This window comes from Rhodamnia argentea, chromosome 7 (assembly GCF_020921035.1).
Source record: "Rhodamnia argentea isolate NSW1041297 chromosome 7, ASM2092103v1, whole genome shotgun sequence".
Taxonomy (NCBI): Eukaryota; Viridiplantae; Streptophyta; class Magnoliopsida; order Myrtales; family Myrtaceae; genus Rhodamnia; species Rhodamnia argentea.
The window spans coordinates 13,673,828-13,818,006 of NC_063156.1; the positions used below are offsets into that span (position 1 = coordinate 13,673,828).

At 41.6% G+C, this 144,179-nt stretch overlaps 7 protein-coding genes, 1 long non-coding RNA gene and 1 pseudogene across 13 annotated transcripts in view; 5 read left to right on the forward strand and 4 right to left on the reverse strand.

Moving 5' to 3' along the window:
- Positions 1 to 10,702: 10,702 nt before the first annotated feature.
- LOC115731165 lies at positions 10,703 to 11,134 on the reverse strand. Its single transcript, XM_030661802.2, has one exon. The coding sequence runs from the start codon at positions 11,132 to 11,134 to the stop codon at positions 10,703 to 10,705; it is 432 nt and encodes a 143-aa protein (XP_030517662.2).
- Positions 11,135 to 26,203: 15,069 nt separating this feature from the next.
- On the forward strand, positions 26,204 to 28,638 carry LOC115726965 (sugar transport protein 1-like). Its single transcript, XM_030657067.2, has 4 exons — positions 26,204 to 26,442; positions 26,549 to 26,871; positions 27,185 to 27,820; positions 28,017 to 28,638. The coding sequence occupies exons 1-4, from the start codon at positions 26,298 to 26,300 to the stop codon at positions 28,461 to 28,463; spliced, it is 1,551 nt and encodes a 516-aa protein (XP_030512927.1). The 5' UTR covers positions 26,204 to 26,297; the 3' UTR covers positions 28,464 to 28,638.
- A 5,209-nt stretch (positions 28,639 to 33,847) lies between these two features.
- Positions 33,848 to 37,951, forward strand: LOC115726964 (annotated as a pseudogene).
- A 20,802-nt stretch (positions 37,952 to 58,753) lies between these two features.
- On the forward strand, positions 58,754 to 65,058 carry LOC115726966 (transcription initiation factor TFIID subunit 12). 4 transcript variants are annotated; one of them, XR_004013627.2, is made up of 9 exons: positions 58,754 to 59,410; positions 59,536 to 59,685; positions 60,926 to 61,435; positions 61,839 to 61,913; positions 62,405 to 62,483; positions 62,576 to 62,640; positions 62,789 to 62,824; positions 63,829 to 64,036; positions 64,725 to 65,058. XR_004013627.2 is itself a non-coding variant. In XM_030657068.2 (8 exons), the coding sequence occupies exons 1-8, from the start codon at positions 58,832 to 58,834 to the stop codon at positions 63,958 to 63,960; spliced, it is 1,626 nt and encodes a 541-aa protein (XP_030512928.1). In that variant the 5' UTR covers positions 58,754 to 58,831; the 3' UTR covers positions 63,961 to 64,039. The 4 variants fall into 4 exon arrangements, 1 of the variants encoding a protein (XP_030512928.1); XR_007199220.1 differs by lacking the exon at positions 64,725 to 65,058 and adding an exon at positions 64,158 to 64,701; XR_007199221.1 differs by lacking the exon at positions 61,839 to 61,913.
- A 2,613-nt stretch (positions 65,059 to 67,671) lies between these two features.
- Positions 67,672 to 67,998, forward strand: LOC115726963. Its single transcript, XM_030657066.1, has one exon. It carries the CDS (start codon positions 67,672 to 67,674, stop codon positions 67,996 to 67,998), a length of 327 nt encoding a protein of 108 aa, XP_030512926.1.
- Positions 67,999 to 72,673: 4,675 nt separating this feature from the next.
- Positions 72,674 to 76,553, forward strand: LOC115726967 (GDSL esterase/lipase At5g03610-like). The gene is made up of 5 exons (XM_030657069.2): positions 72,674 to 72,740; positions 72,838 to 73,113; positions 74,776 to 75,050; positions 75,860 to 76,154; positions 76,256 to 76,553. The coding sequence occupies exons 1-5, from the start codon at positions 72,689 to 72,691 to the stop codon at positions 76,462 to 76,464; spliced, it is 1,107 nt and encodes a 368-aa protein (XP_030512929.1). The 5' UTR covers positions 72,674 to 72,688; the 3' UTR covers positions 76,465 to 76,553.
- Positions 72,996 to 91,149, reverse strand: LOC115726968. The gene is made up of 3 exons (XR_004013628.2): positions 91,135 to 91,149; positions 73,407 to 73,416; positions 72,996 to 73,130 (listed from the first exon to the last, which is right to left on the reverse strand). It is a non-coding gene; the product is annotated as an uncharacterized LOC115726968 (long non-coding RNA).
- Positions 91,150 to 98,738: 7,589 nt separating this feature from the next.
- On the reverse strand, positions 98,739 to 102,379 carry LOC115726974. Of its 3 annotated transcripts, XM_030657077.2 has the most exons (7): positions 101,993 to 102,379; positions 101,478 to 101,645; positions 101,318 to 101,395; positions 100,329 to 100,394; positions 100,084 to 100,149; positions 99,362 to 100,007; positions 98,739 to 99,294 (listed from the first exon to the last, which is right to left on the reverse strand). In XM_030657077.2, the coding sequence occupies exons 1-7, from the start codon at positions 102,284 to 102,286 to the stop codon at positions 99,248 to 99,250; spliced, it is 1,365 nt and encodes a 454-aa protein (XP_030512937.1). In that variant the 5' UTR covers positions 102,287 to 102,379; the 3' UTR covers positions 98,739 to 99,247. The 3 variants fall into 3 exon arrangements, with proteins under 3 accessions (XP_030512937.1, XP_030512936.1, XP_048138816.1); XM_030657076.2 differs by having other exon boundaries at positions 98,739 to 100,007; XM_048282859.1 differs by having other exon boundaries at positions 98,739 to 100,007; positions 101,478 to 101,587; positions 101,992 to 102,379.
- A 39,483-nt stretch (positions 102,380 to 141,862) lies between these two features.
- LOC115726975 (IQ domain-containing protein IQM3-like) overlaps positions 141,863 to 144,179 on the reverse strand; it is a 3,337-nt gene continuing 1,020 nt past the window's right edge. Inside the window, exons 4-9 of the mRNA XM_030657078.2 lie at positions 143,992 to 144,080; positions 143,468 to 143,555; positions 143,227 to 143,373; positions 143,047 to 143,139; positions 142,520 to 142,621; positions 141,863 to 142,447 (exon numbers count right to left, since the gene is read on the reverse strand). Of these exons, the coding sequence (XP_030512938.1) occupies positions 141,941 to 142,447; positions 142,520 to 142,621; positions 143,047 to 143,139; positions 143,227 to 143,373; positions 143,468 to 143,555; positions 143,992 to 144,080 (1,026 nt within the window). The 3' untranslated portion in view covers positions 141,863 to 141,940. The remainder of the gene's footprint in view (positions 142,448 to 142,519; positions 142,622 to 143,046; positions 143,140 to 143,226; positions 143,374 to 143,467; positions 143,556 to 143,991; positions 144,081 to 144,179) is intronic.

Below are 144,179 nucleotides of genomic sequence, written 5' to 3' on the forward strand. Positions count from 1 at the left end.
TCTCGATATTTCTCGGCGGTTTTAGCCAATATCTTCTTGATGTTCTTGTTTGCCGCTTCCACGGCTCCATTCATTTGTGGGCGGTAAGGTGAAGAATTAAGGTGTCGTACCTTAAATTGTTCCAATAGCCGATCGACAACCTTGTTGTTCAAATTTGAGCCATTGTCTGTAATGATGGCTCTTGGCACTCCATATCTTGAGATGAAATCCCTCTTGATGAATTTAGCCACGTTGTTCGCAGTGACATTGGCATATGAGCTAGCTTCAATCCATTTGGTGAAATAATCAAGAGCCACCAAAATAAAGCGATGTCCGTTGGAGGCCTTTGGGTTGATAGGGCCAATCATATCAATTCCCCACATAGAAAATGGCCAGGGTTTCGACATTTGATGTAACTCAGTTGGCGGCGCATTTATCCTGTCGCCGTATACCCGACATTGATGACAGGATCTAACATGCTGGTTGCAATCTGACTCAATAGTCATCCAGTAGTATCCGAGTCTCATAATCTTCTTGGCGAGGAGGTGACCATTCATATGCGGTCCACATTCTCCTTCATGAATCTCCTTCATAATGAGATTTGCTTCTTTGGAGTTTACGCACCTCAATAGGACCGAGTCAAAGGACCTCTTGTATAAAACCCGTCCGCTAAGGAAAAATTTAGATGTCATCTTGCTGATATACTTCTTATCTTCTGGTTGATCGCCTTGTGGGAATTCGCCCTTCAAGAGGTAATTCTTAATGTCATGATACCATGGTTCTTCATCGGGTTCTTCCTCAATGACCATGCAATATGCAGGTTGCTTAAGGATGTCAATCCTCAATGGCTCTATCTCGAGGCCATCTTGCACTTGTAACATGGCTGATAATGTGGCCAAAGCATCAGCAAAATGATTCTGAGTTCTTGCGAGATATTCGAAAGTGATCTCTTCAAAATGTTGGATCAGCTCTTCAAGGAATTTATGATAAGGGATAAGTTTGGGATCCTTTGTCTTCCACTCTCCTTGAGTTTGTAAAATGATTAGCATGGAATCTCCATATACCAGTAGCTTCTTCACCTTTAATGAGATGGCCAATTGTAATCCTAGTATGCGGGCTTCATATTCAGAAATGTTGTTGGTGCACGAAAACACCAACTTGGCTGAAACTGGATAATGCTGATCTTCGGGGGATATCAGAACCGCCTCAAGATTTGATCCAGTGAGGTTCACTGCCTTGTCAAAGTACATTGTCCATTTGTCTTCAGATATGTTCGGGATCCGACCTCCTTTGTCTTGTTCTAAAACATCCTTAGGAGGATTCTCGGCTAGCATGTCAGCAATTGCTCTTCCCTTGACAGACTTTTGGGGAGAGGTTTTGATATCAAACTCTGAAAGCAGTATTTGCCATTTAGCCATCTTTCCTAGCAATGTTGGCTTCTCCAAAAGGTATTTGATGGGGTCATTTTCGGTGACCGGTTCTATATGATAATGCAGCGTATCTTGCCTCAATCTGTGGAGGACCCAAACCAATGCTACGCAAGTCCTTTCCACCGCTGGGTATTTGGCTTCGGATGTCGTGAACTTTTTGCTCAAATAATATATGGCCCGCTCTTTACGATCCTTGGGGTTAGTTTGAGCTAATAAAGCTCCCAAGGATTCATCGTGAACTGTCAGATATAGAGTTAAAGGAACGTTAGGGATAGGAGGTACCAGATCGGGGGGTTGTACCAAATATTCCTTGATCTTCTCAAATGCTTGTTGACATTCTGCATCCCATTTTACTTTTACGCCTTTCTTCGAGAGCCCGAAAAAGGGTTTCGCCGTTTCTGATAGTTGAGATATAAATCTGGATATATAATTCAATCTTCCAAGTAGGCCCCTTACCTCCTTAACAGTAGAAGGAGTCCCTATCTCCCATATGGCTTTGATCTTGGAAGGGTCAATTTCAATACCACGATTGCTCACCACAAATCCTAGCAGTTTTCCGGATCTTGCGCCAAATACGCATTTTGCGGGATTTAGCTTGAGCTTGTATTTTCTCAATCGATCAAATAATTTCTTTAGCACTTTAACATGGTCCTCTCCATGTCTGGACTTGGCAATCATATCGTCCACGTAGACCTCAATCTCCTTATGTATCATGTCATGAAAAAGGGTCACCATGGCCCTCTGATATGTTGCCCCTGCATTTTTCAATCCAAAGGGCATTACCTTGTAATAGAAGGTTCACCATTGTATAGTGAATGAGGTCTTGATCTTATCTTCTTCCTTCAACATGATCCGATTATATCCCGAGAATCCATCCATAAAGGAGAATAATTCAAAGCCCGTGGTACTGTCAACGAGTACATCAATGTGCGGTAGGGGAAAATCGTCTTTCGGACTGGCTTTGTTTAAGTCCCGATAATCCACGCATATTCTAATTCTCCCATCCTTCTTCTTAAGCGGTACGATGTTGGCGACCCAATCAGCATATAGGACAGCCTCGATAAATCCAACTTTAAGGAGCTTCATCACCTCTTCCTTAATCTTATCTGCCGATTCGGGATTCATTCTTACGGGCGATTGATTTACTAGTGCGCAAGAAGGATTTGTGGGCAGAGCATGCTCCACAATTTCACGATCTAAACCCGGCATGTCGGCATATGACCAGGCGAAGATATCTTGATATTCTTTGAGCAATGCTGTCATTCTTAAAACATTCGTTGCAGATAAATGTCCTCCTATTTTTACTTCTTTGACGCAGGTAGAGTCTCCCAGATTAATAGTGATAGGTTCTTCAGAAATAGGAGGCTTAGATTCTTCAAAACAATCCCATTCTTTCTTGACATCGCTCACATCAACCTCGTCTATATCAACTTCGCATGCATAGTCATTAAGCTGATCCGAGTCACATATTAACCTGTTATGTATGGGTGGGATGACATGCTCGGGGGCGAGGAAATCCTCATCCAGCCACTCAATGATCACATTCACCCGATTATCCAGGAACGGGTTGAATAAATCCGGCTCTGCATCCTCGGAGATATCCTCATCCTCCAACCATTTGCCTCCTTTAGAAAACACTTCAAATAAGGGGTTAGGAACATTTTTCCTCTAGCTTTCCATGCGTTGGTGCCTATAAAACGGCTACCTTGGTGTTCACGGCCTCCTTGGTCTCCATAACGATTATTTCGACCTCGGCCTCGACCTGTATTATTCTTCACTATTCCATTATAACCCAAACCAACTTTGTGGTCATTTGAGCTCAAATTCAGGGGGTTAAGGATTCCTGCACCGTACTTCCCTAATCCGGCACCTGGAATAAATCCATTCGAGAGTAGCACTTTTCCCGCCATGGTCGCAGGCTTTGAAAGCTCCGGTGCGGCTATTTTTACATCTCGCGATACATGCATGAGAGATACAATGTCAAAAGTATGATAACTCAGCTCTTCCTCTTTTGCGGGTTCGATGTATGGGACCATCCCTTTTAAAGAAACCCGATGTCCCGTTTCGCCATGGACGGTGATCAACCGACCCTTGACCACGAATTTTAACTTTTGATGCAAGGAGGAAGGTACCCCTCCCGAAACATGAATCCACGGTCTTCCCAGAAGCGGGGTGAAAGCGCTAGGGATAGCTAACACTTGGAACGGTATAGAGAATGTTACCGGTCCAATGACAATGTCCGATTCGATCTCTCCTACAACATTTTTGGATACTCCATCGAACAATCGGATGGTAGCCTTAGATGTTGTCACGCCCCGACTCTCGAGCCCGCGACATCCCTACCAAATCGCCACGAGGTCACGAAGAATAACGTCCCAGGCGCGTTATCGACCTTTCAATTATATACGCATGCGGAAACGGTTTACTCCCGGACAATATATAAACAAACAGGGATAGCGTAGCGGGAGATACATACCGAGGCGGATAGTCAAAAGGTGACATGTACGGTTACAAGACAGCAGATGAGTCTTAACCCTACCGAGCTACAGAAACATATACAACCCCATACTTCGGGGCGGCTCACTAAGACCTCAAAAGGTTACCAGGTCAATAAGATTAACTTCTCATCTACTCCAAAAGACTACTCTCATAACTTGGCCTTGGTATCCATAAAGCTCCATCACTTGGGACCCGAAAGTGGTTCCCACAACGGGGTGAGATATAAATCTCGGTGAATCAAGCCTAAGCTCGGTTAGGACACCGATTCACCGTAACCTCCTAAACACGAGGATTATAAAAATCACGATATAGACATATATCCAGCCATCATATCACACGGCAATAATCACCCACATGCATACTTACCAGCCTTCAGCCACACATAATGCAATGCTTGACTCAACCCAACAGCCACATCGGACAATCAACCGAATACGCATCACACTCACAAGTATGCCTTGGACACCACACAAGTCCATTTATTAACGATGATCGCGCTCATAGCGCCACAATGATGAGGATCCACGCGTGCGGCGTGATCGACTCTCACAATTAATGCGATCCCGCATTCTTCCGGCGGGACCGGGCTACGTTCCTTTTCCCTCTCGGCAACGGCTACTACAAGCGGTGTATCCAGTGCACCCTGCACGGCACGGTAAGTGGGCATCCCTATACGGGGCTTCGGTCCATCACAAGCTGCGACCGGCATCCGATAATCCCTTAAAACCGTACGTACCACACGGGGCATGAATTATCGTGCTTCCGGCAAGTTGTGCGGTTCCATAAAAATGGTACGGGGTGTACTATGTGTACAGGACGAACTTGCCAGGAAAACCCATCATCGTTCCGTCATATGACCATACAGCACACCCGACACATCAATCAATTTATTCTCTTTGATTTAGGCCGGATGCTCACACGTACGTGCTCAAAGACTCGGCCCCAAGGCCATTTTCATGCTAAAATATGTCTTTGATCTTGCACACGGTCATATGCATATGCAGACTACCAAATAGACACCGCAAAGACACAGTAACAATTAATTCCCAAGCGGACGCCAATTCACTCAACGAGCATCCAGGATACTCAAATCAACATTTCAACATGGCGATCCGCCCAAACAAAGCCATCAATTCAACACGAATAAACCAATTCGATTAGGCCACATAAAGGCTCAATTTCGTGCCAGAGTCATTAATTAGCCAATTTGATTTATAGTCGCTAATCGATCGCTCGTCCTTAACCTATCGCTCGCTCGCGATCAAATCACAACATACCGTCAAATTCGTCTAACATCAATTAGCCACAGACAATTCTAATTTAATCGATTATGGTCATTTACCCTAAACCGAGTTTCTAACTAATCCGACCATAATCAAATCTACCTAAATGCCCTACCGACTAACTAACTAATTCTAGGCGCAATTAGCGCCCTAACCAAGGATTAGGGTCAACTCACCAACAATGGCGGTCGAGGTCGGGTCGGGCACGAATTTCGAGGTCGGGGCCGAAATTCACTATTCACGCGAGAAAACACTGTTCACGCCGGAAACACTTGTTTACGGCGGCACTGTTCCGGCGACATCGTTCACGGCCGAAAACGGTGACGAGTTCGGCGGTGAAATTGCTGCAAACGATGGCGGCTCAGCGATTGGAGGTTCGGCGAGCGACGGAAGCTGAAAAACAGAGTTAGCAGAGGTAAAACAGGGGAAACCGGGCTGAATTTGGGGGGAAAATCGATCTCACGGGCTGAGGCGAGGCTAGGGAAGGCTGGGGGACTCACCTATAGGTCGAGGACGACCTTCGGGACCAGCTGGGGGCGGCGGACAGCGGCCGGAAGCGGCCGAACAGCGGTTGTACATAATCGCGCAGAAAACAGGGGAAACGGGCGCGAAACGGGGGAGGTCCGATGGGGGCTCAAATCGAGCTCTACGGGCGGCGGCCGGCTCCCAACGACTTCATGGAGCTGTGAGAGGTTGAGGGTGACCGTTTAGGGTGGTCGGCGGGCAGTGGGTCACGGCGAAGGAGCCCGAAACGGCGGTGCAAATCGGCGACGCGAAAACAGGGGATGTTGGGCGACGGGTCTGTTCGGGGCTGAATCGGGACGGCGCGGGCGGCACACGGCTGTGGAACGGCTTCTGGGGGTTGAGAGGGAAGTGGAGTGGTGGTGGGTGGCGGCCGGAAGCGGCTCGGGGCTGTCGGAGCAGCCCAAAACGCCCACGGACGTGCAACGGGGCAGTCCAACGTCGGGAGGCTTTCGTGGCGGTCCGGCGAGTCCGGCGGCAGCCGGAGGGAGGCGAGGTGGCGGCAGAGGAGGCTGGAAGTCGGAGGTGAAGGTTCGGGTTGGTGGTCGCACGAAATTGCCGAGGAAGGAGGCTGGGTGTTCGGTTCAAGGGGGAGGAGGTCACGCAAGTGCAGGGGGAGAGAGAGAGAGCAACGGGAGAAAGAGAGAGGAGGGGAGGAGAGAGAGAAGACCCACGTGGGCTTTGATTGGTTGGTCGAGGGGCTGACCAGATTTGATTGGGTGGGGCCCACGGGTCACTCAAATTAAAATTTTCTGTCTCTTATGCATAATATCCAAGGCCGAAACGGTCTTTTGATAAATCGAGACCGATCGGATTTTTGGCTCAACCGGTTGGGAATAAAATTTGGATTTTCACGGGCTAATTTCGGTCCGGAAAAGTTTAGGCGCGACGAATAAAAATCCTAATTCGCGGCGACCACGATCGATTTCGAGACCCAATCGAAATCGAACGACATTTCGGGAATTGTTCAAAATTCGTCACTTATGTCCTTGCGATCCAAAAATTTGCACCGACTAAAATTCAATGTCTTCCTCTTTATTGAATTTGGGCAAATTACATGGTTCGAATTTCCCAGGCGTCACAACTCTCCCCACCTTAGGAAATTTCGTCCCCGAAATTACAGAACGATCACGATTCTTCAAAAAGATACGGGTAGCTACTCTTCATAACTTCCTCATTCTCCCGGGTAGCTCCTTCGGTTCCATGGTGTTGCCAAACCACCTTGACCAACTTAATCGTCTTGCTTCGGAGTACTTGTTCCTTCCTATCCACAATTTTGACGGGTCGTTCCACGTACGCAGCTCGCTCATCTAGCTCGATTTCTTCATAACTCAACACGTGAGCGGGGTCCGGTTCGTACTTTCTTAACATCGACACGTGGAATACGTTATGCACCTGAGCCGGTCTTGGCGGCAATGCAAGACGATAGGCCAGATTTCCAATGCGCTCCAAAATCTCGAAAGGCCCAACATACCTAGGGCTCAACTTTCCTTTCTTGCCAAAACGAGATGTCCCTCTCATAGGCGACACCTTGAGAAAAACATGATCGCCCACTTGAAATTCTAGAGGTCTGCGCCTCCTATCTGCATAGCTCTTCTGACGGCTTTGAGCGGTTCTCGGTCTATCTCTGATAACTTTGACCGCTTCCATAGATTGTTCCACTAACTCGGGACCAGTGATTTTCCTTTCACCTACTTCGTCCCAACAAAGCGGCGTTCGGCACGCTCTACCGTACATTGCTTCAAATGGTGCCATCTTAATACTCTGCTGAAAACTATTGTTGTAGGCGAACTCAATCAAATGCAGTTGCTCTTCCCAACTACCCTTAAAATCCAAAACACACGCTCTCAACATATCCTCCAGAGTCTGTATCGTTCTTTCGGATCGACCATCCGTTTGCGGATGGTAGGCCATCTTGAATTACCGTTTCGTTCCTAAAGCGGTTTGCAGACTCTTCCAAAACGTGGCGATAAACTTAGGGTCACGATTCGAGGTGATCGTCACCGGCACTCCATGCAGTCTCACAATATGCCTCACATAAAGTTCTGCATATCTATCTAAAGCGAAGTCTTTTCTTACTGGGATGAAGTGTACCGACTTCGTCAATCTATCAACTACAACCCGGATTGAATCGTGTCCTCTCTAACTTCTTGGCAATCCCATCACGAAGTCCATCGTGATATGCTCCCATTTCCACTCCGGAATCTCTAAAGGCTGCAACAAACCTCCAGGTTTACAGTGCTACGCCTTAACCTGCCGACATGTCAAACACTTAGCCACATGCTTGGCTATATCCGCTTTCATGCCATTCCACCGGTAGTGTTGCTTCAGATTCTGATACATCTTCGTACTACCCGGATGGATACTATAATTGCTACAATGTGCCTCCGATAAGATATCCTCCCTTAAACTTTCATCGAGCGGCACAACTAAACGTCCTCTAAACTTTAATATCCTATCCTCGGCCACTTGAAAATCGACCCTTCGCTTAGCTGCGTCCTCTTGAAGAATCTTCTGAATAGTGGTGTCCGTCGACTACGGGGTCTTAATTCTAGTCCGCACTTCTGGCTCAATTCTCAAAGTAGCCACTAGGCTCGACAGACGACTAATCTCCAACTTAAAGTCCGAGTCTCTCACTTGTCCAAGCAAACGCCATTCATGTACACACAATTGAGCAATCATCGATTTCCTACTTAGGGCATCTGCAACCTTATTCGCCTTGCCCGGATGATACAAGATCTCGCAATCATAATCCTTAAGAAGCTCCATCCATCGGCGTTGCCTCATGTTCAACTCTTTCTGAGAGAACAGGTACTTCAAGCTCTGATGATCGGTATACACTTGAAAACTTTCTCCGATCAAATAATGCCTCCAGATCTTCAAGGCGAACACGACCGCAGCCAACTCCAGGTCGTGCGTTGGATAGTTCAACTCGTGGGGTCTCAAGCGGCAAGATGCATAAGCTACCACTCTTCCATGTTGCATCAGCACGCAACCCGCACCTACGAGAGACGCGTCACTATAGATCTCGAATCCTCCAGGACCGGACGGAATAGTCAACACGGGAGCCGTAGTCGCCTTATGTTTAAGCTCTTGAAAGCTACGCTCGCACCGGTCTGTCCATTCATACTTCACATCCTTCTTCAACAACTTAGTCACAGGCGAGGCTATAGCGGAAAACTTCTCCACAAATCGTCTATAGTAGCCTGCCAATCCCAAAAAGCTTCTAATCTCGATTCTTGTCGTCGGTCTTGGCCAATCCATAATCGCCTCGATCTTCGATGGATCTACTTCAATTCCTTCTCCGAAAACCACGTGGCCTAGGAATGCCACACGAGTTAACCAAAACTTGCACTTGCTAAACTTCGCATAAAGCCGATGTACCCTTAAAGTTTCCAAAACTACCCTCAGATGTTGCTCGTGCTCCTCTAGGCTCTTCGAGTACACCGGAATGTCGTCTATAAATACAATCACAAAGAGATCCAAGAACTCTTTGAACACCCTGTTCATCGGATCCATAAAAGCAGCAGGAGCATTTGTAAGACCAAACGGCATTACCGTGAACTCATAGTGTCCATAGCGCGTCCCGAATGCCGTCTTCGGTATATCTTCTTTCCTTATCCTCAACTGATGGTAGCCCGTCCGTAGATCAATCTTAGAAAACACCGATGCTCCCCGCAACTGATCGAACGGATCATCAATCCTAGGCAGTGGGTATTTATTCTTGATCGTTACTTGATTCAACCGCCTGTAATCTATACACAACCTCATAGAACCATCCTTTTTCTTAACAAACAATACCGGTGCTCCCCATGGCGATGCACCGGGGCGGATAAATCCTTTATCCAACAGTTCTTGCATCTGCACCTTCAATTCCTTGAGTTCCGACAACGCCATCCTATACGGCGCTTTAGAGATCGGCTCCGTCCCGGGAGCTAACTCTATTACAAATTCTATCGCCCTTTTCGGCGGTAAACCGTGCAATTCCCGAGGAAAGACATCCGGAAACTCGCGAACTACTGTGATGTCCTCAATCTTCGGTTCCTCAACCGATACATCCAATACGGTCGCCAAATACCCTTGGCATCCCCTTTCCAACAGACGCGTCGCTTCCAATGACAAAATCAACAAGGTTGAGGTTCCACCTCTATTCCCAACAAATTCAAAACCTATTCCATCCAACGGGTTAAACTGGATGGCCTTACAATAATGATCCACTACTGCCTTTTGCTTCATCAACCAATCCATCCCAACAATCACATCAAAGTCATACATTTCCAGCACAATCAAGTCTATTCTACCCTCATGTCCATCTATAATCAGCCTACGGTTAGGACATCCATTTGCAGCCACTACGCTATCCTTTAAAGGCGTAGAAACCTTAAAAACAACATCTAATGGTACTACACTCAAATCAGCCAGTTTAACAAATCCATCAACAACAAAGGAATGCGTAGCACCCGGATCAAACAAAGCATAGGCGACTTGATTATGCAAGAGGACCGTACCTGTAACGGTCGGCGAATCCTTCGCCTCTTCACGGGTGACAGCAAACACCCTTCCTTGAGCCTGTGGACGATTCTGGAAGTTTTGTGGCGCGGCTCCCCTTAGCGGTCCTCTCGGTTGTGGCACCTGCCTTCCTCGCCGCCTCTCGCGGCGATCCTTCACCTGATGGCCCACCTGGCCACATCCAAAGCGAGCTCCATTCCTATACGGGCACGGACCCGGTCCATGTCTCTGGTGATACTGATTGCACGCCTCACTCTGGCGGAAAACAGGTTTATTGATCGCTCCTCTACGATTGGGTGGGATGTGATGTCTCGCTCCATACATAGGCTTCTTCCCTTGCCTCTTCTCAAATCTACTTGAGGACGTAAACCGCGACCCGGATGCGGCGGTCCTCTCAACCAAGTCTTGCTCCACTATCAGCACCCTCTCATAAAGGTCATCATAGTCCCGAAGATTGAACGGCGCTAGTACACTCTTAATCTAGGGCTTCAGCCCGTCCCCGAATCTTCTAGCCCTATCCTCGGGGTCCTCAATCAATCTCGGGGCAAACTTAGATAATTCCGAGAACTTAGCTTCATATTGATCGACGGTCATCGATTCACAGCGGAGGCGGACGAACTCGGCCATCTTTCGCTCTCTCGTTGTTCTCGAGAAATACTTGTTATTAAAGGCCTCCACAAAGGTATCCCACACCGGGACCGTACCTTCCGGGAAAATTCTATCCCCGATAGCTCTCCACCAAGTACTGGCGTTACCTTCTAGTTGATAAACGGCCGGGACCACCTTATCCTCATTCGAGCATCTAAGCAAGTTGAACACTTTTTCCAATCCTTCAATCCATTGGGTAGCAGCCTCGGGGTCTCCACTTCCAGTGAACTGCGGTGGCTTTAACTTGAGAAACTGTTCCACCATCTTTTGAGCCTTACGATCCTCAACTACAGCCACGGGTGGCACATCCGCCGGCGGAATTACAGGTGGAACTACGGGTGGGGCTCAGCAGCGGCGACAGCGACATTTTGAGTCCTTATCTGCTATCCTATCAACTCCCCCATAGCTCCTAAAGCTTGCATAACTTCTGCCATAGTCGGTTCTTGCCGAGCGGGACCAGCTACGGGAGGTGCGACGGGAGGTGCCGCTCCAACATCGGCGATCTCATCTACCGGCCTCACAAGCCTCCTTCGGGGTGCTCGAGGTGCTCTTCTACCGCGCCCGCTCATTATGCAGAAATGATGCGGAGTCCTGCTTACCCCAAAGCAAAACGCGGTCAGAAGGCGACCCCAAAACTTAACACGCAATAACAATCACATGCATAGCGATAAAAGTCATACTAACTATCCCATATCCCATCGCTCCTTATTACTCTAGGCCAATGACCGGATAGATCAGGCCGACCTTGCTCTGATACCACCTCGGGCGGGGATGTCACGCCCCGACTCTCGAGCCCGCGACATCCCTACCAAATCGCCACGAGGTCACGAAGGATAATGTCCCGGGCGCGTTATCGACCTTTCAATTATATACGCAAGTGGAAATGGTTTACTCCTAGACAATATATAAACAAACGGGGATAGCGTAGCGGGAGATACATACCGAGGCAAATAGTCAAAAGGTGACATGTACGGTTACAAGACAGCAGATGAGTCTTAACCCTACCGAGCTACAGAAACATATACAACCCCATACTTCGGGGCGGCTCACTAAGATCTCAAAAGGTTACCAGGTCAATAAGGTTAACTTCTCATCTACTCCAAAAGACTACTCTCATAACTTGGCCTTGGTATCCATAAAGCTCCATCACTTGGAACCTCAAAGTGGTTCCCACAACGGGGTGAGATATAAATCTCAGTGAATCAAGCCTAAGCTCGGTTAGGACACCGATTCACCGTAACCTCCTAAACACGAGGATTATAAAAATCACGATATAGACATATATCCAGCCATCATATCACACGGTAATAATCACCCACATGCATACTTACCGGTCTTGAGCCACACATAATGCAATGCTTGACTCAACCCAACAGCCACATCAGACAATCAATCGAATACGCATCACACTCACAAGTATGCACTGGACACCACACAAGTTCATTTATTAACGATGATCGCGCTCATAGCGCCACAATGATGAGGATCCACGCGTCCGGCGTGATCGACTCTCACAATTAATGCGATCCCGCATTCTTCCGGGGCAGGACCGGGCTACGTTCCTTTTCCCTCTCGGCAACGGCTACTACAAGCGGTGTATCCAGTGCACCCGGCACGGCACGGTAAGTGGGCATCCCTATACGGGGCTTCGGTCCATCACAAGCTGCGACCGGCATCCCATAATCCCTTAAAACCGTACGTACCATACGGGGCATGAATTATCGTGCTTCCGGCAAGTCGTGCGGTTCCATAAAAATGGTACGGGGTGTACTATGTGTACAGGACGAACTTGCCAGGAAAACCCATCATCGTTCCGTCATATGACCATACAACACACCCGACACATCAATCAATTTATTCTCTTTGATTTAGGCCGGATGCTCACACGTACGTGCTCAAAGACTCGGCCCCAAGGCCATTTTCATGCTAAAATATGTCTTTGATCTTGCACACGGTCATATGCATATGCAGACTACCAAATAGACACCGCAAAGACACACAGAACAATTAATTCCCAAGCGGACGCCAATTCACTCAACGAGCATCCGGGATACTCAAATCAACATTTCAACATGGCGATCCGCCCAAACAAAGCCATCAATTCAACACGAATAAACCAATTCGATTAGGCCACATAAAGGCTCAATTTCGTGCCAGAGTCATTAATTAGCCAATTTGATTTATAGTCGCTAATCGATCGCTCGTCCTTAACCTATCGCTCGCTCGCGATCAAATCACAACATACCGTCAAATTCGTCTAACATCAATTAGCCACAGACAATTCTAATTTAATCGATTATGGTCATTTACCCTAAACCGGGTTTCTAACTAATCCGACCATAATCAAATCTACCTAAATGCCCTACCGACTAACTAACTAATTCTAGGCGCAATTAGCGCCCTAACCAAGGATTAGGGTCAACTCACCAACAATGGCGGTCGAGGTCGGGTCGGGCACGAATTTCGAGGTCGGGGCCGAAATTCACTATTCACGCGGGAAAACACTGTTCACGCCGGAAACACTGTTCACCGGCGGCACTGTTCCGGCGACACTGTTCACGGCCGAAAGCGATGACGAGTTCGGCGGTGAAATTGCTGCAAACGGTGGCGGCTCGGCGATTGGAGGTCCGGCGAGCGACGGAAGCTGAAAAACAGAATTAACGGAGGTAAAACAGGGGAAACCGGGCTGAATTTGGGAGGAAAATCGATCTCACGGGCTGAGGCGAGGCTGGGGAAGGCTGGGGGACTCACCTACAGGTGGAGGACGACCTTCGGGACCAGCTGGGGGCGGCGGACAACGGTCGGAAGCGGCCGAACAGCGGCTGTACAGAATCGCGCAGAAAACAGGGGAAACGGGCGCGAAACAGGGGAGGTCCGATCGGGGCTCAAATCGAGCTCTACGGGCGGCGGCCGGCTCCCAACGACTTCATGGAGCTGTGAGAGGTTGAGGGTGACCGTTTAGGGTGGTCGGCGGGCGGTGGGTCACGGCGAAGGAGCCCGAAATAGCGGCGCGAATCGTCGACGCGAAAATAGGGGATGTTGGGCGACGGGTCTGTTCGGGGCTGAATCGGGACGGCGCGAGCGACACACGGCTGTGGAACTGCTTCTGGGGGTTGAGAGGGAAGTGGAATGGTGGTGGGTGGCGGCCGGAAGCGGCTCGGGGTGGTCGGAGCAGCCCAAAACGCCCACGGACGTGCAACGGGGCAGTCCAACATCGGGAGGCTTCTGTGGCGGTCCGGCGAGTCCCGCGGCGGCCGGAGGGAAGTGAGGTGGCGGCAGAGGAGGCTGGAAGTCGGAGGTGAAGGTTCGGGTTGGTGGTCGCACGAAATTGCCGAGGAAGGAGGCTGGGTGTTCGGTTCAAGGGGGAGGAGGTCGCGCAAGTGCAGGGGGAGAGAGAGAGCAACGGGAGAGAGAGAGAGGAGGGGAGGAGAGAGAGAAGACCCACGTGGGCTTTGACCGGTTGATCGAGGGGCTGACCAGATTTGACTGGGTGGGGCCCACGGGTCACTCAAATTAAAATTTTCTGTCTCTTATGCATAATATCCAAGGCCGAAACGGTTTTTTGATAAATCGGGACTAATCAGATTTTTGGCTCAACCGGTTGGGAATAAAATTTGGATTTTCACGGGCTAATTTCGGTCCGGAACAGTTTAGGCGCGACGAATAAAAATCCTAATTCGCGGCGACCACGATCGATTTCGAGACCCAATCGAAATCGAACGACATTTCGGGAATTGTTCAAAATTCGTCACTTGTGTCCTTGCGATCCAAAAATTTGCACCGACTAAAATGCAATGTCTTCCTCTTTATTGAATTTGGGAAAATTACATCGTTCGAATTTCCCGGGCGTCACGGATGTCTTGACGAGGTCTCCATTTATCCCCAAGCTTCTCAAAGTGCTTAGAGGACATAGGTTAAAAGCAGAACCGTTATCAATCGGGACGTGAGGAACCTCCTTCCCGTGGCACCTCACAAGAATATAGAGGGCTTTGTTATGGACCCGCCCTTCTTTCGGGAAGTCTTCATCCGAGAAGGATATCTGGTCTTTCAAGAGGATAGCTCCCACGAAATCTCCTAGTTGCACTTCATTAATTGTCTCCGGAACACGCACCTCATCCAGCACTTTCAAGAGGGCATTCTTATGCTTTTCGGAATTCTTGAAGAGATCCAAGAAGGAAATCTGTGCCGGCATTTTCCTCGGTTGATCAACGACCTCATATTTACCGGTCCTCACGACCGATTGCAACTTCTCGACCTCTTCTGCAGTCGGGACTTTCTTTTCGGAATCCGCCTCTCTCGGTGGATAACATCTTCCCGATCTCATTATGGCGTCAATCTCACCTGTTCCATAATCCCGATGAACTGCCCTTGAGTTATATTCCTCCACAAGCGGTAATTTAATCTTTACCGGTCTGATCTCTTCCCGAGGTGATTCGGAGGTTGACGGCTTTTCTCAAGTGGATGCTTCCCAACTGTCTACCTTATTCAGATCAATGATAAAACGAATCGGAGTATCTACCATTCTGATCATCTCATCTTCATGGACATTATTAGGGTTATGTTCTGGACCTGGCCTTACCAGCGTGGCATTTTCTTCATTCAGTTCCCTTTGCCTTTCCCTTCTGACTCTCAAGATAATTCCTTCAATCCTCATGCCGATTTCCACTAAATGTTGGAATGACGAGTACGTGTACGCATACATGCGGTCAAAGTATTCCGCCGGAAGTGATTTCGATACGAACTCCAGCATTTCCCTTTCTGACAGTGGCGGTTGCACCATCGCAGCATGTTTCTTCCATCTCTTAGCGAAGAGTTCAAAACTCTCATCTTCACCTTTCCGGATGTTCAACAAATTAGCTTTAGTGAAATAACCTCTGATTCCAGCTTCAAAGTGCCGTATGAAGTGTTCTGAAAATTCCTCTCGCCTTGGGACCCGGTCCGGATCGATCGATTGGAACCATACCGGTGCGGGGCCCGTCGGACTATGTCCAAAATTCCGGATCGGTGTTCCATCATCTTCATGATGGCCAACCATTTGGCGAAGATAATACGAGATATGCGCCGGAGGACACCCGGCGCCATTATACTTCGTGCGGAAGACCACTCTCGGGTTCGCGCCTTGAGGCGGAACATTTCTTGCCCGAGTAAGTGGCGTAATCAGCTCTTTCAACTCATTCATCTTTCTTGACACGTCATCTCCTTGTTCTTACAGTAGAGCGATCTTTCGATTTTGTGTGTCTATAGCCCGCCGTATCTCCAGAACCTGCATGCTCTCTTCTACCGCCATGGTATTCCTTTGGTCATCAATTGTGACAAATTCGCCACCATGTTTGTCAAATGACGCATGTAAGTTTCTAAATTAGAAACCCGCATATCTACCTCCCGATTATCTTGATCATTCTGAGGGGCCTCTTGATCTTTAACTTCATCAACCGTTCCCACAAATTCCTCACTTTCGGGGTCATCCATTCCACCCCACCCATCGGGAACAACCTTTCCAGAGTCCACAAAGAAACTCGGGGAGCGAGAATACAACACTTTAAAGTTGTAACCGCCACTATCTTCTCCGAGGTTATCCACTATCTCGCCTCTCTCTAGGGCCCTTTGTAAAAATCTTCTATCGCCTCGGCGGGCCTTATCCAGACGGATTTCATATTCGTCTATCTCTTCAATTTCCTGGCCATCTTTGATGTTCATCAAATATCCCGAGGGTATTTTCCAAGCAGCTCCCCTCGTAGGTTTCATCGCAAATTCCTCGGACAACATGTCCACCGCCATGTAGGTCCCCTTGAAAGCGACATCTTCCATTTTTCCTATGACGCCCGGATTGATCAACTTTTCTAAGCAAGCCCCATTTTGCTCCCGGGAAATACTTTCTCCTTCCGGGTATTGTGAGGCCAATGTCAAGACATCCCGCATTTTACCCATATCCACTATGAACTCCAAAACCTCTTCCTCTTCGTCTCGGAAAATCGCGTTCACCTCGCGATGCTCGTGTAACGAGTTCCGTTGCACATTCGGTTCAGCTTTATCAAACTCCAGAACCTTACCGTCAATCAATGCTTGTACTTTAAATTTGAGAGCGAGACAGTTGTCCACATTATATCCCTTTTCTCCCATATGGTATATGCATGTCCGGGTCTCATCAAACCCGGGAAATCTTGGCGGGTGAGCTCTAGGTGGCTCTTTTGCAACCGGGCGATTCTCTAGCAGCATAGGTAATAATTTGGATAAGGGTCGGGGTAGAGGGGTGAAAATAATTTGGTTCTTTTTTCTAAATTCTGGTGGTTTGGAGGCGGCCCGGGAGGATGTTCCTTAGGTAGGGATAGAAGGTGAGAAATTTTTAGGCTTTGGCGGGTTAGGGACAAAAGCTACTTCTCTAGTTTGCTCCCTATTATCCCTTTTCAAAGGGTATTGGCGTCCGAAAGGCGCTTCGGGTATTTTCTTTTCTTTCGGTGCCCACTCATGGCGCTCCGCCACCTTGATCAGGTGCGCAAATGTCCGACACCCGGAGGTGTTCAGCTTGTCGAAAAACTCAAAGGGAAGGGCCTTGAGAAATAGGTCTATTAGTTCTTCTTCTGGGACGGGCGGCTTTACCTGCACAGCCAATGCTCTCCATCTCTGGGCGTAGGCGCGAACGGCCTCATTCTTTCCCTTTACGGTTCTCGGAAGGTCCTCTCTAGTGAGGGCGGTTAGAGTGTTAAACTTGTATTGTCGAAGGAACTTGTCTGCCCGTTTGTCCCAATCGGCGAGCCTCTCTGGCTCCAATTCAATGAACCACGCCAGGGCTACCCCAGATAGGCTTTCCTGGAAGGTGTTAACCAAGAATGGGATGTTGTCCGAGAATTGCGACATTCGGCGCAAATAATACTTCAAGTGCGCCTTGGGACACCTGGTCCCATTGTATTTCCTCACAAAATCCTGTTCCTTATAATCAGCGGGAACCTATATCTTCTCAAACGGTGCAACCTTGTCGAACCTCGAAAGTTCATAACCCCGACTTGCCAGGCACTCTTCGATCTTAGCCAGCCTTTTAATCTCCTCTTCCATTTTGAGGACTTGTTTCTCCTTCTTTTCCAGATCTATCACAACGAGAGGATCCTTAGGTGGTCGCTCCGGATTCAAAGTGGGACTAGCGGCGGGTGCCGGATTAACATTCGCTCCATCGTAAGAGCTCGCGGGGGCTTGAGAATTAGGGTCAACGGGGTATCTTCCTTGACTAGCGATCAACATCGCTTTCATCTCCGCCACCATTGTGGCGATCATATTCATCTGGTTCTCCGGATTACCCACACGAGGTGCGAGCTCTTCTTGTTCCATCCTTAATCTGCGCGTTTTGCTACGAGTCCTCGTATTTATCACTCACATGTTTTCAGAACATCAAATCAGTATGGGAAATATTAAAGGATTTGGAGACATTGATCCGTGGTAATTGACTTCTCTATATGTATGCATGGAGTGCTCATAAAAGAAATAATATGTAGCTATTACAAACCAAATTGTTCAAAAGTATCTAAAAGATAACAAATATGCGAAAATCTAAATGGGGGAATGAATCTATCCAAGTCGAGGACGCTTCCACTCCTCTTGCTCTTCTGATCCATCGGAATCCTACGGGTATGGGTCTTCTCCCTCTTTCGACATCCACCGCTCCGGATCTTCGGGAATGTATGGCTCTACTCCCGGTACGTACGGTACTATATACTCTGGCTCGTAGGACTCCACTTCTTCAATCCGAGGAGATACGCACTCAGGTACATATGGCTCGACCATTGATTGGCGATACTCCTTAAACTTCTGGATATACTCCTTGGAGGCTCTATGAATGTTCATCTCGTCGTCCAAATAATCCGGCCATTCAACTTGTTGTAACGGTGAGTTCTTCAAAGCGTGAAGTATAAGTTTGATTTCGGCCCGATACAACTCCTTTGCTTCCTTAGTGAGCTTTCCTCGTGTCATATCAAACGAGAAGATCCCGGGACAAACATCCGGTAGTATCTCTTGTAGAACTCCAAATTGCCTCACCACTCGGATGGGGTAATATGCCACGGCTCGAGTACATCCCAATAGGGGAATAGGGCTATCTTCCACACCCATAATGCGAGCCTCCACAATCTTAGGCCAAGTTAGACGCCATCTAATATGCTCGGGTTTCAAATTGTCCAATAGCTCAACCCATTTTTTAAACGAGTGTTTGGGTACAAGGGATTGACATTTGAGAAAGGATCTAAGAGGGTGAACGTGTTCATTGATCTCGTAACACTCCACTCGGAGTTGAAAAGTCTTCATATGAGAAGTGAACCACATGTGGAGTAGCCCACTAGATGCTTGGAAAACAGCCTTTTTTGATGTTTTGGAACGGTTTAGGGAGAGAAAGGTCTCAACTAAGATCATGTACGAATAATCCCAGCAACAACATGCTTGTCTGGCTATGTGGACTATGGCGGGATCAAAGGTAGTTCTAGAGGTTGGGAATAAGACAAATGCAAAGAAAGCCAAGATGAACACCTTTCCCGATTTATGACCGGTTTCGGTGGGTAAAGAGGAATAATTATCGAAAAGGAACGAGAAGGTGAACTTGTTAGAATTGGACTTGTAAACTTTTTCAATCTCAGAAGTTTTAAGGCGAAGGAAACTCGATAAAGAACGAGTAGAGTCCATGTCTAGAGGGGGTTGAGCTATACGTTCTTCAAACTTGGCCCCGATAATAACGGTGTATTCCTCGAGCGTAGGGGTCAATTCTAATTCTCGGAAGTTAAATGTCATCGTGCGTGCGTCCCATGTCTTGGCTAGTGCTTGGATGAGAGCCAGTTGATACTCCACTTTGATCAGATCAACTAGTCGTCCCAGACGTCCTTCCACGTAGGCCTTGTTGATGATGTCGAGGCGATCCCACCATATAGAAAGCTCCTTGCGCGGTACCGGGATGACTTTGATGTCTCCATTCCCCATGATCTAAAAATGCAAAAAATGATGATCCTAAAGTCAATTACCACGAATTTAATATGCATATGCATGAAATGTGATGCGAATGTGCTAACCAAATTCCATGTCATCTTTTGGTAACATGAGGGTGAACTACTCCCACTTGACCCAAATAAGCCAAATAGGGTAGTTATGGACCTAATCCCACCCAAAGATGGCATGTAATTTGATTAGGATCGTTTAAGCGTAATCGGGGTAGAAAGTCGCCCACAATTTGACAACTCATGGAATTTACAAGTCTAATACAATAAAGTCGAAAGGGATAGGACATGATAGCATCTAAAGATGTTCGGACAATAAATGTCGATGAAAGTACATAATCGACTCAAAATATAATGAAACCTAGAAAATGCCCCAAAGTCGTACTAAACTAGACAATCGGAATGGTATCCTCATTGGATGAAATCTCTACTATATCGGGAAGTTTGACATCTTCTTCGTCATCGGAGGATATGGTGATGACTTCCCTCTCCTTAATCGGGGAGTACTTTGGGGCCGTCTTGGTCGCACGAGGCTTCTTCGCCAATTTCATGTACAACTCCCAAATTCTTTCTTTTTCGCGCTTGAGTTCCAAATGTCGTCCACAACGGGTATAATCGCAACTCTCGCTACGGATGCGGTTCCGTCCATTGAGCTCCCGTCCATGGACAAATCCGAAAACCCGAAATGTAGCGAGTACTCGGTCCTCGCGTCGAACGGTCCTCCGCTCCCATGTGAATACGTCGGATACATCAACATGACTTTGGGGCGCCATCTATCCTAAAAAAAAAAAATTTGACCTTCAACCCCGATCACTTAAACGATCTTACAAATTGTGATGACATGTCGTGAAAATGCATGATATGCAAAATTTAAATTTACAAGTTCAAAATAAAGAGGGTAGAAAGCCTTACCAACCGATGTTACTCTTTTTTTGGGTTTTTTGGTTTTAGGTATACCAACCGTCCATTTCACATGCACATGAGACAAGTGAGGTTTAACTCTAAAGAAATCAAAAAGGCTCGGGTATGGACCTAAAAAGGCTCCCGCTATACAAATCGATGGGCCGCCCACAAACGCAATCAAACAACAAGTGGGTAGGACCATCAATCTTGCATAGCGAGCGGGATCAAATATGGTCAACCCAAGTGCAATCAAACACAAGAGCTTCGCATACCGATCCCTATTTATGGCGACCTATAAAGGTGATTCGCGGCTCGGGTTTAGGCTCTTGTGTGTGCGGTGTCGTGATCCTCAAAATATGCAAGACATGCACAACAATTTATATTCAAAACACCGCTTCAATATTTGCATAAATAAACACACAACCCGAAACTCCATATCTGCATAAAAAATGGTTAGCATAGACATCACCCCTTATAACTCCCATCTGCATCAACATTTAACACTTTTTGTTAGTGGACGTACCTCATCTTCAAGAGCATCTGCAGAAAAACGAGGATAGAAAACAATCAACATTTTTATCGGCTTAAGTCCTCTTACGAAATTCATTCCCCAGCGGAGTCGCCGGTCTGTCGCGACCCTCCTCCGTCGTCCGGGCGAGAGTTAACGAGCCGATCCTTTTTAGATTTTTATATGAAGAAAACCCCGGTCGTCGGCGGGATCTTTTAGGATCGCGGGTCTCTCCCAAGACCCATTACTCGAATCGCGATGTCGGGTAAAATTTATCAAATATCGATATCGACCTTAGTGTGGTCGGGTGGCATGTGCGATGTGTACATGCAATTTTAGAGTCGCCACCGATCAATTTATTGAAGGGTATGATTGGAAAACCCTACCGAACGGTCGGGAGAAACCGTTAGGTTCCGCGAAAAAACTAGAGATTTTTTGGGTCCGGGGACTTGGTTACGCCAAATTTCATATTGACGCCCTTTCGGTTACCGATGTCGAGTGTTTTTCTAACCTAGGAATTCATGCAAATGGACTTTCGGGTGAGGTAGGCCCTAACAATCCTAAGTATTCATGTAGATGAGAATTTTCTATCCTAACAATCGCAATCATGAAACTAAAAGTGTAATCAATATAATCGCGAGCAATCCAACCAATCAAATCATACAGACATGTCTAAAATGACCCTATCGACCCACGGAAATATCGTGTTTGCATTCCGGGGTGGTTTGGTAAAAATTTGGGGCGGAAGGCCCAGAAGGGTAGAATGGTCATTTTTGGGGTTCGGGACCCGAAAATCACAAAATTTCGATTTGGCCAGTTGAATGTGGCCATTTCCTATTTTTTGTGATTTTTCAGAATTTTTCTAATTTTTTCTATTTTTTTGGAATTTTTATTTATTTTCTAAAAATGTTAGGAATTTTCCGGATCGACACAGATCGACCCTCGAATTCTCAAAATTCTCGATCTAGACTTTATGAGTCCCGAATCGATCTAGAAATTTTTTAGAATTTTTTTATAAAAATCTGGGAATTTTTATGAATTTTCTAAGTATTTTTACAATTTTTTTTGGATTTTTTCGGAAATTTCTTTTTATTTTTTTTTATTTTTTATTAATAAACCGGACCGGGTCAAACCGGTCAACGGCCGGTCAACCCGGTCCGACCCGCTCAGACCCTCTCTACACAAAAACGGCACCATATATGTATATACACTATATTTTTTGATTTTTTTAATACTAATTCCTAATATCCGAAATATACTAAAATGAATGGACGGCTGAGATCAATCGGCGAATCAATCTCAGCCGTCGGCTCTTCTCTAAACAAAACGACGCCGCTTCTGGAGCTCTACACTAAACGACGCCGTACCTATAAAATCATGGACGGCTACGATTAGATCCCGAGACTTCATCGCGGCCGTCGATCCTCACTAAACTAAACGACGACGCATTGAGCAAACATATGGACGGCTGCGATTAAACCCGAAGCACGATCCGGACCGTTCATTCGCTTATATGCATAAACGACGACGCATTCATGCCTTATGATGCAAACGACGCCGAATTAACTATCACTATGAACGGCTAGGATTGATCCTAGGTGTAATCCCGACCGTTCGTTTAGTTCCTACTCTAAACGACGTCGCAGCACCTATATAGAACGACGTCGTTTTCACATTTTTTTATTTTCTGCCTAATATATCTAATATCCGAAAATACAAAAAGACTAATCCGATGGCCCTAAATCAAACCCAACTATTTACGATGACCGTTGGATTGGATCTGACTAGGCTTATTCGTGCCAACGACTAACCTAGTTAGCTATGACATGGACGAATCACGGGGCGACACGTCGGACAGTTTGACCCCGTTGACCGCCACGTCGGTCGTCTTCTTCACCGCGACGACAACGGAATGGACGGTCAGAATGCTTCCGGCGAGATCCAACGGTGAGATCTCGCCGGATCGCCGCAAAACCACCGCCGGTCGACTCGATCTTACCTCTATATTAGCATAGTCAAAAATCAAAGTATTTTATCCAATAAATCGCGAGATATGAGCTATGCACAGTCACGACATCTCGTAGTTCAATCTTAAATCACAGAGCATAACTATACGATTCAAGCTTCAGAAACATCAAATGCAAGTTAAGGAACCTTACCTCGAGCTCTGATTGAGCCCGCAGTCATTGGAATCGCCCGGTCGAAGTCCGACCAAAGCGAGGGAGGTTGGAGGTCCGACTCGGGGTTTTTACGTGAGATCGATGCAAAAACGAAGTGCGAACGTGGTCGGTGATGTGAGAGGACAAAAACGCACACACTAATTGATAGGATTACGCTCGCAAAGACGAGTTACCATTGATGCACAGTAGGATGATTGAGAAGTCTACTCACCGTTTTTGGAGATCTCGGGTTGAATGGGCTGGCTAGATCGACTCCCGGAAGTCCAAGGAAGCTTCCGGCGGTGGTCCGGTGGCTCGATTTGGTCTGAATCGACGACGGCGAAGTCACCGAACCTTCGTCCGCAACTCGAGCTTGTCTTCACAACGAGAGCTTCTCTCTCCTCTTTTCTCCCTTTCTCTCTCTATTCTGGTGCGAGATGAACCAAATGAACCTCTCCCCGCGTCGAGAACCTTCCTCCCCTTTTATATCAAATTTTGAAATGGCGCGCGCACGAGCGAGTTTGGCCGAGCCATCCACACGTGTGCATACGCGCAAGATGGCTCGCCGGACGGTGACGGAACCGTTAAGATTCCGTCCAAAGCCGTTTGAAGTCCGTTGAGTCCAAAACGAGTGAGAATTGCACTTGGTTTTGAAATGGTTGACTTTCGGTCGCCGGGAGCTTTGATTATCGATTCCGCCGTGCCCCGGCGGCCATTGGCCGTGCCGCCGGTGGCAATCGACGGACCTTGACTCGACGAACCAAAGCCCCATCTCTATTGGTCCAATTAAGCAGGAATTGAACTCCAATTTGATCGTCAAAGTCCACCGTTGAACCTGTAAATGGCACGGGTGAGCTGGGGAAGACGAATCTGTTTGGACCGGTTCGACCGGTCCGACCGGTCCGAACCGGTTCGCACAGTGTTCTTTGTACAATTTTCAAAATTAACCATAATTGATGGGGAATTTTTGCAATTAAACCTCAAAATTGGACTTAGGACCCTGGATATTATCTAGGAAAGTGGTTTTGCCCAAAATTTCCCATCAATTTGCACAAAAGCCCCAAATTTTTCTAAATTCCCAATTTGGGGAAAAGTTCAATTGGATGCCAATTCGATCAAATTGGACTATGAGACCTATGCCAAATGATTTGGAATGCATAAAGACATAGGGGGATAGTCCAATTTTACCATGATGGTCCCTCAATTTAAAGTAATTTCAAAAATTGGCAAATTGAGGGACTAAATTGCAAACATCTTTGGGGATTTGGCCTAATTCGTGCAATTCGCGCCATTGTGGGTGCAATTGATCAAATTGAAGGTCAAAGGGACTGCAATTGAATGTCTAGACCTAAAATGTGCAAAAATTGCAAATAAAAAGACTCAATTGGTATTTTTTATGCAAATTCAACTCTAGGCGTTGTGAAGGAACACCTAAAATTGAACTCAATTTTTAATTTTTCTTGAGGTCAATATGAAAAGGGAATTAAAATAAAAATATTGAACATTTTTGTGTATTTTTTTGACCTCAAAAAGTATTTTTTATGATTTTTCAAAGATTTTCCTATTTTCCGAAAATATTTAAAAAAATGTGAAAAATATAAAAAATTATTTTTTGTTCCGAATTGGTTCCTTAGGCTTGGCCAAGGCTTCCAATGTTGATTTTTAAATTTTTTGATTTTTTGTGAATTTTTAGTGAATTTTGGAAAATAAAACTAAAGAAATATTGATTAAAAATCGGGTGTCAAGAGATGGCCGTCGACCAGCCACATTTCATGAGAAAAAAAAATGGTAGAAAAAATAAAATAAAAAGGAGAAAGCAAAAATAAAATAATATTTGAGAAAAATTATAAACAAATTGTAAACATTATCCACATTATCGTTGACCGTGTCAACCAACAACCATGACGCTGTTTTCCGGTCTAAATTGGTCGAGAGGACTAAATTGGCCGCATTAGAAATGGTTTAGGACTAAATAGACAATATTCAAAGGTTTAGACCAAAATTGATCTGCATACAATAGGTGTAGAATTTTCTAGACTGTTTTCCCCTTTTCTTGACATTTGACGAAGGTTGTTCAGCGCGTGATTGGCAGAAGCCGTACAATTTAAGGTAACCCCAAATCATATTGAGATAATCACGAACAATTGAGTAGGATAAAACTCTTCTTATCTATCTATTCCTCTCTATCTATCTATGTATGATATGAGATAAAAGAGCTTAACGACGATTATCTAGTACAATATCTAATCATTCAAATCTATTTGGTTGGATTATCATCTTCCAAAATCTTAATCAAATCCATAAGAGGTCTAGAGTTCTATCTCCTTATCTAATTATTCAAAAGCACTGCTCCGATATACAAAAAAACCGTTTATTCAACAATAAAAAATAATAATCATAGAATAGATGAAGCTGAAATTTTCTCTGTACAATAAATTTTTGAATAAATAAGACCATGTACGTCTAATTATAATTGTAATTCCAAGTATTTATGATGAAACGAAGAACATGACTTTACGATAAAGACTGTCGATAGATGGTAGTTGCAACAATCCGGATAGACCTATCCTTCTGGTCTTTTCTTTTTTTGATTTTTCAAAAAAAAAAAAATCTGATTTCTGCCTTTTTTGACGTTCCGGATATCCATAAAAATCGGTTGCTTGATTGTAAGATCATAGGATTTCGCAACTGAACCAATCCCTACGTTGTATCTTTCCTCAGTCTTTATCTTAACTAAAGAGTCACTCTTACTCTGTGAACACAAGACCTAGTCCGTGTGGGAATCCAATTCATAGTCGAGATTGAACAAAGATCGCCCCGAACGCCTATAAATTCATCGACCCTCCATTGACATCGAATCCATACTCGTGTTTTTCTACAGTTTCATAGCAATGGCAGGTGGTTTCGGCATCCAAGGAGGAGGCGGCGGCGGCATCCCCAAGGATTATCCTGGGAAAGTCACCCCTTACGTTCTCTTCACATGCATCGCGGCGGCCATGGGGGGTTTGATATTCGGGTACGACATCGGTATTTCGGGTAATGCTCTCATCTTACCAGGCCCTTTTATCTTTTTTCCCTCTTCTGGTGTATGCGTCGAAATTTCAAGTTTTATCTGATTTGGTCTCGTGATTTATTCGCTTAGGCGGCGTGACATCCATGGCTCCGTTCCTGAAGAGGTTCTTCCCCGCCGTGTACCGGAAGGAGGCGTTGGACCAGTCCACGAACCAGTACTGCAAGTTCGACAGCTTCACGCTGACTATGTTCACGTCGTCGCTCTACTTGGCAGCACTCGTGGCCTCGTTCGTTGCGTCCAAGGTGACCAGGAGCTTGGGGCGAAGGTGGTCCATGTTGCTAGGCGGCATAATCTTCCTCTGTGGCGCTATCATCAATGCCGCTGCTCAGAACATCGCTATGCTGATCATAGGCCGAATTCTGCTCGGCATCGGAGTCGGCTTCGCGACTCAGGTAAATTTCCTTAGTTACTGCGCTATTTTTGTACCGAGTTTTCTTTTTGCATCGCATATGTATGTCCATTCTTGTGCGTATGTTTTATGCCTTTAAAGGCATCATTGTTTTAGCTGACCTAGATTCATTGTTACTCGAATTTTCATAAGTTTTGCTTGTGAAAAGATGACTAATTACTACTCTCTACTGGCAAAGAAGTAATCTGCTTAAATCCTGGATTTAGTTTAACCATGCTTCCGTACAAGTAAACAAAACGAGAATGATCAATGAAATCGACCTAACTCAACGTGGTGCATGTACTTCAAAATCACAGTCCGTGCCGCTCTACGTGTCGGAGATGGCGCCATACAAGCACCGCGGCTCGCTCAACGTGCTCTTCCAGCTGTCCATCACAGTGGGCATCCTGTTCGCAAACGTGGTCAACTACTTCACCCAGAAGATGGCCAACGGCCAAGGGTGGCGCGTGAGCCTCGGCGGCGCGGCGGTCCCCGCCCTCATCATCGGCGTCTTGGCCTTCATCCTCCCCAACACCCCCAACTCTATCCTCGAGAAGGGCAATCCCACCAAGGCGCGGGACATGCTCCGGCGCATCCGGGGGGTTTCTGACCACCAGGTGGAGGCGGAGTTCAACGACATTGTGGAGGCGAGCAAGGCGTCCGAGGCTGTGAAGGACCCGTGGAGCAAACTCAGGAAGAGGAAGTACCGGCCACACCTGATCATGTCGGTGCTTATCCCAATGTTCCAGCAACTTACCGGGATCAATGTGGTCATGTTCTACGCGCCAGTCCTATTCATCACCATCGGGTTCGGGAATGATGCATCGCTCATGTCTGCGCTTATCACCGGTGGCGTCAATGTAGTTGCAACACTCATCTCCGTATACGGAACTGATAAGTGGGGACGTCGCCGTCTCTTCTTCTGGGGTGGTGGGTTGATGCTCATCTTTCAGGTACAGAAACATCTTTAGACTCATCGCACTCTTTACTAGAAATCTTCGACTATCCAATCCTTACTGTCTCATCCGACCCGATTTGGATCCTTAATTAAGTGTCTTTAGAACTCTCTACTGGTGTTCGATGTTCCTTTGTGTCTAGTCGCAAATGTCCTACGTTCCGCGAGAAATTTAACCAGTTGTGATTGCACAGGTGGCGGTGGCATCCCTGATCGGCTGGAAATTCGGGGTGACGGGCCAAGTGGACAACCTCCCCGGGTGGTACGCAATCGTCGTGGTGATCTGCATCTGCGTCTTCGTGTCCGGCTTTGCCTTCTCGTGGGGGCCGCTAGGGTGGCTGGTGCCGAGTGAGATATTCCCCCTGGAGATCCGGTCGGCAGCTCAGAGCATCGTCGTGTGCGTCAACATGTTCTTCACCTTCCTGGTTGCGCAGATCTTCCTCACCTTGCTCTGCCACATGAAGTTCGGCCTCTTCATATTCTTCGCCTTCTTCGTCGCCGTGATGACCGCCTTCATCTACTTCTTCCTGCCCGAGACGAAGAACATCCCAATCGAGGAGATGTCCCAAGTCTGGGAGCAACATTGGTACTGGAAGAAATATGTGGCGGTAGATGGACCGCCGCTGCCGGTGAAAGTTTAGGCACTCGATTTTCGCTGTAGTTATATTTATAGGAATTGATTTGACTATTTTTTTTCTCATTCTTGCAATTTCAGTATCTTAGGATCTTGCTTAGGTTTGAAAGAAACATCTGACGTACAGAGAGGATTTCGCATCATCGTGTAAACGATGTGTTTTGAGAATGTGATTCATTTACTAATTCGATTTTATTCCCTCGAGTTAGGAAACGTTTCGCGGTTTCTATTCTATCTTTCTTGACCGAACAGCAACCGAAACAAACACTTGCTTCATCGTCTTTGCTAAGACGAGTGGAGCAGACAATGTCCAACCTCTCCGCACTCACATCTGATATGTGGGAGGTGGTTGTTCATCTTTCGGACAGTAAAAGAGGTTCTTGTTCTATTTCAGTGGGAAGAACCCTAATAGTGCTCCGGCGGCGGACAATGGGAACTCCACTCAATACCGAGCGCTGAGTTTCGAAAGCGTAGTGGGTCCGAGACGAGCCCTCGGGCTTGTTAACAATCCGGCCGCTTTCTGTGCTCCGGAAAGTAACTCATTATGCAGCCGAGTGACGTCTGAAAACATAACTACATTCTTCCCGAAATTCTCTGATTCTCGAAGTTGATCCGAACCACAAGTTACTTGTTGCAGTCGTGCTGCCGAAATCAGGAGGGTTGGTGAAATCCAAAACGTAAGTTTCATGAAGTTGGAGCTAGACAGATAAACGTCCCAGAATTTCCTCGGTCATTCATGTATCATGTAGAGATGTAGCAAAGTGCGTCACGGACCTGTGTTTTAACTCATATTTGATGAGTTAGGTGACGTTATAGACTGCCTAAAATTTAAAACATGGGTTCAAAGGAATCTAACAGAGCAAAACCCAATTAAGGATGGACTCTAATGGGTGAGGAATGAATATGCTTTCAGGTCATTTAATCATAGAGCAATGCTAAGGGCACTAAGGCTCAGTATAATGGGCTGACCGAACCGAGAATCGCGTGAACCGGCCCATTTGGTCTTGTTCCCAATGTCTCCTGTCCAGTTCATGGTTTCAAAGGGGAACCAGACCGACTAGACTAACTAGACCAGACCGGACCGAATGATATTTTTGAAAAAAATAAATTTTCTAAATGTAAACCTACACTTAAACCTAAGATGCTTGGGATGCTTAGGGTGCTTAGTATAATTTCCAGATTTAGCGACAACACGATACAATTAACAAAATGTGGTTCGGTGAATATGTCGTTAATGACACATCACAAAAAAATTGCGAGCGGTCAAATGACCGGACCACCCGGAAACCGGACCGAACCGATCCTTGAAACCAAGAATTAGTCCTCTCGGTCCGACTCCCGGTTTCATCGCGGGACCGCACTGGACCGGACTCTAATGGGTGAGGAATGAATATGCTTTCAGGTCATTTAATCATAGAGCAATGCTAAGGGCACTAGGGCATAGTATAATGGGCTAACCGAATCGAGAATCGCTTGGACCGGCCCATTTGGTCTTGTTCCCAATGTCTCCTGTCCAGTTCATGGTTTCAAAGGGGAATCGGACCGACCGGACTACCTAGACCAGATCGGACCGAATGATATTTTTGAAAAAAATAAATTTTCTAAATGTAAACCTACACTTAAACCTAAGATGCTTGGGATGCTTAGGCTGCTTAGTATAATTTTCAGATTTAGCGACAATGCGATACAATTAACAAAATGTGGTTCGGTGAATATGTCGTTAACAACACATCACAAAAAAACTGCGAGCGATCAAATGATTGGACCACCCGGAAACCGGACCGGACCAATCCTTGAAACCAAGAATTAGTCCTCTCGGTCCGACTCCCGGTTTCATCGCGGGATCGGACCAGACCGGACCGGGAACCGTTCACCTCTATTTAATAGTATTCTGAACTACTTGCCTTCCTAGTCTTCCATCCGTCGAGTGTTCGCCGTAAATTTTTCTAGTTCCTGCTTTTTGAATGAACTTGCTGTAGAAATACTTGATCAGTGATAATCTAATTTCTCTGCATGTTATTTTTTTTTTTTTGTTTGTTATCCAACTCGTTATATTGCTTTGCCTTTGTTGCTTTCCATCTGAGGCAATAAAAAAAGAAGAAGAAGAAACGATCAATTGAAGAGTTGAATCAAGAACTATAGCAACCTATACATACCAACGTTGTGTTTGTTCACTTTAGCCTTTAGGGAGCAGAAGACCAAAGCATGTGGCTTAGCCTATCATTAGAATATGTTTTTTTTTCCCCCAATTTCTCTAATTACAATGTAGCATTGCTTAAAAGTTCTTCGGTGACGCCCTCCATTTCGATATTGATCCTAAGGAAATGCATCGCTAAGATAATTGTTTAAACTGTTGCTACGCACATTAGAAAAAAAGAAAAGTTTACTCGAGATAATTGGTACGGACGAAAATACGACGGAACGGTATTTCAATTCTTATATCCGGTGACGAAAGAAAATTAATGCGGGGATTCAAAAGGAAATTAAGGCGAAATATCAGATATATCCGCACAAAAAAAGAAAGAAAGTATGATACCGAAAAGGAAGCGAAAACAAGGTTCAATTTATGCCTTCCAAATATGGGGTATTTGAGTGAACCTGAACATGCACAGATCGGATCGGGTACGAGTTGTTAGAATTGTGATGGATGAAAATAGGTGAATATGAGATTTTTACTTTAAAAAAAAAATGTAGCTAGAGACAGAAAAATGATCTTATAAAAAAATTTCAACGCATCTAGAACTAGAACGAATGCATACTCACTGTTTTCGCGAGATTGGGCGTTGAGCTCTCCTGTCTTAATCCAGTAGTCCAATTTGTTCGATTTTCTTCTGTCAAAGATATGCTCAGATATCCTTTCATCAATCCCACCTGAAGGGAAAAAAAAAAAAAACTCAAGAACAATGTCTTACTGTACTCTCCTCACTTGGGGTATGCAAAAGAATCAGAAATCGGTTTGGTTCCCGGTTATAGGTATGGAGCCGCTCACCCAGACCACCCGGATTGGAGCGGTATATATGTTATATAGCATTCGTTCTTTTAAATTTTCAAATCCAATCACGAAATCACGGCGTCACCTCCCTCTCCCTCTCTCTCTCTCTAGTCTCAACTGGGCTGTGCATCGGCCGTCCCTTGCAACCTCGAATTCAGGGCCTCGCCTCCCTCTCTCACTCTCGATCTTGTCGCAACTTGGCCGCTCCTCCGACCGTCCCTTGCAGGCTTGCATTCACGGCCTCTTCGACTCCTTCTCTCACTCTTGCTCTCGGTTGCCTCCAGTCTTGTTGACTAAAGTCGCACTTTCCATTTGGAGTGTGAAATTTCAGCAAATTCTACTGGGTTTGTGAGCTTCTTCAATGACGCAAATTCCATGGTTTTGGAGAGTAATGCCCTGCTGAATTGGGTAAAAGAACATCCTAAGCGCAGTTTGTGACTTTTTGGACAATTATCCCTCTTTCTATGAGTCTGCATGCCATTTCCATTTTCCTTCAATGTATCTCTTTAATCATTCAAAAATACGTAAAATACAACTATGCGTATAATCTTTACTTATGTCAAATCTATTATCAAAAAATTAAACTAAAACAAAAAAAAAAAATTGAGAAAGAGATCCTACTTTTATTTTATATTGTCTCGTGTACGCTATTAATAGACATTTGTACAAGCGTTCGTCGTAGAAAGATATCCACACGGTTTAAATTATATATATATGTGGTATAGCTAAAATATATAAAAATTATGAACTTAAGAGAAATAATTTTTAACCCACCCGCGCATGTCGTAGTTGGTTGAGCTTGAGCCCTTCTTCCTCTGATGAAAGGTTGAGGATTCAAATCTCCTGGCCGCGTTTCGATATTTAAGTGGGGGACCTCGGCAGTGGGTTGCTGAGCCGGTCTCCCTCCAGGTATAGTCATTGGTTGGCTCTTGGGCCGGATGTCGGGAGAAGCCCGGTGGGGCCGGTGGATCCTGGATATAAAAATATATATATATTAACACTTTAATTTTCAATGGCGACATGAACAGTTTCTTCTTATAGTTGACTAAGGTTGTTCAGCTTCAGTGCGTGATCGATAGAAGCCTTACGCTTATACTCGTCAAAAGCATTTCCCATATCTTCAAAAATAAACTTTTCAATTAAACATTATATTAAGCACTCTCCTAATTAGAAAGCCTGACAAGCTGAGTTATCGATGTTCAAACGATATCAAAAGCATTTCCCATATCTTCAACAATAAACTTTGCAATTACTCTAAAGCTGTGTCGCGCACCTAATCCATACATATCCATCTATGTGTCGTGCACCTAATTCGTACTTAGTTTTCTATGTATTATACAAGATAAAAGAGCTTCATGACGTTTATATAGTAAAATGTCTCACCATTCAGATCTATTAGGTTGAATTATCATCTTCCAAAATCTTAATCAAATCAAAATGAAGTCTAGAGTTTAATCTGTTATCTCCATACCTAATCATTTCAAGGCACTATTCTGACTGTACAATAAACCTTTTATTAAAATTTAGGGTTAATACCACGGAAAATCTCAAACTGGTACACTTGTAATAAATGTATCCCAAACTATTTTTTTTACCACAAAAAATTTTAAACCGGTACACCTGTGACAAATTTATCCCAAACTGCTATACCTGCGATAAATTTACCCTTCGTTAGTTTTCGTTAAATTTGACTACCAAATTGCTGAATTGGATAACACGTGGCGCTTGACGGGTATACTAGTTTAGGGTTTTTACCCTCTATTTGTTACAGATTTATTAATTTGGGATTTTTTATGATATTAACTCAATTTAACAGAGGGTAAATTTGTCACGGGTGTACCAGTTTGGAGTATTTCGTAATCAAAAGAATTAGTTTAGGGTAAATTTGTCGCAGATATACCAGTTTAGGATTTTTTGTGAGAAAAAAATGGTTTGGAGTAAATTTATCATAGGTGTATCGGTTTGGGGTTTTTCACAGTCAAAAAATAATTTTGGGTAAATTTGTCATAGGTGTACTAATTTGGGATTTTCTGTGCTATTAACCCTAAAATTTATAATATAATGGAACATATACATATATATATTGTGGTGCAATAGATTTTATAACTGTGATTCTAATTATTTATAATGAGACGAAAAACTTAACACAATGATAAAGACAGTCGGTCGCCGTTAATTAAAACAATCTGGATAGACTTATCCATCTGGTCTCTCTCTCTTTTTTTTTTTTTTTAGGTATAAAAATTTCTAATTGGTTTTTAAATCTTCCGGATCTCCAGATGAAAATCTGTTGCAAGTTCTAATGGATAAGATCATAGGAGTCGTTCACAGTTGAACTATCCTTACGTTGTAGCTTTCCTCAATCGCCACATTTCCTCTGTGAAACACTGCAAAAGACCGCGTCCTTCTGGGATTAGAATTCATTGTCGAGATCGAGCAAACATCCTACACACACAAGGGCTCATAAATGAAGTCGATCCTCCATCATTGACGTCGAATTTACAGTCCGTGTCTTCCATAGTTTCATCTGCCGAATTACGGTCTGCATCTCCCACAGTTTCATCGCGATGGCGGGTGGTTTCGGCATCCAGGGCGGCGGTGTCCCCAAGGATTATCCTGGGAAAGTCACCTGTGACACCCTGGAAATTCATTGTCTATAAAGTGCCGGAATTCAATAAAATGTTGAATATTGAATTTCAGTCTGTGCAAAATTTCAGACCATAAGGACGTAAGTGACGATTAATTGGACGATTCCCGAAATGTCAGTCGGTGTAGATCAGGTTTCGAAAATTTTAATTGCCACGATTTAGGATTTATTTCCTCGCGAGGTCACGTGGACTATCAGAAGCCGTCACCGGAAGCAAGGGACGATGTCTGGTCCCGCTAGGAGAGCACCAACTAACTAGTGTATTGGACCTACGGATCATTTCTCATAATAAATGGACTACGTGTGGTGTCCTTTGGTTTGATCGTTAAGTCGCATCTACATCACATTTTGTGTGGCTTCTAGAGGATAAGCTTGGATGTGGTTGATATATCTGCTTTGTGATGCTATGATTGTTTGTTAGGACGTCTAAGCAAATCAACGCCCTAGCTAGACTTAGGCGTTGACTCACCGAGATTTATTTCTCACCATGTTGTTCAACCTTTCGGGTCCCAAGTGATGGAGCGTCTTGTTAGGTTTGGGGTTCCATCGACCCGGTCGTTTAATATCACGTCCTATCCGGTTCCAGGTACGGAGCATGTCTAGGAGCATTACGTCATGACACTCTGGGTCGATGAGGAGATGCCACACCCGGTGGCATATCTCTTCAAGGCCTGATATTTTCGTGATAGAGATTGTCTCTTTGGCCCGCTCATTGGGTTTGAAGGGCCGCCTAATCGGGCCATTTATGTCTCCGCCTGGGACCCAATGGATCTTGATACTCTTGACGGGGAGATAGTGGACCCCGAGTCTAACACAGAGTTGAAGCCCTCTTCTGGTCGGGGTTCTAAGGCTTAGTCATGACCGCCCTCTTTTTGGAGCCCTATGGATTCTAGGGCATGGCTATTGGAGTAGTCTTTTGAGAGTAGATGAGAACTTAACCTTACCCCGACCGTGTATCTTTTTGAGGTCTTAGTGAGCCACCCCGAAGAATGAGGTTGCATGTGTCTTTTATAGCTCCGTAGGGTTAAAACTCATATACTCTTATTTAATGAATGGAATTGCCTTTTGTCCGATTGACTATTACGATTTCCTGCTTTACTATCCTTGCTGATCTTGTTGTTTGGGAGAGTTATACATTCCACATGCGCCGTAAGTTCGTAGGTCGATAGTGTACCTAGGACGCTATCCTTGTGACCGGTAGCAATTTGGTAGGGATGTTGTGGGCCCGAGAGTCGGGCGTGGCATCACCCTTTACGTTTTGTTCACACGCATCGCTGCCACCATGGGGAGGTTTGATATTCGGGTACGACATTGGTATTTCGGGTAATGCTCTCGTCTTACCGGTCTTTGTTTTCTCTTTTGATGCTTGCATCGAGAATGTCATTTTATTGCAACTAAGATGTGGCATCGTGATTTATTTGCTCAAGCGGCGTGACGTCCATGGCTTCGTTCCTAAAGAGGTTCTTCCCTAGCGTGTACCGGAAGGAGGCGTTGGATGAGTCCTCGAACCAATACTGCAAGTTCGGCAGCTTCACGTTAACAATGTTTACATCGTCGCTCTACTTATCGGCGCTCCTGGCCCCTTTCTGTGCGTCCAAGGTGGCCAGGTGCTTGGGGTGGAGGTGGTCCCTGTTCTAGGCGGTACGATCTTCCTCTGCGGCGCTATCATAAATGTTGCCGCTCAGAACATTGCTATGCTGATCATTGGCTAGATTCTGTTCGACGTCGGTGTCGGCTTCCCCATTCAAGTAGAACTCCTCAATTACTGCGCTATTTTTGTTCCAAGTGTTCGTTATTCATCGTCTCATAGGTTATGTGTTATAATATCAAACTAAACAAGAATGGTCAATAGAGTAAGGCCGCCGATATTCTCGAAATCTCAATGCAAAGATTTGATGATAATCTCTACAGAATTTTAATTGCATTTATAAGGACTTAAATAAATCGTGATTACATAATTGAAGATATGAGCTATGTGTTATTCTCTAATTCTATACTTAATCTTTTTCAGTACATGTTAGAAAAATGTTAGATATGCCTGCACATATAGCTTCTGATTACACCACAATGCTTTTCGACTTTTCTTGCATCATAGGCAACTTAAATGTTTGACAACCCAAGAAGTTAAGTAGAATTCAGTTATCAATTTATGTCATTATATATCTCCAACTTGTCGAGAAAGTCCTTGAGATTGCAATGAAACTGACGTAACTCAACATGGTGCATGTACTCGAAATTCACAGTCTGTGCCGCTCTACGTTTCAGGGATGGCGCCATACAAGCACCGCGGATCGCTCAACGTGCTCTTCCAGCTCTCCATCAGGGTGGGGATCCTGTTCGCGAACGTGGTCAACTACTTCACCCAGAAGATGGCCAACGGTAAAGGGTGGTGAGTTAGCCTCGGCGGCGCTGCGATCCCCGCCCTCATCATCGGCTTCTCGGCCCTCGTCCTCCCCAACACTCCCAACTCCATCCTCGAGAAAGGCAATCCCACCAAGGTGCGGATATGCTCTGCCGCATCCGGGGGGTTTCTAACCACGAGGTGGAGGCCGAGTTCAATAACATCAAAGAGGCGAGCAAAGCATCCAAGGCCGTGAAGGACCCATGGAACAAACTCAGCCAGAGGAATATCGGCCAAACCTGATCATGTCGGTGTTCATTCCAATGTTCCAGTAGCTTACCGGGATCAACGTGGTCATGTTCTACGCGCCAGTCCTGTTCATCGCCATCGGGTTCGGGAACAATGCATCTCTCATGTCCGCGCTTATCACTGACGGCGTTAATGTGGTCGTGATATTCATCTCCGTGTATGGGACTGATGAGTGGGGAAGTCGCCCTCTCTTCTTCTGGGGTGGAGGGTTGATGCTCATCTTTCAGGTACAGAAACATTATTACACCATGGGATGGTGTTCCTTTATGTGTCTAGTCGCAAATGGCTGATCCGGGATAAGTACACTATCGGTGCCGTAACTTTTGTACGACATTCACTTAAGTGCCATAACTTTTAAAACGTTCATTTAAGTGCCATAAATTTAAAAAATCGTTCATTTGAGTGCCATCGCTAACGTGAATGCTAAAAAGCTGACGTGGATGCCGGGAAAGCTGACGTAGCATGCCGAAAAAGATGACGTGGACATCGAAAAAGTTGACGTAGCACTCAAGTGAACGATTTTTGAAAGTTATGTCACTCAAATAAACGATTTTTGAAAGTTATGACACTTAAGTGAATCTTTTGAAAGTTATAACACTCAAGTGAACGCCGTACATAAGTTATAGCACTCATGGTGTACTTATTCCGGCTGATCCCTATATTCTGCGCAAAGTTTAACTGGTTTCGACTACACAGGTAGCGGTGACGTCCCTGATCGGCTGGAAGTTCAGCGTGACGGGCCAAGTGGATGACCTCCCCAGGTGGTACGCAATTGTCGTGGTGATCTGCGTCTGCATCTTTGTGGTAGCCTATGCCTTCTCGTGGGGGCCGCTGGGGTGGTCGGTGCCGAGCGAGACATTCCTCCTGGAGATCCGATTGCCAGCGCAGAGCATCCTCACGTGCGTTAATATGTTCTTTACCTTCCTGGTCGCGCAGATCTTCCTCACCATGCTCTGCCACATGAAGTTCGACCTCTTCATCTTCTTCACCTTCTTCGTCGCCCTCATGATTGTCTTCATCTACTTCTTTGTGCCAGAGACGAAGAACATCCCGATCGAGGAGATGTCCCAAGTCTAGGAGGAACATTGGTATTGGAAGAAGTACGTGGTCGTAGATGGACCGCCGTTCTCGGAGAAAGTTTAGGCACTAGATTTTTCTCTAAAGTTTTAGGAAATGATTTGACTATAATTTTTGTTTTCATTCATGCAATTTTAGCAAAGAAATGCTTTCCCGACAGTATTGTATAGTATAATCTTAATCGGAAATTCACACACTATCACCACTCATTAATTGAAAGATCGTATAATTTGAAATAATTAATAGTACTATCGAACTGTCACACTAGCAGTTCCCATTATAGGTTTGATTAGGTTACAAGCTTTCCTAGAATGAGGTTTTACATGCAGATTTATTTTGTTTGGTCGTTGAGTAAGTACGACTGGTTTAGGTTTATTGGTTCGCTCTTCCATGTACGATGGGTTAAATAACCTTAATTTTGAAAGGATAAATTTGCGAACATTGATGACCCTTTTTTGTAGATATGTTCCTTAGGTTTTATTGCTACTAATTATTGAAAGTATATCAATTGAGCTTGTGAAATTAATATAAATGGATATTTAAATCCATAATATCTATAATGGGCGCTCTACCCTAACAAGTATTGTCATTATTTCGATCCCACAATTTTTTAATTAATGAGTATTTTATGCAAAATCCACGGTGATGATGTGTGGATCTACTGTTAGAAATAACTTACGATCTTGTTAAACTGTCAAGGAAACATTTCCCCTATAAATTTAGTATCCATGCAAGATGAATACCAAGTACGTTCAATCAAGTACCCTTTTTCCTACGAGGACCACTTGAGCGCTGCACATACTTGTACTTTTTCACAATCGGAGAATTTAGATATTTTTAATTGATCCAATAAATGCATGAAGTAGATCTTGTTTCAAAGAAGGGCTTCAGGTACTCGAACTAATTCAAAGAAGGCCCTAAGCAAGAGTATTTTCATTATATACATTTTCTGATTTATTTCTCATATTCACTACAATACCCATGGTAAGTGAACTAGGTTCTTCCAATTATATTCAAATATTGCTTATATTAGCAATCTAATCACATATAAAATTGTAATAACTATTTATTTAGCAAATATTTGAATATCAAATTTTATTTTTCCTAGCGCCAAAGAAAAAATCAATTTTCCACATACAGAGATATCAAGTGATAGATTATTTTGTCTTTTTTTTTTTACCGTAACAGATTTTATTTTGTCTAGGAGTAAGTGTTTGATTTCTTATAACATGTACAAGACGATTTCTTATAATTGATTCTAGATACCTTGGATTATCGCTACTTAGGATATTGAATAGAATACATATTTTACAAGGACCCATTCCAAAAGTAGACAATGTGGAGCCTATGTCTTCTAACACTCATGCACACATTACACGTTTCCGATTGATTTCTTTACTTTCATAAATTGGTGGGAAAAAAAAAAACCAAATCTTCATTTGCTTCGCGAAAAATGAATAATTCAAAAAATATTCTTCAAAAAATAGATTCATTTTTTTTTTGTCGAAATAATTATTCAATGAAAAATATTTTCATTACCAATAACAATTTATTTCTAAACAATACCGTAAACGATGAGGATGTTTATCGTTCATTCATTTTTTAAGCGATATAAACGATTATTTTTCTGAAAAATATTTTACAAATCATTCATTTTTCGTGAAACAAACAAACCTAAAGCAAAAAAGGGACCAATCATGTAAATTTTCATAATTTACCTAAAATCAGTATACGGTTCACCACATAACTCATAATTTGATTTTATGAGTTCATAAGATGCATATGGTCATCATAACTCATTTTTACTTGTAATTAGCCACTTACTTTTATAGACTGTGATTTAGTCATTTAATGAAATTCGAGACACATATGATATCCCACAGCACGACCTTTTTCGCCCTTTCTAAAGAGACTATCTTTTAGTCCGGAAGACGTCATTAATCGATACCGTAACATCCTCAAATTCGATCCTATTCGGGATGTAATAAAATGACGATTTTAATCGATGTACTATTAGTAATTCTCGCTCTAAATTGATCACTTATGAGAGGCTAACCAAAAGGCAAAGACTATTAAGGATTTAAGTATGCATGACCCGAGAACTCAACCATGAACTGACGGTTCGACCATAAGGATTGACGAGGGATAATTCTGAGCCATTAAAGACCGATCAAGGGACGGCTATAGAACGTTTTGACAATAGTATACAATCAGATTGCGGGTGAATTGGTTTGACCATTGTATGGATTGCGAACGACCCCAAACCAATTCTTAATGATCGTGTATATTGGAACTAGTGATTGAACCCTCGCAGGCATATGACAACCGAGGTCATCCATGGCTCGAGACAGCTTAAACGTAGATTGAGATCGAATCAACTACGGGTCGAATAAGCGTAACTCCTAGAAGCCGCTCATTAGCTCGAGATGAACTATAGGCACGATCGATCGATTTTGACCGTGTAATAGAGTCCGAATATGGGTATCGAGTCTTCGAGGATTTCATGACTAAACTTTTGGACGTCGCCTCATTGAGATGCCAATTGGTCGATTTTCTCGAGACTTTCGGTTTAAGGATCGATGGGCCAAGATTTGGAGCTTACGAGGAAGTGGGCCGAACTAGGACACATTGGGCCTCAAACCCAATGTGGATGTGGCTCGGCCATCTAGGCCCAAGAGCAAGCCAAGTGGACCTAGTAAAGCCCACTAAACCCATTAAGCTTTCTAAAGCCCATTAAGTCATTCTAAAGCCCAAACTCTATTCATTTGAGCCCAATTTTAATTTATACGAATTCATACAAAATATTAGCTTAAATACGTGTATAGTACTTCACATTATACTTTGTGAAATTACCAAAATGCCCTTACCTTGTGAAATGACCAAATTGCCCTTCTTGCATTAATTGCATAAGACAAGAAACCATAAATGAAGAGAGGACTTTGGGGGCATGCATTGATGAGGGATTTTTATCTTGGTTTTGGCTTGCTCAAGAAGCCTTAGAGAGATAAGACTTGGTCTTTGTCTCACTCACTCTCTCTCCTCTCATTCTCTCCCAAAAACCAACGCCATCTCCCTCTCCCATTTTCCTCTCTTGGCCAACCACCACCAGCACCATCACAACACCTTAGCTGCTATTTTGATCGGCCAAGTTCATCCCCAAGCCTCTTCGTGACCTCCCGTTGCCGTACAAGCTTTGTTCGAGTCTTTTTCGCCGCCGATTTGAGCTTCGTCAAGCAAAACCAGCACAACTAGGACTGTTTTGCTGCTGTCCAGCCATCCTCGGTGTCTCGTGTAGCTTTTGGACCAAGCCACACGTAGCCCTCGCCACCGCCGACCCGCCGGTATCTTCGGATTTGTGATCGGGTGAGTTATCGCCCTAATCCCTTGATTAGTATGTTAAACATGATAAGGATGAGTTTATATTAGTCTAAGTATGCTTAGTACTAATTTAATTAGTGATTAGTCAATATGCTATCATGATAAGTGATAAGTGAACTTGATAAGTTATCGATGATGCAATAGGTTATCGATATTTTATGTGATAAGCTATCGCTATTTTATATGATAAGCTATCACAATTTTTATGATAAGCTATCGAATTATTTAAGAATTATTATTCTCTAATTTAATTAATTAATTTTCAGTAGTTAGACATTACATTTATTAATGCGCTCTTGGTTAGTATCCAATATTAAATTATGATGTCAATATTGGAAATAACCATATAAATTGGCTTATGTAATAAATTGATTGGCAACTTTCAAGGATGGTGATCGGATTGTGCGTACGTGATCACGTGCAATTTATTTACCGCATGTTTGATCATGTACAATTTATTTACCGCATGTTTGATCACGTACAATTTATTTATTGCTTATTTGGCATGAGAGTTGCATTAATTTGAGAATACCCGAATAAGTTGGAAGACTCCCGTAGAAAGACGGGCATGCCCTCGATTGGCCATAATTGATCGAATGGATAAATATCCAAATGAGTTGGAAAACCCCACCCCTAAGGAAGATAGGCGTGCCCTCGATCGGCCATAATTGATTGAATGGATAAATACCCGAATGAGTCGGAAGACCCCATAGAAAGACGGGCGTACCCTTGATCGGCTGTAATTGATCGACTAGATAAATTCCTACATAAGATCCCCGTAAAGACGGGCGTGCCCTCGATCAGCCATAATTGATCGATTGGATAAATTCCTATGGAAGACCCCCGTAAAGACGGGCGTGCCCTCGATCGGCCGTAATTGATCGATCGGATAAATTCCTACGGAAGACCCCCGTAAAGACGGGCATGCCTTCGATCGGCCGTAATTGATCAAATGAGCAGCCGTCTCGGCAAAGTCGGAAGACCCCCATGTATGATCGGGCGTACCATGAGTGGCCATAATGATGAAAGTATGTTTGAACGCACAGTGCACAAGAGAGTCGGCGTGTATTCTGATCATGCATCTATGTACTGCATTATATCGCATACAGTAAGTTGTAACGTGCAAGGCGCGTGCCATGGCAACGTAAGATTGTCTATGATTGCGTGATAGCATACTAGTATATATGTATTGTATTGTATTGCAAGTTCTAAAGGCATCCGAGCTGAGTTGACTTCCTAATCGAGGCTTAGGCCGTTAACTTGCTGAGATTTTATATCTCACCCATTGTTGTTAACCATTTTTCAAGCCCTTAGTTTGGGAGAACAGGTTCGGCTTTCGGAAGGATGTGAATCTATTTAGGAGTAGATGGGAGTAGTGTTAACCCCTAACCCCGATCCGGTATTTCTGAGGGTTGTAGGAAGTAGCTTTGAAGTGGGGCTTATGTGTATAAACGTACTTCCTAGGGTTAATGTATAACTATTAATCAAATAGATTTTTATTGATACGGATTGGTGTGATGTTCTATTGTCTATCTCTATTGTTATGTTTGTTTGGGAAAGTGAATCACTTCTGCGTGTGCTTAATTGAAACAGAAAATTTTAAATGGATCGGTGACGCATCCTGGGACATCACAACTTAACGACCTCGTAGGGATGTTGACATACCGAAGGGTGCGGAGCGTGACGGATACAATAAGGTTTTCGGGTCTTAAAGGCTTTTGAATGTGATCCCCGATAGAATGGAAAATGGGGAATATAATTGTGGTATCTATCTCATAATACTCGGAATATAGTTCAGTAATTAAGTAATAGTATAGTAGAATACCACAATTTATCATAAATGACACTCTCCATAACATTAATTGTTCCATAAATCCTATTAAGTTCAAGTCAGAAATCATCATTCGGATGTAATAATTCACCTCAAACTCTCGTACGACTAGACTTTCTAGTGTTCATAACTTTCCATGAGATATCGTAAGCAACATTAACTTATTGTAAGTTATGTTTTCCCCGTTTTGCATCCTTTTTTTTCCGTCAAACTATTCTTGATACCTTACTCCAATTGATCGGAATGCTTCTTTACAGTTCGTAATACGAGCACAATTGGTAAGTAATTACCATCATATAATGTAGTTTTAATCAGTAGTAACATTGACAATTCTATGGTGAAGAATTTTCTTTAAAGGGAAATGCTTCCATGGCAGTATAACAATACTATCGGTTATTTTCGACCGTAGATCGACACACTATCATCACGTGTTTTACATAAAGCACTCATTAATTAGAAAATCGTGCGTCATAAATAATAACAAGTACTATCGATCGTCGGGATAGCAGATCCCTTCTTTAAATGTTGCCAAGTTATTAATTTTCCAAAATCATATGTATGGTCCAAATTTATTCTCTTGATTTAGGGGCTAATAGTTTGAACAGGAATGAACTCATTTTTTTTCCATAAGCGATCATAGGATTTCCTACTTTATTTGCCTTTTTTTAATTACTTTTAATTTTAACTTGGATAATGAGATTAAACAGGAATTGTGAAAGATAAAACATTGAGGATAATGGTAATGAAAGAGTTGGATGAACTGTGTCAACTCCCTTAACATGAAATAATTTGACTATAATTTTTGTTTTCATTCATGCAATTTTAACAAAGAAATGCTTTCCTGATGGTACCGTACAGTACAATCTCAACCGTAAATCTACATATTATCACCACTCATTAATTGGGAGATCGTGTGATCCAAAATAACTAACAATACTATCATACTGTCATATTAGCAGTTCCCATTATAGGTTTAATTAGGTTACAAGCTTTCCTAGAACCGGGGTTTGCATGCAGATTTATTTTGTTTGGTCATTGAGTAAGTACGACTGGTTTAGGTTTATTGGTTCTCTCTTCCTTGTACGTTGGGTGTAATAACCTTAATTTTGATAGGATAAATTAGCAAACATTGATGACCCTTTTTTGTAGCTATGTTCCTTAGGTTTTATTGCTACTAATTATTGAAAGTATATCAATTGAGCTTGTGAAATTGATATAAATGGATATTTAAATTCGTAATATCTATAATGGGAGCCGCTACCCTGACAGTATTGTTATTATTTCTGACCCCTCGATTTTTCAATTAATGAGTACTTTATCTAAAACGCATGGTGATGATGCGTGGATCTACGGTTAGAAATAATTGACAGTGCTGTTAAACTGTCAAGAAAACATTTCTCCTATAAATTTAGTATTCATGCAAGACGAATACCAAGTACGTTCAATCAATCACCCTTTTTCCCGCAAGGACCACTTGAGTGCTACACATACTTGTACTTTTTCACAATCGGAGAATTTAGATATTTTTAATTGATCTAATAAATGCATGAAGTAGATCTTGTTTCAAAGAAGAGCTTGAAGTACTCGCACTATTTCGAAGAAGGCTCTAAGCAAGGGTATTTTCGTCATATATATTTTCTGATTTATTTCTCATATTCACTACAATACCCATAGTAAGTGAAATAGGTTCTCCCAATTATATTCAAATATAGCTTATATTAACAATCTAATCACATATAAAATGTAATAACTATTTACTCAGCGAAATATTTGAATATCAAATTTTATTTTGCCTAGCACCAAAGGAAAAATCAATTTTCCTCATATAGAGATAGCAAGTGATAGATTATTTTGTCTAGGAATAAGTATTTGTTTTCTTATAACATGTACAAGACGATTTCTTACAATTGACTCTAGATACCTTGGATTATCGCTACTTAGGATATTGAATAGAATACATATTTTACAAGGACTCATTCCAAAAGTAGACAATGTGGAACCTATGTCTTCTAACACTCACGCACGCATTACACGTTTCCGATTGATTTCTTTACTTTTCATAAATTGGTGGGAAAAAAAAAAACTAAGTGTCCATTTACTTCGAAAAAAATGAATAATTCAAAAAGTAGATTTGTTTTTTTATCGAAATAATTAGTCAATGAAAAATATTTTCATTGCCAATAACAATTTATTTCTATACAATTTTGTAAATGATGAGGATGTTTATAGTTCCTTCATTTTTTAAACGATATAAACGATTATTTTTCTGAAAAATATTTTACAAATCATTCATTTTTCGTGAAACAAACGGGCCTAAAGAACAAAAGGGACCGATCATGTAAATTTTCGTAATTTACCTAAAATCATTATAAGGTTCACTACATAACTCGTAATTTGACTTTATGAGTTCATAAGATCCATATAGTCATCAGAACTCCTTTTTACTTGTAATTAGCCATTTACTTTTGTAGATGGTAATTTAGCCATTTAATGAAATTGAAGACACATATGCTTTCCCACAACACGACCTTTTTTACCCTTTCTAAAGAGACCGTCTTTTAGTCTGGAAGACGTCATTAATCTATACAATAAGGTTTTTAGGTCTTAAAGGCTTTTTAATGCGATCCACAATAGAATGGAAAATGGAGAATATAATTGTGGTATCTATCTCATAATACTCGGAATATAGTTCAGTAATTAAGTAATGGTATAGTAGAATACCACAATTTATCGTAAATGGCACTCTCCTCAATAACATTAATTGTTCCATAAATCCTACTATGTTCGAGTTAGAAATCATCATTCGGATGTAATAATTCACCTCAAACTCTCGTACGACTAAACTTTCTAGTGTTCGTAACTTTCCATGAGATATCATAAACAACATTAACTTATTTTAAGTTATTTTTTCCCCGTTTTGCATCCTTTCTTTTTTTCGTCAAACTATTCTTGAAACCTTACTCCAATTGATCAGAACGCTTCTTTACGGTTCGTAATACGAGCACAATTGGTTAATTACCATCATATAATGTAGTTTTAATCAGTAGTAACATTGACAATTCTGTTATGAAATACATGAATGAATATTCATTATATTCATGTATCTATTATGGTACATCTGTATCTTATATTCTATGTGCATCTCCATATCCAATGAATGTTCATCTCCCTATCCAACGTATGTATTAATGATAAGTACATCCTTGTTCTCATATAAATAGGAGCTTAGTTTTGTCATTTGGAAAGTGTCAGAATAAGAAATCTCTCTATTGGCTTTCTCTACTCTCTCTGTTTTCTCTCTATTGTATTCTTGCAACATAATATTTTACAACACGTTATCAGCACGAAGATCTACCGACCGAGTGAATAACTTTTGCAAGGTAAGTATTTTTTTTTTCCGAGTAAGTATTCTTTTTGTTTTTCTTTAATCGACATATACTTCATCATTTTCTATCAATTCTTCATTTTTGGCCCGAAGCAAATTTCAAATCTAAAAGTATCCTTCTGCTCCCGAAGTGGCGGTGGATATTTGGAAAATCCTTCTAATTAATTTAAGGATTCATTCTGGTATAGAATTATGGCAAATAATGAAAAGCCCAAATTCCACATCCTAGAAGTGAGTGGAAGTAATTATCTATCATGGTGCCTTGACATGGAAATGCACCTCCAAGGGCAAGGTCTTACTAATGCAATTACCGAAGACAGAACTTCAAATGCAAAAGATAAAGCAAATGCACTTATTTTTATCCATCGTCATTTGCATGAGAGCCTGCAAACTCAATATTTATCTGTTCGAGACCCTCGGACTCTGTGGAAGAGGTTGAAGGATAGGTATAACCATACCAAAACTGTTATCCTCCCTTAAGCACAATATGACTGGCAAAATCTCGGATCGCAAGATTTTAAATCAGTATCCGACTATAACTCCACTTTATTTGATATTATTTCTCGGCTTGAGTTATGTGGTGTTAGGCTTATCGATGCGTAACTGTTAGAGAAAACTTTCTCCACCTTCCATGCTTCGAATATTGTATTGCAACAGTAATACCGGCAGCATCAATCTACCACATACTTTGAACAAATTTCTGTGCTTCTCACTGCTGAGCAAATTAATGAATTGCTGCTCAAAAATCATGATCTTAGACTTGCTGGCTCAAAAGCATTGCCTGAAGCACATGCTAACTTTGAGAAAAATAATGGCCATTTTAAGGGCTATAAGTGCGTGCAAGAACATACTTCTCGAAGGGGTGGCAGGAAATTTAATCGCCCTAGGAAATCTAACTTTGGGCCAAATCATGACAAAGAAAAGAAGCCAAAGAAGGTGACTAATGAAAGTATTTGCCATCGTTGTGGCATGACTGGGCACCGGTCACATACTTGTCGTACGCCAAAACATTTTGTTGATATATACTAGGCATCTTTAAAAAATACGGGCAAGCATGGTGAATCTCACGCCATTGAAATTAATCCTACTGCCATAACCACCGTTGAGGCCGACAATATTTCTGTTGGTGGGACTTCTCTTGCTCTTGACGCAGCAAATGCATCCCTGGATGTCTTTGATTTCTTTGAGGATTTCTGATCGCTTTAATGAGGCATCAGGTTGGTGGATGACAACTTAACCTTCGAATTTTATGATTCTAATAATTTTTTTTTTCTAATTGCTTTTCTTTAAATGTATTACCTTTTATTGTTCTCTAATATGATTATGTAATGAAATTCTTATGAAGCTTATATAATATTTATTATTTTTGAAATTTTTTGATCCTATAACTAATATGCAAATTTTATGATACTTGACACCCGAAGTTGTCAATATAAGTGCAAATGGAAAATACCGAGAAAAAGGAATATGTTTGTTTGCTTGTTAGTGCATCAACACACACTATATTTCATAGCAGACACTTTTTCTCGAGTATAACATTGCGTAAGGCATATGTCTATACAATATCGGGTCATGTTCGGATTATTGATGGTTTCGGGAATGCCATAATTGTTTTGCCAAATGGCACCGTCCCGCATATTGAGGATGCGTTTCTAAGCAGTAGATCAAAAAAGAATCTGCTCAATTTCAAAGATGTACGTCGTAATGGGTACCATATTGAGACTATTTATGAGCAAAATAAGGAATATATTGGCATTATCTCTTATAAGATGGGCTCGAAGACCATCCATGAGAAGCTAGAACTTCTCCTATGGGTTTGTATTGTGTCATGATTAAGACCGTTGAAACCTACGCGACCATGTCCTGGTAATTGATAAACCCCGATCAATTTGGACTATGGCATGATCGCCTTGGTCACCTTGGCACTTCAATGATGCGTAGAATAATTCGGAATATAAAAGGACACCCTTTAAAGGATACAAAAGTATTCTTGTCCAAAGATTATAATTGTGAAGCTTGTTCACAAGGAAAACTCATTACCAAAGCTTTTATAACGAAGGTTAATCTTGAATCCCCTTTATTCCCGCAAAGAATTCAGGATGATATATGTGGACCAATACAACCACCAAGTAGACCGTTTCGATATTTTATGGTACTAGTGGACGCATCCCGTAGATGGTCCCATGTTTGCCTATTATCCACGCGCAATGTCGTATTTGCATGTTTACTTGCGTAGATTATTAAACTCCGGGCACAATTCCCTTATTATCCAATTAAAAGCATAAGGATGGATAATCTTGGTGAATTTACATCAAAGAGTTTTGATGCATATTGTGTTTCACTCGGAATCGAGGTTGAGCACCTAGTCACATATGTTCATACTCAAAATGGATTGGCAGAATCTTTGATTAAACGTATCCAAATCATTGTACGCACTCTATTATTGAGAACGAATCTCAACGATACAGTATGGGGTCATGCGGTTTTGCATGCGGCAGCATTAAGCAGATTGCGCTCCACTACTAGTCTCTTACAATCTCCCCTTCAAATGGTTCTTGGTTATGAACCCGATATTTCACATTTACGCACTTTTGGTTGTGCGGTATAAGTGCCCGTAGCACCACCAAAGAGAACAAAAATGGGACCCCAATGGTCCCCAATGCCGTTTAGGCATTTATGTTGGGTTTAATTCACCCTCCATCATTAGGTTCTTGGAACCAACTACTGGTGATCTTTTTATTGCCCGATTCGCAGATTGTCATTTTGATGAGACAGTGTTCCCATTAATTGAGATACCTACAACTTCCATGGCTACAAAGCATAAACTAGTTAAGGTTATCTCCTGGAATGAAAAGAATTTATCTCAATTAGACCCAAGAACTCCCGAGTGTGAAAACGAGGTGCAGCGCATAATCTATTTACAAGCTATAGCCAATAGACCTACCGACGCCTTTAATGATGCTACGAAGGTAACGAAGTCTCATATTCTAACCGCAAATGCTCCAACTAGAATAGCTGTTCTTGAAGGACATGCTAAAATGGATCAAAATCCACCACACTTGAAGCATGGTAGACCAATAAGATCAAAAGATCTTGTTCCTCGAAAACGAAGGGGAAAGAATCGGGAATCCGCTCTAGAAGAGCCTAGTATTGTGCTTGGTCCCAAGGAGCTTTTTGCCCCCGAAGAGGCACAAACCCATGAAAAGATCACTAACCCTCGGAATATCGAGAATTCCATTACAAATTGTAATGAGATTTGGGATCGGAATGAAATCATCATTGATGATGTTTTTGCATTCTCGATTCTTGATAAAATTATGGATGATGATTGTGAGCCGCAATCTATTATTGAATGTCATCAAAGGCAAGATTGGTCTAAGTGGGAGGAAGCAATTAAGGCTGAATTAGCTTCTCTAACTAAATGAGAGGTTTTTAGACCCGTAACTCGGACTCCCGATAATGTAAAACCCGTTGGATATAAATGGGTATTTGTCCGGAAATTAAATGACAAAAACGAGGTTGTCGGGTATAAAGCCCGACTCGTTGCCCAAGGATTCTCCCGGAGACTTGGGATTGATTATGATGAGACATATTCACCTATGATGGATATGATTACATTTCATTTTTTAATTAGCCTAGTACTCTCTGAAAGATTGGAAATACGTCTTACGGACGTTGTGACGACATATCTATATGGCTCATTAGACTCTGATATTTATATGAAAATTCCCGAGGGATTCAAAATGCCCGATGCATGCACTCCTCGCAACTTATTCTCAATAAAGTTGCAAAGATCTTTGTACGGGTTAAAACAATCCGGTCACATGTGGTATCAACGCCTAAGTGAGTACCTACTCAAGGAAGGGTACACAAATGATCTTATCTGCCCATGTGTGTTTATTAAAAAATCAGAAATCGGATTTGCTATTTTAGCAGTTTATGTTGACGATATGAATTTAATTGGAACTCTAGAAGAGTTATCTAAAACTGCTGAATATTTGAAAAGAGAGTTTGAAGTCAAAGACTTGGGTAAAACCAAACTTTGTCTTGGTCTAGAGCTTGAGCATAAAGCAAATGGAATAATTGTTCATCAATCATCATACATTGAAAGATTACTTAAATGCTTTAACATGGACAAGGCTCACCCATTGAGCACCTCTATGGTTGTAACGTCTCTAGATCCCCAAAAGGATAAGTTTCGTCCTAGAAAATCTGATGAAGAGATACTTGGTCCTGAAGTACCATATCTCAATGCTATTGGGGCTCTGATGTACTTGGCACAATGTACGATACCGGATATCGCTTTTGCGGTGAATTTATTGGCACGTTTTAGTTCTTAACCAACTTATAGACACCGGAACGGAGTTAAACATATTTTTCGTTATCTCCGAGGAACCATAGATTTGGAATTATTTTATTCCAAGGATTCCACTATCTCTGGTTTAGTTGGATATAGATCCGATCCACATAAGGCTCGCTCTCAAACTGGTAATTTATTTTGTTATAATGGCACCGCCATTTCTTGGCATTCTACAAAGCAATCGCTAGTAGCTATATCTTCTAACCACTCTGAGATTATTGCTTTATATGAAGCTGGAAGAGAGTGTGTTTGGTTAAGATCCGTTATAACGCATATTCACAATTCTTATTGTTTAACACAAGTTACAAATTCTCCCACTATAATTTATGAAGATAATGCTGCTTATATTGCACAAGTTAGAGGAGGATACATCAAAGGAGATAGGACCAAGCATATCTCACCGAATTTTTTCTATACTCATGAACTCCAAGAAAGTCGACAAATCGATGTTGAACATATTCAATCCATAAATAATCTTGCAGATCTTTTTACCAAATCATTGCCAACGTCAACTTTTGAGAAATTAGTATATGGCATTGGTATGCGACGAGCTCGCAAGATGCAAGATTGAATAGCCCCAGCAGTGGCTATATGGCTCAATTGAGGGGGAGACATTATAAACTATGCATTGCACTCTTTTTTCCTTCTAACCGGTTTTTTCCCATAGAGTTTTTCTGGCTTAAGGTTTTTAACGAGGCAATTAATGCATCCATAAAAGGTAGAGATCATTAGATTTGTGCTCTGTACTCTTTTTTCCTTTTGTCCGGTTTTTGTCCCATTGGGTTTTTCCGGCTTAAGGTTTTTAATGAGGCAGTATCATTCAATGCACCTAATGAATACAATGAATATTCAAGGGGGAGTGTTATGAAATACATGAATGAATATTCATTATATTCATGGATCTATTATGGTACATTTGTATCTTACATTCTATGTACATCTTCATATCCAATAAATGTTCATCTCCCTATCCAACGTATGTAGTAATGATAAGTATATCCTTGTTCTCCTATAAATAGGAGCTTAGTTTTGTCATTTGAGAAGTGTTAGAATAAGAAATCTCTCTATTGGCTTTCTCTACTCTCTCTGTTTTCTCTCTATTGCATTCTTGCAACATAATATTTTACAACAAATTCTATGGTGAATAATTTTCTTTAAAGGGAAATGCTTCCCCGATAGTGTGACAATATTGTCGGTTATTTCTGACCATAGATCCATACACTATCACCACGTGCTTTGCATAAAGCACTCATTAATTAGAAAATTGTGTGGTCATAAATAATGACAAGTACTATCGATCGTTAGGGTAGCACCTCCCTTCTTTAGATATTGCCAAGTTATTAATATTCCAAAATCATATGAATGGTCCAAATTTATTCTCTTGATTTAGGGGCTTATAGTTTGCACAGGAACGAACTCATTTTTTTTTTTTCATAAGCAATCATAGAATTTCCTACTTTATTTGCCTTTTTTTTAATTACTTTTAATTTTAACTTGGATAATGAGGTTAAACGAGAATTGTGAAAGATAAAACATTGAGGATAATGGTAATGGAAGAGTTGGATGAACTGTGTCAACTCCCTTAACATGTGTAGATGAACTATTGGCTTATGTAACTATAGATGAAGATGGAATAAAAGAGGAAATTATACCCGCAAGATCCGACATGTGATTAGAAGCCCCTAAATCAATGATCCAAGAACAAGAAGCAGGTGAAAGGCGTACGGTAGCATTACCTGTCCGTAACAAAGTAGTAGTGGAAGAAATATACTATGAAATCAAAGACTGGTTGTACCGAAAAAATTGCTCTTCACACATAACCACTACTTTGCCCTCAAAAGAGCGTGGGAAAAAATCAGTACCAGAAGTATTGCAAACCGTTGTTGCTGTATCCCATGTAACTTGTAGCAAAATCTCTGAATATGACTATATTTGTCACATTAATGACAAGTCTGCGTTGCTTCTAAGCTATTAGTAGACAGGTGAGATTGTCCACAAAAATGCTGATGGCCTTAGCTTCTACCTATTCCCGTGCCTCGGCATCCCCCTCGGCGACCACATCCATTATATCCTCCATGGTTTCCTACTCCCACTACCAGCTCAAGATTGTGACACAAAACCTGAATTATCTACTACGGATGTGGGGTCTTGAGAAGACTCATGAGATATCCAAAAAACCCGAGCAAACGTATCTATGAGTGATGCAATAGTCTCTCATCCAAGAATTTGAGACATAACAGTTCTATATTTAGGACCAAGACCTCCTAGGAATCCCATTATAACCAATTGTTCTCTATGAAGTTGCATTTGGTAAACATTAGCTGAAATAGGGAGAACATCATTCAATTCCTCATACATCCTTTTAAAGTTAGCAAAATACTGCCTAATACAACACCCTTTCCTCTCGGATCGGTAAATTTCTGTGATAGCTCATAAACTCGTGACTAGTTATTTTGTCCCAAATATAATATATCCAAATACTCTCACTTCGACCAAAAAAAAAATTACTCCCACAGTTCTTTGGCTATGTCAACTATGAGTTACTAGATGAGCTATATTACTCTCTATAGAGTTTAGCATATGACCAAGAATAGGTGCATTAATAACATCTCAAGTTTCATCATATCCGGGTTTACGCTCGGTTAAGTGTCTATGTTGATTCCTGCTTATCAAAGTAGGCTTCACAATTTTCTTCCATTGGTGAAAGTTAGCACCACCCTCAAACTTCTTATCAGTAATTTGATTGGACAAGGAGAAAATCACCTCATTCATCAAAGCATTATTCTTCCCATAGCAACCTTCAGCTTTACTCATATCATGATCACCTATTCTCCAATAGTAACAAAATTTTTCACATTATCATTCTTTAGATAACCCAACCTTGACAGTTCAATAATCCAACACCATTGAAAAATATCACATCAATCCACAAGCCCCAAATGATTAACGCTAAAAGCTCCAAAAATTCAACTAATTAGCTTCACTTCGGCTCCAAAAAGTCGAAAAACACCGCGAACACATACATATTTTCAATAAAGAGCTAACCACATAACAATCAAGCCCTAATCAACGGGCTAACGCCTAAAGAATCATGCTTTGAGGTTCAAGAACCATAAATCCACCAACAAACTCAAACTTGTGGGGATCAAGAAACACTAAACAACGCCTCGGCGATGTTGGACTACATCGAATCTAGGCTCGTCGGTTGAGGGGACATTGGCCGATGCCCTTGCAACACCGAACGTTGCCGGATCTAGGATCGCCGGCCTAGGCAACTTCGAACAACGCTAGAACTAGGCTCGCGAGCATAGGTGATGCCCTTGAGACTTCGAGCATTGCTGGACCCGGGTCGTTGGGTCCGGGCAACGCTGGATCTAGGTCTTTGGGTCTAGGTGACCTCGGACAAGGAGATTCTGATGAGATTCGTTGACTCAAGCGGTGGTTGGAAGGGGTTGGTGGTCGACAGTGGTGGCTGGTGGTTGATGATAGTGAATGGCTACTCTATGGTTTAGGGTTTCAACTAGGCTTTGATACCATGGGGCGGGAAAAGTTAATCTCGTATTATTCAGTAAAGAAGTATTTATACATTGGTAATTAGCAACAAAATAAGCCTCAAGAGTCCTAAAGATAATTTTCCCTTTATACTTCTAATAGTAATTTTGGTCCGATAAAAAAATTGAAGATAGAAACTAAGGTATTTCGATAAGATAACGGAAAAGATAATGTCTTAATCAAAATGAAGGTAGAAATAGCGCCGTAAAATGGAGGATTCATAATATGCTTATCAAAATTGAGATCTTCCAAATTAGTTCTTAACAAATCGGACACCAACATTTTAAATTTTAACGATTGGAATTCTCTCTCTATAGTAGTCTTAGAGCAAGCTCCATGAGCAATGACGTGTGCCTTACGCGGGGCGAGAGAAACCTAAAGAGAGGAGGGGGGGGGGTTGTTTTATTTACGCAATATAACCAATTTGATGAAATTATTGTTATTATTATTATTATTATTATCTCATTTCTCTAATTGACACGATATTAGCATCATTTACCTTTTTTGTCACGTTAGCAATGTAGCATATAGAATAATTTGAAAAATTCATTGCATTAGTAGTGAGTACTAATCCAAGGTAGACCTTGGAATGGGATCAAACCAACCACACCCGACCATTCTATAGGATATGTTTCGGGTTTCAAAAATTGAGAATCGATCCCGACATGATAGATTTTAGGTTCCAAGTCTAGAACATTCCCATCTTGGAACCACTAATCAACTTGCACATCTTTCATACTCATCCAACAGATGTTCTTGCATTTGAAAAAACAAAAAAAAGCAGAAGTTCTTGCACTTTTTGGGATGAAGCTTATGTATCTTACAATAATGAGAATCGCAAATCGCTTCTCCGGCTAAATGGCGTGCTACATGACTTTTGGCGGCATCCAATATTTTTCCTACTTGGTGAATGCCGGCACATGGAGCAAACTTTTCGAGGGCATAGATTATTTGATCTCCATCTCCTTCAAAGAATTCAATTCTTTCAATCTTTGCAAGTCTCAACACTCCACAATAACATGACTGAAGATGCCTTAGTTTTTTCATCTTTCATGGATTGTTACTTTTGGTAGATGAGAGTTTATGTTGTTGCTTTAACTTTCATTTTGCTCAACAATAGATGAATCGGCCACTTCACAATTGTTTTATATTTCTATTTATTGTCCATTGTACTTCTTGTCGTTTTGTTGCTCTACTATTTTGGTGTAACTACTCCTCGGTTGTAAATAAAAAGATGCTTCACTAAAATTTGTCATTTAAGAAATAAAAAAGTTAAAAATTGGAAATTTTTTTTATTGAAAATAAAGAAATATAAAAAAGTGAATTGGCTAGTTCCAATTTTAAGACCCTACAACTGGACCGATCGACATGGTCGGTTCCAAAATATAGCTTCGGGTTCTAAAAATTGGAAAGCGATCTTGACATGGTAGTTTCAAGTTTCGGATTTGAAACTTACCAAACTCTTCAGCAGCTCAACACTCGATTGCATAATTTGACTAAAAAAAAAAAAACAACACTAGATTGCATAACACAAAACTAGCTTTGTTTCCCGAAAAATATTTTTCTCAATTTCTAGTGTTTGGAGGCAAAACATGTGGTCAACGGAAAATATCCTTTTAAATTTGGGGAAAATTATTTCCTTTCTTTCTTGTTATGATCTCTCTACCCTTTTGCCATTCACACCCCTTGCAAATATGCCTTCCACGAGCTCAAGACCATGCCCTCCGCCACTAGACCCTCCCCCACTCGGCTGATCCTTTCTCTCCCCTGCTTGGCGCCTCCCTCTCCGATGCCGATTTCATCCTCCAACCCCCGATGCTCTATGATACCCTAAATTTTTACTCAATTGGATTAATGAGCGGAACGGTTAATCGTCGAATTGGGAATTTAATTATTTGGAGTGGTGGAGTTTATATTTGAAATTAAGAATGAAGTTTGAGCGCGGTAATTTTATTAGGACCGCTTGTGTTGTGTTTAATGGAGTGTTGATGTGTGAAATCGGTCTGACGTTAATTTGATTTGCGGTTTGAGCGCGAAGTACCGCCTAAACCACCATAGGCACTCCACCATCGATCCACAGCCCCCATTTATACCACAGTCTCTCTCCTCCCTCATTTTCTCTCGTTTCTCTCTTGGGGAAAGCCTACGAACTCCTTCTCTTTCTCTCTTCCCTCTCAGTTTTCTCTCGCCCGAAGCCCTCTCACGCCGACGTCCTTGCACCGACGACACCTCGGCTTGTCAACGGTGGATCTTTGAGTCTTCAAGCTGTGCTCGAGCCCTGAACGCCCACTCTCTTCCCTCTTTTTCGTGCTACTCATGTGCGCAAGGAGGAAGATGGTGATTTGAGCTCGTCCGGAAAGCGAATCGAGTTCCATTTCTTTGTGCGTGACCCTAAGATCGTGGGCAATTCAAATCTAGGGGCTGATCGTCGAAGAAGTTATTGGAATGCCGTGAATTTGAGCTGCACCAAAGTAGGAGGGAAAGGACCCACGGTTCGCGCAATTCAATCCTCGTTCGTCTTCGTGCCTTGATCTAAGGCAAGTAACTATTCTATCCTAACTACTATCCTGTTCGATTACAGTTTGTTTTGGCGTTTTGAGTTATTTTGGAAATGGGTATACCGCGGGGACGTATCACATGCATGGGGGAGAAAACGAGTTGGTACAAATGATCCGTTGCTCGATGTAGCTTCTTTGGGTCATGGGTAACCCGAATACGAAGATTGATCCTCTTAATTGTCGTTAGATTGAAGTTAATTGAAAGAGAGCGTGTTTGGCCGTGTATCTTGAGGAGGTGCTCTTGATGTTTCGTGGTCTGTTTGCAGTTTCTGTTGATTAATGGTGGTTATCGGGATTATGGGTAAAACGGAAATTATAAATGGATCGTCCTGATTGTTGCCCGTTTAAGATGAGTTGAAGTGAGGTGAATTTGGGCATATGGATGGGGATTAAGGATTAAGCCTAGAAGCAAGTTATGGCCATGGGTATTAAGGGATTGTCTGTGAAAGTTTTGATTGGACGGGAAGGAAGAAAGATTTGGCTGTGAGCATAGAGGCGCGGTTCGTGGGGGTTCCGTAGTTCGATTGTTGATTCCAATGGAAATCTGACCAGCCGTATTCGTTATCTGGTTGCTTTGTGGGGGTTTCGTTATTTATCTCGGTGGCTGTTGCTTGTTGATTTTTGCTTAAATGAATGGTGATTCGGCTAGGTTAGTCGTTTGGCTAGACGCCTTACTTGTTGAGTCTCGACTCACTCCCGTTGACTTTACCCTTTTTCGGATAGGCTTCCCATTTGAGAAGTAATGGACTTGGATGACGACATTGGAGCTCACGGATGATGGGAATCGTGGCTATGGCGAATAGTACTCGGAGTAGCTTTCCTTTGTAATCCTCTCGGTGTATTTGGTGATGTTGTTTTAATACAAGATAATGTAACTAAGCCGGTGTATATATAATATCGGATATTTTTGGTCTTGCGTGGTCTATGTGTGTTACTAATGCATGTTATGCATGTAGTAAATCATATGTAAGGCCATACTCTATTAGGCGTGCTTGCCATTTATTTTTATGCATGCCATTTCTATTAATTGTGGTTGTATAACTGCTACTTGTTTTTAGTTACTAATGCGCCCTCTAATAATATACAATATCGGATGAAACCAGAACTCGTAACTAGTGTTGATCGATTCTTGGGATGTCAGAGCTCTGATTAAGGATTAAGGAAAAGACTCTTACATGCTTGCCCTTGATTTGGCCTATACCAAGAACGTGGAACCCAATCCCAAGTGTGCCTTCAAGCTCTTCTCGCTCAACCTCGCCTCGCCAACTTCACCGGATCTAGAAACTCTAAGCACGCCAAGCTCGATAGCCTCATCCTTGATCTCGCCCGATTCACGCTCTACAACAGATTGAAAATCGAGCCCAAACCTCCATGATCTTGCTAGATTTGGCCTTAGCCTAGCAAGCTCGTGGCCTGCCTTCCATCCTCGAGCGAGGCCGAGCCTTAGGGCCTCATTGGCCGGTGAGCCTCGAGCTTGCTAGTTGGGGAAGAGGCTCGGCGATCACTGCTAGCAAGTAGAAGAAAGGAAAAAGAAAAAGAAATAAAAAAACAAAATAAAAAAGATAAAAAAATAATTAAAAAATTAAAATTTTTAAAATAAAAAATTTATTAAAAGATATATATAGTGAAAGTTGATTTTCCTTGCCTAACGGCGAAAGATATTTTCCGATTCGTTTTTAAATTTTCAACGAAACATAGAAAAATACCGTTATTTTCTTAAAAACAACTTTCTGAAAAATATTTTTCAAAAATGTCATATTTTTCGTGAAAAAAGATCTTTAAATCATAAAAATACACATTAAGTTAGAAATAAAATATTCACTCCCATTTTTGGGATAATCATATTTTCCCCGGTAAACTGAGAAATCGGGTCCGGAATCGCTTCTGGCCCGAAGCACTATTAATGGTTCCAACTCTCAACTAGCCACTGGGCAACCAAATTTTCATGGAGCAGCAGCCTCCGACCACAACCGGCACCACCGGCACGCCGCCGCCGCCGCCGCCGCCTTCGGCTGAGAACCTCCCTCCACCGCAGCCACAGCTATCGCCTTCCTCCTCTTCGCTCCCGCCTCCGGCGCCCGCAGCGACTTCCTCTACTTCCACCGAATCAATTCCTGCGTCCCCAAACCCTAATCCAACCCCCAAACCCTCGATTCCACCGACTCCGCCACTCCAACAGTCCGCGCAGCCGTCGTCTTCACAGTCACAAGCCTCTCAGCCTCTTCCAAGCCCTTCACATCCCAAGCCTCCCGTTTTAACGAGGCCTTGGCAACAGCCTCCGTCCAACCTAACGCATTTCTCTTCTCATCTCTCGTCGTCTACGTCTTCTTCTTCTTCACCGACAGCACCGGCAGCTGCGGTGCCTCCTCAGCGAGGAGGTATTGCCATTGGTGTGCCAGCGCACCACGCGAGCCCTCCTCCGCAGGCGGCTCCGTTCTCGTCTCCGTTAGGGCAACACTTTGGTGGCTTGGGTCGAGGTTCGGTTAATGTGCCCGATTCAATCTCTAGTGCGAGCACTTCTCAGGTGTGTTTCTTAGTAATATGCTGTTTTTGTGCTCCTCTGTGAAAGGTGATGACGTTTCAGGGTGTTTGCCGTGAAATCGTTATTGTTGGTTTTCGGGGATTTCACCTTTGTTTGGAATAAACCAGGTGCGTCCGTCCACGCACGGGGTGGCGGCAATGGGATCAATCGGTTCGGGCTCCCAGATGAGGCCGGGTGGTATTCACCAACAGAGACCACTACAGTCATCTATTCGACCTCCGCCTTCCCCAACTAATCAGCCCCCATCGTCTTCTCAAGTCTGTGCTCAGTGGTGACTCGGAATAATCTTGTCATTTCTTTGCTTTGTTTCTTGTATTGTTTGTTGATGCATTGACATTTATGGATAGTTGGTTTTTTTATTTATTTAAAATAAATAAATAAATTTGCATTTGAGGTGCCAAATCTGTATTGTTCTCTTAGTTTGTCAGGAGTCAAGTTTGATAGTAGTAGAATTAGATATGAAAATCAACCAGAGGCGGAGAAGAGCAGTCGTGGGGACTTGGGTCAGAACACAGCAACAGTAGTTTGCAGTTCTAGTGAATTCATTTGATCTATGGGTTATAGCTGGCACAACATTATTTTGATTTGATCGCCACAAACATTTGAAGGCTCTGTTGTACCCTTTTTTCTCATTGGAGTTGGTTTTGTGCGAACTTTCGAATTGCTCGCCAAGAGCAACCCACCTTGATTCAGGGCACCTGGCTTAGGCAGTCAGATAATGTTGTTGCCCTGTGTTCATTAAGAACTTAAGGTAGCAACAAATTTTTCCTGATGGAATTTGGCTATATTCTTAGATATATAAAATACAAATGCCCCACATGAATACAATACTCCCTAAAGCGACTTGAGATATTGATCCTCAAACATTCAGCCAGTTTGCCTTATCTTGTGTTTGCTGTCGAGCCAAGAAATAGGGCAGGCTGTGGTCGCTCTTCAGAAGTGGACACACTGTTGTGTCAGTGTAATTGTGCTTTATGGCCTATTTTATGCCAGTACTGACCATTGATTTGTATCTCTTCACTTAAGTTGTCACCGGCCAATAGATATGATTTCTAAGTAGTTTTGAGTGTCAAATTGCAAATCCTCCGCTGTTCATAAGTTGATCTGCAATGCAAGCCTATTTCTGCCAGCATTGATCTCATTAGATTATCTATCCAGGGCCATGCTTTCACCTGTAATGATAACTTGTTAGAACCTTGCTATCTTCTTGCTTAATCGAAAATGTTGCCATGTTATTTACGTAATACCACCTGTTTGTTGCGTGATTCTTTTCTATCTACATTCTATTCTTAGTTCCATTGCTTGTTATATTGTGCTAGCTTCCTAATGCACAACTTTATCATTTTTTATTCTGTTTGACCCATAGGCTCTGTCCAACTATGGTTTGTTAACTTGAGCATAATTGGTTTCTACTACACTTCGTGATGCTTATGTTTTGAAGTTTGGGTAGCTTCTTTATGAGTTCTTTTGTTTATGTTCTTCTTCTTATCTGTCCAGAATGTACAGGGACATGGCCTATTGAGAGGCTCATCAGTTGGCTCTCCAATTTCGCATTCATCGAGCACATCACAAAGCATGCAGTCGTCTAATCAACCATGGTTGTCATCTACTTCTCAAGGAAAACCTCCTTTACCATCCCCTTCTTATAGACCACAGATGAATCCCCAGTCCTTGCAGCAACGAACGCATGTACCTCAGCAACACCATCCACCCTTATCAACCAGTTCACAGCAACAGTACACATCACCTGGCCCATCACAACCTGCTCAATCAAATCAGTCACAGGAGCAACATGGCCAGCAATTTCCACCATCAAGGGCTCCACAATCTTTACCACATCAACAGAATTCAAGAATTCAAGGGTCAGGTGCACAAAAACCTTCTCTTGCAACAGTGCAAGCACAACCTATCAAGGCCCCCATGAATGGGAAAACAGCTGGTTTGGGAAGTGATGAAACTTGCAACAGGATTCTTAGTAAAAGAAGTATCCATGAACTAGTAAACCAGGTAACGTTCATTTCTTTTATAATGTAATACTTGATCCACCTCTAGTAGTTTCCTATTTAGGACCTTTGAAAGTGCTTGCAAACCATTGTAAATTCTTAGTGGCTACCTGAAGAGGACTGAGAAGATGATGTAGAAAATAAGGCATTCGCACATAGGCATTAACTTTAGCGTGGACATGATTCTACACTATCGGAAATTTTTTGCTTCATTATACTTCTTTTTCAACCTCCTGTATGGTATATTGTATTAGGAAATCATACTGTTCCTTAGACCCCATTAATTCTTGCCTTCTCTTGGTATATTTTAGCACCTCATTATAGCTTGAACTGTTTCCAATTTTGAATTTGATTCTAAAGTTTCAGTTATGCTTTCTTTAAGTATTAACAGCTGTTCAATTTTAAAGATTGATCCATCAGAGAAGTTGGAACCTGAAGTGGAGGATATTCTTGTGGACATTGCAGAAGAGTTTGTTGAATCTGTAAGCAATTGTATCCTTCATGTCTTCTTCGTACTCACCTGTTTCAAAGCCAGTATTTGTCAATCTGTCATAGACTTGTTGCTTGTGAGAGAACAATTATCTGTGTAGCAAGGATATCAATTTAGTGAAAAGCATACATGGGGCGAGGGGACAGTGTAAGGAATGACTAGATTTTATTATTCTAGACACAGTCTAGTGGATGGCACATGGGCGACTCATGTCTCTGGGGTTTTTGGTTATCTAGTATTTATTTGAAGATTTTGGAGCTGACTTTTTTGTCTTCCATGTCCTCTCGCAGAAGCCAGTTCTGTGACGTTATTCTTCACCTTCAAATATTCACATGATAATGTTTTCTTCCTGAATATCCTCATGATAAATTTTTAGGATGGATAAGGTGCTTGAGGGGTAGCTAGTCTTCATTGGATTTTCCGTGCCCCTAACTTTATTGTACTTATAATTGTTTAATAGATGTGCATCTTTTCGTTGAGCAGATCACTGCCTTTGGCTGCGCTTTAGCCAAGCATCGCAAATCTACCTCATTGGAAGCTAAAGACATACTACTACATCTTGGTCTGTTTGGATGGAAAAGTTTCTGCAATTTACTTTTGAGAATTTTCGATCCTAACTGGATAATTTTCTAACTTCTCTATTCCTTCCTACAGAAAGGAATTGGAATATAACACTCCCTGGTTTCAGTGCAGATGAGGTCAAGAGCTACCGGAAACCGGTAATGCTCTTAGCATTTATTTTACCATGTTTAGGAGTAGTATGAAATGAACGGCATCTTTTTTCTTCGTGTCGTGCGTCTGGGAAAATTTCTGGGAAACTTTTGTCTGATATTTTCCTGATTGTCTATATATTTTGCTTATTTCCAGGTGACAAATGATATACATAAGGAGCGGCTTGCAGTGGTAAGTTTTGGTCCTGAGGTTTTGTTCCTTTAATATTATGATCCTGTATAGAATACTTGTTATAGGTTGATAGTAAGTAAAGCTGTTACTATGAAACTGTTGATTCTTAGCTTGGTTGGTTGTTACTATGAAACTGTTGATTCTTAGCATGATCGGTTTATCGAAAAATTTCAGGCCTGTTAAATTTGTTGACTAAATTTTCATTTGGCAAAATTGTTTGCCTAGACATATTGTGTTGAACCCGCATAAACACAATTGGCGATGTGTAATATGCACGATCTTTTGAATCTGACATTTTCTAATCATATCATGAGATGAGGACAAAAATACTAGCTTTTTTTCGTTATTAATTATTTATAGGACATGATACTCGTAGTTGTCTCAGGCTTTGGGAACGCAAAAGAAGGTAAAAACCTCAAATCTTGAAAGGTGCTCTGTCTTGTGAGAACTTTGTGGAAAACTAATGTGTTCCGTTCTATTGGATGAAGCATTATGAGAAAAGTAGATGCACTCAAATCTTGAAAGGTGCTTAATGCGGACATTTTACAATTTAAAATGCCATATTCTATGTATATGGTGCATTTTTTTGTCATTGTTGAAAGATTATTCTGCAATCAAGCCCGTACCCAGGTCCCTGGTAGCCATACCCAGATATAGCTTATTCTAGTGCAAAAGTTTCTCTAGATTGAATAGTACTTTGTATTCTGGTTTGTAATTCCACGACTTATTCAGATACTTGACCAGGATGTCTGGTTTGGATAATGGAAATTCACGAGCACATAGTTAGGACCTTTATGCATACGACTCAAACCTCGTTCGGAATATTATCGACTTAAGCACTTTCTCCTAGATAATTGTAATTTTGCGTCCCCGCATCCATTTCAGTTATCCAATTGCCATTCATAATCAGTATAAATATAGCTCTTTCTACAGGAATTATTCTGTTTAATCATTGCTATGACATTCAGTTCAATTTTTTTCCCCTTATGGATGCATGCTTGCAGATAAAGAGGTCAGTTGCAGTAAGTGAAGTTGTTAATACAAGGAATGGGCCCGGGCAAGTGGCTAGTGGTGCCAAGGGCACTCTGACAAAGGCAGCTGCTAACATTTTGGGGTCGCCAAACTTGAAGAGCTAAACGTACGTGAAGTTTAATGAGGTGTTTACAGGCAATGCCGGTAACCTGTTGTTCAGACGCCTATTTGTTTGATTAGGTATGTTGGGGCAGTAAACAGATGAGTACATCTAGTTTTGTGGTGCGTATGCTGATAGGTCTGGCTAAAATTTACATGGAAGTGCTAGATTAAACTACCACATTATTTTACCGCCTTACAGATGCAATAGCTGTTTGCAATGCCATGATGCAAAGGAACATTTTGGTACATATTATTTGTCTTGCTGATGTGATAAAGCAGGGTTATGCTTGGGTGCATCTGGGGTATTCTAGGAATTCTATGGGAATGAAAAGGGTGGAGTGGGCGGGGGTAGATTTTCTGGATTATTTGGGATTAGCTATTGTGCCCTTCAGGATGGGATTGTGGTACGATTCCCTGTACAACAAATGGGCAACTGCGCATCTGATGTTAGTTTTATTTGGTCCTATGAATGATCGGATCCAAGGACAATATTTTACTGTCCAGTTCATCTGGGTGTCTGAACTGGCAGATGGCATTGGAACAGCAGCTTTTGAGGTTAGGATGTTCAATATAATCCCATCAGCTTTGCCCGTTAAAGGCTATAGTTTTCTATTTGTCTACTTTCTGGTTCTAGGATTTAAGTGTCATATCTTTTATGAATGCTCTCTCCTTTCATATGCTTAGATTCTTTCTTCTTTTCTTTTCCTTTCTGCTTCGGCATATGGTGGTTGTAGTTAACCATCACTTGCTGATCAATTTGTAATAGGTAAGAGAAAAGGTGATCAAATTCGAGATGAGGTCGAACAAGAAGGTCGCATCTCGATGGGAGCTCTCTTTCCGTTCAGAAGCCATGTAGCCAAGGAGCCCTGAAGAGGCTGGTTTGATCTCTTTGTGTTTCGAGCCAACTTGTGGACTGCAGAGGAGGCACGACAAAGACACTTAACCTCCTGCAAAGACTTAAGCGGTCCCGTAATTCAAATTGGGGCTAGAAAGCTGTTTAACAGAGGGAAGAGAGGCCAAATAAAACTCCCCATGGAGGTTTGAGCTTAATGGTGTCATCTGTATTTAATACTTGTACGGTTCAGATTTGAGAGAGAAGGTTGTGTAACAACGATTCGTTTGCTCTCTCATTAATGATTATTCTTTACGGCGGACTACCAATGATTTACGGAGCATCATTTTGTTTCGTGTTTTTATTTTTGGTCTCGATAGTCTGGTGACGGTAGTAGGGAAAAGACTTTTTGGACTCGTGTCCATCGATTTAAGCTAATCTCCACCGTTGATGATGTGGGCTTCACATGTGAGATCCACGTGGGATCATGATCAATGAACTCGATGGATTAGGTTGATGTAAGTCTCGCTGACTGGTAGGCAGGGAGAGCTCTAGTTGAAGTTTGTGCTGGTATGTTAATGCCGACCAATATCATGCTTGAGAGATCTCTCTCTCGATCGAAAGTAGATTTCGTTGCCAATGACCATGCAACAGGAGGCGGTAATCGTTATAAATTTTGCAGATAAGCAGCTCAAATTTGCTCTGAAAACGTCCACCAGAGGTAGAGAATAACGTCCGAAATTGAAGATTTAAGGAATTCCACATGGTTCTTATCCTTTTGCGATAGACAAAGCAGCACTAGCATGCTCAACATCGAATTGATTTATGGTCAGTGGTTGTCTGAATATGGTTTTCAACGGTTTTGAAGTTGAACTTGCACCTGACTTTAGGGGACTTTTGATATTATTGATCATGTATCGATGTGGTGTTGTTCAAGAAAATAATGAGAGAATGGTGGCAAGTCATGTACCTCTCTGATGCGGCAAGGTAGCCAAGACTAAGAAGTGTGATCATCCATTGGAAATTCTGTGATCTTTCTTCAGTTTTCTTCTTTCTCCCTTTTCATTAATGTACATGGAGACACCTTGAGTTATGGTAACGAAATGATCAGAGTTTCCGAGTTATAGTTGTGATAAAGTGATGCTTGGTATCTTGATTACGTGTTTGAAAGTTTGGGATAATTGTCCATGAAAGTCCTAAATATATTGCACGGCGGCCGATTCTATCTTAAATCTTTCAATTATGCCAATTTAGTCTTAAATCATTTGACGACTTGTCAATTTAGTCTTAAAACTTATGGAATTTTTTTCTATCTAGTCCTAAACCTATTTATTTGGGAAATTAGCCAAAATGACAATATCGATAAATTGTCAAAATATTTAGGATAAAATCGACAAAATTGAAAGGTCAATGATTAAATTGGCAAATTGTTACAAGTTTTAGGGCTAAATTGACAAAATTAAAATATTTAGAACTGAATTGGCCGTCGTATAATAAATTTAGAATTTTTAAGACAATTTTTCCTTTGAAAGCTTTCCTTGTCAATCTTGCCCTTCTTGCTTAATCAAATTAAGGTTAGAAGACTCAAATAACAAACAGAGACCAAGTTGGATTGGGTTGTAAAGTGTTACAATCCACTAAAGTCGAGGGGGAATCCATGAAGTCAACCTTTTTTTGATAAGAAGAGTTTTGCTTGCCATACGTGTGGCAAAAAAAAAAAAACAAAGGAAGAAGAAGAAGAATTTGGGCCAGTGATGTGATGTTCCAAGAATCACACGTGCGACATGCGTTTTCGTTTCGGCAATGACATGATCATTTATTATCTCTCCAAGTTACCAACTTCCCCATCACATTCCTTTATTATGCCGGCAAGTGATGCAGTCGAACCGTCTCGTTCAAGTGAGAAATGCTGGACGAATGCAGTGCATAACCTAAATTGAATCTGGACAATGAAAAAACAACGGCAAGGTCGAGCCTCGTCCAGGGCGAGCGGGGCTTGCTCGAGGTAGGCAAGATCGACCTAGCCGGCCCTCGCCTCTCACGGATTGTCAGCCATCGGCGAGGCCCGGCGACCAGCTAGAGGCCAACAACCGGCTAGAGGAAGAAAGGAAGAAAAAAAAATAGAAATAAAGAAAAGGAAAATAAATAAATATAGAAAGTTTAAGAAATATTAAAAAAATTATTAAAAAATTTTCATATCAATATCGGTGGTGCCACGTAAGCTAGCCTATAGTGATTTTCAGGCAAAATTTAGTCAAATTGACTAAATTTACAAAACGCGAAAAAAAAAGTTTATGACTCAATTGACATAATTAAAAGTTTCATGACTAAATTGATAAAAGCGTAATAGTTTTTTTGAACAATTTTCCCGAGAAAGAGTGTGGTTCTCAAAGTTATTTCGATAAAGCGATGCCGGAACTCGCACGTAAATTTATCACTATCTTTTTTTTTTTTCTTGTTCTTCTTTTAAAAAGAGAATCTGTGGCATTTTAATCAAACGTTTATCCACTTTGGCAGTTTCTTTGGAGACAAAGTTATCATTTCCTCCAAATTTTTATGCAAATAATAATTGATCTGACATCTGATTATGGCTTGATTACTTTGTCTTTCCGGCCACTGATGGAGTAGAAACACTAAAAATAAAAGTGGTGATACGACGATTTACCTACTACGTTGAAAGAACCTTTTCAACTCCCACTCCAACAACACCGAAAAAGAAAACAACGTCGTACCTCGTTCATAGTAAACATAAATGAGCAGAACCAGACCAAAATGCTTTAAGAAGCCTTAAAAAACCTCTCTTTAAGGCACAGCTTCAACAATTAAGCCGATACTAAACAAAGCTCAGTTCCTCCGCTGTAGCATTTCCATTCAAGTAGTCATGGCCAAGAGGAAATGCTGCTGGTGTTTCGCCCTACTCGTCGCGTTAGCGCTCCTTTGGAGCCGCTCAGAGACTAGCGAAAGCCGGTTCGTCGCCGGCGCCGCTGGCGTCGAGACTCTTGCCAACGCGAACTTCATCAACCGCGACGTGCCGTGCGAGGAGATCTACGTTGTCCGGGAAGGAGAAACGCTGCAGACCATCAGCGCGAGATGCGAGGACCCTTTCGTTCTGGAGAACAACCCGCACATATACGACCCGGACGACGTCTATCCCGGGCTGGTTATCACGATCACGCCTTTCAGAGAAAGGGGAAGGCCGAGCTTGTAAGTGATGCAGGAAGAGGAAAGATGGAAGTTCGATGTAAGTAAATCATTGTGTGCTTATACTGTCCATGACGGACCAAGTGTTATACACAAAACACATTCTGTTGCATTTTTCTTTTGAAGAAAGATGTGGACAACAAAAGTGCTGTATAGTTTTTCAGATAAATGATATGATTTGATTTGCCCTAGACAGCGTTCATGGTCCAATGCCTGCAGATTTAGTTCATGTTGAAATGAAACAGGTTCTGAAGCACAAGAAGTCACCTTGATCTGACGTGTGGCGCTTGAAATTACTTCTACTCCACGTTGGGTGAAGCGTTTCGTCAGGCCTACATTGTTAATTAGGTTTCACGGATGACACAAGCCTTGTGTATCACGTGTTAGGAAAAGAAAAAATGACGCAAATTATTCATGAACTTTGGCTAAATGTAGGATAGGATTCGTGAATTTTTTTATTTATTTAATGTGATTCCGGAACCTTAGTCCAATGTGCAATGTCGTCCGTGAACTTTTAAATTGTTCAATTTGGTTCATGAACTTTTGGTACATGAACAATTTAGTCCCTAGATTATAAGAAAATATTCAATGTAATCTCTAAAGGAATTTAGATACACGTTCTATTTAGTTCTTGAATTATATGAAAATTTTCGATGTAGCCTTTGAATTTGAATTAATGAAAGGACAATATTGTACATTTTCATCTCGGTTCGGGGCTAAACCGAACATTTACCAAAAATTTAGAAATCATATTGGAAAAATTAAAAGTTTAGGGATCACATTGCACGTCAGGATAAAGTTCAGAGATCACATTAAATATATTAAAAAATCAGAGAGTACATTATAAATTAAGCTAAAGTTTAGAGGTCATTTATGCCGCTATCCCTAAAAAGAAAGATGTGTCTTAAGCTTCGGTCCGTTGAGCAAACGTCGGCCCAAATTGACTTGCGTAGAACACCCGGCCCAGGTTGCGGGATGCACGGCTGAGGGGTTATTGAAGTCCGGAATAGGACTCTGTCGTCAACTTGCACCAGCGGAATTCAATCAGGATGCAAAGCAAAGAAGGGTCCCAAAAATAATAACATCATAATTGAAATTGGCGAAAGGAGGTCTCCACGTTGACATATACTTGTATCAGTTTCCTCCTTCTCTTTTCAGAAAATATTAGGCTGGCCGACCTTTCCCTAGTGCTGGCTAACAAGTATTGTACAAACCATAGGTCAGGGCCGCAAGAGCCGATACTCCAATAATTCACTCTAAATGCAAAACATTACTATACGCTCATACTCGATGGTAGCCATATGAAGATAATATGTAGTCTACCTTTCCTACTATTACCCCATAAGTTGAGAAATTCACTACTGATATTTTTATTTATATGACAACTTATAAAAATAAATATTTAATATATAACGTGGCGGAATTCTCTATTTTTTGAAAAAAAATGAAGTGTCGATATGCAGTGTTATGTCGCGTATAGGTGTTAGTGCTACTTAGGAACTGATTAGTCGAATTTCTTGAGGTCCTGAGATGAATGAGCAGGAAATCTAAACGCAAGGTCTCATCCTAGCTTTAGCATTAAACTTTGCTCAGCCGTCCCCAGAGGGTAAGTTGTGTTTTGAGTCCTCACAAGTTGGAGGAGAAAGTTGAATGCTTTGGTGAACTATTAAGACACATTTTCTCGTGATAAGATTATCATAAGTGCCATAGTTTTAGTATGAGCTCACTTGTTCCAAACTTTTTTTCAAAAACTGAAGTGCCATAACTTATACAAAATTACTTGAGTGTCATAATTTTCAATCAATCACTTAAGTGATTTTCATTTTAAAAACATTCACCGAAATGCCGAAAATCTGACTAAAAAATTATAAAAAAATACTAAAACTATTGCAATTGTGTCAATTTAGTCCTAAATATATATTTAAATTTTTTTTATCTTTTCTTCTTCTCTCCTTTTTAATTTTGAGGCCGGTAGAAGGCTATCGACCACCTACTAAGGCCCGACAACCTCCGCTGGCCACATAGCGAGGCCTCGCGACCCTTGCTCAAATCTAGGCATGAGTCGTGACCCTCGCCAAACACTTGGTCAGGGGTTCGAGTCAGCCCTTCTCAAGTTGTGAGCAAGGGCCACCAGCCCTTGCCCATTGGCCTATAAGGGCTCGCGGCCCTAGCCAATCGAGTATGAGAGTAATGAGCCCTCACCACCAACTAGTAGGCAAGGACCATGACTGGTGAGGACTCGGTGCCCTCTTCCAATGGTCGGCGAGGGCCGCGACCCTACCCCGCGGCAAGTGAAGGCTCGAAGGCCTTCGGCCAATGGAGCTCACAAGGCCTTAACAATAAAGAAAAAGAAAAAGAATAATAGAATAAAGATAACGACATATTCAAAAGAAATAACAAAAAAATTTCACGTTAGCACCGGTAGTGCCTCCTTGGACGGCCGGTGCCATGATATATATATATATATATATATATATATATATATATATATATATATATAGACTTAATTGAGATAGTGGCATTAGAGGTTTATCACTTTTTTCCGTAATTTTCTCGATATCCGACATGACGTAGCACTTGTGATGAACATTTTCAAAAGTTACAGCCCTCAAGTAATGGACTGAAAATTTATATATTACTCAAGTGATCATAAGAAAATTTATGGCACTCAAGTAAACGGCGTTCATGAAACATGATACTCAAGTGATCGAAAAAGAAATTATGGTATTCAAGTGAGTCTCGTACAAAAGTTACGAGACTTATAGTGTCCTTATTATCATTTTATCTCTTCAACTTTTCACCTAGTTTCATTATGCCTCTCTAGTTTGATTTTTGGCATAATTTGTCTCAATCTCCCCATAGCTTCATGCTAATTGAAACTATAATGAGAGACAACTTGTGGGGCAAGTTGATGCAAAACACAATTTATGTGGATTAAAATGTAACTAAACACAAAATTGAGAAGGTATTATGTTATAAAACATCTACTCAAATAGAAAGCTAACAGTTCTACTTGATGACCGAATTGATAAAAAGAATAATTTAAGACTAAATCGATACAATTACAATAAATTTAAGATTTTTTTTTTATCATTATCTCCCACATTTTTTTGTTCTCCATCTTTGGAAAGAGCAAACCCCAATTACAAAGAGTTTAAAACCCAACTACAAACGCGTATTTCCCCACTCTATCGATTAATGCAAAAAAAAAAAAAAAAATTGGTGGAGTTGGTAACTCCCACGCCCCGGAAACTCATCATATGTTGCACGTGGGCCGGCAAGTACACGTGCCCACTTTTGCCCTACACGTGACACTAAACAACACACGGTTCACACACAACCAAACCTTACCCTCCATTTATTTCAGAAAAAAATAAATAATTTCAAAAAAATGTTTCTTCAAAAAGATAATCGCAATTATTACTTGAAACAATTGATCAAGAAAAAAATATCGTCATTATCGATAATAATTTATGTCTAAATATTTTTATGGATGAGGAAAATATTTTTCGAATTATTCATTCTTCGAAATAAAAGAGTCTTTAAATAAAATAAAAATATTCCACTCAACTTGTGCCTAAGGGAAGACCAAGTTTCCTTGGTCAAATAGAAGAAAATGTTTATACAGACGAGGCCAAAGGCGTGCTGGTTTAGACATTGAAGAGTTGAATCCGTCCGTCTCTCGAGAGCTTCGAAATTCCCACCATTCCCACTGCTGTGGCAGCAGCCTTCCTCGCGTCCTTATTACGTATGACCACCACCACCCGACAAGCATTGGCGAACCCGAGAAGAAAAAGACATGGCAAAGCTGCTCCGATGTTCGCGTTCTTAAATTCGCATAAAATATATCAGGATATTCAAATATTAAGATCGCATCTTCGTCTAACGAACTCAAACATTTTGAATAATTGATAATAGTCTCACGAAATCTTACAAAATAAACGAGTGATTTGCCTTTTCGGTCGTGCACATTGATGGAACCGAACTGAATGATATGATAAACCATTAATAGAGTCGTTATCTGTGAAATACTTCTTACTTCGGGTTCATTCTTTCAAATTTTTTAGATTGATGTATGGCGCTGGATTGAAGTAAATGGGGGTCATGTGCTTATGAGAATCTTGAAATTGACCAATTCAAAGCCATTTGCTCGATAACAACTCTCGTAATCTCTGAGAAGAAATGCTGCTTTGAAAACCTCTCAGGGTCACTCCTTAGAACACAAGATGTTTTGTTTAGTAGTTCCATCTGACACTCGTCGACGTACAAAGGCGAGTTAGTGTTGGCTTAACTCGATGCCCATCAACCTATTTTATACATTGTTAGCATATCAAGCGGATTCGAGTTAGACCCACCAATTTCAACGATCCATATAAATTAAGCTCATATAGATCGAGAGCGACCATAAACTATGTTTTATTTTCTCGAAAGGAGTGCTTCTACACCTTTATTATAGCACCTCACCAAATGAGCTCTAAAGTCTAATTAGAATTGTAATTTCATTTTCCTAAACTTTCTGATTGGAGACCCAATGGCAAGGAGGAAGTCTCCTTTTCCGGCGCGTCTCTGCCTCGGATTCGACCATTATATAAGGAAGAGTGCATTCAATTCGACATTCCTATCTCAATCTCAATCTCAATCTCAATCTCACTCAGCCTCTCCCCACCGTCAAAATCGTGTTCTCTTTGACCTTCACCATGGCCACTCCAAAACTGCTCCTCTGCTTCCTTCTCTTCTCTCTTCTCGCAGGTTCATTTCCCCCTTGCCAGAATCCTCTCTTCCTTCCTCCATCTATTGCGGCCGGTCGCTCACGGTCATAGCTTTGCTTTCTCGCCTTTTCTTGCAGGGCACAGGGCGGTTCACGGCTCATCTCACCACCACCACCACCACCACCACCACCACCACCACCACCACCATCACCACCGCCACTCGTCTCGCAGCCACGAGGAACCCACGTACGCGTTCAAAGCCACCAAGCTGTTCGTGTTCGGAGACTCGTACGCGGACACGGGGAACAACAAGAAGTCGGAGGCGAGCTCGTGGAGGGTGCCTTACGGCGTCACCTTCCCCGGAAAGCCGGCCGGGCGTTTCTCCGACGGCCGCGTCTTCACTGATTTTCTCGGTCGGTAAAGGAACTCACTGTAACCTTCTCTCCCCCTCTCAGTTTCGGCCTGGAGTATCAACTTCACAGCAATTCCACCACATTCTTGACCAGAAAAAAAAAAAAAAAGAGAATAAATTATCAAGAAACAAGAAAGTTGCACGTCCATCATCCCAAGTGTCTTTATCAAAGGAACTTTACATTACGTGTCTAGCTTTCTCTTTGTGGGAGGAAAGAAAAGCATTATTAGCTGTAGCTCCATGGAAATATAATTAAGTTAATCCATGGGTGGGGTTCATTTCATAGCCCTCCACTCCAGTGACTCTCGAGCTGCTTTACCTGAAGAAGACAATGATTACTTGCTCGCTTTCTTTCTCATTTGCTGCATTATTGAGTCGCCTTTTCTCTCCTTTTTTATTTTTTTGGCCCCTTTGCTTTCTATCATGTCAGATCAGCTTGCCCTTTTTTATTTTGCTTTCTGGCATCCTCCGTATGCTCACCAGATCTGAGAGTCGCACAGATTTTCATTATCCCCTCTTTTTCCCCAATATATATATATATATATATATAAAAGAGGTAAAAAGCCATAAAAATATTCTAAACTTTGCTCCTTTATCTCAATTTTTCATTTGTGATATCAAAAACCCTAAATTTATATTCGAGCGACATATTTATCTCAAATTTATAGTCGTGTGACATATTTATTTCCTCTTTTTCCCCTATATATATTCTAAACTTTGCTCATTTATCTCAATTTTTTATTTGTGATATTAAAAATCTCAAATTTATATTCGGGCGACATATTTAACCCAAATTTATATTCGTGTGACACATTTATTCCAAACTTTTTCTTGTTATACTAAAAGCGTTAAACTTGTACTCGTGTGACACATTTACCTTCGCATATAAATTTGGGATTTTAAAATAGTTTGGTATCTCATGGGGTAAAAGCTTAGGGTTTATAATGTCACAAAAGAAGCTTGGATTGAAAATGTCACACATATATAAGTTTGGAATTTTTTATATCACTAGAAAAAATTTGAAGGAATTGTGTCACAGCAAGCATAGTTTAGAGTTTTTTGTGGCTTTTTTTCATGAATATATTCAGCCATTTATTTTAAATATCACTGGCTGAAAAGAAAAAACGTAGAAAATTTCTATTTGAATGTGTAAAGAAGGGAATAATGGTTGAATATTTGACCTACTTTTGATAAGATGTAGCTGCAAATAGTTCTGGGATTAAAATCTCGATGTCGAAAAGCGCGAAAAATTAACTATGTCGTTTGCTTATAAATTTCGAATTTATCCCTAACTGTTTATGAACAATATATATTGTTGTCATTAACTTTCATAATACTTTGAATAGAGTTTATGATTTCAAAGTCGTTGTCTGACTTTTTTTTTTTTTAAACATATGTCATAGATATTCTAGCTATGAAGGCACTCATTTTTCACCTTCCTCATCTCATCTTTTCAAGCTACTTTTTTTTCTAAGTTCAATTTGTCAATCTAGGGTAATTTAGGCCCATCCTCTTTGAAGTCTAGTAATTATAATTAAGATAAACTTTTATCCCAACTCCAAAAAGTTGCGTTAAAGAAAAACACTTAACTTGATTAGCAACAAATGGAGTCGGCCGTAATTATTCCTGAGGCTCTTTTTTTTTTTTTTTTTTTTTTTTGCAGCTAAATTTTTGGGAGTCAAGTCGCCCATACCTTACCAATGGTGGAAGAAGGTGAACTCGACGCATCTTAAGTATGGCATGAATTTCGCTTATGGCGGAACGGGGGTGTTCGACACCTTGAGCTCCGACCCAAACATGACGGTCCAGATTGACTACTTCCAGCGCCTGATCGGAGACTCCGTCTACACGGCTGCCGATGTCCACTCCTCCGTAGCCCTCCTCACAAACTCCGGCAATGACTACTCCGCTTACACGGCCAGGAATGGCTCTCTCGAGGTACTTAATAGGCAGATCACATCGCGGTTTGACTCGCGAAAACACCCCGTTACAATTACATCACATCCTCAAAGTATCTAATGAAAACTCTCAATCGTGTAAATGATTGAATAGTTGATACATCATATCACCGTTTTGGGCAAATCCCAAATTGTCCATGATATGCTGAGAGTGGGGGAACTTCTAGTAATTTAACTTTTTTTTCTTCTCTTTTGGGTCGATTTCATTGTATTTTTTTAAGAAAAATTAGACCAATTTGGACATCACCTGGGGACGAGGCCTAACGAGCTCTTGGGCCCAAACAGATTGAAGGGGTAACATCATTTGGGATTGCCCGTGACTCTCACGACATCCCAAATGTTCTCTTCCTTTGCTTGCCGACACTGATAAATGACCAAATCCTTGTACTAGGTTGGCCAGTGAGTGACTGTTACTTGAGCCTGTGTAACCAATGTCCTTTAGCTACAAGCGTCCTACTAGTTCCAGCGGAATTTATTCTCCTGAAACCTATCCATGACAGCCGTTGAATCATATGGGTTCATGTTTGTCGGAAATTAAAATTGAAATATACCCTTGCCTTCATAAGAAATTCCCGTCATTTTTGACCCGTTAATAGATAACACTTGTTTGTTGAGAGCTAGTAATGCCGCTCTAGGAAAATAATGTTTTCTCGTTAAGATGGGACGGGGTGCAATTCAACTCCGGTCGAAGAGAGGCCATTTACATCATGACCGGAAAAATGTAACTGATATAATGCGATTCCGTTCTTGTATGAATCGCGGAATGTGAGAATTTGATGACACCGACAGGACATGCCGGCCTTCATGACCGAGGTAGTGAGCCAACTCGCTGTGAACTTGGAGCGAGTGTATACACTGGGTGTGAGGAAGATCGCTGTCGCGGCTCTCCAACCCTTGGGGTGCCTTCCTCGGTCCAGCTACGTGACGTCCTTCCAGAAGTGCAACGACACCGTCAACTCGCTGGTCGGCTTCCACAACCAGCTCCTGAAGCAAGCCGTGGACAAGCTGAACAATGAGACCAGCCCTTCCACTTTCGTCATCGTCGACCTGTACAGCGCTTTCACTTCAGTCTTCGAGAACACGGGTGCGTGAAATTCTCCACGCTCGGTCATCGGACGTGGATATTCGCTCTAGCATATGGTCCGTAGCAATGATCTTTTCCCTCTCGTTACGATCTTTTTGCAGAGAATTCGACATTTGAGAATCCATTGAAGCCGTGCTGTGTCGGGGTGGGCAGCGAGTACAGCTGCGGGAGCGTGGATGCGGACGGGACGAAGAAGTACACGGTGTGCGAGGATCCGGCTGGTTTCTTCTTCTGGGACATGGTTCATCCCTCGCAGGCCGGTTGGAGGGCTGTGTATTCGACTCTTGGACCAAATCTCGATCAACTTTAAGGAACTTTTGGAGATCTAGTCTGTTTGCTTTTATCGTCTAATTTGTTGTACTTTTTCATTCAATTGTTGTTATTTTTTTTTTTCATTTTCGGGATTAATTTTTACAATTTCTCGCTTAACATTAGGTTAGGATGAAATTTCAATGCAGTCATTTCGCCTAATTATGGTCGAAAATTACTGTCACCGGGTCCAGTCATCCAGATCCCATCCCACTACTGCAAGGCACGACGAGCTCAAGACATGCAAGCTCCAAATCCCGACCGCCACTGACGAAAAACAGTGTGGACGCAAGGCCCCTCGAGCTGGATCCAGTTCGAAGCCGCCTTCTCTACCGTGAGCTCCTCGTGCGGCACGTTGTTCTGTGTGGTGTGGAAACAAACCTGAGAGAAAAGAAAAGAAAAGAAAAAAAACAAAGGAGATGAAGACAAAAAACAGAAACGAAAAGAAAAAGGAAAATAAATGAATGAAAGATTCTAAAATTTCTCGAAACGACGTGATTTTGATTTTTGAGTAGAGTCCTTCAAGTGAAAACTCCGACTATGTCATATAGGACGGCCGGACATGATCAAACGGACATGTCAGAATTTCTCGATCTTAATTGACCCGATAGACTATATTGAAACATATGAAAAGACTTATAAGCGTAGTTACATATTTGCACTGTACGATGAGCAATACAAGCAATTTATGAGTTCTCTCATAAGCGTAGTTTCATCATTTTTATTTAATGAGCAATTATCATATTAATTAACAAGAAACTTCTGACCCAAAAAAAAAAGAAATAGAAAAAGAAAATGGCAAGGATGATGAAATGTCCACATCTCTTAAATTTGCATAATATGATGCTCCATTTGTTTTATGAAAAATAATTTTCAGAAATTTTGTTTTCGGATTTTTTGACGTTTGGTTTATAGAAAATAAACTAGCCAACGAAAATATTCTACCATTGGGAAAAACACATTCAAATGTGGGGAAAATGATTTTCACTTTATCTTTCCTCCCAACACTCCTTCACTGTCCTTTTCTTTTTAATTATTTCTTATTTTTATTTTATTTTATCTTTGTTATTTTCTTTCGTTTTCTTTTTCAGTTTTGATATTTTTCTGTTTTTAATAATTTTTGTTTTCTTTTCTTACCGGCCACATGTGAGGTTGAGCTCGCTTGACTTCGGTGAGCTCCGGCCTCCCCGGCCTCGAGTGAGGTACCACCTCGCCCGATTTCGAGGCTCAAGCTCCCTCGCGAGCTTGACCTCACTAGCTCGAGCTCATTAGCCTCGCCGGCCTTGGGCAAGCTTATCCCTTGCCCGTGGCGGGTCACCAGTCGTCATCGTGGTCAGCAATCGGCAGAGAAAGAAAGAAAAGAAAAAAAAAAATTAAAAAATTAAAAAAATGAAAATTTTGAGATTCTCTTTAAAAATTAAAAAAATTATTCACATTAGCGTTGGCCATGCCACATAGGACCGTTGGGTCCACATTAGTAATTACCGACCAAACGATGACATAGAAAATCAAATGAGATTATCCTTACCAAACAATGAAAAATATTTTTTAGTTTATTTTCATTTTTTGACCAAACACAAAAAAATATTATCATTTTCCTAGAAAATGACTTTCTAAGAAATATTTTCCATAAATGACTTTCTAAGAAAGACCGGTACGTTAAACGATTATGTCACCGCTACTCGCGAAGAGGTAACGATGATAATGTGCTTGCTCCTCCAAGTCCGTTCTTTCAATTTGTAACAAATTTAAAATGTATAAACGAATTGTGTTTCTAATTCTTGAGATTGATGGATACTGCTAAATATGTTTACAAGAATTTTGATGTAACTCCACTAATTCAAATCCATTGGTTTGACGATATCTTATACGATCTCGAGAGAGGAATCACGGATGTAATACATTTGTTATGTAAGCTAACGTCTATCACCATAAATGGGTAGTTATAGTTTGAAACATTATCTACCTATACAAATCAACGGTGATAATTGCATCATAATGTTTTTTAACATAGTTTGTCTAAGAAGTGGTGCCAACATTCTCGATGCGACTTACAACTGAAATGATCTCTAAAACTTGTTTTTTTTTTTTCATCCAATTTTCTTATTGACTTATAGAAACTCATTTCCTCCATGTCTGGCTTCTATTCAACCACCGTATAAGAAGAGTGCATATAGTTTGACTTCCCAATCAACCTCTCCCACCGTCAAAATCATCATTCAGTCTCTTTGATCCTTTTTTCTTGTATCCCTAAAAGTTTGCAATCGATAATGTTTTCGGGTTGGTGGCAAATAGCCTTAAGTGGGTTTAGGTTTTGCAATTTGCCCCACATCATTTTGAAATCGGATGTAATCTTAGATGGGTTGTAATGATGGAGACATGTATAAACAAAACAAAGAATTGAATTGATGAAGCTTACTTTTCATTGATACATAGTACCATATAAATAGAGATATCACCATCTACAATTATGGTGATAAAAGATAACAATTTTGGTATATATGGAAAAGGAATAAAAAGCAAATCATAAGAAATTTGTAAATGATCAATTCGTGGATGCTCTGCTTGATATGTTATCTTCATGCTGATTTGTAGCAGATTCCACACTGTCTGATTTTTTGCTTTTTGATTTATTACACTTCAATACTCGCCTTCAAACCGGTCAATGGGAATTCGATCCAAAAAAAAAAAAAAAAAACAACGATCAATGGGAAGGACCGGAAATCGAGTTTGGTTTGTAAACCGACAAACCTATCTCGAGTTAATGATTTTGTGAAAATATCAGCGACTTGTGAGGAAAATGGAATGTAGCGAGTTACAATAGGACCAAGAGCAACCTTTTCACGAACAAAATAATAATCGATCTCAATGTGCTTTGTCCGGCATGAAAAACTGCATTAGTTGTGAGATGTAATGCTAACATGTTGTTCAAGAAAAGTAATGAAAGTTGACGTTGGTACATCCCAATGTCACGCGGTATGTATGAAATCCAAGTGAGTTCAACAGCTATGGAAGCAAGAGCCCGGTATTTGGCTTCAGCTACGGAATGGGCCACAGTAAGTTGTTTCTTGGCACACCATGAAATACAATTGAAGCCGAGAAAAGTACAATAACCGGTGGTTGTACGTCAGGTGAGTTTGCACCCAACCTAATCTCCATTAGCAAATCCAAACAAATGGAGAGAACTGTGAGACAAAATACGAAGCCCAGTGTATAAAGTACCGTGAACATATCGCAAGATATGTTTTACCATCCGATAGTGAGCAACGGTTGGGGCATGCATATGTTGGCAAACTATATTGACCGAAAGCAAGAGATCCAAACGAGTAACGGTAAAGTATTGAAGAGTTCCTACAATAGTTTGAAAATAGGATGGATCAGTATAGGGCTTATCACAATGTTTGAGTGGTGGTTGGTTGATAGCTATTGGAGTAGCAATCGGCTTATATTGCTTCATTGATGCTCGACTCAAAAGATCTAAGGCATATTTTTGTTGTGAGAGAAAGAGTCCATTAGTGGAGCGATTGACTTCAACGCCCAAGAAATAATGAAGATCGCCAATAGCTTTCATGGAAAACATTTGACCAAGTTCCTACACAAAATGGTTCAATAATTTCAGAAAATCACCAATAAGGATTCTATCATCCATGTAGAGCAATAAAATAATAATATGACCACGATGACGATAAACAAATAGTGATGGATCAACAATATTGCAGAAAAATTCATATTCAATAAGAATATTGCTAAACTTATCGAACCATGCCCCGGGACCTTGTTTGAGGCCATATAATACACGTTCGAGTAAGCGGACATGATCCGGACTAAGTGAATCTGGGAAGCTCGATGGTTTTTCCATATAGACAGGAACATCTAGATCGTCGTAGGAAGGCGTTCTTGACATCTAATTGGTGAATCTCCCAATTATGAACAGTAGTAATAGATAAGACAATGCGAATGGTGGCTTCTTTGACTATCGGATTGTGAGGATTGGATTTGTTGTCCGCTAGTTAGTTAGTTAAATGAGTTATATAATGACACTTATGTTTGGAATATGAACTTGTATAAAGTTAATGAAATGTGATTCCGGAGTTAAATGGATTTTAGTTTGTAACGGAATATGGTGATTTGAGCATTTGATGTTGGCTTGAGAGGTTTAAACCGGTTGAGTTTGTTTCGGAATTTCGATCGTGAACGAACCACTTTTGGACCATGACCAAACCCACACTTGAACTTCCTATAAATAGCTCTCACCTCTCTCTCTCTCTCTCTCTACCATCACTCTCTCCCTCTCGTTCGTGATAGCCCGCCGCCACCCCCCCCCCCCCACAATCACCTCGGTAGCTCCGCATGAGTACTCCTTGAGCTCAATTAAGCTCGAGCGATGCCGTGACCTCTCAAAACGGTTGCCCACGGAGGTTCTCAAGTTCCACCATTGCTCCGTCGTTGCCAGCTCGCAATCGCCTTAGCCCCACGGCGCTTGAGAAGGAGGATCTCAGCCCAAGCTCCTCTTGAAGTCACTCTAGCCCCCGTCTCCTTCGAACTACCACCCGAGGCAAGTGGATTACTAAATTCTCTCAACTAGGCAAATTATGGATCATGGATTGGCTGAGATAGCTTAGTTGTGTTTGAATGTACCGATATTGAGAAGTGTTTGTGTGGCTTAGCAAAAGCCTTTTCATGTCGATTGGGCTAGTTGCTTAGGGACCTATGGTTATGGGTAGTTGGTAAGTGAAGGTTGATCATCAATAATTCCATTGGGTTGAGATGATATGAGGATGGTGGAAGTGAGTAGCGGGCGGTCGGTCGTGGACTCTATGAGGAAGATGTTTTCGCTTTTGTTTTGCGAATGGGATTAAAGTGGCAATTATGTAGTTGTGGCTTTGGACAGCTAGGAATTTGAGAACATCAGTCATGCAGGTGCCATCGTATTACAAATGAAGTTATCGTGTGTAAGGTTGTTCGGTTTAGAACTATATAAAGGTGGAGGTAGTCCGGTTTAGAACTAAACGGGGGTGATTGGTAACTAGATGCTTGAGTTGATGAGATGGATAGATAACTTGAACGGAAGATGTAACCATTATGTGGACGGTCTCCCCGAGTGGAGTGTTTGATGGAATGCATAGGATTCATTCCACCTATAGAACAAATACCTTTCATGCCTCGACATCACCCCGTGGGTGTTGCTCAACTACTTTCCGATGTGAATGTTCTCCAAACTTGTATTGCTATAATTGGTTTAGTTGTCCGAATTGGTATTGGTAGATTATGTTTATACTAAATGACATAATTGTCATTATATTGTTTTAGCCCTAAACCCTATGTATATATTGTAAATCACTTCATTAATGTAAGGATGTGTTTGCCCAAATTCTACATGGTATCGAAGCGGTGATCCTTGGAGACCATCTCTCACGTCTAAAGTCCCCATTTTTTTTAGCACGATATATCTCTCTCTCTCTCTCTCTCTCTCTCTCTCTCTCTAGCCTTCTCGCTCACGATCACCTACTATTGCTGCTACATGGAAGAGGCCGTGACATTGATACCCTCCTACAACGGAGTGGCTCCGATCGAATGCTAGGGTTTCTTTAGACCGCTAGCCCCCGAATCCTCCAAATCTGCGAAGCGTGCTCATTCCTCCGCAAGTCACCATGGAAACCAAGACTCAAAGCTCTTAAGCCATCGTTCCCGCACATGAGTGGCTGGAAGGCCCTTATTTTATGCATCATTCTGATAACCTTGGATCTCATATCGTCGGCATGGTCCTTATGGGTGACAATTATAACAATTGGTCCCATGGCATGGAGATTGCTTTTTCCGCAAAGAACAAGATGGTGTCTTTCATCGGAGAAATAAAAAAACCAGCCGCAACCAACCCTACCTATGCATCCTGGATTCGTGCGAACAATATGATTCTATCCTGGATTCTTAATTCCATCCATCGAGATTTGGTGCCAACTGTTCTCTACATAGATTCGGTTGCTAATGTCTAGGCCGATCTCTGTGAACATTTTTCGCCATCGAATGGTCCTAGGGTATTTCATCTCGAGCAAAAGATATGTACCCTTGTTCAACATGATGATGCCTTAACCAAGTACTACAACAACTTGCGAAGCTGCTAGGATGAATTGAATAATTTGAATCCATTACCGCAATGCTCTTGTTTAGATCATTCTACGATGAGCACACATCAAAAGAATCGGGGCTTATTTCAATTTCTCATGGGTCTCAATCTGAGGTACCCTAATGTTATCGGTCAGATTTTACTAATGAATTCGTTACCTAGTGTTGCAAGTGCATATGCACTAGTTCTTCAATATGAGTCAAACCGCCATATCCAATCGGACCGCCCACCGTCCGATCGTAGTAGTACGTTATTTAGCACTCACGGCAACCATGCTTCGCGGCCATACACGAATTCCTCATCCCATAGACCATCCAGCTCTCTTGGCACTCCCGTTTCGTCCGTTAACCTAGCTAAACGGATGCACACATCCCGTGGCCGGGAAAGACGCGCCTACCGTGGCATCCTAGGACATATATACGAGATGAGTGTTATCGACTTCATGGCTTCCCTCTTAACCAAAAGTAGTACCGTGGACAACCATCTACCTTCCCCGGGCCCGTAGATAATAAGTCTAGCTATACTTCCGATGTAGCACCTCCTTCGTTCACAAATGATCAATATAAGCAATCGATGCCCTTGCTACAAGGGGTAAACACCCAGAAAGCCAACCTCTCAAGTAATGTTCGTGGCTTATCTTCGAATTCATTTAATTCCGATACTTGGATTATTGATACTGGCGCCACTAACCACATCAAATTTGAACCCCATCACCTTACAAACCCGACACACTGTCCCTCTCCACATCCCACCATTGGGATTCCGAATGGTGTTGGTGTCCCCGTGACATCACACAATTCGCGCCCTCTTATCCCCACTATCTCCCTTGATAATATCCTTTGCGCTCCCTCTTTCAAATACAACTTATTATCAATCTCCAAGCTCACTCAAACTTTAAATTGCTCGGTCACTCTTTTTCCTAGCCACTGTCTCTTTCGGGATCTCTTGGTCGGGGCCATGAGCGTGGTGGTCTCTATTACTTGGAGATTCCTACCGAATCGGCTGTTCTTTCTATTGCAACCTCTTCACCTCATCTTTGGCACTCTCACTTAGAACATCCATCTGAGTCAGTTTTATCTACTTTACAACAAATTTTATGTTTTAGTCCAGCAAAACAATTAAATCGGGAAAAGTATACTAGAAGTGCCATAACTTTTGTACGGCGTTCACTTGAGTGCCATAACTTTCAAAACGTTCACTTAAGTGCCATAACTTTCAAAAATCGTTCACTTGAGTGCTACGTCGGAGCAAAATCGTTCACTTGAGTGCTACAGTAACTTTTCCGGCGTGCCACGTCATCTTTCCGGCGTGCCATGTCATCTTTCCGGTGTCTACAGTAATTTTTCCGCGCGTGCTACAGTAACTTTTCAGGCGTCTACAGTAACTTTCCCGGCTGCCACGTCGCCTTTTCCTACTGCCACGTCAACATGGCACTCAAGTGAACGATTTTTAAAAGTTATGGCACTTAAGTGAACGTTTTGAAAGTTATGGCACTCAAGTGAACGCCGTACAAAAGTTATGGCACTTCTAGTGTACTTTTCCCAATTAAATCCATGTGATGTTTGTCATTTATCCAAGCAAACGTGTCTGTCTTTTGTATCTAGCACTATTACTTCTTTACATCCTTTTGAGCTTATTAATGTTGACATATGGTGACCTTATTCTCATTTTACACATAAGACATGTCGTTAATTTTTATCTATTGTTGATGACTCTTTGTGTGATGTTTGAATTTTCTGCTTACTTTTAAGTCTAATGTAATTGATTCTCTGATTTGCTTCTTTGCCTTTATTGAAACTCAATTTCAAACCAAAGTCCAAGATGTTCAACATGATAACAAGACTAAATTCCTTTCCTCTCGCTTACAAGAGTTTTTTTTACGTCAACGGTGTTCACCACCAGCATAGTTGCCCTCACACTCAATAAAATGGAATTGTTGTGCGTAAGCATTGTCACTTGCTCAATGTTGCTCGTGCATTGATTTTTCATTCTAGCATGCCTCTTAATTTTTGGGGGGATTGTGTTTTAACTGCTACTCATCTCATTGATAGACTATCTAGTCCTTTCCTACACAATAAAACCCCATACAACCTTCTCTTCGGCAAACCACCTTCCTATTCTGATCTTCGTGTCTTTGGCTCATTATGCTATGCGTCTACCAATCATCTTCACTCCGATAAATTTGGCCCTCGATCTCGCCGAAGTGTTCTAATCGGTTATCCCACAAACTACATGTTGGTGGCTAGTAATTTCACCTAGAGGGGGGTGAATAGGTGATAGAGTGTGATTTTAAAAAGTTTATTGCGGAGTTTAGATCACACGGCGTAAAATAGAGATCTCAGCTGATGGTGACAGAGAGTGTCTCAATGAGCAAATAATTCTATTGGTGCAAGATATGTAATGTGATCAATACGCGTTGTTCGTGTGCAGTTTAACTATCACAAAATATCTAGAGTGATTAAGGAAAGAGATAAGAAAAACTGCACGGAGGGTTTATAGTGGTTCGGCTTTGGTTAAGCCTACGTCCACTTCTTCGGCCGACAGCCAATCGGGTGGATTCCACTAGTAAACCGCTCAGAGGTTACATATCGGTGATCTCCCTTGACACGCAGAATTCATACCTAGCGCTCAACACTTGTGCGTACACCTCCTCACAATTACAATGGATGGATCAAGAAGTGTGTTTGAAATAAAGTACACTATATCTAAGATTATGAACACTTTTCCCTCTTAACACCGATCTTTCTTCCCTTCATCTTCGAGATGTCTTTTGCACTCTTCCGCCTCCAATCTAGCCGTTGCAAGGCATCCGGAAGAGATCTCTCCAAATCTACCCTTTTGGACAAGATGATTACCAAAAGAAGATCTCTTAGCCGTTGGGGATCGCCAAAGGAAAGTCTTCCCCGCTTGGATCAAATCACCTATACAATTATGATCCTGGGTTTCCATAGATGGTTTCTTCCATTTGGAAAGTCTTTGTTTGTCTCATTGGTTCCGCATCCTTAATTGATCTCTATCACCGAGAATCTTCAAGAATGATCCAGCTCGATGACGTCTGTTGATATACATCAATTAAGCTCAATTTGTATTCCTTTTGAAGTTCGATTCATTGCTCGTGAAGTACTTCTCTCGGAGCTTGAGCGTCATTCCAACGTTTAAGCTATCCCCGCTCATCGTCCGAGCTCGAACAAGCATCCGAGACTCTCGGAAACAAAATCTAAGCCAAATCCTTTTGTCAGATTCAATTTCGTGCATCTCCACACCAAAAGGATAATATGCAAAACAAGTAAATCACGGCATTATCTCAAAACACAATAGTACTTGGATTGTTTTGTCAATTTCAAAACCGTCTAGGGATTTTTCTCAACACTACAAAGGTTACCGTCTCTATGACCTCCAATACCAAACAACTTTTACTAGTCGCGACGTCATTTTCTATGAACAAGATTTTCCTTTCCGTCAAACCGTCGAGCATACCACAACCGAATAGGCCGTAGTAATTACATTACCCATACCCGACCTTAGCGAAATATCCACCCCGATTCTTGCACCGACCTCACCTTTTCAACCTCTGCACCCACGGTTGTACCATCACCGACTGAACCCGAAGCCATGCCTTGGCCATCTCGACAACGCCATCCACCTGGATATCTTTGAGACTACCACTGTGCTATTGTGGCCTCCGAGCAATCCTTTTCGGACTCTAAGGTAACTGAATTAGGTACTCTTTACCCCTTATCCAATGGTTTATCATAATTGCATTTTTCATCCACTCACCACACATTTTTAGTCTCCATATCCTTTGAGAAGGAACCTAAAGCTTATAACACTACGTGTCAATCTCCCTTGTGGTGGGAAGCAACGTCTCTTGAGAATAGGCCTTTGAATAGAATGACACTTGGGAAATTGTTCCTCTTCCTCCCGACAAACATGCCATTGGATGTAAATGGGTTTACCGAATCAAATATAATTCTAATGGCACCATTGAGTGTTACAAGGCTTGGCTCATTGCAAAGGGTTACACTCAAACAGAGCAAATTGATTACCATGACACGGTTGCGCCCGTTGCTAAAATAGTAGTTGTTTGTAGTTTATTAGCTCTTGCTTCAATTCGTCATTGGCCTCTCTACCAATTAGATGTGATAACGCTTTTCTGCATGGTGATCTTGATGAAGAGGTCTACATGAGGTTTCCATCGGGTTTTCATACTAAGGGGAGAATTTAGTCCGTCGACTTAAGAAATCACTCTATGGCCTTAAACAGGCTTCAAGGCAATGGTTTGCTAAATTCTCTTCTACACTGCTTAATGTTGGTTTTCAACAATCCAAGGTGGACTATTCACTTTTTACATTAGTTCGTGGCTCTCTTTTGACCATTGTCCTTGTTTATGTTGATGATTTGGTGATCACAGGTGATGATGAAGTTATGATTCAACTTATTAATCGATTTTTTGACACACAATTTTGCATTAAGGACTTGGGTACTCTCAAATATTTCTTGGGCTTTGAAGTTCTCGTGTCAAGTCTGGGATTTTTTTATCACAAAGGAAATATGCTCATGATATTTTGTCCGACGTTGGTCTTCTTGGAGGATGTCCTGTCGATACTCCGATGGAACCCAATATACAATTTTCGGACTCCTCCCCAACTCTTAAGGATCTAGGTTCATAACGACGACTTATTGGTAGATTAATATATCTTTATAGTGCAACATCTTAGTCAATTTATGCACTCTCCTAATGAAGACCATTGGAATGCCGCCCTTCGCATTGTGCGGTATCTCAAGCATGATCCCGACACCGGTTTGTTCTTGCCATTCGATTGTATTCTCCAACTTAATGGTTATATAGATTCTGATTGGGCATCTTGTTCTACATCCCGACGATCTGTTTATGGCTACTGCATGTTTCTTGGTTCTTGTCCATGTCGTGACCGAAAAATTAATTTAGGTTAATGGATTATTAAGTTAATTAGATGAGTTAATTAACCTAACACGGATTCTCCCAAGCCCTACCAATTCGCAACTTGGGTTTGATTTTCAATTTAGGAGCCGCCACTAATCATTTAAGGTAGGTTGATTAGAAACCTATATAAAATAGCGAGAGAACTATTTTATCTCTACGAACCGGAGAAATTGAGTTCGGGGACTTGGTTACATTAATTAAAAATTAACGCCCTTTCGGTACCAATTTCATGAAAATGTCTTTTTGACTGGTTTATATGAATTGGATTTTTTTTTTGTTTCCCTTTTTTCTTTTTTTATATTTTCGAAATTTTTTTTAAAGAATTTGAACAAAATTAAACAAAAATGCCCATAATATACCTTTAATTCCGAATATTCCAAATTTTCCAATAAATCTTCTCATTTCCGAAGATCCGGGCTAGAGCTAGATTTTATCCGCTACATCCTCGAGGATTCGAGCCAGCACGCGGATAAATATATAGAAATACAACGTCCCTTCTCGCTAAAGAGCAGAATACGAATTTCTATATTTAAATCACCATCCCATCACATAAGATCATGGGCGTGGCGTGTGATTTAATTTTCCGACGGGACTAGGCACCAGGGAGCATATATTATAGGCAGCTTTGTTTAAAGATGTGCAAATATTTATTGAATTTTCGAAAATCCTTAAGGGATTCCGGAATTTTCAAGGAGATAAGCTCCTATCCACAAAGGATTGATATCTTTTAATTCGGGTAAGTTATCTCTTGAGATTTGAAAGAATTTTTTTAGCTAATTCCTTGAATTTTAAAGATATGTTCGGAATTCCCAACCGAGATACATATCTTATCCGATATGCTCATAATTCTCATATGGATTCAAATTTTGATCACAAGATAAATTAGATATTCTAAAAAAATTGTGCACTATCCTTTCAAGATGATGTTCAGGATTTTTAGATATCTCAAATTTCAGCCACAAAATAAATCAAATATCCAGAGATATAACACAAATCCAGATATATGCTCAAGATATACGCAATATCCACAAGAATAAAAGATATGCAAAAAAATTTAGATTCAATATGCAAAGGCCAATCCTTATCCTTGAATGATCCACCAAATCTCAATCGAATATCACTTTTCATTATCTTGCCAAGATTCACCGTTATCCAATTAACTTTCTTTAGAACGTGCAAGATAATTCAAAGTTAACCAAGATAAACAAGACAAAATAAAATTCAATCAAAGTAATCTCAATTTTTTGATGCGGTGAGATCAAAGGGAAATATGAACTTTTCATGCATGCCTTCCAATTTGATGATTTTCTTATAACTCATGTAATAGTCCATGACTAACATCTAACAAAAAGAATTTAACATTTTTAGAACACAGAACAAACAATCAATCGTATTGGCAACGAAATTTAACGACGTGACAAATTAGAATTGCTCGTTACCTAATATGAACGTTGCTTGGAGGTTTTTGAGAAGGGACCAATCGGCTAGGGACTTCGCACGTGCTTAGGAGGATCTGACGAGATGAAAACACAGCAGCTATTTTGCGCCTTCAACAGCACCGAATATTCAAGAAATTATCGCTGAAGTTTGCGACAATTGATCCCGAACGACGAGCAAAAGTCATGCACTGATTAGTGATAAAAACCACACAAGATGGGGCTGTTTTGAGCCTGGAATAGCAGTAAAATTATCGTTGGACAGCAGCGGGATTAACCCTCAAATTGGAGTACGAACATGCTTAGGTGACGTCTCAAAAGTACGCCCGAACAGCAGCTAGACTCCACTAAACAGCAGCACAATCTCGTCGGGACAGTAGCTTGAGCACCGACAAACCAATGCGGGATGATAGATGATCAGGCTGCAGCGTCGAGCGGCTGATGTAGGCAACAATAGTGGCTACTGGGCATGTGGGTGATGGAGCTAAGGCACACGAACAATGGAGCAACCTCGCACCAAGGAGGAAAGACAAGCACTTTCTCCCTCTCTTTTCTTCTCTCGTGATTTCTCAATTCAATGTGCAGAATTTTTTCTTTTTGGTTCCTCCCCCCCCCAAACCCTAGAGAAAGAGCTCTATTTATAGAGAAAAGCCCTGGAAGCTTGGGGCTTAAGTTTTGTTAATCTTACCAAACAGACCCGGGATCAAAATGTGTGATCAATTAAGTCCCAAAGGGTCCAATTGCATTAATTTGACTGAAATTTTTGGTACATAATAATTGACATTTTTAATTAAGGCCTTTTTCTCAATTAAGCTCAGAATAACCCAAATTCTTCCTTGAATTGCCGATCTTTTTTCAATTCAAGCCCATATCACCCGACAAATTAAGCTCAAATCTTCTGCCGTCGGTGGTCCAATGTAAAATGTAATGCATGAATACTAAAATTAAATGAAAATGATGAGCTATTATTTTTGGTAGGAATTAAAATTTAACTCCAGATTTTTATGCAAGATAAATGATTAAAGAGAAATCAAAATTTAGGCGTCAACAGTCCCATCTCATGGCGTTCCAAGAAACAAACCATTGTTGGCCATTCCTCAGCAAAAGTTGAATACTGTGCTATGGCATCTACCGCATGCGAAATCACATGGTTTCACATGCTTCTATCGAATCTCCACATCAACATCGTATTGCTGATCTTTTTTGTGATAATAAAGCGGCCGTACACATCGCCACTTGTCAGGTCTTCCATGAATGCACCAAACACATCGAGATTGGCTATCACTTGGATCTTGAAAAAATTTAAGATGGCACTTTGCGTACTCTTCATGTTCCCGATCACTCCTAACTCACGAACTTGTTCACGAAATCGGTCACACGTGACTTATTTTGTAATTTTAAGAATCAGTTGTTGATATGTTTACATTCACCAACTTGAGGGGAAGTATTGGTAGATTAAGTTTATTCTAAAGGGCATAATTATCATCGTATTGTTTTAGCCCTAAATCTTATGTATATATTGTAAATCACTTCATCAATGTAAGGATATGTTTGCCCAAATTCTACAATTGGTAATACTATTTGCTGAGTTTTTAAACTCACTCTTGCTGTTGAAACCCTTTTTCGGATCTTAGCTATGCTAATTACCCCCGTGACCCCTTTCACCCGTTATGGCACGCCCTTGAGCTACTTGGTGACCTGGTAGGAGTGTGATGTTCCCGACTTTCCTTCGGTGCGTTTCCTCAAACGCATTGTCATGCTTCTGATCAACATAGGGTCGTATATTGAGCTTGTACCCCTCAAGTTCGTGTCCATCTACGCATGGCTCTCAAGTCAATTGTTTGGACCTCTTCCCCGCCATACTCCTGGAGCCGACGAGAGTAAGGGTAGCACCGATGATGATAGAGAAGGTTAGTGGAGTGCGAGGATTGGAGATCGGTTGTACAGATAGGTCTTTTGACAATGGAGTACCACGGTAGTTACTTTTTGGATGTTGGCTGTGAGACGGATAAGGTGCTGATGGTGGTGTAGCACGGGGTTCATGCCTGCTGGATGGGAGCCGTTATCTTTTAATGTTCCCGGAAGTGTTCTCTTCTTCTAGCTCTTTTTGATTTTCTTTGGGTTGTAAAGATGATGTTCTTAAACTACTTATTATATAAAAGTAAATATTATATATAAATTTTGTTGGATAATCCTATTGCATGAATGCTCGTATGCATGCCCCAAGTTAGGAAAACCTATTAAGACCTTACTCTTTTGTCGTCATGCCCGCCGTGTCTTTTGCATGCACTTGTGTGTTATGGGTGGCCCACTGCCTTGTTTTCATTTTAGTCTTCCACAGTGGGGTCAAGGGGTCGGGGTTCTTACATGGACTAATAGTTTTTAGGAAGCAAATGCCCTACTCTTGATGTTAGCCTTTGCAACAAGGCGGCTTTTAATCGTTCAAGGGAACCATCTGCATGTAACTTTTCCTTGTATGCCCATTTACATCCAACTACAATCATCGAGTGATGATGAGGAATAAGTTCCTATGTTTTGCTGATTACAAGAACATCCAACTCCTCAAGTGTAGTGGCTGTCCAACCCGGCGGGTGTTTTATGGCTGAATGGATAGTGCGTGGCTCGGGAAGGATAAATGATCTTGCTATATTGGCGTACCTGGAGTTTGGCTTCAAGATCCTTGCCTTTGAACGTTTAAGCATGGGAGGCACTATGGATGCGAAAGCTTTAGATTGAGATTGAGATAAAGATTCACTTGCTACGGGTTGTGGCACAATATTTCATAGAGTAGCATTTGAAGCATTTGAGTCTGGTTCTATTTCAACAAACCGACGTGCTTGTTCACTTGTAGAGTTAATATCTTTTGGTGAACAACCATGTTGACAAACTTCTGGACTAGATTGGGGCATAGTCAAATAATGCTTTTTTATGGGATGAACTTAAAGTCGAATTCCATCGCAATAGCTCTCCCTCGGTTGTAGTACTAACCCGAGAAGAGGAGGCAAAATGAAAGTAACTCTCATCAAATACAACATATCGATCTATATAAACACGACCGGTAGATTGATGAAGATAACGTATCTTTTGTTTTTGTTTTTTATAATCCAGGATCCGTCAACTCACTAGCCACCCTTCGGGCGGGGCGAAGGTGACTATACCCGGAGGGAGGCTAGCCCCGCAGCCCACCAGCAAGGGTCCCTCACTTAAGTCCACGGGACGAGTTGGGAGAGATTCGAACCCCCGACCGTGGCTTATGCCGGCATCAAAGGGTTTGGTTCTCACCAACTACGCCTTGCGCATGGTGGGTGATAACGTATCTTTTGTGCTTTTCACTATATCCCAAAAATACACACATCAAAGAGTGCTTGTCGAATTTGTTCATCGCATAGTTACATTAGTATAGATAACAATGAGAACCAAACACTCGGAGTAATGAGTAATCGGGGTCCTTCTTGAATAAGACCGAGTATGGATTTCGGTTGCCCAGAGCAGTTGAAGAAAGTCAATTTATCATATAATTCATTGTTGTGAATGCTTCCACCCAATAGTTGAGTGGCATAGATGCCTCAAATAAAGTAGCAAGCCGAGTTCAACAACATGTCGATGTTTCCTCTCAAGAACACTGTTTTGCTCTTGTGTACCTAGACAAGAGAGTTGTTGTTGTATGCTGCATTCAAGAAAATGCATGAGAAAATTATTGCTCGTGAATTCACCTCCTCTATCAGGTTGAAAGATTTTAATTTTCCCATCGAGTCAAGTTTCAATTAATTTATGAAAAGATAGAAAAATCTCAAAGAAGTCGGACTTTCGCTTCAATGGATACAACCAATAGTATCAAGAAAAATCATCATTAAATACAACATAATATGAAAATCTTTGCATAGAAGGAATTGGGCTCGGTCCCAAATATCACAATGTATTTTCTCCAATGGATGAGAACATCGAGAATCAAATGAAGAAAATGGCAATTTTGAACTTTTATTAATCTAACAACTTGGACATAAAGTGCAATTGGATATGTTTACTAAAATCAAATCATCAGACCACAAAGCTGTGAAATACAACTAGTTGGTTGGCCTAATCGGCCATGCCACTCAAGTTCATCCGCAATCTTGTTTCTCTAAGAAAAGAATGCCATGGGTGCGGGTGCTTACTGGTATATCACCCTTGATGATTAGTTCCCTTCAACAATACCCAGCATGTCCTCGAGTCCTTGATAGAAAAACCTGAGGCATCAAACTCAAAATAGCAAGGACAATCTCGAATCAGTTGAGAGACAACTAATAGATTTTTTTTTTAAAATTTGTGGAATGACCAAAACATTATTAAGTGAAAACTAACCAATCTTGTTGTCAAATTGACGAGTCCAATATGAGTAATCAGCAGTGATATACCATTCCCAACTATCATATTGTCATGCCCATGGAAAGGAATTGTGTTCACAAGATTACCTGGATTATCTGTCATATGAGGGGAGAAGTACACTACAAGTGCCATAAGTTGTGTATGACGCTCACTTTAGTACAAAAAATTTCAAAATGATCACTTGAGTACCAAATTTTTTTAAAAATCAATCATTTAAGTACCAATTCGGATATGCCTGCTAGAAATTCTACGTGGCCTTTTTTAATTATTATCTAAGCCGACGTCAATCGCCGGAAGTCCACGTTGACTTAAGCTTGAAAATTATCGATCGCTGTCGACCGCATGAGAGGTTTCGTCCCACCGTAGCGAGGCAGTGAGGCCTCACCCTTGCCCACCATGTGCGAGATCAATGAGCTTAGGATTTGCAAGCTTGAACTAAAAACTTCGAAATCTGGGGACGGCATCAGATCAAAGAGGCGGAGCAAAGGCAGAGGATATCTCAATCGTGCAAAAGGGGAGAACCAAAACGCGACATGAGAGACCAAGTGAACAAGGAAGATAAAACCTAGATTACATGGGCGTGCTTCGCCTGCACATCACATGGCGGATTAACCTTGTGGGAATCTACAAGATTCGTACAATCTCAAACAAGAAACAATGGTAGGTGGGTTCGCCTTGGGAAGAAGAAGGAGTTAAATGGAGAGGGAATTGAGGAAACTGTGCAAGAAGATGAGTCAATTCAACTGTGGAAAATGATCTGCGAGGGTGAGCCTCGCCGCCGTTGGGCAAGGCCTCGCCTGCAGTCAAATCAACTACAGAAAATGATCTTCGGTTGCATTTTCTGCTATCCGAGTCTCCGGAGGTGCCTGTGTCTCTCCAATAAGGAAGCAAAGTAGGTCCTAACTTTCAATCAAAGACAATACTTGTGTCTCCCAAAGTAAAATGTTGTTTTCATTGAGCTTCAATATAACAAAATTTGCCACGTTAATGTTTGAAGGGAATGGAGATCTTGGGTATGAGAAGTTTGCGACATGATTGTACGGTTTTTTTTTTTTTTTTTAACAAGAAGAGATCAGTGTGCCCTTAAGTGGCTTTTATACCATAAAGAAAATAAAGAATTAAGTCGATGAAGCTTATTTTCCATTGATACATAGTAACATATAAATAGAGATATCACCACCTACAATTATATTGATAAAAGATGATTATTTTGGTATAAATGGAAAAGGAATAAAAAGCAAATCATAAGAAATCTCTAAATGATCATTTTGTGGATGCTCTGCTTGATATGTTATTTTCATGCTAATTTGTAGCAGATTTGGCATTCTTTTTATTCTTATTTTTTGCTTTTTGATTTGTTACTTCAATAATGTAAGGGGCTGCGTCTTTGTATTTCATAGGCATATACGAGCTATTTCAAACCAAAGAAGTCTTGAGCCCTCCAATACAAATATACCATGCCAACGATCAAACATGCTTGCCTTAATTTTGACTTGACTTTTATTCACAACACTCTCAATCTCTTTATTTATATCTTTTTGTTTGTGGGGAGGATTACCAAAAAATTTATAAACCTATTGCAATTATACCAATTCAGTCCTAAATTTTTTTTTCCCGATTTAGTCCTAAACTTTTTACAATTATGCCAATTCAATTCATTCGGCCAATTTTAGCCAGCCGACCTGTGCCAATGTAGACGCCGGTCCTCCGGCGACATGATATTTTAAAATTTTTAATTTTTTTAAAATTTTTTTTTTTTTCTTTCTTTTTTTTCCCTCTTCTTCCTCTAGCTAGTCTTTGCCGGTGACAGTCCAAAGGCAATGGCCGATTGCAAGCTCGGCCACGGCAAGGCAAGCCTTGCCCAAGAACGGCGAGGCTCGGCCTTGCCATGGCTAGGCAAGGTCGACGTCGCTAGCTAGCCATCACCTCCGGCAAGTTGCCAATGGCGAACCGCCAAAGGAAGAAGAGGGAAGAAAAAAAGGAAGAAAGAAAAGGAAAAGAAAAAATAAAAATAAAATTAAAATTAAAAAATATGAAAATACCGTGTCACCAGATAGCGTCCACATCAAGACCGGCCGGCCAAAATTGGTCGGATGAACTAAATTGGCACAATTGCAAAAGGTTTATGACTAAATTGGCACAAAAAAAAAAAAAGAGTTTAGAATTGAATTGACATAATCGCAATAGGCTTAGGACTTTTTTGATAATTTTCCCGTGTTTGTGTGTAGATTGAAGTGTCTCGCTATTGGAACTTAAGACTTTATTAGTTTGTTAATTCATAATACAAGTCTTTATTTATCCATACTTGTAGTACCACTTGCTTAAAAAAAAAAACTACATCAACTATATGTAGGTTTATGGGTGTTCTGCTAAATTGATGAATAGACAGTAGGGGTGAGCATGGTTTCAGAGTAGAACCGGAAACCAGAGAACCAAACTTGTGGTTCTGGTCCAGTTCTAGGTTCTAGTGATATAGGGTCCGGTTCTCGATTCCTCTTTTTGAGGAACCGCCGGTTCCGGTTCCCGGTTCTCTATGGAACCGAATCGATGGAATCGGAACCGGAATTATTAAACCCTAGCTATTTTGTTTCTACTTTCTAATTTCTACTCTTCTCCTTTTGAAACCGAACGCAACGTAGCAGCAGCTCGACGGCTTTTGGAACACACAACTAAGAGACTGAGAACAATGATCTTCCACGCCCTCGAGTGGCCATCCCTCACGGTCCTTTGGACTCTGCTCCGTCCCCAACCCTTCGACGACCACCCTTACCTCGCCGTCCATCGCCTCGTTCTCGGTACCAACATCTTCGACGGCGTCCCCGACTTCATCTTGCTCGGCGGTGTCCAAGTTGTCCAAATTTGATTTGCTCAAGCTCAGGTACTTGTATAGCTAGTTCAATTCCCCTTGATTTCGCTCTCTTTTCGACAGCATCCCCAAATTCCTTGTATTTTGATCGAAGTGGTGTGCTTATAGTCTCTGAACATTTATTTACATTTTTGGCTCTAATTAGAAAGAACTTGCCTTTCTCGTTTGTTGCAGAGCTGTTGTAGATCATTGTGTGGGAAAGGACCTTCCTTCCATTTCTATAGAGAGATTTGAGTATTTTCCTGGTAGAGATCTTATTGCCACTTTGATCAATACTGAGGTAGAATTTCTAGACACCAAATATTTTTGTTGTAAATTTTTGCTTCATAGTTTCATTAATTTTTTGTGCAGTCTCATTATATCCCCCCTTAGATCTGTTAGAAGCGCTAATATTGGCAGCCACATGGATTGAGTTTTCCTCCAAGTAAATGCCACTTGGTTGAATTCTGTGGTATATTCAAGAGGATGTCTTAGCTATGAGTTTCTTCAATCGATGCAGTCCTACTTCCTGTTGGTGTGACAGTAATTTGTCGTCAAGGATAAGATTATCGTATATAACTAACAGGGACATAAGTTTGAGAGGTCAAGCCTCTGTAGGATTAATTAATCCCAAAAGACCTCAGTTTCTCTGCAGATTCTAGGGTGCATTAATTCTAATGGGCCAACTATCGAATAAGAAGTTTTAAGTTGTCAACACCATGACTTTAAGCTTGTTTAAGTGTGAGGATTTTTAGTTGGATTTTATGAATGGGATGAAACAAAAAGTAAAGATTGAATTTTATGCTTGATTTGCACGTACTTTGTCCTTGTCGATGTTGCACTATCAATTTGACATTATGAAGCATGAGCTTGTCTAATTCAGTTCTCATAGCCAAGGAACAAATCCTTCCTCCCAGCTCCATTTGACTATATATGAATGTCTTCTGTTTTGATGCAAAGAGAGTTGTATTGGCAGGTTCTCGAGTACCCCGGAACCTGTGACAGGGTAGGTTCTAGGTTCCAGGGTATGTAGGGTAAGTTTTAAGTTCCGAAAAATGAGGAACATGTACTAGCAGGTAGGTTTTATGTTCCAAGGTACTCGAAAACCTGCCAATACAACTCCCTTTGTGTCAAAACATATCCAAATTACTTGGCGCTTTTGATCCTTGAACAAACGCTTTTTCTTCGATCAACTATTTAAAAATTTTAATTTGTCTAACTCAAATTCTTAAACTGTACTCTCGTGCATCAATTGATAGTCACCACAAAAAGGTTCGTTCACGCTAACCTCTTGCAACATCAACTCTAATTAGATTCGTCAAATCGGTGGATCGAATCAGACTTGGGTCAAATCATAAATGGTCCAGCCTAAATAGACTCATTTAACCCGTTTATAATTCATTTATTGCAATGCAAATTTAGTGACTCATACCCAATCCAACCCGACATATTTTCCTAAAACACTTCCATAATTAATCAAATCTGTGAAGACTTATACTCAAATCGAGGCAAGAGTGCGAAGAGCGCGAACACGAAATCAAGTGAGAGCAAAAGAAAATGAAGAGAGTCATAGAGATATATTGGATCTAAGTAAGTTATAACTCACTTTTAATCTATTTAGAACCCATTTATGACTCATGTAACTTTCATATTATATTTAATTTCATAAATGAAGACCCATATAACAACTCATTCAATTATATATGGATTAAGAAATGAATTTATGACTCATTTTGACATATCTAACTCTAACTAACCAGAATCAAAAGGACTTGATTAAAGAAATTAAAAGTTAAAGACTCGGTTAGAAAATTAATTCAACTTCGAAGATAAGGCATTTTGTCTTTTGTTTTTATTTGGCAAAGATCGAAACCTCAAATCAAACCAAACCAAATACTTTTACTCATTAAAACCAAGCCAAGCAGTGATAGAGGAGACTAGCATTTTTCTAAGTTTTTACAGTATCACCCTATGAAAAACATTTTTCAATCTAAACACCTTGATCCAAATTGATCAACAGAAGTCCAAACTGAACAACACAATAAGGCATCACTTGTCTCGCGAAAAATAAATAGTTTTGGAAAACGAATTTCTAAAAACGATCACTTGTATTACTTACAGAAATGAATGAACAACAAATGTTATCATCATCTACGAAAATATCTAAACATAAATTGTTGATGACAACGAACAAATTTTCCACTGAATAATTATTTCAAGCAATTTAAACGATCAATAAAATATCCAAATTATTTATATTTTTTTGTGGAACAAACAGAACTTAAAATTACTCAAGAACATTTCCTTTCCAAAATAAGTTGCAGAAATAGTCCAATATGAAAAAACTTCCAAACAGAATACAGGCATTGTTCTGTCACATGGGACTGGCAGCGTAGTCATGCCTCAGAGACAAAACAAGGCCGGCTTTGTAAATTGGAAAAAGAAAACGCAAAAGGGCAGCACCGTAGTCATGCCTCAGAGACAAAACAAGGCCGGCTTTGTAAATTGGAAAAAGAAAACGCAATAGGGCAGAACTTGCGTCTGAAACAATAAGCTTTGAATTCTTCGGCCAAAACATGGACATCTAAGATTGAGTATCCATACAATAAGCTTCTACTTCAATCTGAAGCACAACTTCACTTGTCCTATCTTTAGTCTTATCTTTCTCTTCCCTGCTCATGTTAATTCAGCCTCAAAAGTCACAATAAGCAAAACTCTCACCTTTCAGGCTTTGCCTCTATATAAAAGGGCGCCGAAAGACCTATCTCTCTAACCTTCTCATGCCAACCATAGAGAAAAAACCGATGTGGCTTGGCATTAGAGCGCTGGGATACGTAAAAGCTTAACCATGTTTTCTTGTACGGAACTCGCGGTCGCGATAAATACCAAAGAAACCGAACGTCTTCTGGCCTAGCTTTTATTCTTCTCATCCTATTTCACAATCTCTCCGAGAATTTCAACAGAGCAACCGACACTGGCGGCCATGGATGCTCTTCAGCCTCGTGATCTCTTTCCTCCTTTTCCTCGCCTCCGCTGCTGCAACTGCATCAGCTAGCTTCTTTCTGGTGTATGCATCCAATTCTTGATGGTTCTCTTTCCTGACAAAAGATGCGTCACTAACACTCGGTGAAATTACTTCACAGTCGGGAGTGGCAAGGTCCTCACTTATTCCATTCTCATATTTGACAGAAGATCCAGTCTCGATGGAACTTGGAAGCGCAGGTGTAGGAGTCACTTCTTCATCCCGGTCACCTCCATCTGATGGAGACTCGATGGGGATTTCATTAAGATCATTCTTTATTCTGCATCTGGTCGGGCTAGGAGCTTCTGACTTGACCATGATAGGCACATGGGAATTGCTTTCCTCCGTCTGTGTGACAGTTCTGGAAGAACTATCACTGACTTGGTTTATTGCAGAGTCTTCATCTCCTTTATTTTTGGGGCAACAAGAAGCCTCTTGGTGCTGCACACTCCCTGGATCCGGAACAGTGAAGAACCACGGACACGGTAATAAATACACAGGAGGTCTTGGGGTAGATGCATTTGTCAGGTTTTCTTGTTCACGAAATGTATTGAGCTTGCAAAATGCTGACACTGTTGCACTTGGCGAGACATCAGGAGTATTTGGAGGACCTTCTTGTGATTGGCCCGTGTTTGTTGGTTGAAACACTGGAGGCCAGAAAAGTGGTGCGAATGGACTCCTATACCACAGCATCGGGCAATTTGCCTGAGGAGTAGCCATCTGTGTAGGCACTTGCCTTTGCTCAGCTGGAGGTGTAACCTCTTTCTCCGGTGTCATTGACTTTGCCATCTGCCAAATCAGGAGATGTCATCCACAGACAAATATTTGGTATCTTACCTACAATTTTAAAATCAGCTATACGTACCTGTGCTTTAAGATGCTTGTTTGTAGTATCCAGTAACTGATACTCTCTCAAAGCTGACTCCTTTCCCTGCTCCAAAGATACAAGCATTAAAAAACACCTTCATGGTTCTCAACAGCATTTAACATTTGTCAAGACAGAAGAGAAAAGATTGGGAGTTGAACCCAGAACTTTGCTCAAGGAAATTAACACAAAACTCGATATTCATTCTAACATCGACCTTTACGGGAAAGAAAAGGCTCACTTACTTTCTTTAGCTTCTCATTTTCTTGGGTAAGCTCAGCAGCTCTTCTGGTCAATTCTTCACATAAAGCCTGCAGAAATTAATTCTCCACTTAAGGGGAAAACAAAATTACAAGCAACATATAAGGTTAACCTGATTAAACGGAATGGTGTATTGAGCATTGACATTGGCAATTAGTAGAAGTCATTCATCATTAAGGAATTCAGTGGCACAGCCAATAACAGGGGAATCAAGCATTTTAATGACTTGACAACCTTGATCAAGACTTGATAAAAGGGAGACATAGAGAATCTTCCTAGGAGGAATATCAAGCTACATGTTTTGAAATGGGTCTGGAATCTTTATCTATGCAGAAAGAAGGATACGCGATCAACCCTCAAAATGTATAACATCTGTCGCATACAATCACAGAGCTTGTCAAATAACACATACAGCCCCAGCAACACTGATTGCTTGTCATCCATATGTGTACCAAAGAACCATGCACTCATTCTCATCCATATACCCAATTGATCGGTACTCAGAATGGGAGAACTTATAGGTACACAAGCATCTGAAGGGTAAGGAGGTCGCCAGATTCTCATGTAGCTGAGGTATTTTGGGTCCTTGCAGATGTTTCTCAATCAAGCAGCAGCCTTTTAATCGTTAAATAACATTTGCCAAAGTGTTGCCGCATATTAGAAACCGATGTTCGCTTCATTTTTTCCAAATATTCCCTATAAGCATTAATTTCTTATAGTCAGGTTCATCCACCAATGCACGTCACCCCAAATACATTGGAAATCCCCTTGATTATACAGAACACGAAAAAAAATTATAGAACGACACAAATATGTATCTTCAAGGTAAATTGAAAAATAATCACTGTCAAGCTTCCGAGAGCAGAAGAAACTACCTCATGAGACAATGTATGCAGACATAGACGGTCACAAAATACAAAACCAAAGCCGAAGAAAGCACACTGGCCCAATGAACGGAAAGAGAGCATCTCACCTGCCGTCGGCGAATCGTACGCCTTGCAGATTCCCTGTTTGCTAACACCCTCCGAAGCCTCTTCGCTTCTTTTTCAGCCTGAGCGGGAGAGAGAGAGTGACAACCAAATTCAGTATTAACAAACATGACAAGACAAGAGGAAGCTAAATGGCAATATCACCTCGCTTGGATTATGTCTCGAACGGCCCACACCTGATGACAAGTAACTCGTGCTGCACATGTTGCCCCCACTATTTAACACATCAGTGTCCTCTTCAGCCTTTACTTGCTCTGGAACTACATTACCGCTCGTGTTCTCAAGCTGATGCTCCCACAAGACAGCACCCTCCTGCCACAGAACAAGGATTCCTCTTAGGTAATCTAACCGGTCACAAGTCTGGTGAACAGAATAGAAATTTGGCAAAATGCGATAGTCCAAAAGACTCGCCATTGACAAAATAACATCTACTCACCATTGTCAACACTGGATAACTATTCAACTTGCCATGACGAAACAATTTCTATCTACAGTTGGCATGTCAACACTCAATATCGATCCGCCGAAGCATATCATTTTCATAAGGTTAATCTCACGAAACATATTCACAACTGAAAACCAAGCCTAATCCTCGGTCTAATCGAATAAGATAGAACATTGGAAACTACGAACCGAGCCGTAATCTCAGAGACACGAACCTCGGGAGGATCCGCACCCCGAGCCGCCGGGCCGCCGGCGGGACCCGCCATCAACGCCGAAGGACCCGGCGTCTGCGGCGGCGGCGACCCGCTCCTGGCTCGCTTCTTCATACCCTTGGCCCTGCTCCCCCATTTCCCGCCAGAGCTTCCGGTGCTCCGCCGCAAGGCGAAATGAGCCAGGTCGGCCAGGGCCTCCGCCGCCTCCAACTCGATCTTGACCAACCGATCCGCCGCCGCCGCCTCCTGGGACCCCTCCTCATCCGCCGACGACGGCGAGCAGCCCTCCGCATCCATCGGAAGCACCACCCCGGAACAGGGCGCAGCCCACGCTATACTTCGAGCGAAGGAAAGCGCTGAGAAGTGCAAGGAGTGCGTACTAGAGGAGAGCGAGATGGAGAGAGAGAGAGGGGGGGAGAGATAGAGAGTCTACTAAAGGAAGACTGGGTTTGATTACGGGCCCACAGTTGGCAATGGAGCGACACGTGTCGGAGCAACTCGGGATGGGGACAGCCCCCCAATGCTAACTTGTAACCCCGTCCCGCCAAGCCCCGCCCAGATCAACCACGCCGATCCGCTCGCCACGTCGCTCCCGGATCCCGCCACGTAGGACGGCCCGCACGCGCGCGAGGGGACAGCGCACGTGCCGGCGCCCTATGGATAGGAGAAGGGGGAGACACAAGAGCGGCATTGGTCGCCTCGAGGTGCGAAGCGGTACGTGGGCGGGCAGCTGGGCGCCACGTGGCGGGCTCGGATTGTTCGGCCTGGGACCGTCTCGTCTGGTCGTCGCCGGTTTCATCGCGTGTGCCGTTGGTGGTTTACCTCTTTGGTTTCATTTTTTTGTACTTGTCATCTTTGGCATAGAACAAGTAGAAACTCCCGTATCTATCCGGTTGTTAATTTTGGCTTTTGTTCGATTTTTCTGGACTCCACTTTCAGAACGTCATTTAACACGACACATTTGAATCTTTTAATATATTTCTCACAAGTTTCATTTCGTTGTTTGTTCGAAATTCAAAGTGACTTTGTCGAGAGAAAAAAATCATAAGTAGAAATTGCAAATGAAATCACGAGTCACTTTCATCACAAAAATACTAAAAAAAAAAAATGCCAAAAAAATTCCCTATCTTGCGCCAATTCAGTCCTTAATCTTTCAACGGTACCAATTAAGTCCCGAACCTTTTGCGTTTGTACCAATTGAGTCAATCCGGTCAATTTTGACTTGAAATCGCCGACATGAGCGACATTCGCTTCTGTGGCGTAACTAGCGGTGACATTGATATTTTTTAAATAATTTTTTGACAAAATTGAATTTTTAATTTTTTTTTTTTAGCCGGCAAGATCCGGACTCAATTGGCACAACCGCAAAAGGTTCACGACTAAATTGGTACAATTGAAATGCTTATGACTAAATGACACCAATGCAACGGGTTTATTATTTTTTTTCGTATTCTTCCTCAAAAATATTGGTCATAGTCAAATAGAGTATGCACTTGAAAGCTAAAAGGCAGCCCCCTAGAATTGGCCAAGAGAGCCCGGTGTTGGGGATAGCATACCTACTTCGGGTTCGGGCTTGTCCTCGCTTCCTTCCTAATATCAAAGCCACTCATCTTCGAAACCAAGTTAAGATTAGGATTCTAAGTCAGAACCTACATGATGAGAAGAACTCTACTCTCATGGAAACTCTGCTAGAAACTTTGTCTATTCTTCATGAATCTCTAGTTTCTTTAGCTCCTCCTTCTAAGCTTCGGAAGTGTACAGCCTCCAAGATGGACTATCTCTATGAGGTAGCCTATCTAGCCGAGGAAATCAAGATTTTTTGAAACCCAGCTTGCCCTCATGTATTCTTATTCCACTTTTTCAAAACCCTCCTCCTTTTCACCCATCGGATCTATTAAACATCTCATAAGGCATACTCCTCGCATTGTTAAGGAATATATCCAGTCATCCAAATTTGATCGGTACCCTATTCTGTCCACCCACCAAGAGCAGTTTATCACTATGCAGATTCCCCAAGAATTCCCTCTTCAATGGGCTCAATAAGGTTATACTCACCTTCATTTTGGAATCATTCGTCTTGCTCTTTTGCTCCATGGATGTAAAGGTTTACTTGTTGTGGTAAGAGTTGCTTTGATTGACACCCGTTTTATTGATTACCAACATGCATGTATTGGCATCATCCGGACCACTTTGAATGCTAGTACTTGTCTTTGTGACCTTTTTCGAAATTTTGACATAGCCCTTGCTAATCTCAGCCTTCTTTAAGCTCTCAAAGTATAGTTACAGATTCTTGGAGCACCTCGGACTCTTGGATCTATAGCTGCTACTCTCCACCATCGGATGATCTATAGGGTTCAAAATAATGCCATAAATCTTAATCTTCCTAGCTCTGAAGATGCCCTATTTATCTTTGTTGATCATGACCAGATCTCGTGTGTCCATATGCCCACGCAAATTTCCAGAGACTAACTTGTTAAGCTTCATCATGATAGTTGGGAAATCAAATATGAAAAGTTTCACCAAAATACTGGACCAATCCAATCCTCCGAATCCCAGTTCACTAAAAAGAAAGATGGTACTGTTACTATCAAGTTCACCAAGGAAAAGAAAGATTCTTCTTCCTTTTGTCCCTCTTTCTCTACCATCCTGTGTTTCACCCCATGCCCAACTGACCCAATCGGCATGGAATGTCCTTATCCTAAGGAGTTCGTTCAGTCCTTTGATGCATATGGACGACCAGTCCACTATTTCAAGGATCCTACAAAACATTGCTTTTGGGATATTGATTGTGCTTGTTCTTCATGTTCCCGAAAAGAAGAAGAAGATGATAGACATTCTTCTAAAAGGAAGAAGAAGAATGATTCTCTCTATTAGAGATACCTTAATGGTGACCTTACGGTGGGACCACTCGGCGAAGATGGTGGAAGATAGCAATACATGATTGAGTATAGCTCACCCAAGCTTCCTCAAATTACACCACAACCACCCTCTTGTCCGGATGAACCTAAACCAACACCACGTTCACCGCCGTCACCAAAGAAGTCGGTCACTTCTTGTTTCTACAAGCTCATCCAAAAATGGGTAAAGAAGAACTCTTATTCCACTAAACTCCCCCAGCCATACACATGTGCTCCAAAGCCGTAACCACCTCTAGTCTTACCAAGCATCTGTATGTTCCAGCCTGAAGATTTCCCTCCATTACAATCTTCAAGCCCGTAACCTAGTTCTACCATTCAATTTCCTCCACCGAAAAAGTTCTCTAATCCACAACAGAGATTTACCATGCACCCAAGATACTTGCACCTAATGATGTAGATATGCGGGGAAGAAACAAGAGACCTACTCCCGCCGAGACCGTTTTAAACCGGCAAACAGAAAATGTACTTGCTCAAAATGTGGTGCCGAGCACAATTGCTAACCGCCTAGAGCGAGTGGATTAGACAATTACTATATCTAAGAAGATGTTAGAAGTTTTTGAGAAGAGACTTTATTTGCTTGGAACAAAGCAAATTCCTCTTAGCCATTATCTAGAAGATCAAACCCTTGAGATTAAAAAGCTCAAATGCCAGATCCGGATCCTCCATAATCGAAGACCTCTTTTTTCCACCGAATCTCTTCTATTTCCTTCTTTAGCCTCAGCTCCAAAAGCGGAACCTTCTCCAGGAACTTCCTCGTCCTAATTTGCGGTTGTCCTCAACACTGCTGCACCGCCTCCCAAATCTAATGTTTTATCCCTTCGAGAACGCTTGAAAAAGTGGGAACAAGATAAATAATATGGAGGCAAAAGAAAGGCATCACCCCCAATTCCTTTTGCCCCTCCCGTACCTTCTCTACCTCACTCTCGATATCGCCCATCCTAGTCATTTATGGTGTCAAATCGTTTGGAAAGTTTTCTTAGACACCATATCCCTTCAATCTCTATTGTGAATCCTACAAAATCTTTTCGGAATGAATCCTTTGATTTTGATTCATCTGAGTCAAATTCATCTTATGACTCTTCCTAGTCTCCTGTTGCTAATATTATAATGGCAGATCTAGTTCCAAAAGAAGAAGAAATGGCTTCAGAACAAGGAATGGTTTATCCACTAAATACTCATCCCTTTGGATCATCCACCTCTTCATCATCTAAGGCATATTTTACCTTAGATGATCTTTCATATCATAAGGGCGTGAGTGTCTCCAAGAATTTCATGCTTGGTTGACTACTAGGCACCTTATAGTGCATAACACTTATGAAGTACTCCTTGAATTCACTAGTAGATTTCTTGGAGCCTTAAAAGATTGGTGGAAAGCAGCACCAAAACAAGACCAGATAATGTTCCTCATAATGACTTTGGATGAGGCTATCCAGCTCATTTATCTGTTCTTCATTGGCCAACCTAAGATGCCAAGGAACTTAAGCGAAAAGAGTTCTTTGAGTGAAGATGTTGTTCTGTGATCAGAAAAGACTTTGATCGACACTTTAAAGAGATAATCAATCACTTTTATCTAGTTGATGTTGGTGGCTAGTAATTTCACCTAGAGGGGGGTGAATAGGTGATGAAGTGTGATTTAAAAAATTTATTGCGGAGTTTATATCATACAGCGTAAAACAGAGATCTCGGATGATGGTGACAGAAAGTGTCGCAATGAGCAAATAATTCAATTGGTGCGGGATATGCAATGTGATCAATACACGATATACGTGTGCGGTTTAACTATCATAAAATATCTAGAGTGATCAAGGTAAAAGATAAGAAAACCCGCATAGAGGGTTTATTGTGGTTTGGCTTTGGTTAAGCCTACGTCCACTTCTTCGGTGATGACCCAATCGGCTAGATTCCACTAGTAAGTCGCTCGGAGATTACAGATCGTTGTTCTCCTTGACACGCGGGAATTCACACCTAGCGCTCAACACTTGTGTGTATACCTCCTCACAATTATAATGGATGGATCAAGAAGTGTGTTTGAAATGGAGTACACTCTATCTAAGAATTATAAACACTTTTCCCTCTTAACGCCGATCTCGCTTCCCTTCGTCTTCGAGATGTCTTTTGTACTCTTCCGCCTCCAATCTAGCCGTTGCAAGGCATCCGGAAGAGATCTCTCCAAATCTACTCTTTTGGACGAGATGATTACCAAAAGAAGTTCTCTTAGCCGTTGGGGATCGCCAAAGGAAAGTCTTCCCCGCTTGGATCAAATCGCCCATACAATTATGATCCCGGGTTTCCATAGATGGTTTCTTCCATTTAGAAAGTCTTTATTTGTCTCCTTGGTTCCGCATTCTTGATTGATCTTCGTCACCGAGAATCTTCAAGAATGATCTAGTTCGATGGCGTCCGTTGATATGCATCAATTAAGCTCAATTTGTATTCCTCTTGAAGTTCTGATTCTCGCTCGTGAAGTACTTCTCTCGGAGCTTGAGCGTTATTCCAACGTCCGAGTTATCCCCACTCATCGTCCGAGCTCGAACCAGCGTCTAAGACTTTCAGAAACAACATTTGAGCCAAATCCTTTTGTCAGATTCAATCACGTGCATCTCCACACCAAAAGGATAATCTGCAAAACAAGTAAATCATGGCATTATCTCAAAACACAAGAGTACTTGGATTGTTTTGTCAATTTCAAAACTGTCAAGGGATTTTTCTCAACAATATCCTCTTTTTTTATGATGACAAAACGATCCACAATAGTAACGAGTAATTGAGTTAAAAAGGTGAGCAACTTTAGCAAAGTTACTCTAGTGAGGATCTTACTAAGGAATAATTTTAGCAGTTCGTTACTTGTACTTTTAGCAAGAATAAGTTCTGAAAAATTATGCATTTATATACGATGATTAGCATTCTCGGAACTTGTGCTATCTCAATTGATGAGATTGTATTCTAAGTGCATATACTTATTGAGATGTGTAACGGTTTCAAATATGAAGCGAGTATGAAAGTTGTAACTCCTTAGAGCATCGGTTTCAAACTTGTTCACCTGCTCGCCTTAGGAGAATGTATTTCTTCTCGGATGAAGTTTCCACGGATCATACTTCTCAGATGATGTTTCTGTATTTCATGCTTAACCCGAGATCCCGTACTTGATGGATTCTTGCCAACATATTACAGATTGATTTCACATAATTCAATCACATATTTTTCGGAGTCACATATCACATCACGATATCACAAATTAGTCATATATCGCACATATCTCATCTCGCACAAATCACATAATATACCATTCTCCCCCTTTTTGTCATCAGCAAAAAGGAGTGACCCGCATAGCCGGATATAAATTGTAGAGATAAAACGTTGCTCCCCCCGAATTCGATGCTTATTCGGGTCATCTATATAGTATACTTAAATCAAACACTCCAACATTCGGATATGGATTTTAGTAGAGAATAACGAATCATTCAATCAATTGAATCAGAAGAGAAAAGGTTGGATTGAGTGTGACGGATGAGGATCTTATTCAAGGCAACGGGGTCAAGATGAAGTCTAGTGTCACGACCTAAAAAATAAACGAGTTAATTTTCGGGCTAATGGATTATTAGGTTAATTAATTAACTAACCTAACTCGGATTCTCCCAAGTCCATACCAAATCGCAACTTAAGGTTCAAATAATTAACATGCAACGTGTTTTGAATTTGGAGTCGCCACTAATCATTTTCGGTAGGTTGATTAGAAACCTAAATAAAATAGCGGGAGAAAACTATCTTATTTCCGCGAACCGGAGATTTTGAATTCGGGGATTTGGTTACGCTAGATTACTCTAACGCCCTTTCGGTACCATTTTCATGAAAAATATTTGATTTGGCAATTTTGATGGATTTTACTTGAAATTCAAAGATGCAATTTTTTTGGTTTTTTCTTCTTTTTTATGGGGATGTAAAACATTGAACTTTGTACGATATACACCATGGATGATTTAGAAAGAAAGAAAACGCAGCCAATCACGAGTATTTACAAAAATAAATTAACATGTAATAATGCTAAATTTTGGGACACGTGACATGTCTAAAATAAACAAACAAATGTTCACACCAAACGATTACATTTTTGTAGATCGAGATGGAAAGGGTTACCTTCTATTCCACAAAATCTTACTCACGTACACGTTATGGCTTCCTTCAAGATCTCGAAGTTGGAAGAACGTGGCTATCGTCGAAAAAAGGCAAGCGGTGGCGTTGTTGGATGGTGAGAGGCGAAGTACGTGCCGGGACTCGTCGAAGATGATGCTCGACTAAAACTCTTTTCTTCACTCTCAAATTTTCTCTTACGATTTTTCTCAAGAACTCTCTTTTTTCCTCTCTAAAGAATTTCTCTCACAAATTCTCTCAATTCTCTTCCACTCTAAAACTATCTCAATTCTCTTTCACTCCCCCTTCAATTCTCAAGAACTCTCCCCCCTTTTATAGCCAAATTTCTTCATCATCTTCCCTTCTTCATCTTCTCTTCATCATCTTCTCTTCATCACCTTCCCTTCATCATATTCATCTTCTCTTCTTCATCTTCCCTTCACCATCTTCCTTTCATTATCTTCCCTTCTTCATCTTCTCTTGGTATTTGCAATGCAGTCCCTGAAGTTTCAAGTATTTGCAATACAGTCCCCGAAGTTTTAAGTATTTGCAATACAGTCCCCGAAGTTTCAAATCTTCTCGGTATATTTTTCCATCCCGTGCCTAGTCTAGACGCATGCTAAATTAAGTGTTCTGCTTGCCCAATTATATGCCAATGCAATGTACGCTAAAAATAAATATATGAGATGATTTTTTTTATAATTTTTATGCAAAAAATAGATTAGTCAAAATTTAGGCGTCAACAGCTGCCCCTCTTTGAGTGGAGGCTCGTAGAGGTTCCGCTCAAAGACAAAATTGAATCCTAAATTTTGACAGTGCAAATTATGGATGAACTTTTTGGCGGGAGTTTTAATCCCATTTTTTATGTAATGAAGTGATGCATGATATGCAAGATCTGTAAATAACATGTGTCAAAACTTCTCATTTTTCATGTTAGAGAAACCTGCACATGGATCGCATACAAGAATACCTGTTTTACCAAATTTCTCGTAAGCTAATGGTTCTCTTAATTTCCAAGCTTCTTTTTGCGGATGCAAGGATTTTAAGGTATCGGTGCCTTATCCGTTATCAGAGACTTCTCCCTAATGCAAGACAGCGCAAGATATGTGTGTCGTTTGAGATCACAAGAGCTACGTCGTTGTGAGTCGAAAGAAGTGAAATCAAGTTCACAAGAGCTACGTCGTTGTGAGTTGATTAAATGTCGAAATCGCCAAGTGCATATGTCTTCACGATTCGACAAAAGGGAATCAAAATCATAAGAGCTACGTCATTATGATTTGGTTTGGATCAAAACCATGGGTGCTTATGTCTTCATGATTTGATAAAGGAGCCGAAAATCATAAGAGCTATGTCATTATGAGCCGACTAAAGGTCAAGATCACCGGTGCATACGTCTTCGTGATTCGAGACCGAAATCATAAGAGCTACGTCGTTATGATTTGATAAGATGTCAAGATCGCCAATGCATATGTCTTCACGACTGACGTAAGAGGCATACTTGCCCGAATTGAACAATGTTTGATAGGAGCACCATTGAATGGAATCGATAAGTACAAAAGGGGCATATTGCTCGAATTGAATCATAACAACTATCATCGGAAGAGTTGTTAATTTGAAAAGGGGTTCGGAAAACTTACCCGGGTTCTCCAAACGATTAATCAAGGAACGAAACACATTGTCGTATCGCACCTGGTAGGCATTTGCCAGCAAAACTTGCTCATTCAATAATCCTTGGATGAATTTCGAGACCTTGGGAGGGAACTCGAACATCGGGAATGTATTACGTATCATAGAATGTCGAGGTAACATACACAAACATATTCAACAATGAGTATAATGCAATCACTCATACTATGGTTCATGCATAACCATTACGTCAAGTTTGCATTACCAATTTTGTCCAGGGAGGTTCTCACATGACGAATACCTCGAATGTGAGCTGAATGGGGGGGACTTCGATCCGAAAGGGCTTTCTCTCACTCTCGAGAAAAGCTATTTATCCCGTCTGCAGGATTCAAGAGAAATCACTCAATCTTTCCATCATCGCATTCGATAAGGATCCAAGTAATCTCGCAATTGATACGACCGAGCCGATCCGGAGGTCTTGATTAGGACCGTAATGAGGGCTAGGTCAAAGGTTTACAAAGGGGACTCTAGTTGAGTCAAGGCTGCTGAAATGAATTTCTTCATCATTTGCTCCGGATTTACAAGTCAAGAATCCTGCAAAAATGAGAGAGAAATAATCTTGCTCGAACTTCTTCGAGTGATGCTTAAAATCATTTAACTCTACGTTAACTCAAGTGCCCTAATCAGAAGAGACTTTGGATGGTTATAACGTAGGCTAGGATTGGGGACCGAGGAACGAAAAGGCTCGTTTTGGCTCATAAATTAAATGAGAAGGGGCTTGACGTTGGTGATCGTCGCCGACTAGTCACCGATCATGGTCTTCCGGAAATGTCTTCAGAAAGAATTCCATCATTGAATGAGGGATGGTAATTTTCTATTGAAAATTGCACTTTACAAACCGATTTCTTGGGGAGTCTTCTTCACAACAAGTGTCTGTCAAGGATTTGCAAGAGACACAATGCAAACATATACATGGAATTTACAACTTAACATGCAAAAATGTACATTCAAAATTCAGAAGTACTTTACAAATGAATGTGCATTGGCCTTACTTTTGGTAGGGACTTTGCTTTTCCTATGCTCGAAGTTTTCATATGAGATCGGCCTTTGCTTTTCTTACTCCCGACTCTCATTTTTCTTTTTTTTCTTCTTTTTTTCGAGAAGAGATTTCTTTTCCTTTTTCTTTGAGAGCTCTTCGACATCTCTTTATTTTCTTTTTTTTTTTTTTTTTTTTTTTTCCGAGAGCGGGCCCTTCTCCTTTAAGTTGAGTTTGCTTTTTTTTTTTTTTTTTTTTTTTTTTTTTTTTTTTTTTTTACAATCCAATGATTTTTAACCAGGAATTACAACAAACATAAACATTTACAAAGAAAAATTATGTAAACATAAAAAATCTAGCATACAAGAAATGAGTCCATTCGGGAATTCTCTGTTGACCCGACCATCTCCAATTCTAATCCTTGGGAAAATGCTATCTTCGTCTTTGGAATGAGCAAATGATCACCAACAGGGGTTTAAGAAATGAATTTGCAGGCTCAAGTGGGCTATGCAAAGAATGAAGTGTATAGATAGAGAAGTGAATGCTCTTCATCATCCTAAGGCACTTGAACTAAAATTCGAGTATAAATGCAAAGAAACACCCGAAGATTAATGTTAGTCCGAGCAAGAAAATTTCTAACCATTTACCTCGTGTTGCTGCTAGAATTAACCCGTCTGGACCCCGATGTGGAGTGGTTCTTGACAGGGGTAAAGAAATGAAACCATCGCTCAAAAGGGGTAATCAATGGATCACCTGTAGTGTTTAGATAGAGAAATGAACGCCTCCGTCACTTCGGTTATCGTACCTTTCGCGAGAAAACTCTTTACCTCGGGGAATGCGGAATTTTGCCACCGTTCATCTCGCTTGAAAAAAATTGGACGTGTTTGGGAAATGATTGCCTTTCATCATCCTGTCATGCCCCATTCCATACATCCGATGTATCTTATGTAGTTCATGTTCCTTATTCAGAGTTGGTAAATTAAATATGAGGAACAGTCATGCACAAACTATGCAATGTATGAGTGTTTTTGAGCATATAAAATGTAGCAACTTTTTATCTTGGTGCAAGCACGTAAGAAAAATTTTTAGGGGCGTGGATCGTGAGTTGCCCCCGCTCATGCAAATGAGTTGCAAAACTTTATTGTCTACTTCGAGACATGAGATTGTCAAAGGCTTCAAAAAATTTCTCGAGTTCATTAATTTTAAAGAGAAGGGATACTTCCCTATCTCGGAAAGGCGATGACCCTCGTAAAAATCAAAAGGGAAAGCGTCAATGTACGTTCTCATGTTCTAAACGAGTTGAAACGATACCGCTTTACCCTTGTACGAATTTCTTGTGAACTTTGAATTGAAAAGATTAACTCATCTGGATCGGATTGTATGTCCGGGATGTTATATCTCCGATTTTGTAACCATTGGGCTGAGCTTCAATCGACATTGAACTGCGAAGCAAAAAGGTTTTTATTAATCTTTGTACATTGATGCCAAATCCCAGGATCGAACCCGGGACGCCTCGGACCACTGTCATTCCCCCAACCACTAGGCTATGGTGATGTTGGCGTCCATGGTTGGTTCGCTTTTTGCTATATTGTCCTCAAAACAGTTGACAATCCCCCGTTGAGAATGAAATAAGATTAAATTAGAGTTTGAAACGACTAAAAGCCAATTGGGACGATACGGAGTTACCCATCTTTGAGCCCGCTTGGTCTTTTACTCGTATTCTCCCAAGTAAGGCTATTCGGAATCTCTCTTTACGGATGTTCGGGGCGTCGTCCACAAATTGATTTGCTACGGGCCTAGCTTAGTAAGGAACTTACGCATTTGACAAGAGAGGAGAAAATTCGTCCTTTAACTCTAGGCAAATTCTAGACAGTTAGAAAGTAAAAAAATATCCCACGTAGGGGAACTATACATGGAATTAAAGGAGTATTCATGCGAGATTGGTTCCACCTCTCTTCTTGGCCACTTCAACGATCAAGCGATTCTGTCTTGGACTAAACACCAACAATCGTTGTTTGAAGACCCATAATAACTTGCTTCGGATCACGGCTACGGAGGTCCTTCATTTCCAAACAGGCTCATCAAGGTAGCAAGCTCATCATCAAAGTAATCTTCTGATTTTTCGAGCAATTGATACTCGAATTGGGCATTGTTACTTGCTAACAGCGGTGACAGTTGCTTGTGAGCGGTCGACTCCTTAAGCTTGAGCCTCCGTCGTTGCTCGGGAACTTGTAGGGATGATCAACTGGTCCGCTACTAGAACCACCAGCGGAAGGTTGGTATGACCCGTATTCTTGATTGGGAAGTGGCCGGGTACCTTTTGCTCTGTAGATTTTCCCGGAATTGATCTTCCAACCAACTCCGGTCCGGTCGCCTTGGTCCCAAGCTGCATCGTGCTTCCTCGCTTATCTCTAACCCTTTGAAGGTGATTTGTGACACTTTGCATGGTGAGTCCGTCTATATTCATCATTTTATGTACAGCCAAGTGGTCGTCTTGAATTGATTCCTAGTCGTCGAACCGCCTCAATGAATATAGAATGAAGCTTGGCGGACCAAAGGGGCCTTTTCTTTTGGACAAAATCGTCGTCGTCGCCTTGGTCGTGGTTTTTTTGTACAAGTAATTGCTTCCTTACAGCATGCTGCCAAATGTTTTGGAGCACTTGAACGCAGATCGGCTTCGCGGGACGTCTCGAGCACCATGCGATATGGCCCTCGTTATGAACTCGCTGATCATTACTTGCCGATACTACGATGACCTGTATGTCCAACTCGGAATCAATGATCTTTAAGAGACTGAAACCGTCCATGTCGATCCCTACGACGGCCGCGTGACGACGATGTCAAAATCATATTTGTACTTGCCTCGGTACTTGTAAGGCATCCGTTGCTTTCGCATTAGCAAAAACCCCGTACATGCAACTTCTCAAAGATAGCAACGAGGATTGAGAGGGAAACGGGGTTGCCATCAATGACCATGACTCGTGAGATCTTCGGGATAGGAAGGTTCCCATACTTCCGCTTTGGAATGAACGTGTTTTTCTTTTAAAACCTTCCATATGTAGATCAAAAATGGTCTGTTTCGACCGTAGACCGAGCTTTAGATGTTCTCGGACTTGCAAAACAATCGTCCGAAAATCACAAAAGTGATGGTGGTCTTTCGTGACGAGTTCCGGTGGTCATTTATAAATTTTTTTCTGATCCCGTTAGTCTCGCATATAGGTTCTCGCTTTTTCTACGAAAGAGGACAACTTTTTCTCTCCTTTCCGGTCTTAGTGCCTTGGATCCATTTCGTAATAACTCTTGCCTCTCACTCAATCTGTCATCTTTTTCCTTTTCTGATATGTAGGAGCCCTCAAATCTTTTCGCTTTCTCTATGAACGAGGCAGTTATTTCCTTCCTCGGATCTTTTCGGTTCCCCCTACGAACGAGGCGGTTATTTCCCTCCTCAAATCTTTTTGCATCTATCTATGTGAAGGCTTTTAATGCTTTTCCTTTCGGCGTTCGGTCAAATCTGACAAAGAATTCACGCATTTAAGCATGAAGATATTTGCGGATAGTACTGTTCTTTGCCCCTTGATTAACTCTAGGCGTAAAAGGAAGAATGTTTCACATGGGGACTTTGTAACAAACAAGTACATTCATTCACGCATGTCTCTACTTCTTTTGAGAATTCATAAGGGCTAGCTAGTAATGCTCAAAAGAGTGATATTTTGAAAGCCCATAATAAAAACTCAAGCTTCATGTAGGCTACTGATTCGGAGTTTCATCGGTGTTGAATTGGCCGATTGTGACATCGTGGAAACTCCAATTGTAGTGATGCATGTCACTTCCCTCGAAGGGCATCGGTTCTGTCTCCGCAAGGCCGACTTTCTGGGATGTATCCCCAACGAAATCCGATTGTGCGAGAACTTGCTCGGGGGGATGAATCGATAAATGAGCATTTTCAATGCTCGGATGTGGCTCATCAAGGAACATGCCACCAAAGGTGATGGGGTTCTTTGCAGACATGGCAAATAGCGATGTTAAGAGCATCCCTATACCTCTTGATCTCCGCGCGAAGCTCTTCATTTTCTTCCTTTAGAGACGCAAGTTCATGACTTTCACTTTGAACCTTCACTCGGGCCCGCTTATTTTGAAACCAAAACCTGACCTTCAAGGGCTCCATTCCTAGCTTCCGGCTCAACTCATTTTTTTCGTTTCCCGTTCACGTAAGGGCACTCCTTGAATGCAGCTTCGAGCTCTTTGATTTGATGTTTTCTTTTTCGGGGTTGACTACGGCTGCTACTGCTGCTATTGTTGTTGCTGTTATCGAGATCTTGAACTTCACCGCCAAGGGAGTTGGGTTTTACGGCTTGTCTTTGGATCCGGCCTCGAAATTCAGCAGTTCATTCTCGGGCATGTCTAGGTTGGTTGCCTCCGGTAAGTGCTGGTAGCCTCCAAACATGTTGGATTGAAATACTTCTTACCGCTTTTTGTTCACTCTACTCTCCGCTGTATGCTTACTCTCTCCAAATTCTTTTGAGTAAACATGCATGTTCCGGAGCCTCCCTTTTAACGTGGATGAAAACCACTAAGCCAGTGCTTCTCCCAAGATTTTGTGTTTCCCGCTCTGTCTTCTTCATTTCCTTCGACACGGTGGGACCCTCAAATCTTTTTCGCAGTATGCTTGTCCCTCTTTTAATATGGCGGAACCTTTAAGTCATTTCGCAACTTTTTCGAATTCGTGAGCCTCGAGATGGTAGATCCGTGATTCACGGACGAAACGTCCGTAGTTTCACCCGGATAATTAACTCGGCCCCCACAATAATTATTGCTATGACTTTTCCCGCCCTTTAAATTAGGATTTAACGCCGAGATGATCATCGCTTTCATATCTTCATCTCCAACCTTCTAAGCACTCTTTCGCATCCATTCTTTTTCGGTTGCTTCAACAACAATGGCCTCCCTCCCCGCACACGTCTTCTCGGCTGAGGTTTTGGCCAAATGGGAGAAACTTTATAATCTCCTAGGCCAGGGCTACTCTTATATAGCCAATCATCCGGAGGTCGAAACCGAAATTCGTCTTATGTTTAGGGATATGGACACTACTTCTATTCAAGGTACCAAGTTAGAAGAGGAATATAGGATCTTCCCTACCCTCTTTACTAACTTCCCGGGAGGCTTACAATCACGCTCATCAAGATGTTACTTTGGCCTATCTTGTGAGGGCACGCTATCAGGATCGGACAGATAACTTGGTGTTGGCCAGTCTTGTAGCCGACAATTATAAGAAGGCCCTTGACTACGGTAATGATCAAGTCTCCTTGCTGGTTCGTGAGAGGGGAAACTTGGTGGAACGTTTGGCCATGTCTCGGACCATCTTTGAGCGTGATCCGCTCAATATTGTTTTGAAATTCCAATGCACATGGCTGGAAGAAAGGATGGACGATCGACCCTGGATATAGCCCGCGGGAGAATGCCGATCCATGACTTGGAATCTGGCTGTCGAGTATCACGAGGACAAGGTAGCCGAGCTTAAAGAGAAATGTGAGCTCCTCCTCTTTAAGCCGGGCGGATCTTGATTCTCGAAGCGATCGGTGTAGGCGGAGCATCAATTGTATGGAGGACCGGTTAAGCTCCTTTGTGATGCTCATTAGGGCTCGCTTTGGCTTTTCGTTCCCACCTCGATGATCTATTTGTAAGGCTTTCTGATGGATGAAATGAATGCAAGTTTTTACTGATTTCATCTTGGTCATCATATTTTTTCGCAAGATAACCCCTTTTACTCTGTGAATATGTAAATCTCACGCTACTGATGGCTGATTCAATTGGGCCAGAGAGACCCCCCATTCGAAACGATCTCTCAGCAAAAATTGGTAGCGATGAAACAAACGAATGCCCAAATGTGAACAACTTGTGAATCCGTATTAATATTATAACTCGATTATGAAAACATCGGAGTAAATCAAGTATAATATTTCTTTACGGAGTCGAATTCACCGGGTTGGTAAATACACGACCATCCATCTCGGCCGGAATCAAAGCACCACCAGGGAGCACCTTCTTTACTATATATGGACCACCATAGTTTGGAGCAAACTTCCCTTCTGGGAGTGGGACTATTGGCAACAATTTTCGCAAGACCAGGTCATTGATCCGAAAATATCGAGGCCGAACTTTTTTGTTGAATGAATTAGCAACCCTCTGCTGATAACACCGGCCATGACATATAGCCTTAATTCTCTTTTCATCGATCGATTCAATTGGCTTGCCCTCTCTTTGGATCCATTCAACTTCCGTCAAGATAGCTTGAGACAAGTATACGTAAGGAAGGAATTTCCACTTCAACTCGGTAGAACGACCTCCATTCCATATACAAGAGAATACGGGGTTGCCCCCGTAGATGTCCGGATCGAGGTCCGATACGCCATAAGTGCAAATGGCAACCTCTCATGCCAATCGCGATAATTTTCAGCCGTCTTCGCTAAGATTTTCTTAATATTCTTATTGGCGGCTTCTCTTTGCTCCATTCATCCGAGGACGATATGGGGAAGAGTTCGGATGCTTGATCTTGAATTCCTTGAACAATTCGTCCATTAACTTGTTGTTCAAGTTTGAGCCATTGTCGGTGATTATGGCTTCGGGTGAACCATATCGAGCGATGATATCTCGACGGATAAATTTCACGATATTTCGTGCTTGTGACCGCTAAATAGGATGCGGCTTCGATCCATTTAGAGAAATAGTCAATTGCTACCAAGATGAATCGATGCCCATTGGATGCTTTAGGATTGATAGGGCCAATAACATCAATGCCCCACATAGAAAACGGCCATGGTTCGGATAAGCGATGCAACTCATTCGGAGGGACATTAATCTTGTCACCATGAATCGACATTTGTGACAACTCCGGACATCTTGAATACAATCTCTTTCGAGCGTGAGCCAATAATAACCCATCCTCATAACCTTCTTAGCTAACATGTGGCCATTCATGTGTGGACCACAAATCCCTTCATGCACTTCCATCATCGACGAACCGCTGCCGGTTGAATCAACGCATCTTAGCGGGACGTAATCGAATGATCGCTTGTATAAATTTTCTCCATTTAAGAAGAACTTGAAGCCATCTTCCTTATGTACTTTTGGTCGATACGGTACTTTCTTCAGGGAACCGCTGCTTCGAATATAAGTTTTGATGTCATGGTACCACGGCTTACTATCGGGTTCATCGATCACGGCCATACAATATGCCGGCTTTTTTAACACCTCGATTTTCAGTGGGTCAACCTCAAGTCCATTGGTGATTTGTAACATTGAAGACAAGGTAGCCAATGCATCGCCGAATCGATTATGAGTCCTGGATAGATACTCAAATGAGATATCCTCAAATTCCTCCACCGGTTTATCCAAATACTCATGGTAGGGTAGCAATTTAGCATCTCTCGTCTTCCACTTTCCAACGATCGAAGGATAATCGGAGCGGAATCTCCGAACACCTTGAGTCGGCCTATCCCCATTTCAATCGCAGCCTGCGACCGAGGATGCATGCCTCATATTCCGCTATATTATTTGTGCAAGGGAATACCAATTTTGCGGCCACGGGATAATGCCGACCACCTGGAGATATCAGAACCGCGCCCGTGCCTGATCCCGATAAATTGACAGCTCCGTCAAAATACATAGTCCAGATGTAATCTTCCACCGACATGATCCGATCCTCGGAATAATAGGCATCATCATCTCGCCCGGATTTTCAGCTAGGACATCCGCTATAGCCCGTCCCTTGATTGACTTTTGGGACAAATATTGAACATCAAATTCGGAGATGAGGATCCGCCATTTGGCAAGTCTACCAATCAAGGCGGGTTGATTAAGCAAGTATTTGATAGGATCGCACTCTGTCACCAAAAGTACCTGGTAATGCAAGGTATATTGCCGAAGCCTGTGCAAGCACCAGGACTAACGCCGCACATGTTTTCTCCGCCGGTGTATTTCATTTTGAAAGCGGTGAATTTCTTGCTCGGATAATAAATGGCTCGTTCTTTTCCATCCTCCTGCCTCTCTTGTGCTAACATAGCACCCAAAGACTCACTAAGGATTGTGAGGTAGAGGATTAAAGGTTGCCCCGGTGTTGGAGGAATAAGCACGGGTGGACTCATGAGATGTTGCCAGTTTCCCAAAAGCTTCTTCACATTCGCTATCCCATTGGATTAGCGCATTCTTCTTTAACAGCTTGAGGAATGGCTTAGCGGTTTCGATAACCGAGAGATGAATCGAGCAATATAGTTTAGCTCGCCCATCGGACTTCGAACTTCTTTAACCGTCGTCGGCGGCTTAAGCTCACGAATAGCCTTGACTTTAGAAGGGTCGACTTCAATACCCTTATTGCTTACCACGAATCCGAGCGGCTTGCCCGAGCTGGTCCCAAAGACACACTTGGCGGGGTTGAGGCGTAACTTGTACTTTCGGAGTCTATCGAACAATTTCTTGAGCGTTTCGACATGATCTTCTCCATGCCTTGTTTTTGCTATCATGTCATCAACGTAAACCTCAATCTCATTATGCATCATGTCGTGGAAAAGGGCAACCATGGCTCGTTGGTAAGTAGCTCCAAGCATTTCGAGACCGAACGGCATCACCCGGTAATGAAACATTCCCCATGGTGTGGTGAAAGTGGTTTTCAACTTGTCATTGACATTCATCGGAATCGATTGTACCCGGAGAAACCATCCATGAATGAAAACAATTCAAATCCCGCATCATCGTCAACAAGTACGTCGATATGCGGGAGGGGAAAATCATCTTTGGGACCGGCCTTATTCAAATCTCGATAATCGACACAGACCCGAATACGCCCATCCTTCTTCATGACTGGGACTATATTGGCAACCCAATCGAATATTACGTAGTCTCAAGGAATCCGACGTCAAGCGACTTCATGACCTCCTCTTTGATCTTCCGGACCAGTGCAGTCCGGCCCTCCTTGACTTTTGCACCACCGGCTTAGCCGAAGGATCTATCGGCAAACAATGTTCGACAATGGAACGATCAAGACCGGGCATATCTGCATAGGACCAAGGCGAAAATATCCCGGTAATCCTTCGGGAGCTTAGTCAAGCGATCGAGTCATCTCTTTGGAAAGGTTTGCCCCGATCTTAACTTCTTTAGGGTTTTTCGCATCGCCTAGGTTGACCGAGACGGTTTGTTCACCGGTCAAGGGCTTGATCTCCTCATGTCGTTCGAAATCCCGACGAATTTCCTCATAACTGACTGCACTCATCTAGGTCGTATACTTCCGAATCCACTAGATTTCCCTCCTCATGTATCCCCTCGAAACATAAAGTAACAAAATCAGAAAAACAAACAAGGTTTAATTGCGGTTTTTTTTTTTTTTTTTTTTTTTTGAAGAACTTTATTTATTTATTTTTTGTTATTATTTTTTTTTTTTCAAAACCGTGGGACATGAATTCTTGAAGAAGCCCAACCCTCGGTTCTTACCATGATGACAAACTTGTTGGTCGTTGGTTATCGTCATCGGGTTGGTTTGGGATACTTCAACAAGATTCGAAAAATAGTGCAATTTTATTGATATGAAATTACATCTTCTAGGAAAAAATTCAAGAGTGCAACACGTAATAGAAATCCCAATGTGATCCAAAACCTAAAGGAAAAGAAAAGGTCCCACGCTAGGGATTGCATAAACATAAAGATGTTACTTCGAATCTAAACCCTCCAAGTGGATCATCACATATGGCATTGACGAATGATTTGGAAGGTTTAGGTCTTGGGTAAGGTTCCTCTTCATGCGCTCCGTCTTCGGATATAGCAGCAATGGTTACATCGTCAAAACAACCGGCGATATCGAAGACTCCTTCATCTTCTTCGGACTCTATGGGTTCAACTCGGAATACCTCGATCCTTCGGTGTGTTGGGGAACACAATCCCCAAGTCTTCTTCGAATTGGGTCAAATTATCGTAACCTCCAACCACTCCGGTGATCGGAAAGTGGTATATAGAGGTGGGGGTAAAGGATCGCATGCCCGCTACCGCGACCCATTACGCCTCTTTTATGTCCACGTCCTCGACATCCCGCACCGGCTGTATGAGATTGGCCTTTGGGTTCAATTGGGGTGCGAATCCCTTGGCCATGTCGACCTAAACCCATACCGGGTTTGAAGTCATTGCCAACCATTATCTTAGCCACCATAAGAGAAGTGGCTGATATTTCGGGAAGCGGCAAAGGACTTTCGGTGATGCATGGATAGTGTGTACTATCTCAAAAGCGTGGTAGGAATCTTCTTCAACATGAGTCGGCTCGATGTAAGGGATGGCCGTCTCATTGAAAATCTGGTGATCTTCCTCCCCATGGACAATCACCAACTTCACGTTCGACCACGAACTTAATTTTTCGATGAAGGCTTGATGGGACAGCTCCGGCATTATGAATCCAAGGTCGGCCTAAGAGAAGGTTAAAGGCCGAAGGAATATCTAATACCTGGAAGAGAATGTCAAACAAAGAAGGCCCGATCTGAATCTCCAAGTTGATCCGCCCAAGACCATCTTTCTTTACGCCATCGAATGAGCGGACGGAAGTCTTGGCCGTCCGCAACCTGTGTCGATTCCAAGACGATTCAATGTGGCTAATGGGCAAATATTTAGTGCCGACCCGTTGTCAATAAGTACCCGAGCTACGTGAGTTTGCTTATGTTTGATCGTTATGTGCAAAGCTTTGTTATGACCTCGCCCTTCAAGAGGAATCTCATCGTCGCCGAATGCAACCTGATCCTTTAGAAGGATCGTCCCCACAAAGTTCTCTAGTTTGTCATGTTCAACATTCTCGGGTACGTGAATTTCGCCGAGTACCTTCATCAAGGACTCCCGATGCTTCTCGGATGACTGTAGAAGTTCGAGTAGGGATACCGAGCCGGTGACTTCCGCAAGCGGTCGACAACGCTGTACTCACTCGCCTTGATTACAGCCAAGAATTCCTTAGCATCTTTCTCGGTGACTTGTTTAGTCGGTTGGTCATCACTATAAGCGCGTCCCGATCTTGTTATCGGGGCAAGATCGTAGGACCAAGGAACCGCCTTGTCATTAGCGTACGGAAAAGGCCGAGGCGAGGCAATGACTATTCCAAGTTCGTCATCCGCTACATCTTCCAAGGCGGGCATGTCTGCTACCTGCGGGTCATTTTTGATCAAGTTAGTCATATCAGCATCTTCCACCCGAGACTCTTGAAAAGTCCCGGGTTGGGTCAAAGCCGCAAGCTCCCGATCCCGGCCAATGACAATCTGGGATATAGTGGCCACTTGTCCCGGTTTGACTTGCCCGGACTATGAATCCATTCTTCATGAGAGCGGAGACCTTTTCCTTCAATCGATCGAGTGATATTGGTTCACCGACCTCATAATATCCTCGCCCGATCGAGCATTGAGAACATCGGCTACTTCAACTTTAACAAAGCACCAACCCCGTCTAATCCCCGGCCCGAATATAGCATTAACTTTACTTGAATGATCGCGGCAAAGGATTATTCGGACATTCGGCGGTTTGTTGCCTTGAAACGAGAATGCCTTAGAATCAAGAAGATCTTGAATCCGATGCTTCAACACGAAACAATTGTCGGTGTCATGTCCAGGCTCCCCAAAGTGGTAATCACATTTCTTTGATGGATCATATCTTGGCGAGCTCGTGTTACCGGATCGTAGAGGCTCGAAGTCGGTAAACCTCTCTTACGTAGAACCGCGAGTACCGTGACGGGGTTCCCGGTAGAGGAGTAAATTGCCGAGGGGGCCGTTGATTCCCTCTTTGTCGTTGCACGCCGAAATTAGCCTCGCCGCGATTAGGAATCTGCACAACCGGCGTCTCGGGTCATGGGTTTCGGGCTGTAGGTCATGTTAACCTCGTGGAGCCGGTTCCTTATCTTTCCTTACCGCAAACCTCTTAGTCATCGTGGTGACATCATCGTACCAACCTTTCTTCATACCGTTTTCAATTTCTTCAGCCATTGCGATGAGATGGCTGAATGACGTAGCAACGGATCCTGCATTCGGGTTTTCATAATTCGCGCAGAGTGGAAACAAACAACTTCATGAGCTCCCTTTCCGGAGGGACTGGTTTCACTTGAGATGCCACGTTCCTCCACCCGGTGGCATCTTGCTTGATTGTTTCTCCTTTCTTCATCTCAAGCTGTTCAAGATCTTCTCTGGTGGTGAGTACGTCCAAGTTAAAGCTAAAATGTTTGATGAAAGCATTAGCTGCCTTCTCCCAATCATCCATCCGATAGATCTCGTAGTCCGTATACCACCTCATGGCAGCTTCTTTTAAACTAGCCTGGAAAGTCTGGACCATTAGGGGGCCATTGGTCGCATGCTTGTTCATTCTTGCCTGGTACATCCGAACGTGCTGAACCGGGTTGGAAGTTCCATCATACTTCTCAAAGTCGGGCATCTTGAACTTCTCCGGCATTGTGACCTTTGAAAAGACAGACAAGTCAATCTGGGGTATGTTGTGAGTCCCCTCAACCTCTCGGATCCTCTGTTCCATTTGGGCCAACCGCTTGGCCGTATCACCATTCAACCCGGGGGCCACGGGGCTGGCTTGGGGGATTGGGACTACGGGCGGCGTGCTCGTGCTCGCGCTCACGCTTGTGAAGATCACATCTTCTAGCGGCATTGTCTGATAGGGAGCGGTTTCCGGGGCTTTACCGGAGTTGTCCATAGGAGGAAATGGAGCGAGAATAGTTAGCGGTGGGCTGGTGGTGGATGATTGAAGTTTGGCGGCGAAGGCAGCCATCATTTCTTCCATCTTTCGGGACATCATCCCTTCGAAGCGCTCGGTCAAGGAGCCAAGTTTCTCGTCTAGGGCAAGACCGACGGTGGCGTTGATGTCGGCCATCTTCCTCGCGATCGATCGAGTAATATGTGGAGGATCCGTGATAAATTACCCGTACGTAGTAATAAACGCAAAATGAGTACAGAGAGCAAGAATATCGAGCCGGTCCATGGCATCCTTCTAGACTCAAACGAACAAAGTGATTATAACCAAAGGATTGAAACATGTAATTTTCAGTTTGTCCGCTTTTACGAAAAAATCCGTATCAATTTGCGCGTTGATCAAAACATGTCCAAATTTTACGAGCTTATAGTTGAGAAGATGATGAACAACTTTTATGTTGGCCAATCGGATTAGAAATGCACGGATCAAAGCAGTTTAATGTGTCTTTCCAAAAAATCACGTTCAGAAAACTATTATAACCGCATGTTGTTGAAAAAACGAAGGGCCATATTAAATTATGAATTTAATTCTGAAATTTTGTAAGACATTAGTTCAAACATAGGTCTACAACTTTCGTGTTTGGCACTTACTCAAAACTCGATCATAGAATTTAGTAAAAATCGTACAACAGGAACAAGCCAAATCAGAATTAAGGACAACCGATGAAATTGTAAAAACTACATAAGCAAAGTGTGAAATTGGAAATAAGACGATGAGATTCCTAAACAATCAACCTATGAAAGTAAATACATGACTCAATTTAAGCAAACCAAGAAATCAAACGGTTTTTCTTTTTTTAGAGGCCACGTGATCTATAGACGAATGGGCCTTCAAGGCGCGCCGCAATCGTGCATTCTCCTTTGCCAAAGCATCTGCCTTTTCTTGGGCCTTCATCGCCTTCTCTTCGCCGGCTTTGAGTTGAGCTTGACGGGTATGCTGCATTGTCACGATCGGGATCTTCGGGAGTATCTCAGCGGGGATGGCATGAAACCGAATATACCGAGTTGTGGCAAAGTGACTCCTCATTTTTCCCGGTGAGCTCCTCTATGGGCCAAATCAGCTTCGATTAGAACACTCCTGCCAAGCCTCGTAATGACGTCTCGGTTCCGCTCTCGTAGTTCTCGTCCTTCTCAAATTGAACTTGGAATTCGTTGGGCCCAAGTGAAGGCGGGATATCTCGCGTAACCCGAAATTGTCGTGTAACCCGAAGAGGCCGATAGCTGGTTGCTCCATAAATGCCCATCAAAGGCACGGGTTTCGGGTCGCCATGGCACAATCGAGCTTCTACCACTCGGAACCATACAGCTTGCCAAAGGAAAATCTTAGGATTTGGATTCTCGAATAAATGGACCCACTGCGTATAGTGCAAGTTTTTAGTTCGATCCCGTATTTGTTTAAATCTTAAAATAGGGTTGTTAGTCATACCCATTTCAAATACGATCATGTTTTCCCGAATTGAGAAAGGTGTGAGAAAAACCAGATTTGTAAAAGCTCAATTGGGGCTCGAAAAGTCTTATCTTTTTCTTTCTTGTTTTCTTTTTTGGAATGAGCGAAACATGTTAGTGAAATGAAAGTTTCAGCAAGGATGGTGTTTACAAAATTGACCCCACCACAAACTTGTTTTACCGTCCATGCTATCACGGGATCTATAGTGTTCTGACGGAATGGAAAAATGATAAGTCCAAAAAAGGTTAAGATAAAAATCTTAGATCTCATGAGGTCGGAGTTATTTTCAAAACATTCAATGAGGAAAGATAATGGGCATGCCCGGTAGCTTACCCTTGAGCACTTTTTCAATTTCTTTTTAGTCGAACCCAAAAATTCAGCAAGCACTACCACCGGATCTACCCGAATAGGTGGTTCAACCACATCCAACTCAATTGATTTTCCGATGGCAATACTGTATTCTTCCGGAGTGGGTGTGAGCTCAAACTTACCTCCGAACACAAACGTGGTCGTCTCGGGGCACCAAAAATGGGCAAGTGCTTGCATGATCCCGCTTTGAACATCAATCTCAAGAATTGGCAACATGAACCCGATACGCTTGAGCACGTACTGCTGGCCATCCGACTTCAACTTACCCCATAGCTTCTTGAGCTCTAGCTTCGGAGTAGGCACGAAACGGATATCGTTGCGACCCATTCGTATATAGATCACGTGCCAATTAAATCAACCTAAACCATGGACCAGCCCAGAATAAAAATGAGATAACAAGGCATAAGAGACAAGAAATTACCGCTCGTAGGAAGAAAATGTCAATCACAAAGACATGCACATGAAGTGTGGATTCAGATTTTAGTTCTTTTAGCAAAATGAAATGAAAGACAGAACGACATGTCGCAGCCTCGCGTACGTTCATCATGACTAGTTGCTTTGCCTCGCATACATAGTCACGACTAGTCGGGTCCAATCATCTCGGCTTGGTTCGGTCGACAAGAGCAACTCTCATGCATCATAGCCTTACGTGCATGAGAATAACTCTCGAGCCATTTTTTGAAGAATTCGGGATCCAAGCGGGATAACCTTTAGCGAAGCCTTACCGCCAAGGTTAAAGAACCACATAAATACCATCCTGAAACTATCGGGTGACCCGGGTTCGGTCACAAGTCAAGGTGGTGTAGTGCAATTATATAGAGGCATGCACGACATTTTAAAAGCAATCAGCACTCCGATAGTTCAAAAATTAAAATTCTCATCACCAAGCCTGCAAAACAAAGATTAGCCACAGACTCCTCCCCTTATAACTCCCTTTCCCGCAAAACCATTTAACACCTAAGGATTAAAATTCAAAAAAGATTGCCGGATCAAGTGATTTTATTTTTCATGAAATTATTCTGGCCTAAGTCCTCTTTAGTCCCCGGTGGAGTCGCTAAGTCGTCACGACCTAAAAAATAAACGAGTTAATTTTCGGGCTAATGGATTATTAGGTTAATTAATTAACTAACCTAACTCGGATTCTCCCAAGTCCATACCAAATCGCAACTTAAGGTTCAAATAATTAACATGCAACGTGTTTTGAATTTGGAGTCGCCACTAATCATTTTCGGTAGGTTGATTAGAAACCTAAATAAAATAGCGGGAGAAAACTATCTTATTTCCGCGAACCGGAGATTTTGAATTCGGGGATTTGGTTACGCTAGATTACTCTAACGCCCTTTCGGTACCATTTTCATGAAAAATATTTGATTTGGCAATTTTGATGGATTTTACTTGAAATTCAAAGATGCAATTTTTTTGTTTTTTCTTCTTTTTTATGGGGATGTAAAACATTGAACTTTGTACGATATACACCATGGATGATTTAGAAAGAAAGAAAACGCAGCCAATCACGAGTATTTACAAAAATAAATTAACATGTAATAATGCTAAATTTTGGGACACGTGACATGTCTAAAATAAACAAACAAATGTTCACACCAAACGATTACATTTTTGTAGATCGAGATGGAAAGGGTTACCTTCTATTCCACAAAATCTTACTCACGTACACGTTATGGCTTCCTTCAAGATCTCGGAGTTGGAAGAACGTGGCTATCGTCGAAAAAAGGCAAGCAGTGGCGTTGTTGGATGGTGAGAGGCGAAGTACGTGCCGGGACTCGTCGAAGATGATGCTCGACTAAAACTCTTTTCTTCACTCTCAAATTTTCTCTTACGATTTTTCTCAAGAACTCTCTTTTTTCCTCTCTAAAGAATTTCTCTCACAAATTCTCTCAATTCTCTTCCACTCTAAAACTATCTCAATTCTCTTTCACTCCCCCCTTCAATTCTCAAGAACTCTCCCCCCTTTTATAGCCAAATTTCTTCATCATCTTCCCTTCTTCATCTTCTCTTCATCATCTTCTCTTCATCACCTTCCCTTCATCATATTCATCTTCTCTTCTTCATCTTCCCTTCACCATCTTCCTTTCATTATCTTCCCTTCTTCATCTTCTCTTGGTATTTGCAATGCAGTCCCCGAAGTTTCAAGTATTTGCAATACGGTCCCCGAAGTTTTAAGTATTTGCAATACAGTCCCTGAAGTTTCAAATCTTCTCGGTATATTTTTCCATCCCGTGCCTAGTCTAGACGCATGCTAAATTAAGTGTTACGCTTGCCCAATTATATGCCAATGCAATGTACGCTAAAAATAAATATATGAGATGATTTTTTTTATAATTTTTATGCAAAAAATAGATTAGTCAAAATTTAGGCGTCAACATCTAGGCTAAAGGATTTTTGGAGAGTGCTTTAGTAGATCCGAAATACGACGGCTCGTGTCATGTGAGGCAGCTTTTCATTGACTTCAGTTGCTAGCTTGTGCAGATTCTTTTCAGCCTGTTCGAGCTCAAGGCTTGTGAGGTAGTATTTGCTATTCATATTTTCTTTGAGGGTCTGTCCCTTCAAACTCAGCTATTCTTTGAACGCAGTCATTTCAATGTTAAATTATGTGCTGAACTTTCTTAGGTTATCTTTGCATTTACCCTACTTAAACAGAATATCCCATAGTTTGTGCGTGTCGGAGATTTCTGGTTTCTTTGTTTCCCAGTAGTGACACCATTCTCCCCGAGTGTGATCATGTTTGTCTTGTTGAATCTACTGGACGATATCCATGTTCATCTCGGTAGATAGCTTTTCAAGAGCCTGTATTCTGGTCAAGATGTAGCTTGGATCCAATTTGCGTTCTTCCACCACTGCTCTTGCATATTCCGCTCGAGCAAAGTCTTGCTCATTTTCCTTGCAGAAGTGAAGGAGATCATGAATATGAAAATCATTCGGATTCAACTCGTTATCAGTTTGAACTCCTTGCAGTGAGGCCTTCCTCAATTCTTCCTCGGTTGGCTTGGTTGCATATTCGATCACTTCTTGTTCCGAGACGAACTCGTTGTCCTTCATCAAAGCTTTCGCAGTCTTCTTATCATCTCCTTTACGTCGAGCGGTTCGGAATGCTGGTCAGATTCCCGCCCTGTTGGTTGTGAGGAACTGCGTGGTGCTGTGGACGGTATAAAGTCTTGTGGGAATTTCATCAGCACTAGTTTTGAGAATTCTTCTAGCTTTTGGTTGATATAGTCCCGAAGTGTATCTATCGTCTTGGTTAATCTGTCGGTTTTGAAGAGGGTTTGTCTTGCTTTCTCCGAAAGGTCCTGTGTCGCTGCACCGAACTCTTCCATTAGCCCTTCTCTCATTTCTCCTATCTCCTGAAAGAGCAAATTATACATTCCAGTGATTTGGTGTTTTATCTCGGTCTGGTAGTACAAGACATCCTCCAACTGATCGTAGTCATTATTCTGACTCATTTCTTCTCCTCAATGCCCGGTTCCGTTTCCATGTCCTCCCCCTGAGATTTTTCTCCTTGGCTTTCAGCCAATTGCGTTGGATCATCGGTTTCTTCCTCGCGATTTTCAACTAAAGCGTCTTGGTATTCTGCCAACATCTCTTTATGATAAATGTCTTCTTCTTCCAGTATTCCATGCTTTGGTTTTGTGATTGCCGTTCTTTTTTTTCGACTTTTTCAATGAACTCGTCGAGGGAAAGGTGATCATCATTCTCTAGATCACTTTGAGAAAGATCATGGTATTTCGTTGAGAATGGGGTACTTTTGGGGTCCATGAGGATTGAAGGGCGATGAAAGTTTTAGGAATCTGAGGTTATGGAAGACTATAGAGAGCTTTGAAAGACAATGAGTATGAAGTCCGGCCATTTTAAAAGTTGGAGAAATGACTTCGATTTAGAAAGAAAGAGAAATTCTGCAAGAGATGATCCTGATTTTGATAAAATAGGAAATCTTTTTGAAAATATTTTAAGAATATTTTAACTCAATCAATTCAATTTCAATCAAAGCAATCAAATATACAATCGGAACAATCAGCACAATCACATAATATTTGCCGAATATTTAAGAAGATTGTGTTGATGCGTACCTTATTTGTTGCCAAAAATAAAAACGATTTACGCGCCAAGATTTCAAACGATCAAATCTTTTGTCGTATCTACTCGGAAGATGTTGTCTTCAGATGATCCTTGAGTTCCTTCGGATGATGCTTTCAAGCTCTGAAGTCGTTGAAAGTCTTCGGATGATATTTTCAAGTTCTGAGGCAATTTCTCATATCTAGATCTCAGCTCAAATGGGAATCATGGTAATACCCAATTCTTGTCTAATGTACTCAAATGTATTTTTGTCAAGTGTCTTAGTGAATATATCAACTAATTGATGTTTAGAATCAACAAATTGAATGTTAACATCATAGTTATGCACATGATCACGAATAAAATAATGCTTGATTTCAATATGCTTAGCTCGTGAGTGCGGAATTGGATTCTTTGTGAGATTGATAGCACTTGTGTTGTCACATTTGATTTTCACATTGTGAGCTTTAACACAAAAAAAAAATCCTTTAGTTGTTGCTTCATCCATAGCATTTGAGCGCAACAGCTCCCTAGTGCTACATACTAACCTTCCGCAATTGATAAAGCTACGGTGTTCTGTTTCTTAGAGAACCAAGACACTAACATAGATCCCAAAAGTTGACATGTGCCTAAAGTACTTTTTCTATCCAACTTACAACCTTTCATACCAAGCTCGGGGTGCTTGCTTCAGTCCGTAAAGAGCCTTCTTCAACTTGTACACATGATCCGAGTTTTTTGGATCTTCAAAACCTGGAGGTTGTTTGACATAAACTTCCTCCTTGATATATCCATTGAGAAATGCGCTTTTAACATCCATCCGGTACAACTTGAAGTCATGATGGCAAGCATAAGCAAGTAGCAATCTAATAGATTCCAGATTGCTACTTGGTGCATAGGTTTCATCGTAATCAATCCCTTCTTCCCGTGAGTAGCCTTTTGCAATGAGCTTTGTTTTGTTTCTGATTACTTTTCCTTTGTCATCCAGGTTATTTCGGAAGACCCATTTGGTTCCAATAACAGGATGTTTCTTTGGTTCCGGTACAAGTTCCCAAACTTCATTCAATCCGAATTGTTGTAACTCTTGTTGCATAGTTTTGATCCAACTTTCATCTTCAAGAGCTTCTTTGATTCTTTTGGGTTCGACTTTAGAAACTAGAGCAAAATCATTTATCGTATCATTGAGTTTGGATCTGATTCTGACTCCTTCATCTATGTTTCCAATGACCCGATTTGTGGGATAACTGGATCTGTATTTCTAGTTCCTATTTGATTTATCACGTTCGGTCTCGGTGAAGTCTTCATCGTTTGAATCTTCGGATGATGTGATTTGCGGAATGTTCTTCATGTTCTGAGAGGTTTCATCCGGTTCTGTGTCTTCGGATGATGGTTTCTGATTCTCAAATCTTATTATTTCTTCAACATCTATCGTCTAAGTAGTCTGTTCATCTTGAAATTTCACATTCATTGATTCCTCGATCGTATGAGAGTTCTTGTTGAAGACTCGGTAAGCTTTACTAGATGTGGAGTATCCCAAGAATACACCTTCATCTGATCTCTCATCAAACTTACCGATCCGATCACTTGCATTCTTAAGAATATAACATTTACATCCAAACATATGAAAGTATGAAATATTTGGCTTCTTTCCCTTATAGAGTTCATAGAGAGTTTTCTCAATCAATGGTATGAGAAAAACACGATTGATAATATAACAGGCGGTTGAAACGGCTTCAGCCCATAAATGGGGTGGAGCTTTGCTTTCAATTAATAAATTTCGTGCCATTTTTTGCAAGGATTTATTTTTTCTTTCAACAACTCCATTTTGTTGAGGAGTATATAGAGAGGAAAAATTGTGTTGAAAACCATTTTGATCACGTAAATCAGCAAAATAGTGATTTTCAAATTTTCCTCCGTGATCAGTTTTGATGCTTGTAATTGAATAACCTTTTTCATTTTGAACTTTTTTAGAAAATGTTTTAAAGAATGAGAATGCATCACTCTTGTGAGTAAGAAAGAATACTCATATGAATCTAGTATAGTCATCAACAATAACAAGACAATATTTTTTACCTCCAATACTCTGTGTTTGATTAGGTCCGAAGATATTCATGTGCAACAGCTGCGGGGCATGGGTAGTGATAACTTCATTTATATATTTGTGGGAATTTCTTACTTGCTTTCCAAGAGTGCTTGCTTCGCAAATTCTTGTCTTTTCGAGTCCGGCATTTGGAAGTCTTTTCACAAGCTTCTTTTTGGAAAGTTTGTTGATTTGCTTGAAGCTTATGTATCCTAGCATCCTGTGCCATAGTTTTGGATCGTCTTTAACGAATAGAAGACATTTTTCATTCTCATACGATGTGTCCAAAGGTACATGTTGCCATATCTTCGTCCGGTAAATGATGACTTGTTGTCTTGGCTTGTACGTGAGCACTTATTTTCTGCAAAAGAAACTTTGTATCCAATATCGCATAATTGGCTAATACTAATAAGATTGAAGTTCAAACCCTTGACTAATGAAATATCTTTGATAAGTAAATTGCCAATCTTCACAATTCCTTTACCGATAATCGTTCCTTTGTTGTTGCCTTCAAAGGAAACGTTTCCTCCATCAAAATTTTCAAAATCAATGAACATGGATGAGTCACCAGTCATGTGTCTAGAGCAACCGCTATCAAAGTACCATTTGTTTCTTCTTTTGTTCGGTACCGGCAATGATCAAAGATTCTCACTTTTTCTTTGGTACCCAAATTTGTTTGAGTCCTTTGAGGTTAGCCATATAAGTGTATCTAAGAATGTTACGTATTGGTCGATTGATTTTTGAGCAGTAGCTCCTAGAATGTTTCGAATTACCACAATTTGAACATCCCAAGAGATGTTGACCTTCAAATCTTACAAATTGTTTCCTAAAGTGACTCACGTAGGCGCCTTTAGAAGATCGCTGCTTAAGTCTTTCTTTTGCTATTGGAAAACAATTTTTCTCATCACTTTCCTTCTAAAAACCAAGTCCCGACTTGTTGTAGTAGGGAACTTGTATAGAAAGTATATGTTGTAAAGTTTTTGAACCGGATGAGAATTATTTGTGTATCTCCAAAACTTCCTTTTTCAAAATGGAGTTTTCTTTTTCGAAAAAATCTTTTTCCTTTTTCGGAGAAATGTTTTCCTCTTTAAAAGGATTTCTTTCCTTTTTCAAGAAATCGTTTTCCTTTCAAGAGTTTCCACCTTTGATTTCAATTGCGCATTTTCGCAAGATATAGAATCGGATTTCTCATTTAGTTGACGGAATTCTTTTTCGAGAAAGTTGATTTTATCTTTTTGCGAAATATCCTTTTGTTTAAAAATAGCTACTTCCTTTTTCAATTCGGAAAGTCTCTTGAGAGTAGCCTTGTATTCTAAACATAGCTCATCTATATATGCAGATACATCAAGTGAGATGTTTGAATGAGTTACCTCAAGGTCATCATCCGAGTTTGCCATTAGACAGACATTTGCGCATTCTTCATCACTTTCACATTCGGTGTCGCTTCAAGTCTCTGCTGTCAATGCTTTCTTGGATTTCTCATCCTTGCCTTTCTTCTTTAATAGTGGGCAATTGGGTTTGATGTGGCCTCTTTTCTTACATTTGTAACATATGACTTCTTGACCTTCATTTTTTGTCTCGGATGATCTTCTCTGATTGTATCGTCCGAAATCCTTTCTGTATTTGAAGTTCCCGCCTTGTTTAGCCATTCTTCCGAATCTCTTGACCATGAGCGCTATCTCTTCATCATCTTTGACTTCGGAATCTCAAACGTCAGAATCAACATTAGATTTTAAGGCAATTAATTTCTTACCTCTAGTTGTGTTTTCATCATTGATTCTTTCTTCTTCATAAGATTGAAGAGTTCCAATGAGCTCATCCATTGACAAGGGAGATATTCTTTGAGTCTCTCGAATGGAAGTTTTAACGTTGTCCCATTCTTTTGTAAGAGCTCGGAGTAGCTTGTTGATTCTCATCGGTCCAGAAACTGGTTGCTCGTAATATGTGAGACCATTTACTATTTCAGTGAACCTGTCAAACATTTCTTTCACTGTCTCTTCAGGCTTCATTTTGAATGCTTCATATTGTCCGAGTAGAAAATTGACTTTTGTCTCCTTTACTCTGTCTATTCCTTCATATGTGACGTGAAGCTTATCCCATATTTCTTTCGATGAGGAGCAATCTTCAATACGTCTATATTCAGTAGGAGATAATGCATTGTAAAATAAATAAATGTCCTTTACATCAAGAGCATCTCTCTTGGTTATCTCGGTTGCGATTAGAACAGCCGTCGGCATTGTGTTGTCCCTTGCATTTGTTGTCTCTATCGTTGGTGTTACTCCTCTTTGTACGACATCCCGGATTTGGGGATCCTGGAATCCGAGAAATGCTTTAAATTTGTTTCGTCGGTCGCTATAATCTTTTCCTTCAAAGTATGGTGGCTTGTTGTTGCTTCCACCTTCGATCCAAGAAGGAGAGAAATTGCTAGCCATAAAGATCGTTAGCTCAGAAGTAAAAAGACACTTCACAAAATATGAGCACCAGGCTCTGATACCAATTGTTGGTGGCTAGTAATTTCACCTAGAGGGAGGTGAATAGGTGGAGTGTGATTTAAAAAATTTATTGTGGAGTTTAGATCACACGGCGTAAAACGGAGATCTCGGATGATGGTGACAGAGAGTGTCGCAATGAGCAAATAATTCAATTGGTGCAGGATATGAAATGTGATCAATACGCACTGTTCGTGTGCGGTTTAACTATCACAAAATATCTAGAGTGATCAAGGTAAGAGATAAGAAAAATTGTACAGAGGGTTTATTGTGGTTCGGCTTTGGTTAAGCCTACGTCCACTTTTTTTCGGTGACACCAATCGGTTGGATTCCACTAGTAAGCCGCTTAGAGGTTACAGATTAGTGATCTCCTTGACATGCATGAATTCACACCTAGCGCTCAACACTTGTGCGTACACCTCCTCACAATTACAATGGATGGATTAAGAAGTGTGTTTGAAATGTAGTACACTCTATCTAAGAATTATGAACACTTTTCCCTCTTAAAGCCGATCTCGCTTCCCTTCGTCTTCGAGATATCTTTTGTACTCTTCCGCCTCCAATCTAGCCGTTGCAAGGCATCCGGAAGAGATCTCTCCAAATCTACTCTTTTAGACGAGATGATTACCAAAAGAAGATTTCTTAGCCATTGGGGATCGCCAAAGGAAAGTCTTCCCCGCTTGGATCAAATCGCCCATACAATTATGATCCTAGGTTTCCATAGATGGTTTCTTCCATTGGGAAAGTCTTTGTTTGTCTCCTTGGTTCCGCATCCTTGATTGATCTCTGTCACCGAGAATATTCAAGAATGATTCAGCTCGATGGCGTCCATTGATATGCATCAATTAAGCTCAATTTGTATTCCTCGTGAAGTTCTGATTCACGCTCGTGAAGTACTTCTCTCGGAGCTTGAGCGTCATTCCAACGTCCGAGTTATCCCCGCTCATCGTCCGAGCTCGAACCAGCGTTTGAGACTCTCAGAAACAACATCTGAGCTAAATTCTTTTGTCAGATTCAATCCCGTGCATCTCCACACCAAAAGGATAATATGCAAAACAAGTAAATCACGGCATTATCTCAAAACACAAGAGTACTTGGATTGTTTTGTTAATTTCAAAACCGTCAAGGGATTTTTCTCAACAGTTGATGCGAACCCACACCTCAAACCTGTCTTCATATCTTCCATTCCCAAAGAAGTTGGTCAAGCTGTTGAGAAGACTTTGCGGGCAAGACAGAGGTCTTTAGTAGAAGCTACGCTTGGAGAAATCCAACAAGCAGTTCATATTGCCCTCGAAGAATTATGTTTTAGAAAAGAACTTTTCAAAAGTTATCTTTGAGAAAATCGAGATCTTGACTGAGTTGTGCCAAACCTAATTTGAAAATCAAGTGTTCGAAACACTACAATGACCATTCTTGCTCGGGTCATAAGAAGAAGAGGCACTTCAAGAAATTCTCTTTTGGCAAGAAGAGATGTGGCAAAGGCAAATGGAAATTCTTTTGAAAAAGAAAACATTCTTCTCATTCATCCCCAAAGGAAAGCCAAATCCGACAAATATTATATCCGCAACAAGAAAGGACATTTTGCTAAGGTTTGTTCTCAAGCGAAGCATCAAGGCAATTACATAATCCAGAAGATAGCACAAAGCACAGGGATTTCTCTTGAAGATAATGATATTGAGTCAATATTTTCCATTTATGATGAACCATCGACAGAGACCCTTTATGACATAAAAGCTTATTCTTCTGATTCGGATGATCAATCCCTATGCGACATCTTTGCCTTCTTTCCCAATTCTTTATCCGATTCTTTCCATATCCAACACTTTATTTTCCATTCTCCCTATGTTCCTATCCAAATATTCACTTTCAAGTATGATAAGCCCATTCGGGTGATAGCCCTTATAGATACTAGAGCAGCGGCATCTCTTATGGATGTCAAAGTACTCCTAGAAGAACTCTGGACACCTTACACAAGGTATTTCAATTCTGCTTCTAGTGATACTTTCACAACCAAATTCCATGATAAACCATTCACACTCCGGATTTTCCTCCAGTATACTATCACTACAAAAGTCCTTGGATGTAATTCCTCTGACAAGGATCTTATCATTGGATGTGATATTCTTGCTCAACTCCCACAACTCACAATTGTACCCACTAGCTTATAATTTAAAGATCAATTTCGAGAATTTGTGGATATGCAGAGACTTTTTATCATCCAACCTGAAATCCTTGATCTTATCACTCAAAGTCTTATCCCGTTGTTATGAGTCTCATTCCCAGTTCTCTTAAGTCTGTCATCACCCTCTCTGGAAAAATCCAGACTTTTTTGTGAGACTTCCATTTAGAAAGAATGAGGATATCAATCCTACAAAGGCCAATCATTTTGGCATGAATCCAAAGCATCTTGCCCTTGCTCAACAAAAATATATTGAATTGCTCACCTCGAGTCTCATAGAACCCTTCGATTCTCAATGGGCTTGTGAAGCCTTTTATATTAATAAACGAGCAAAGCAAAATCGTGGCAAATTCCTATTGATAATTAATTATCAGCCTTTGAACCAGTTTCTCCAATATGATAAATTACCATTGCCTCATAAAAACTCCCTTTTCCTCAGCCTTGCCCAGGCTAAGATTTATTCCAAATTTGATTTTAAAGCGGGATTGTGGCAATTATGCATCCATCCTAAAGATCATTTGAAAACTGGATTCTGTATCCCCAACCATCACTTTCAATGGATGGTTGTCCCTTTTGGACTCAAAACTACTCATTCTCTTTTCCAGAAGGCCATGTGTAAAATCTTTCAGCCAATTTTAGCAAACACCCGGATTTACATTGATGACATCCTTCTTTTATAGTGCCGATGAGGAATCTCATTGTAAGCTCATCTCTCAATTTGCTAAGATTGTCCAAAAGCATGGCATCATGCTTTCCCAGAAAAAATAATCATTACCCAAAAGGAAATAGAGTTCCTTGGGGCACATTTAAAAGAATGAACTTATTGTCCACCCCCCATATTACAAAAGAATTGCAGAAATTTTCCTCAAAAGACCTGATTGTCAAGCAGGTGCAAACATTTCTTGGGATAGTTAATTCTCTCCGAGATTTTGTTCCAAAAATTTCCAAAGCATTCCATGCACTTCAAAGAATGTTGAAAAAGAATGCTCCTCCATGGGGACCAAAGAAGACCGAAGCAATTGCCCGTTTGAAAGAGATGTTGTAACACCTCCCTCCATTGTAAATTCCATCTACCGGCAAGAGAATACTGCAGACATATGCATGTGACAAATATTAGGCAACTGTTCTCCTTGAAGAAATTAATGGTAAGTGCCACATTTGTGCTTACAAAAGTGAACGAAATCCATTTTCATTCCACTTTCAAGGAGATCCTCGCGATCAAATATGGAATCAAGAAGTTTGAATTCCATCTCATTGGGCACCATTTTCTGGTAGAAATGGATATATCCTCTTTTCCTTGGATGTTGAAATTCAAATAGAAACAAATCCCTCATTCTCGGTTGCTAAGGTGGGCAAAATAGTTCTCAAAATATTCTTTTGATACTAAGTATCTTATAGGAAATAAAAATGTTCTTGCAGACTTTCTGCCTGCCGGACCCAAGCAACCAGCCTCCTCTATCAACATGTATGTACGAAAGGAACCGATACTTGATACATTCCGTGTCGTTGATATGAGGGAAAACTAGTGGAATAGCCACAAATACTCCATAGATGTTCCAAACATGATTCGGGTTAATCGACTCACCCCTACTCTTGAGCATTATCTCGGGCAACACCATTACCAATTCTTTAGAGACTATGGTGGTTTAATGATGAAACCCAATGGTCTTCATTTTCAATACCCATTCATTCATCCCTTACAATGGTCACCGGATCAATAGTTCCTTGAATAGTTAAAATAGATGTTTTGGTATACGTTAAACTTGTACAATGTATCCATTGAGTTGCATCTTGAAAAGATCATTAGTTTTTTTTTTCTGAGCACTTGCAAGTGATTACTCCAACCAAAAGAACACAATTGATATGTTGCTATGGTTTCAACCACTTGGTGCTTAGAGAGAATTATTCAAGATGCAAAGGTGTATAGGAAGACCAGAACCAGAGAGACACATGATTATGCTCTTTCACGGACCATGGAAATTTATCAATCGTCTTGGAAACATGAGACCCGAACCAAGCTTGCTTGGAACAATCACGTATAAGCCTCAATACAATTGGGAAGTTGCTCGTGTTTACATGACTTTGTCAAGTTGTATCTCACGTATTCCTCGTGAATACAAAGAACTCTAGAGAATCCTATGCCAGGAAAACCGCACTATCCCTCTAGAAGTATGGTTATCAAATGCAGATGATGTCTCATGGGACTAGAGCTACATAAGTGAGACCACTCAAGAAGCTCTAGAAAATTTTCATCAGAACCAGCAAAGGCAATCTTCGATGGACACAGATTTCCAATATTCATGGGGAGGACCATTTTCTCAATACTCTTATGCACAGAGCTCTCCGGATATTCCTTCCAGCTCTCAAGATATTCTTTCTAGTTCAACCACTCCACCATATTATCACTATCATCACATGTTCTATCAGCAAGATCCCCAGGACCTAGTCACACAAGAGGATATTCTATCCGGAGAAATGGATGAACAAGAACGTCTTTGGCGTGCCTATCAAAGGCAAAAGGATAGCCCGGACAGCTCGGACAGCTCGGAAGATAACACTGAAGAAGGGTTCAATTATAAGTTGTAAGGCCTGTCGGTCCTGTTGGCCACATGTGTGTATGTGTGTATCTTTCCTTTAACAATTGGCCGCTTAGTGGTCAAAAGTTGTTTAGTTATGCGCTTGCAGGTGATTACTCAAACCAGGAGAACATGATTGATATGTTGCTATGGTTTCAGCCACTTGGTGCTTAGAGAGAATTATTCGGGATGCAAAGGCGTGTAAGAAGACTAGAACCAGAAAGACATACTATCATGCTCTTTCACAAACCATGGACATTCGTCAATCCCTCTGGAGACGTGAGATCCGAACAAAGTTTGCTTGAAATGACCATGTACAAGCCTCAACACAATTGGGAAGTTGATCGTGTTTACAAGATCTTGCCAAATTGTATCTCATCTATTCCTTGTGAATACAAAGAACTCCATAGAATCCTACACCAAGAAAATTGCACTATCCCTCTAGAAGTATGGCCATTAGATGCAGATGATGTCTCATGGGACCAGAGCCACATAAGTGAGTCCATTCAAGAAGCTCTAGAAATTTTTCATCGGAACTAGCAAAGCCAATCTTCGATGGACACAGATTCCCAAGATCCATAGGGAGGATCGCTTTCTCAAGACCCTTATGCATAGAGCTCTCGGGATATTTCTTCCGGTTCAACCACTCTACCATATTATTGCTATCATCATAGGTTATATCAGCCGGATCCCCAGGACCCAGTCACACAAGAGGATATTCCATCCGGAGAAAAGGATGAACAAGAACGTCTTTGGTGTGCCTATCAAAGGCAAAAGGATGGCCCAAACAGGTCGGACAGCTCAGAAGACAAGATCGAAGAAGAGTCCAATTATAAGTTGTAAGGCCTGTCGGTTACGTCGGCCACATGTGTCTATGTGTGTATCTTTCCTTTAATAATTGGCCCCTTAGTGGTCAAAAGTTATCCAGTTATGTACTGTGAACTATTGTTGTCTAGTAGTGTCGGTAGTGTCGTTTGTGTTTGTCCAGTTGTGTTTGCTCTTGCCTATATAAGGCCCATTGAATCATGTAATCGGGTAGATTGAGCCTCCCTCTAAGTTCCAATGTGAAATTTTCTCTATAATGAATCTCTAAATTCTCCTCATCTCTTCTCATTCAAGCAAGGTTCCTAGGCTTTTAAAATTATTTTGTTAATTTGGTAGTACGATGTTGTTTAGTATGCTCTTCACTTGCCACTTTGTGAAACCTGTGAATTAGAAATTTCTAGCATCTTAAGGGTTGAATTTCAAGATTGAGCCTGGAAGCTAAAAGGCGGTCCCCCGAAATTGGCCAAGAGAGCCTAGTGTTGGGGATAGCATACCTACTTCGGTTCAAGCTTGTCTTCGCTTCTTTCCTAGTATCAAAACCACTCATCGTCGAAACCAAGTTAAGATTAGGATTCTAAGTTGGGACCTGCATGGTGAGAAGAACTCCACTCTCACCATATTATCATAGTTACCGTTAATAATAGAGATGAAGACATTGGGGGCATCTAAATTACCATACAGTTTTCAATCAAATATCAATTATTTTTTTGTGCAATTGAGTCCTTCTCCTTTATATTTTTATGTTTGATTTGGTTCTTCAATTTCAAAAGATAACGAAAATGTTGATGTGGCCTTAGAGTTACCTTTTGAATGCCTGTTTAGGGTCGCCTGACCTCGGCAATGTTACACAGGGTGTTGCTTGCAATGCCACCACGGGATTTCTCTTTCGTCGTGCGCATGTGCTTGGACGAAGGTGGCGGCGGCTGCTAGAGGCCAGCAAGGCCTCGATGGCCGCAACGGTGAACGGGGACTTGCCACTGTCGTCTCTTTCTCTCTTAGGGTTTGAGTTTTTTTTTTCCGTAATTTTTTTTTAGTTTCATTTGGCGTTAACGTGGTGATCTCCATCATCATTTCGCACTCCCTACCCAAACGAGATAATGGGCAAGAGATTCGTCTTATGCAATCAAGAGGTACCATACAATCATCCCTTTTCATAGCTGAAGAAAATGTACTAACCACACAGACGCTTGTGGTTAATTGCTTTGGCAAATGGATCACAAGCTACTACTCTCCAGTGTCGCTGGTCCATTTGATGAGAAGATGCAACCCACGTTTGCACATTACATCTATTAACAGCTTCATGTTTCACAAAGCTGAAAAAAAAAACAACACCAAAAGACAACAAGAGGGCACTGAGAATAATCAGATTATCATTACATCTATTAACAGCTTCATGTTTCACAAAGCTGAAAAAAAAAACAACACCAAAAGACAACAAGAGGGCACTGAGAATAATCAGATTATCGAAGTTGCTTGCAGCCCACTTTGGATACCTGATGCCGGAGAAGCCGTCATCATGAGAGTCGGAATGGGGTGGTTTGCCCTTGGAGTAGATGGATATGCAGGGGATAGTTTAACGAAATCCAATGCTTTTTCTCTAAGCTGAACAGGATAGTCGGCCACGCAGCCGATTCTAGGGCCGGCTCCCGTCGACCATTTACGGGAGAGCTGGTGTCCCAGTTGGTAAGATCTCGTCACGTTCTTTGAGTTGATTCTCTCCAGGATTGCATTCCTGGGCACTGGGGTCCCCGGGCTCTGAAGGCCGCCGGATAAGGTCCTTTGGCTACTGCTTTCTGCTTGAGGGGTCGCCTCTCGGGATGATTTGAAGAGAATAACCTTTTCTGCGTTGGTCGGAATTTCGATTGCTAGATGTTCTGGTTTGCGAGGGCCTTCATCCGAAACCTTTTCGACCCTTGATTTTGTGTCTTCATCAACTTCGGAATCTACATTTTCCTTTAAGACCTGTGGCCGATTGTGAAGATCAGAATGAGAAGTGCAAATGGACAAATTGATTGCTGGGCCAAGAATGTGCACCTGAACTTCATCTAAATTTACTCCCTTCTCTTCCAGGAAGGATAGAAACCGATTGAGGCTATCAGCGGTTGGTCGGTAGTGTCCACTGTGTGCAGAGATTGACTGAAAATTGTGCGAAGTGTAAGGATCAGATGCCATAACAGCAATCGTAACTCCTAAACTGCAAGTCATTGCACAATCATGCACATGCCTACTGCTCACAGGCTTGGAGCAACTTCTTCAATTGCCAAGAACTAGATCGAACAGCAAGCGATAGGATCGCCTTAACAAGAAATTGTTTACTATATGACCCATCTCTTTGTGCAAAAGTTTTAACTCCCACACCAACATGTCATGTACCAAATGCGCTTAAAGTGAACAACACAGGCAGGACGTAAACAAGAGTCTGACACCGGAGCAGGAAATTCAAATGCTTGCATGAATGGCAACCATATCAATCCATGAAGTGCGAGTATGAAAAAAATGGAACTTTCACATAAGCAATGGAATGGACACCATCATGATCAACTGGCTACACAGCTAATTACCTTGAGAATTCCTCGCTCGACCGTTAGCCTTCCCCCAGCCAATGCGGCTCCTCCGGCGAGAAAGCTGGAATGATGAAATTCTCCTTTCTTTTTCTGGACAGTTAGGAGTCCGGACTCAGCAACTGATAAAACACACAAAGAACTGCCTACGGTCAAACTCCTAGCGATACATATACATACCTCACCAGCATAAATTGTATGCGAGGGGCTCACCACAAATATCCATTTAGCACCTGGAGGTCCTTTGTTTGTGTCCAGGAATTGTCCACTCAGCCTATGTACAAATTTCCCTTTGGCAACGATGTATTCATACTCCTCTCGCTCTTGCTGAGCAAAGAAAGAGAAACAATATCATTAGCTGCGGATACGAATCGGAGGCAACGAATTCACCATTTCAGTGGTCCAATTATGAGTTTCATACAGGTCCTAGATACTTGATGCACTGCTGTCTAAGTTTGGATCTCGGACAGTCCTTGAGATCAAGATCCTTGCCTTCTCCGATATCCAACCTGAGGAGAGAAAATAAACAACTAAGCTTTGATGACAGAATGCTCGACATAATACGCCACCACATTCAATGCATTGAGGGGAAATAAGGAAATCAACGAAAAGGGCGATTGTAATCTTCAAGTTTAGTGATCACCGCTGGCTGTCTGTAATTTCATGCCAATGTGTTGCATAAACTTTTTCTGCTCTCTTATGAAAGTTCTCCAAGTCAAATTTTACTCGGTCTTCAATCGTGCTCCAATGCTAAATAACAAACTAAAGCAGCATTCCAAGAGAGTGTAGCAAAATCTAAAAACGCCGTGATGCTGTCGAGCAGCAGCCCACGAGATTATTATCAGAAATCGTCGGGCGGAGCTTTGCATAATCTCTGTAAAACTGCGCTTCTTCTTTTTTATCAAAACATCAAGAGGGACCCCAAAAGAGATCCGCTAAGCTCACCAGTAAAAGAATGGTTGACCGGCATCCGAATTACACCACACCTCGTAGTAAAAATGCAGATTATATCCGTAACGATGCCTCGGATCGATCTGTATCGACATGGGAACGGTAAATCATCATCTGATCTCGCAGCCCAACTGAAAAAATCAGAAATGAGGACATCCAAAATAACCAGTTGCAACAATTTT

Excerpts from the sequence above, each read along its gene's own strand:
- LOC115731165 (XM_030661802.2), bottom strand. The coding sequence starts at position 11,134 with ATGGTGGAACAGTTTCTCAAGTTAAAGCCACCGCAGTTCACTGGAAGT.
- LOC115726965 (XM_030657067.2), top strand. The coding sequence starts at position 26,298 with ATGGCAGGTGGTTTCGGCATCCAAGGAGGAGGCGGCGGCGGCATCCCC. Across the intron at positions 26,872-27,184 it reads GAGTCGGCTTCGCGACTCAG|TCCGTGCCGCTCTACGTGTC; the intron begins GTAAATTTCCTT and ends TCAAAATCACAG. Across the intron at positions 27,821-28,016 it reads GGTTGATGCTCATCTTTCAG|GTGGCGGTGGCATCCCTGAT; the intron begins GTACAGAAACAT and ends GTGATTGCACAG.
- LOC115726966 (XM_030657068.2), top strand. The coding sequence starts at position 58,832 with ATGGAGCAGCAGCCTCCGACCACAACCGGCACCACCGGCACGCCGCCG. Across the intron at positions 61,436-61,838 it reads TCCATGAACTAGTAAACCAG|ATTGATCCATCAGAGAAGTT; the intron begins GTAACGTTCATT and ends TCAATTTTAAAG. Across the intron at positions 61,914-62,404 it reads CAGAAGAGTTTGTTGAATCT|ATCACTGCCTTTGGCTGCGC; the intron begins GTAAGCAATTGT and ends TTCGTTGAGCAG.
- LOC115726963 (XM_030657066.1), top strand. The coding sequence starts at position 67,672 with ATGGCCAAGAGGAAATGCTGCTGGTGTTTCGCCCTACTCGTCGCGTTA.
- LOC115726967 (XM_030657069.2), top strand. The coding sequence starts at position 72,689 with ATGGCCACTCCAAAACTGCTCCTCTGCTTCCTTCTCTTCTCTCTTCTC. Across the intron at positions 72,741-72,837 it reads TCTCTTCTCTCTTCTCGCAG|GGCACAGGGCGGTTCACGGC; the intron begins GTTCATTTCCCC and ends CTTTTCTTGCAG. Across the intron at positions 73,114-74,775 it reads CGTCTTCACTGATTTTCTCG|CTAAATTTTTGGGAGTCAAG; the intron begins GTCGGTAAAGGA and ends TTTTTTTTGCAG.
- LOC115726974 (XM_030657076.2), bottom strand. The coding sequence starts at position 102,286 with ATGGATGCGGAGGGCTGCTCGCCGTCGTCGGCGGATGAGGAGGGGTCC. Across the intron at positions 100,395-101,317 it reads GTACGATTCGCCGACGGCAG|GCTTTATGTGAAGAATTGAC; the intron begins GTGAGATGCTCT and ends TAATTTCTGCAG. Across the intron at positions 100,008-100,083 it reads ACAAGCATCTTAAAGCACAG|ATGGCAAAGTCAATGACACC; the intron begins GTACGTATAGCT and ends CTGATTTGGCAG.